Genomic DNA, 113388 nt, shown 5'->3' with positions numbered 1-113388 from the left:
GCTTATGTTCTAAATGTTTAATTAGAACAGCATTAACTAATCCAAATTACAGTTAATTTTATACAGAATTTGTAGATGTTCAATATATTACATTTAAATCATTCCAAAATTAGTTATTAGAACTATAATATTTATAAAATCTAATCAACAAAACGTATTAAAAAAAAACAGAATGCATGCATTAATATCCTCCCCATATCACCCCATATAAACCTGGGTGCTAGTCTGTCCACTGTGGGGCTGTTGTGGAGTATGCTCGGGTTACTCATGGTCAGGACAGCGGAGTGCCGGACTATCAGTGGGGGGCTGGACAGTAGATGGGCTTCCATGGGTCTGGACTGTGGAGGGGCTGTTTGCGGGGGTCTTCTCCCCCGCTGCGGTGTCCGTCAGGGACTTTTGTCCAAATTTGCAGAACAAGCAACCATATCACACATAAAAGCAATCAATATGAATCCACAATAACAAATACGAATAGCCGACAGGCAGCGGAGAGACCAGGTGCATTATTGCGCATGAAAGAATAGTGAAGACATGAGACATGCAGCTCCTCTGTTGTTCTCTTAGGGACAATACAATTATCCTACCTAGAATAGCCTATAACACCACAATGCAATGAATAATTGCATTATTGTTTTCAAGCGAGTTTCAACATAGGCCAAATATTTATTATTTATATTTTAAAATGTATGATATTATATGTGTCAGAAACACAACCAGTCACATGTTTTCCTCTGATTAGGCTTCTTCAAAAGAATCCTGTACGCATGCGCACGTTTGTCCAAAATATCATTCCAGCGACCTCAAAATGGCTTGACGTTAAAAAGGTTGGATGGAAAACTGGTTATGTGAGTAACTTTACAAGTAATGTTGGATAAAAAAAATGTCACGACAACATGGGAAATCATGCAATTTATTAGGCTACAGGTAAAATAAGTTCTGATGAACTTCAGAGGGTGGTGAAAGTGCAAGGCGAATAAAAATGGAGGGTCTTATTCTGGTGACATGAGGATCTCTGCTTGGCTGACGTTTGACAAATACACATGATCTCATCATGTTGTATGCTATACCCGCACAGTATCTGCAAATTGTTGGCTAGAGCGCACGAGCCAATATCAGAGTGGGCACATTCTTTATAACTACGCAACATTTATAGTGACAAAACTATCAGCTTAGCATTGAAAATGCGATGGAATCCCATTTAACTTGTATTTTTTAATTCGGTACATGGGAATTTAATCGCAAAAGTTATTTCTATATGCACTATGCACATACTTGTATCCCCAACAAGTCAATTTGATGGAAACACATCTCTGTTGAGAAAATGTCCAATACAACATACAGAGATATAGCCAGACAGACGCATGTTTCGAAACACAAAAAAAGAAAAACAGATTGCAAGTCGGACTGCGAATCGCAAAACAATGTTTCAACGTCAAGAACACGTCGCTCTACAAAGCACAACGGCCCGGAGAGCTCTGCGGGTAGTCAGCACCATAGACAGCAGTACCCAAGCAGAGATTCATCAAAACCATTAATCGCAGCACATGACAGGCTCATTTAGCTGACAAATAGGCCGATATTCAAAGATAAGTAGGTCTACAACTACAAAACTGGCACAGCGTAAGCAACACATGCGGCAGGCAGGCAGTGTCACACACACACATACCGCCTGCCTATAGGTGCAGAGAGGTGATGATCAAGAGGGCCTGTAATAACATTCTGACTGCATTCATCTTAACCAAAGACCAATAAAAAAAGTTTAAAAAAAGTCACCAATAACAAAAGTCACCGGGTTCTCTGCTCAGCCGATCTAGCCATGTTGTGGTTTCACGCCCTCTTCCAAACTCAGTTGTTGCGTTGTTTTGTCAGGCCGTCTCTTTCGCAGTGTTCTCCATTGTGTCATAGGCCTCATCTGTGCGCATCTGTCTGATCTCAGCCATCCAGGTGTCAATTAGGTCCACGGCAGTGTTTACATCTATCCAATCATTTTGCAGATACTATAGTTAGACAGGATGTACGTTTTCTTTAGTAAAGAATTCCAAAACATAAATGTAAACTCAAATGTGCACATTTTTTTAATTAGGTAATCGACTTCAGAGGCCGACTTTGGTGTAAGCTGGGCTTCAAGGATCGTGGGCAGGGTCATTATAACCGCTTCTGTGGCCTGTTTCCAGGAGGCCCAGCTTGTGTCCAATAGGCTCTTCATAGTGAGAGTGGCTCTCTCCATCTGCATTGTTTTCCTGTTCCTCCTTAAGTAGGCCTATTTTAAACCTTGAGAAGCGAGAAGTCAAAAAGTAGTACAGGGTGCCCCAATATACCAACAAAAACACGTTGTTTTCGCTACACAAGGAACATGCATCATTCATTAGAATTAAATTGAGGTTGTATGCTGCAGCAGCAGTGCATATAGAAAGCCTTGTTCGAACAGGTTCTTTTATTAATCGACACCCGCGCCGAGGCTACGCTTCAAAATCACTGCTATCTGGGATCGTTGGGACCTCACTACAGTAAACCCTAACCATAAGGGCCAGTTAGGGTAAATTGAGCGTTTTTGGATTTTGAATTTGGAACCTTACCTTAAAACCACTTCCAATTTGAACTTCAAGGGGATAGGGACGTCCCAATGATACCGAAAAGCACAGAACCTTCCATCGCCTCCAGTAGCCTCTGTCACGCCAGAGCTAGCGCCAGCAGCAGTGGTTGGATTTTCCATGCCGGTTTTCTTGTTGCACGGACGATGACTAGAAGAAGTAGGTTGCAAGGATGATAACTATGATAAGTAGGTTTTAAGTGGAACACAGGATGCAATTAAAGTTTAAATTTTCTCTCGCTGCTTGCGTTTTAGCGCACCTGATTTGTAACCTACTTTTGAATCCAGATCATTTTTTGCCTTAATGTAACTTAGCTAGCCCGGGGCCGGGCAACAGCTAGCCCGGGGCCGGGCAACAGCTAGCTAGACGTGACCTGGCCTCGATGAGCTCCTGCAACAGAGTAGGCTACACATCAATCGAATATGACAGGCCTTGGTCATTTCTTTATTGAAATAATAATAATAAAAAACATTGAATGGGCTTGGCTTGATTTTTGAATAATTGTCATGTTGTTTTGGTACTGTATGAAGTAGGCTGTAAGCAGTGGCGGAACTAGAGTTTTATACATGCGGTGTTTTATACTTAACCCAGAGTTCTTCAATGTGGCAGATATTGTGGTCCAAAAGGGTTACTTCATTAGAATTCTTTAACATACTATGACTAGTTAGTGTCTCTACCTCGGAACTGCAGCTGAATTTCTCTCTCACACTCACACACACTGTACTATACTCACATACTGGAAAGACTTGGGTCACTCTGTCTATAAGTGTTGAACATCCAAAATGTTTTCAGAAAATTAAGCTCAAGCACCAAGGAGATAAGATTGCAATGTATGTAACACACAAATGCTTAGTTAATTTACAAAAAATGAAATTTACAACAACAACAAAAAACACACTGCAATTTGACATACCAGGTAGCAAGCCGAAATGGATATTACATATTACAAACTTAGAGTATCATATTCATGCTCATATACACTACAGTTCAAAAGTTTGGGGTCACTTAGAAATGTCCTTGTTTTTGAAATAAAAGCACATTTCTTGTCCATTAAAATAACATAAAATTGATCACAAATACAGTGTAGACATTGTTAATGTTGTAAATGACTATTGTAGCTGGAAACTGCAGATTTTTTTATGGAATAGGCGTACAGAGGCCCATCACCGGCAACCATCACTCATGTGTTCTAATGGCACGTTGTGTTAGCTAATCCAAGTTTATCATTTTAAAGGCTAATTGATCATTAATATAAAACCCTTTTGCAATTATATTAGCATAGCTGAAAACTGTTGTTCTGATTAAAGAAATAATAAAACTGGCCTTCTTTAGACTTGTTGAGTATCTGGAGCATCAGCATTTGTGGGTTTGACTACAGGCTCAAAATGGCCAGAAACAAAGACTTTCTTCTGAAACTCATCAGTCTATTCTTGTTCTGAGAAATGAAGGCTATTCCATGAGATAAATTGACAAGAAACTGAAGATCTCGTACAATGCTGTGTACGACTCCCTTCACAGAACATGCAAACTGGCTCTAACCAGAATAGAAAGGAGTGGGAGGCCCCGGTGCACAATTGAGCAAGAGGACAAGTACATTAGAGGGTCTAGTTTGAGAAACAGACACCTCCCAAGTCCTCAATTGACAGCTTCATTAAATAGTGCCCGCAAAACACCAGTCTCAACGTCAACAGTGAAGAGGCGACTCCGGGATGCTGACCTTCTCGGCAGAGTTGCAAAGAAAAAGCCATATCTCTGTCCAGTGTCTGTGTTCTTTTGCCCATCTTAATCTTTTATTTTTATTGGCCAGTCTGTGATATGGCAGCCTAGTTTTATATAGGCTACACCCTCCCAGCAGCGCAAACATTTTTCTTAGAAATATAACTTGGCCCTTTGCTTCTCCAAGCATGCCTAGGCTAGGCTATGGATCATTTGATTGAGACCTTTGAGGCCATACCACACTAGGCCTAGCAGAGAATCAGGGGTGAGGGGCAGCATCGGGCACACATATATTATATAAGCAATATAATAAGCAACTAATTAACAAACACTGATGCAATATGACATTTTTATATTTTTTTACTTTTATTTAACTAGGCAAGTCAATTAAGAACAAATTCTTATTTACAATGACGGCCTACCGGGGAACAGTGGGTTCATTGCCTTGTTCAGGTGCAGAACGACAGATTTTTACCTTGTCAGCTCCGGGATTCAATCCAGCAACCTTTTGGTTACTGGCCCAAAAGGCTCTAACCACTAGGCTACCTGTGCCCCATTTAAACGATTACAAATTACATTACCCTCTCCTGGACAATTTTTTTTAATAATAATACTAAACCCTCCTCCTGACAAAAAGCCTGACCCTCCCCCAGTTTCCTTTGGGTAACAATTGCTTATATTTGACAGCTCCCTAAAGTTGCCAGAGAATCTGAAAATTGTAGTGGAAAATTGTGTCGTATTAAGACAGTACACATTATTTTTTTTAGACGGCCCGCCATTAAAGATGGTTAAGGAGGAAAAGAATGCCTTTGCAGCCTCTATGGAGGATGCTTTATGTACGAGCCGGGAATGCACATCAATCCAAGAAGACAGTGGAGATCTAGCGCCCACTATCGGCTGCCTAGGCTAAAAAAAAAATTAAGTAGAGCAGGGCACCCAGTTCCTTTGTTAAGGTCCAAACACTTAGAAGACCCACCCTATCCCCTCAGCCCTCAAATTAAGTGGACGTTTCATGACGTCTGACGAGTATACACTTGCAGGGCAAGGGGTGAGGGAGGATTTTGTGTTGAGCATCCAGAAACAGTTTCACATTTATTTTGGCATTGTCTACATGTAAAACAATTATGGAAAGATATTCACAGTGTTATAATTGTTAATAGTCTTGATGACTTTTGTTTGTTATGGGAGAATGTGCTGCTCGGTTTCCATAACCATAATAAAGATAAAGAAAAAAATAAAGGGGCGAAGGAGTAAGGAATTATTTTTTAATGGACCACCCATGGCCGGAAATTCGTCACTCGTTCACCCCGCGATGATTGTGTTTTCAACCACCGGTGGCTTGTGGGTGCTTTATATATGCACTACAGTTAATTATGAGTGCATGTCTACTCATATAATTATTAATATATGCCTACTGTATGATAGCTAGCAAATTAATTAGCCTGCCTAGCTGGAACTTCAAAAATACTGCTCAAAAAAATAAAGGGAACACTAAAATAACACATCCTAGATCTGAATGAATGAAATAATCTTATTAAATACTTTTTTCTTTACATAGTTGAATGTGCTGACAACAAAATCACACAAAAATAATCAATGGAAATCCAATTTATCAAGCCATGGAGGTCTGGATTTGGAGTCACACTCAAAATTAAAGTGGAAAACCACACTACAGGCCCCCCAAAGAAATGCCACCCCACACCATGACTGACCCACCACCAAACCGGTCATGCTGGAGGATGTTGCAGGCAGCAGAACGTTCTCCACGGCGTCTCCAGACTCTGTCACGTCTGTCACATGTGCTCAGTGTGAACCTGCTTTCATCTGTGAAGAGCACAGGGCACCAATGGCGAATTTGCCAATCTTGGTGTTCTCTGGCAAATGCCAAACGTCCTGCACGGTGTTGGGCTGTAAGCACAACCCCCACCTGTGGACGTCGGGCCCTCATACCACCCTCATGGAGTCTGTTTCTGACCGTTTGAGCAGACACATGCACATTTGTGGCCTGCTGGAGGTCATTTTGCAGGGCTCTGGCAGTGCTCCTCCTGCTCCTCCTTGCACAAAGGCGGAGGTAGCGGTCCTGCTGCTGGGTTGTTGCCCTCCTACGGCCTCCTCCACGTCTCCTGATGTACTGGCCTGTCTCCTGGTAGCGCCTCCATGCTCTGGACACTGACAGACACAGCAAACCTTCTTGCCACAGCTCGCATTGATGTGCCATACTGGATGAGCTGCACTACCTGAGCCACTTGTGTGGGTTGTACACTCCGTCTCATGCTACCACTAGAGTGAAAGCACCGCCAGCATTCAAAAGTCACCAAAACATCAGAGAGGAAGCATAGGAACTGAGAAGTGGTCTGTGGTCCCCACCTGCAGAACCACTCCTTTATTGGGGGTGTCTTGCTAATTGCCTATAATTTCCACCTGTTGTCTATTCCATTAGCACAACAGCATGTGAAATTTGTCAATCAGTGTTGCTTCCTAAGTGGACAGTTTGATTTCACAGAAGTGTGATTGACTTGGAGTTACATTGTGTTGTTTAAGTGTTCCCTTTATTTTTTTGAGCAGTGTATAACCAAACAAAAACGTTTTATGAGATGTGTTTGTGCCGTCATGTGCATTAGTAGCACAATTTCTAACTTATTTCAATTCGTTTTTACTTACACTTGTATGGTGACTTCTCCATTGATGTTGTTTTTAAGTTAAGTTTTCGCGGACTTTTCTTGGCGGATGTACAATCGTCGCGAATTGAATTATGGGGAGTTTCAGGCCCAGGAGTTAACATACTTGTACACTCGCAAAGCCGTCTAAAAACGAGGTTTGAGGGGCTTACGTTGCAAAATTCCCTTGCTTGACTAATAGTTTTGACCGCTCGGGATTCCTCCAAGGGCATAAGGCGAGGTGTGTATTTTAAGTGTTTGGACCGCAGACCTAGAGTGCCACAGGTAGGCCTACTGCAGGATTTTGTTCCAACTAGACATCAGATCTGACCAACTGAGCTAATTGATCAGTTCCGTGATTGCTTAAAATTCAACACACCTGGTCTTCCAGGTAGATTCAATTACAAACATGAAGTGCCTGCAGCACCCCAGGACCAGGGTTGCCCACCTTTTGAAGTAGAGCAATGGAAGAGTAAATCCCACATGGACAATATGCCTGAAATGAAGTGTGCATTGGTTACTTCCATAATGATTTCTTAATTCAGAATCACTAAACAATAATAGTTTCATGTTAATGATTTTCCCTCTTTCCAATGACCAGGCAGAAGATGATTAGTCCCAAAATATTGACTCCGCAACCCATTCACCCACGACTGGAACTTCAGTAATCACATTTGCATCCTGAAAAGAGAGGGGAGTGAAGCTTAGCGATGACAAAGGCCTTCTCGTTACAGACACGGTGAATTGCAGCAAGTCCTCATCCGTACGACGGCTTTCAAGGTAAGTAAAGGATGAGGAAATCTTCTTACCTGCCTGCCTATCAGGGTTTCACAGACTCGGTCCTGGGTATCCTCCTTGGTGCACTTTTTGGTGTTTGCCCAAACACTACACAGCTGATTGTAAAACAACCAAAGCTTGCTGATGAATTGGTTATGAGTCATCTGTGTAGTGCTAGGGCAAAAAAACGAAACCTAGTCCCCAGGACAGAGTTTGGGAAACCCTGCAAGTGAAGATGGCAAACATTGGTCTGCATGTTGATGAGCACACCAATAGATGGCAGTATCACAAGTTCATTTACATCAGTGGTGTGTTCACTCCGCTTTAATGTGTGCTACCTTGAGTTATGGTTTTTACTGAATGATACGTTTGCTCCTGTTTGGATGTGGTGAGGTGTGACCATCTAAAATAACTCGTGCAACACACCAAATGACCGGGATAGTCTGGGGCAGAACATAATTATAATAATTTGTACAAGCCCAATAATAGATTGTATTTGAAAATAACAATTTCATACCTTGATTATATTGAGACAAGATCACGTCTCTTTTTTTTTATTTGTGGGAAACAGAATTCCTAAATTAAACTCATTTTTAGTTAAAATTCCTTGTGATTTTAGGCTTTTTAACCCCAAAAATGTAATACTACAAGTAATTAAAATCACTCACGGGCTGGTTTTGGCCCACGGGCCACCTATTGCCGATCCCTGACATATGTTTATCGCTGGTCATTCAGTACCGTTTCCGTTGAATTCAATGTTGCACACCGTTCTGTGGCACTGAATGCAACCCGGCTCTCGTGCAAGTGGGAACTGGAACATCTGTGTAGATGTGAATTACAGGTTATAGGTAGTATTTCTGTAAGCTTACAATTTTTTAAATCAGCAAAATTGAAATTGTAATATTTAATAGGTTTACTATATGAATACAGTTGCCAGGTTGGCTATTTTCAAGCCATTCAGAAAATATAGTTGACCAATTACTTAACACTGGAAGAAGTTAAGTTACACTAAAGCTACCCCTAAGAAAAATATAGTGTACTTAACTAAAACTACTTTGATAAAGTCACACACTACTTCCAAACTACTTTGTCATAAGTCTGAAATGTCATAGAATGCAAATAGCAATAACAGATTACTCTGTAGTCAAAATATCCTATTAAACACAATGTTTCAAGTGAAAATTAGACAGGTCTGATGCTGGAAAAGAAAAGACATTGTCTACTACATCCATGTTTTATTTTTACAAAAAAAGTAGTGTTTAATTCCAATATTTAATTACACCGCTACATGGCAAAAAAATTAACTACTGAAAACACTATCAATATTTGAATTTAGTTCAACTACCACCAAGCTACTGCAAAATGTAGTTAAATTACTAGTTTAACTAGTCCTACATGTAGTTCACTACTCCCCAAAACTGACTAATATAGCTGGAACAGTATGCTCAAATGACCCCTGGGAGTAACGATTAATATTATTTATTTATATAAGAGGAAATGTCAAAAGTACCATGGGAGTAAGGATTAATATTTATTTATATAAAGTACCAAAAGTACCAATCTACAGCTCTAAAAAAATACCAATGGATGAAAAAAAATCTCTGCCCTTCTCAGGATAATTGATTTTCAAATGACTCCCTGTCATCAGTGGCGATTTTAGCATGTACAGTTGAAGTCGGAAGTTTACATACACTTAGGTTGGAGTCATTAACTCGTTTTTCAACCACTCCACAAATTTCTTGTTGACAAACTATAGTTTTGGCAAGTCTGTTAGGACATCTACTTTGTGCATGACACAAGTAATTTTTCCAACAATTGTTTACAGACAGATTATTTCACTTATAATGCACTGTATCACAATTCCAGTGGGTCAGAAGTTTAAAAATTCCAGAAAATGATGTCATGGCTTTAGAAGCTTCTGATAAGCTAATTGACATCATTTGAGTCAATTGGAGGTGTACCTGTGGATGTATTTCAAGGCCTACCTTCAAACTCAGTGCCTCTTTGCTTGACATCATGGGGAAATCAAAAGAAGTCAAGACCTCAGGAAGAAAAAAAAAAACTACAAACCTGACTCAGTTACACCAGCTCTGTCAGGAGGAATGGGCCAAAATTCACCCAACTTATTGTGGGAAGCTTGTAGAAGGCTACCCAAAACGTTTGACCCAAGTTAAACAATATAAAGGCAATGCTACTAAATACTAATTGTGTATGTAAACTTCTGACCCACTGGGAATGTGATGAAAGAAATAAAAGCTGAAAGAAATAATTCTCTACTATTATTCTGACATTTCACATTGTTAAAATAGTGGTGATCCTAACTGACCTAAGACAGGGAATTTTTACTAGGATTAAATGTCAGAAATTGTGAAACTGAGTTTAAATGTATTTGGCTAAGTTGTATGTAAACTTCCAACTTCAACTGTACATCTTGGTGGGGCAAACAAAACAAAAATGTGGGGATGCATGCCATTACACTAAACAATACATTAATTTCACTATAACGGTGCCTTCATAAAGCTGTCCCAACAGCAGTCCCAACACCTTACTTACCACTGCTACACCTGGCTATCAGCGGAGCCTTGTCTGGCAGGGAAACAATTCATTCAAACTCATTTACTACCTTTAAAAAAAAAAACATAGCTGATATGGCTGACTCGCTTAAACAAATGTGATTTCTACTGACAATTGAGATTTACAAACTATGGCATGAGAGGACAACAAACGGATAAGAGGCAATCCGTAATTTAGATGACATTAATGAGGTACTACTTGTTCAGCACTTTTTGAAATATACAGTGACAGAATTCAGAACATGAGCCGCTCTTAGTGTTCTCCCTGTACACCAAGTCAGAACCGTAGGATAAATAAAGGGGGCATATAAGCAGACAATGAAAGCTCTTACAATATTCGATGATTACGTTTCTCTAAAACAGGTTATAGGCTACATGTGCACCACCAAGTCAGAACAGTAGGTGAAATTAAGAGGGGGAAAATAGACCAAATTATTAGGGTGAGGCACATGGGCTATTAACAGTTTATTATACACCATACACTTAATATTACCTTCTTAGCTACAGCATGCATATTACATGATTTATGCAGCAGCATACAAGATGTTTTTGGGCTCCTCTTGTTGTGCTGTGCTCACTTGAATAGGAAGGTGGCGCAGCTGTCCTTCACAGGCTAATTTTGACATCAGTCTGGCATTCTCTGATTTTATGGTGCTTTCAAGACAACTGGGAACTTGGAAAAAAGTTTGAATCATGACGGCTGTGATCTATTTATTTCGTATATATTTTTTATCTCAATTTCCATCTACAGACTGAACATACTCTCCTGCAACCCGCCTCACCCAATGTGGTACGGATCTGCTATTTTTTACACTTTAGAACCGGAGCCCCCATCAGAAGCTAGCCAGCTAGTAGTCAGTTAGCCACTGCTAGCAGTCATCACCGTTAACTCGGACATCAGCCAGCCTCAGCCAGGTCAATTCCTGCCAGTCTGCACAGTGCGATATCAACCCAGAGCAAATCATACTGCTTTTTTTCTCCCACATATCCGGATTCCTACAGCAAGCTCTGAAACTTTACACCGGATCATCACAGCTAGCTAGCTGCTATCCGAGTGGCTACTCCTGGCCAACGACTCTGTCCCGAAGCAAGCCCCAGTTAGCCTGGAGCTAGCCTCAAGCTAGGCCCATCTCCCAGCTAGCCGAAGAGGTCCATCAGCCAATTCTTGGGCTACAATACCTATTTTGCTAATTTGGCCTGGACCCTTTTACTGCCAACACGGAGCCCCGCCGATCCATCATGACTGGTCTGCCGACGTAACCGTCCGAGGGGCTTTCAACAGGCTCTTCTGTTGCGATGTCCCCCGGAGGCCCATCTGCTAGCCCCTGCCCGCTAGCTGTCTGAATCGCCGTGTCTCCAGCTCGGCTAGCTACTCACTGGACTCTATGATCACTCATCTACACATGCCTCTCCCTAATCTCAATATGCCTTGTCTATTGCTGTTTTGGTTAGTGATTATTCACATCCTACCATACCCTTGTCTGTACATTATACCTTGAATCTATTCTTCCACGCCCAGAAATCTGCTCCTTTTACTCTCTGTTCCGAACGCACTAGACAACCAGCTCTTAGACTTTAGCCGTACCCTTATCCTTCCCCTCCTCTGTTCCTCTGGTGATGTAGAGGTTAACCCAGGTCCTGCAGCCCCTAGCTCCACTCCCATTCCCCAGGCGCTCTCATTTGTTGACTTCTGTAACCGTAAAAGCCTTGGTTTCATACATGTTAACATCAGAAGCCTCCTCCCTAAGTTTGTTTTATTCACTGCTTTGGCACACTCCGCCTACCCGGATGTCCTAGCCGTGTCTGAATCCTGGCTTAGGAAGGTCACCAAAAATCCAGAAATTTCCATCCCTAACTATAACATTTTCTGACAAGGTAGAACTGCCAAAGGGGGTGGAATTAGCCTGCAGAGTTCTGTCTTACTATCCAGGTCTGTTCCAAAACAATTAGAGCTTCTACTTTTAAAAATCCACCTTTCCAGAAACAAGTCTCTCACCGTTGCCTCTTGTTATAGACCCACTTCAGCCCCCAGCTGTGCCGTGGACACCATATGTGAATTGATTGCCCTCCATCTATCTTGAGAGTTTGTACTGTTAGGTGACCTAAACTGGGACATGCTTAACACCCCGGCCGTCCTACAATCTAAGCTAGATGCCCTCAATCTCACACAAATTATCAAGGAACCTACCAGGTACAACCCTAAATTTGTAACCATGGGCACCCTCTTAGATATCATCCTGACCAACTTGCCCTCTAAATACCTCTGCTGTCCTCAACCAGGATCTCAGCGATCATTGCCTGCGTGTGTAATGGGTCCGCCCCTCACCACCCCTCATCACTGTCAAACGCTCCCTAAAACACATCAGCGAGCAGGCCTTTCTAATCGACCTGGCCCGGGGTATCCTGGAAGGATATTGACCTCATCCCGTCAGTAGAGGATGCCTGGTTGCTCTTTAAAAGTGCTTTCCTCCCCATCTTGAATAACCATGCCCCATTTAAAAAAAATAATGCAGAACTAAGAACGGATATAGCCCTTGGTTCACCCCAGACTTGACTGCCCTTGACCAGCACAAAAACATCCTGTGGCGTTCTGCATTAGCATCGAATAGGTCTCACAATATGCAACTTTTCAGGGAAGTCAGGAACCAATATACTCCGTCAGCAAAGGTTAGCTTTTTCAAACAGAAATGTGCATCCTGTAGCTCTAATTCCAAAAAGTTTTGGGACACTGTAAAGTCCATAGAGAATAAGAGCTCCTCCTCCCAGCTGCCCCATGCACTTGAGGATAGGAAACATTGTCACCACTGATAAATCTACAATAATAGATCATTTCAATATGCATTTTTCTACAGCTGGCCATGCTTTCCACCTGGCTACCCCTAACCCGGCCAACATATCACCCCCCCAAACATCTTAGTCTTCCAGTAAAGTAGCTAGCAGACCAAACCATGTAGCTACAATTTTGTTTGTCTATAACAATTCGGTTTGTATGACTTAATTGCTATGAATAGTGGATGTCACTTGAAATAATAACGCTTTAGGGCGTGGCACGAGCAAACGACACAGACTTTGGCCAATGATCGTGGAAAACGAGTTATGTGCAGGCCAAGAGCCAATCAACCGCCAGCAATAGGCTGCGATTCACTGTGCGTGGAATCTGTAGCTGCTGCATGTGCAAGCGAGCGAGTAGTAGGAAGTGCGTGTCTAGTAGAGTTGAAGCAAACTCTGTGGTTGAAGTAGCGAACATTGGCGTCGATGTGGATCAATATTACTAGCGGATAAATTACTCAACCATACCATAGTAGTGAGGTGGGAGTTGTACGATAGGCTACGCTTCAAGCTTTCCCGGCGGCATCTGGGAGGGAGAAAGTGCTGTGGCTTACTGGTTTTGCCGGGGACGAAACGGCGTGGGTTAGCTAAGGTGGGCCTTGCCTGGGTATATGGTTGACCAGCTAGCTAGATAGCGACTTCAAATCATATAAAATCAAGTGTTGTTAACCAACGCTAGCTAACAACTTGCACGTTTTTCGCTGTGAATAGCAATTTGACAGCATCCTGATCCGAAACTGCTTGGAGTATCACTCACACTAGCTAACGTTACAGTAGCTAAATGGGTGAGTAATCAACATCTGATTCATAACGTCATTCAGTTGTCATTTAACGTAACTATAAAATAGACATACTTCGACATAGTAGCCCACAAATGCCAGGGTAGGGTATCGTAATTAGCCAAGCTCACGTTAACTAGTAGAAACATATTTCCTTTGGGAGCATCAAACCAGAAGAGCGCACTCGGTGGCTCTAGCGTTGGATTCTAAGGAGTAACGTTAGGTGGGGTGAACGTGGAGAAAACGGCCAGCTAGCGGTTCACATGCCCATCGTAGGGTATACTTGTCAGACCGAGAATCGCATTATGTAACACGGGGCATTGCTAGACAGAACCTGCATTTTTGACAGCCATAAGCTGCTGCTGTCATTTTTGGGGACGAGCTGCGTTTGTTTCAGTTTGAGCCTCCTTGTAACGTGTGGATTTTTTTTCATTGATTCCTCAACTATGTATTATTTAGTTAACATGTGGTTATGACAGCCATACTACTTGTTTACCAACATCAGTGTACTAAACTGTCTGAGGCGCAGAGATGTATATCATCCATCTCACACTGTTACGCAATAGGCCTACGCACGCGCGTACACACACACACACCCGTTTTGTATTGCTGTCCTTCTGGGGACCAAATAATTGATTCCCATCCTATTTTCCTAACCGTAATTCTAATTGTAACCCTAAACCTAACTCCTATGCCTAAAATATCATTTTTCCTTATATGGACCTGCAAAATGTCCCCATTTGTCTGAATTTTCCATGTTTTACTATCCTTGTGAGGACTTCTGGTACCCACAGGATAGTTCAACAAAAACACCCAGAGACAGACTGACACAAATCAAACTGTTCATGGCCACTCTTAGTAATTGTGTGTTTGACATTTAGTAAGAAATGCGGTGACTGAGGATGCTATCTCTTGGTGTAATGTAGTTACTCCCATTTTAACCAGAATAAATGACTTCTAGTGACTTGCATCGAAACATTGAGGATGTACTGTACTCTTGTCACATCAGGGTTTTTAAGTATTCCAGAATTCTAGGGTATATGTTGAGCCTCCATTGCTGTACAAGGTGCAATCATACGGTACTAGCCTTCAGAAAATGTTACGTGATTCAGCAGAAAGGAAGTCCGATGAACCCATCCATCCACAGACAGTATCTCTATAGGATGGGTGCTCCAGCTAAGCAGAAACACACTTAGGTCATTGCATTTATCACGGTAGTTCCACCAAATTAGTACCTTTTTAGCATCCCTTTTGATATTTTAAGTAAAAATTGTGCACCAATATTGAATTTTAAGAGCTGTTAAATTGAATGAAGTGTCCTTTACCATAGGCCACATGGAACATTAAATCTGAGTGGCCAAAGTTCTGCATTTTGGCACGTCCTTCTGTGCGCCCTCTGACTTCTAGGAAGATTTTACCATTGTAAAACTCTTGTTGATTTGACAGTCATTTCTGAAGATTGTTATTGATTTAGTGATTCATTTAATTGCACAACGTCTGTCCTTCATTTTAAGTTCAACCCCGTTACGTGAACTGAATTCTCATTTTAGTATGGTGAAACTATTCCTTAATTTTTCTTTTTCAAAAGTGTCATTGAACAAAAAATAGTCGAATCATAGTATATAACTCAGATGAGCTGGTATTATACTTTTTGGCAATTTTCTGGTGGAAAACTGAGCAAGTCGATCATAACGTCAACCCTGTAACCCGTAGATACAGGCAATTAAAAACAAAACAAAAAATACTGGCAGTTCTCTACTTACCCACAGTTAGATTAACTTGTGGATACCATTTCTATGTCTCTGCTTGCAGTTTGAAGAGAGGTAGTTTGGCAACGAAGTCTACAGGTACAGAAGCATGCGCTAACTTTCTTCATACCGCGTGCAGAAATGTAAACATCCATGGTATCCACGTTTTTAACTTATATTTTTATCTGACTCTGGATAGGTAGAAAAACAGCCAAATTGCCAGTTTCGCAGTATCCCGTTTTAGCATTTTTTGGGTTTTGAAGTTTGCATTCAATTTCCCCTTCCTGTTGCACACAGTAAGCTTCCATTCCCCCTGTCACAAGAGGGTTTAAGGCTAATTTACTGGCCCATTTGCAGCTGTTTTGTCTCAATATCAAATTATTTCTGTGTAACAATTAAGTACCTAACTGATTGTTTCCAATTAAAATGGTCAAAAATAAACAAATAGCTTCTTGGCAAAGAGCAATTTCTCAAGCAAGAATTTAGCTAGGACTGTCTGGGAGTGGTTTGAGTGGGGAGGGGAAAACAGAAAATTAGCTGTTATTGACAGATTTTTAGAACTAACTAATTAATCAGCTGGTGATGTCACCAGGCATGCTAAAACTCCATCCCACCAAAACAGGTTTACATTTCAGGCAGTCTTTTCAAGCAGCTCTTACACTAAAAGGGGCATCATCGTCACAATTTCACAGTATTATTCCAACCACATAGTGTGGAAATGTGTATATAAAACAGTGGTAAATGTATGTTTTTGACTGCACTTTTAAGATGATCTCCAACCCTGTTAGTCAACCTTGTTTCTTTATTTGGCACGTAATGGATACAGATGAAGTCGGAAGTTTACATACACCTTGGCCAAATACATTTAAACTCAGTTTTTCATTATTCCTGACATTTAATCCTAGTAAAAATTCCCAGTCTTAGATCAGTTAAGATCACCACGTTATTTTAAGAATGTGAAATGTCAGAATAATAGTGATTTATTTCAGCTTTAATTTCTTTAATCACATTCCCAATGGGTCAGAAGTTTACATACACTATTTGGTAGCATTGCCTTTTAAATTGTTTAACTTGGGTCAAATGTTTCAGGTAGCCTTCCACAAGCTTCCCACAATAAGTTGGGTGACTTTTGTCCCATTCCTCCTGACAGAGCTGGTGTAACTGAGTCAGGTTTGTAGGCCTCCTTGCTCGCACACGCTTTTTCAGTTCTGCCCACAAATGTTCTATAGGATTGAGGTCAGGGCTTTGTGATGGCCACTCCAATAACTTGACTTTGTTGTCCTTAAGCCATTTTGCCACAAATTTGGAAGAATCCTTGGGTCATTGTCCATTTGGATGACCCATTTGCGACCAAGCTTTAACTTCCTGACTGACGTCTTGAGATGTTGCTTCAATATATTCACATCATTTCAATCCCTCATGATGCCATCTATTTTGTGAAGTGCACCAGTCCCTCCTGCAGCAAAGCACCCCCACAACATGATGCTGCCACCCCTGTGCTTTACGGTTGGGATGGTATTCTTCGGCTTGCAAGCATCTCCCTTTTTCCTCTAATATAACAATGGTCATTATGGCCAAACAGTTCTATTTTTGTTTCATCAGACCAGAGAACATTTCTCCAAAAAGTACAATCTTTGTCCCCATGTGCAGTTGCAAACCGTAGTCTGGCTTTTTTTATGGCGGTTTTGGAGCAGTGGCTTCTTCCTTGCTGAGCGGCCTTTCAGGTTATGTTGATATAGGACTTGTTTTACTGTGGATATAGATACTTTTGTTCCTGTTTCCTCCAGCATCTTTACAAGGTCCTTTGCTGTTGTTCTGGGATTGATTTGCACTTTTCACACACGTACGTTCACCTCTAGGAGACAGAATGCGTCTCCTTCCTGAGAGGTATGACGGCTGCGTGGTCCCATGGTGTTTATACTTGTGTACTATTGTTTGTACAGATGAACGTGGTACCTTCAGGCATTTGGAAATTGCTCCCAAGGATGAACCAGACTTGTGGAGGTCTACAGTTGTTTTTCTGAGGTCTTGGCTGATTTTCATTAGATTTTCCCATGATGTCAAGCAAAGAGGCACTGAGCTTGAAGGTAGGCCTTGAAATACATCCACAGGTACACCTCCAATTGACTCAAATGATGTCAATTAGCCTATCAGAAGCTTCTAAAGCCATGACATCATTTTCTGGAATTTTCCAAGCTGTTTAAAGGCACAGTCAACTTAGTGGATGTAAACATCTGACCCACTGGAATTGTGATACAGTGAAATAATCTGTCTGTAAGCAGTTGTTGGAAAAAATGACTCGTCATGCACAAAGTAGATGTCCTAACCGACTTGCCGAAACTATAGTTTGTCAACAAGAGATTTGTGGAGTGGTTGAAACACTTAGGTTGGAGTCATTAAAACTAGTTTATCTTCTCTAGGGCCAGTGGGACGATTTCGTCCCACCTACGTAACAGCCAGTGGAATCCCGTGGCGCGTTATTCAAATACCTTAGAAATGCTATTACTTCAATTTCTCAAACATATGACTATTTTACACCATTTTAAAGACAAGACTCTCGTTAATCTAACCACACTGTCCGATTTCAAAAAAGATTCTCGTAAAAAAGCGATAATATTCCGACCGGGAATCTGTGTTTTAGTACAAAGAGAGAGAAAATAAAAACATGGGATCCCCTCGTGCACGCGCCTCAGTCTCATAGTACTCTGACCGACCACTATCCAAACGCGCTAATGTTTTTCAGCCAGGGGCTGCCTCGACATCATTCAGCTTTTTCCCGGGTTCTGAGAGCCTATGGGAGCCGTAGGAAGTGTCACGTTACAGCAAAGATCCTAAGTTTTCAATAAAAAGAGTCAAGAAGCCCAAGGAATGGTCAGAGAGGGCACTTCCTGTACAGAATCTTCTCAGGTTTTTGCCTGCCATATGAGTTCTGTTATACTCACAGACACCATTCAAACAGTTTTAGAAACTTTAGGGTGTTTTCTATCCAAAGCCAATAATTATATGCATATTCTAGTTTCTGGGCAGTAGTAATAACCAGATTAAATCGGGTACGTTTTTTTTTTATCCGGCCGTGTAAATACTGCCCCCTAGCCCTAACAGGTTAAGTAGACTTACGACTTCAACTGTACTTACTATAGTCATTTCTTTTTAAAATGTAACCTCCTGAGATGGGAACATGTTTTTTTATTAAGTTGAACATGCGCTCTTTATAACAATGTTGGATGAGGTTACATGACCAAAAAGGTACTCATTTAGTTGAAGGACCCATTAATCCTTTTGATTTAAGTAGATGAGTAGAATCGTCAGTAGGCTATCTTGACTCCTTGGAACAGAAAGCTAGGCCTAATGCTTATGGAGGATTGACTGGCCCTGTCATGTCTTTATGCAAACATTGCCTGTTTTTTGACGTGTTATGAGAACACCTGACTCAGGCCTCATTGGCTATAAGGAGGGACCCTGACAGATACCATAATCTGAAAGGCAATAAAAATCCATTATAGGATGGAGGCCTGGGGGAAAAGTCTCGTTTGACTGGTTTTAAAATCTCATACGATTTTAATCCTAATCCTCACTGCACACAGGAGAACATCTGCGGAATGGGGAACGTCAGGGTCTTTGTTTTCTGTCTCTCTGTGTCACCGCACCTCCTGTTGGCCCCGTGCAGCCCAGAATCCAATTAGCTGAGCACTGTAACAGCTCCAGACACCAAAATCTCTAAATTGTTAGTTGGCCCAGCATACCAGGTGTACGGTCTAGACACAGAATGTCCATTAGGATAAGGACCCATCACAAAATACTGGCGGATCCCAACATGACTTGAACTCATATTCATATTTTATTGACATGTTGGTGTTTACCCGGTGAGTATGTTGACGCAGTCGTAATGGTTTGATACCCGCTGCCTAGAGCTGGGACAATAAACCAAACATTTTAGGCGCCGGCCACTTATCGTGGACATTTTGCTGATATCGTTCATTATGATAAATGACCTATAGGACCCTACTAGAGAAATGTGCAGTTTGAAATGAAATACGTTCGCTGATATGGGTGGTTATGAACTTAATGTTCAATTTAGCGTAATGAAGATAAATCTATTTCGCATAAAAAAAAATTTAAAAATAGATTTTTGTCCATATTGCCCAACTCTACCGCTGCCACGTGTCAGCTGTGCCCTAGGTTGTGGAGCTCCTCAGGGATGAGTTCAACATCCGCTCATGTCCTGATTATACTGGGGCTCACCACTGTATGACCTCTAGACTGTCTATCATAGTGTTGTCTATAGCTACCATTTGAGAGGGAGAATGAGGAAGGGAAGTGATGATGCGGCACAGAGCTGTGTGCATTCTTATTTAGTCTAAGCCTTTTGGCTCCTCAGACTATCAGGGGAAATCTAAAATTACAAAAATTATGCATGTATTCAGGACCATTTGTCATGCGTCTCCCTTGATTTTGTAATACTGTTTGAGTCACTCCGATAGCACAAGAACAAATCATAAGCCATGGCAACATTTTTTAGAATTGAAGGAAATTGGCTTTAAAATGGCAAAATTGTCTCCGCGGCCAAGTTATATATATTTTTTTACGATTGTCAGTTTCCGACTGTGCCCGATACCACAACCCTGCCACGCCTCCCATCTAAGCCCCGTTTTGACCCAGAAACAATCCTGCTGTCTGTCTACCTTTCTGTCTTGCTGTGTAATAACGTTACTGAACATGACGGATGGTGGATTTAGTGTCGTCTACATGTCTTCTATCACACAGTAAAACGGTATATGAGGACTTGTGGGTTGCTCTACTGTATGGCCCAAGGTAGCTGTGGTCAAATCTAACATCCAGCCCTAGTGTGTGATTTTTAAAAACGTTGAATAGCATAGGCTACCTTAGGAGTAAATTGACAGGTTAGGACCAGTGCTCATTCACCTTTGCCCTTTTTCCCTCTCCCAGCAGATAACCTGAGCGACGCGTTGAAGAAGCTGAAGCTAGCCTCAGCGGACAGCGCCACAGACAGTGTGGAGAGCTGCCTGGACTGCTTGCTCAAAGCACTGGCCCACAACAGTAAGTTTGACCCACACTTCTCAGAGTAAGTGAAATACACAGTACAGGATGGAGGAAATGGAGAGCCTAGTTAGACTAAACATTCTAGTCACCAGGCTCACATTTGTTTTCGTACAAGGCCTAAGTAAGGATATCTCTGTCAGTGTTATTCACAAACCTGTCTGTCCTCCTTAGTTTGGGAAACATAACCAATACGGCTGAGAATTGCCAGTGATCTCACAATACAATATTATCACGATACTTAAGTGCCGATATGGTATGTATTACGATTTGATACTGTGATTTTATTGCGATTCGTTGTTCCAAACATATTGATCACCATGTCTGCTGTAGAGGGAAAATGGAGTGGCATGAGAAAACAAGTTTGGATCAGTCATGGATTAAGTGCTGAAAACAAATTCTCTCTATTTAAAAACAAGATGGAGAACAAGCTATGAAGGAGAAAAAAAATAGAGTTTTGATGCAGGTATAGCCAACTAGCGCAAAAATATTTCAGTATTGTCATAACGATGCAAAATATTGTCAGAAGTCATATCCCCATATGTAACTGTATTGAGCCCCTCCCCACCATCACTAATAACCATCTGCATGATCTGGCTCTGCCTATCAACTATCTTGTTTTTGGAGCAGTGTAATGGCCTTACTTCTGTGCTTTTAAATTCATTGAGTTGTTGGCTTTCTGCATCCTCTACTGTCTTTTTAGCTTTGTACTCTGGTGTAGCTAGGTTTAATGTTCTACTGCACTTGGAGTGACAAGTGATGAGTGTGCAATAGTCTGTTTGGGTGAGGAGATGACCAAGAAAACCAAAAGGCACACACTTTTGCCGACGCTACCTTTAGCCTAATAGTAAAAATCCAAGTGACGGTGATAATAATTTCATTGGTTAACCCTGCAGGTCTAGGATGGCGCAACATCTACTAAGCTTACATATGGAATTGTTTTAAGATGGTCATAAAATGTACTGTTTAAGCTAAATATTTTATCTTTTTAAATGAAACATTACATTTGACCTTTACTGCTATAGCCCATAGAAAAGTATTGAATTACACATTTGTATATGACAAAACACAGTCAAAATGTATTGTAATGAATATGGTTTTCAAATGCCTGTCCTATATCTGAGAGAGATAAGAAAACTCAGAAATTTTTAGACCCGTTTGGTCACTTCATTTGTGGCACTTTTACCCCCTATGCACGTGGTGCTATTTTTACAGCCTGGTACCAGGTTACCTTGAGACGACCCCTTTAAGCTTGTGTGCGTCGTAGAGAAAAATAACTGACACCTTTGTGTGTGTGTGAGAGTCTCCCCTTTGTAGCTCAAACGGTTCTGGTTTTAAAGACCATTTCCTTGTCTGGAGCCTCTTGTGTAGAAAAACGCAGCTTTTAGAAGCCTCATGTCATGGAATAGGCACACACGTTATAATGGCGGAAAGAGGGGGTTGAGCTGCAGCCACTACAAGGAACGGTAACTAGCATAAACACACAGGGAGCTTTTCAACATGTCATGTGTGACGCCTAGGGGCGGCAGGCAGCCTAGGGGCGGCAGGCAGCCTAGGGGCGGCAGGCAGCCTAGGGGCGGCAGGCAGCCTAGGGGCGGCAGGCAGCCTAGGGGCGGCAGGCAGCCTAGGGGTTGGAGTGCTGGTCCAGTAACCGGAAGTTTGCTAGATTGAATCCCCTAGCTGCCAAGGAATAAACTGTCGTTCTGCCCCTGAACAAGGCAGTTAACCCACTGTTCGTAGGCTGTCATTGAAAATAAGAATTTGTTCTTAACTGACTTGCCCAGTTAAATAAAGGTAAAATAAAAAAATCCAAAATTGACTAAGAGGTTATAATCATTTCAGGGCTGCACTGTCGTCCCGCTAGTAATTTGATTTATATGGGCCATTGTCTGGAGCTTGATTTAGGATGATCATAAATAACCCCAAAAATGGAATGACCTGGATGGGAAGGGATTATCTTCCTCTCCTTGCCCAATTCACCCCATGGCTTTTTTTCAATGAATCCTTCCTCGATTCCCTACAATCTTTCCTCTTTTTCAAAAGGCATTAGAGAAGGTCAGATGGGAGATACCTTGGATCTTCTCCTCCAATATGGTTGCGAAAGGGCCAAGGGGATTGGATGCAAGGAATCAATGAAAGACAAATTGAGAGAGCCCTTGTCTTTTTCCCCAACTTTTTTTCCCTTTCTCCCCTCTTCCTCCTAGATGCTGATGCCAGTGAGAAGGTCCAGGAGATGGGTGTTCTCCCCCTGCTTCCCACCCTGCTGGCCCCACAGTCCTCCTGCACCCCCAAAGTAGCCAACATCATAGCTGAGGTGGCCAAAAATGGTGAGGCTCCCGCCACTTGGTTTCTCCACATCTCATCCTCCCCAGGAAACATCATTCTACTCACTTTTGGTTCCGCCATCTTGTCAGTAAACCACTTAAAAAAAATAAAATGTTTTATTATATTCTCAGCTTTGTGGGTCTGTCATACAGTGGCGGTTTAGCATACATCTGTATTTCTCATTTAAGTGTCATGATCTTAATTTTGATAATTGAATGGGGTTGTGATTTATCTAGTTGTGGGCTGATGGTGAAGGTTATGGATGATTCTCTTACAGATGATCAATCTTGAGACAGTCACTTATGGGTGATTATTCTATAGCTGTTTGCTGTGTAGTCTAGATTGTGGTCTAGTCCCTGTGCTCATTTCTGTTTGTCCACCCCACTCCCCAATTCTGCCTTTACCCATTCCAATGGCAACAGATGGCTTCAGTCTCTCTAACAGAAGGCACCATAGGAGACCTGTCTGTTGGTGTTGCCATCCGTCTTGCTTTCCTAGACAGTAGTCGTTTTCACACAATGTCAGCACAGTGAATCATGCATTTACTTCCTGCCATACTGTAGCTTGGTCAAGGGAAAATGCACAGCAGTGAGTGGCTCATTTTGAGATTCAGGAACTCGTGAGATTAGAGGTTAGACTGAATCAATCAACCTAAGGCATTCATAACGCTCACAGAAGCACGTACTTAATAGACATGACATAACATCTGCATAGTGTCCTATTTAAAGCTTTATACTAAGGTTGAGATTGAGCATTCAAATAAATTGATGGCTTCTTGACTTCGCTCCAATTGTAGAGAAGTCACACATTTTCTTGGCCACATGTTGGACTCAAGCAGTCATCCATTGGCAATGTGGCAGATTACAGTATGCATGGCCTCTCAACTTGCATACTGCAGTTACAGCAACAACTGGGCCATACTTACTAAGTGCTTTTAGAGTAATTTATGAGTGGGTTTCAGGGAAGGCAGGCGCAGAGTTGAAGGGAAGTGACTTGAGAGTTGGGGGAAGACAAGTCTAACATAATGAATGGATTGCTGCCTGCTGATGTGCCAGCCTGAGACTTGGCACCGATCCGCTGGCATTTTCTGTCAGAGGCCCCGGAATTGTCTATGCCCAGTCCACAGTGGAAGGCTTACTGTGTCAAAGATACTGGACTAAAATAACCTTTTTCTTGCATACCTGAGTGTTTAAGCACTTTTATTTAAAACCTAGTCCGTATTATATGAAGGTTTTCTGTATTTGGCAGAACTTTAGGGCTGCCTTAAATGTATTTCTGACAAAGATCCAGAGTTGGGTTTCATCCAGAATTATTTTTTATATGCGTTCATATAAAAATTGTCAAATGTGGATGCACTTAAGAAGCATCCAGTCTTCCATTGACTAATCAATTGGAATTTGGCACACACAGTATATTTCTGAGCAAATTGGAGGTTATAGTGAAATCCATTTTATTTCCAGTCAAACCAGCAAATTAACTGAAACGCATTCTCTCAATGACAAAATCCTCAGAAAATAACTGGTCCGCTTTTCAGTCAATTTCAACTTGATTTTAAATCATCTCCTCAATTGAGACAGAATGGACCATGAAGATGGGTGCTGAGCGGTAGGAATAGGGTGAAGTTTCCCCTAGACACTGATCATGGGTCATTAAAAAAAAAAAAAAAATCCCCCACTAATGGTTAAGATTAGGATTGGGGAAGTTTATCCCAGGTCTGTACTGTCGGGCAACTTCACCCTGGAGCCTAATTACTAATCCTGACTGCTTCCTCTCCCCTCCAGAGTTCATGCGGAGCCCCTGTGTGGAGGCAGGCCTCATCCCTCCCCTGGTGCAGCTGCTCCACTCCAAGGACCAGGAAGTGCTGCTGCAGACGGGCCGCGCCCTGGGCAACATCTGCTATGACAGCCGTAAGTTCATCCTGCTATAGGTCTCCCTCTCATAGGCTTCTCTTATACATTTCGTATAGGTTTCCTTTAAACATTTGTCATAGGCCAGTTGGAAAAGGACCCGGAATCGGTGTATATGGGTTCTGCCATAATTATTATAATTTATGGGAAGGGGAGGTCAACTTTATAAGGAAGGGGACTGCATCTTGCCTAGGTGTAATTAAAGGGGAAGTACTGGATGGACTTTTTCTTTCAACCGGCCCTCCTCTCTTCCCTCCCCTCCCCTCCCAGAGGTGCTGAATTGCATCATGCCGTGGAAACAGGTGTCAGCGGATTCTAAACCGGCTGTTAGCATTATCTGCTCTGTTTGATGACATTGATCTGCTGAAAATCTGTTTAGTCTTAGTTTATCATAATATCATGCAATATAACCTGTTTTTCATCTGGATATATTGGAGGTGGGGAATGCTCTGGCCGTAAATTGGAATGCTCTGGCCGTAAATTGGAATGCTCTGGCCGTAAATTGGAATGCTCTGGCCGTAAATTGGAATGCTGTGAGGTGACTACCAGTATAATATTATTGTCTGTGCTTCACCCCATTATCAATATGAAATCCATATTTCATCTGTGGACTAGCAAGAGGTTTCGCGAGGCAGCTCTGTCACTATTGTCCCGTGTGGCTCAGTTGGTAGAGCATGGTGCTTGCAACGCCAGGGTTGTGGGTTCAATTCCCACAGGGGACCAGTGTAGCGACAAGTACGAAAATGTATGGATAAGGGCATCTGCTAAATGTCAAATGTTCTATTGAGAATTTCTGTTCGTTTCAAGAGGCGACAGAGTGGCAGCCATAGTCAGTCTAGCCCTGAGCTCCTGCCACATTTCTTTCCCCAGACAGACACCTCAGAGAAATGTAGGTGACTTAATCAAGACTTTTCATGACTACATTTGAGGATAAAATGTCATTGTCGGGTTTTGCTGAGTGGTTAGGTGTCTGTCTGTGTTGCGTTGAGGCCTTAATGGCAGCTGTTTCTGGGGCATTGTTTCTCCCAGACGTCTGTGGTTTGATAGAATCAGAAAAGGTTTGAGTGTGGGGGCAACTGGTGAAGCCTCTTTTGGCATGGTGGCAGAAGTGTGTGTCAGTCAGAGCTGCAGCTGTTTTCATCTCTTAATAGGGGCACCACTGAAGAAATCAGTTTAGAGGGAGTCTGTAGCTGTCTGGTTGCTCCGGGTTCTGGCCCTTTCAAAATGTAATCAACCCAGCAACAAGCCTACCACTTCAACTGCATTCATACAACTTCCAGACCTAGCAACAGAAAAACAGTGGCAGCTTTTTGTCCGTTGTCCATTAACGCCATCCAGATTCCAGCCAGTTTGTTTAGTCCTTCTCCCTGGCTTTCTCTTTGTCTCTTTCTCCTGCACTTTCTCCATCCCTCTCCTGCACTCTCTCTCTCCAGTCTATGCGCATGCGCACACACACACTTGCACTCACACTTTTTTCTTCTTCTCTGTCTTCCTCTCTCTCCCCTCCTTTCTCTTCCTGTCCATGGTTGAGTGTTGTTAAGGAAGGTTGGATGTGGGGATCGTGGTTGGCTGGTATCAGGAGACGAGAGGCGAACCAGTCTGTGCATGTCCAGGAACGGGATGACTGATCATATAACACTTCCTCTGTCAGCAAGGCAGCTATGCTCCAGACACCCCATTCTGTCTGCCACCGCCATGCACACATAACACTGTATAATGTGTTGTGTTTCTGTGTTAAAACAGCTAGTACAGACAATGATATACTGACAAGGCCCGTAACGCTTCCTCTGCTAGCTACACTCCAGACATCCCCGTTTTAGTCTGCCGTCGTCAAGCGCACACTGTGTCGATATGTTCCTGTGTTGGCTAACGCAACGCGTATACAGACGTTGTGTTGACTTTTCTATGTCCAGCGTTGGCGTACAGTCACAGGATGTGGCTTGTAACTTTCACAAAGGGAAAATACTCTTCCATTCTTTCATTTGGACAATTAGTGTCTATATCTACTTTGACAAGGACATTATCCCCACCTCTGAGTTCTAAGAAAAGTCATTAATTCCTGGTCTGTGGAAATTCAACCATAATAGGATACCAAACATTAGGAACGCCTTCCTAATATTGAGTTGCACCCCCTTTTGCCCTCAGAACAGCCTCAATTCGTCGGCGTTCATAAACTGGTGCACCTGGCACGTAGTACCATACCCCGCATTCAAAGGCACTTAAAAATGTAGTCTTACCCATTCACCCTCTGAAAGGCACACATACACAATCCATGTCTCCTCTTAATCTACACTGATTTGAAGTGACTTTAACACGTGGCATCAATAAGAGATTGTTGCTTTCACCTGGATTCACCTGGTCAATCTCGTGGAAAGATGTTCTTAATGTTTTGTACACTCGGCGTATCTATCATCAGAGCACATGGCCGTCTTCCGGCTCTGCTCTTTCATGCTACGTTATCTCTTGGCACATCAAGCACTCCTTGTCTACGCGATGTCTGCAGGCAAAGGGGATGTCCTTAAAGTTCGAACCCTAACCTCAGGAGCACCAACAAATCTCCATTTTAGTTGACCACAACTAGCATTGTTAACCACGTTTCTATCACTGGTGAGGTTGAGTCCTATTTCCTTCAATGATTTCTAAATATGACCGCCTTATTCTATGCATTTTTTTTTAAAGATTGGATTTGCATGGCTGTAGTCGATTGTTATGTCGCGCAGTATCCTACAAACGTTCTGTGATCTGTAGTAATGTGGTGCTAATTCAGGCTACTCAATGAGGCTACTCTGCTACTCTGCTAAAAAGGATTTCATAAAAACAGACTAGTCACTCGGTATGACATAACTTCAACTCCCATGGTCCCAAGGCTGTCTGGTCTTCAGTTCCCAAGATGTGGCCTTTTATTTGCACAAAGAGAACAGCCGTTTTGTCTCCTCAATTCAGCTGGGTTTCAGTCGCTCCACCTCCATCCGTTTGCTGTTCAGTCTTGCTCATTTGCATAACATGACTCAGCTAAGTTCTGTTCAGCTGGACTCTATGGTTGTTGCTACCACTGACTATACTGTGTGTGAGCTTGACAGGGATTCTGACAAGTGACAAACGATTGTCTACCAATTATGGCTGTATATTTTATTGAGTTAATCGGAAGATTTGCTGTGATTAATCGTGACTAATTGCAAATTCAGAATTTGATCAAATTGAACTGTAATTTACTTCTTTTTTTTTAATGAATTTTAATGAAAAGCATTAAGAATATTGACGTGTCGGTTATGTCAAAAGTAACGGTAAGCAAAATCAAGGGAAATTTATAAGGCATACTTTTTTTTTTAACCTCAATGTCGACTTAAGACATCACATTGTTTTTAACTGTATAGGTGATGTATTTTTAGATTTAGCTTTCAGATTACGATTAATCGCAAAAGAAAGGAGTGCACTAAAATGACAAACTGGAGTTACATGATTAACTCTGACAGCCCTGCTGGGGGTGGACATGACCAAAAACACACTGGAATTATGTCACGACTACCAGTTCTGTATGAACTTTGGTAATGCCAGTTATTTTATTTTTTGCCTCTCCTTTTCCATGTTCTGATTAATCATTATTATTCTTTATGGTTATATTTAAATAGCATTTTTGTGATTTTTGTATTTAATTTAATTTCAATTTTTTTACTGCTTGCTTAACTTTCTCTCTTTTATTGATTTATTTTCCAGGTTGCTTGTTGTGGTTTTTCCTTTGTTGATGTCCCCCTGACCTCTTTGTTTTGCAGATGAGGGCAGGAGTGCAGTTGACCAGGCGGGAGGGGCTCAGATAGTAGCTGGACACATAAAGTCACTGTCCCAAAATACTGACCCGGACAATGGAAAGCTCTTGACTGTCTTTTGTGGCATGCTGATGAACTATAGCAATGAAAATGGTAATGACAAACTCCCCCCGGATAAGCAGAATTAACCAATCTAAACAGAGTAAACTTTTTAAAGAATTAATCTAAGAGATAACGTGAGATGTTTTATTGTCACACACACCAGATAGGTGCCGTGAAATGTGTTGTTTTACTGGGTCAGCGATAGTATTACGGCGCCCCTGGAGCAAATTAGGGTTAAGTGCCTTGCTCAAGGGCACATCGGCAGATATTTCACCTTTTCGGCTCGGGTATTCAAACCTTCGACCTTTCAGTTGCTGGCCCAATGCTCTAACCGCGAGGCTACCTGCCGCCCTACTTTGGCAGTGTTGGTGACTGTACTAAACGTAATGTTGACACCTTTTATCCAGTCTTAATGTGATGGTTAAAAATGAACGTTTTGTCTGATATTTTCAGACCTCAAACGTAATCTAATGGCGAGACGAGTCCACGTCCCAGGCCATCTGTTGTGCTTGTTTATGTGGATCACCATTAGCTTTTGCAGCTGCTATGTGCCTCAAATCCAAACTTATTGTTATTTCCATATAGCTGAATCTACACAACTGGGACTTTTTAATAGATGGTGTAGGGGCATGGACTCATTAGCTGACTGTTTTTGAGGTCTAAAAATGTCTGACTACTTTAGATTTTAGCCAATGTTCAAGTTTATATTACTCAGCCTTTACTCACCATGGTGACAGGAGGTGGTGATAAAGAGGATTGTTCGATATCTGTCCCCTGGAGTGGTCTGTCTGATTCAAGTCCACGTCCATTGCTTTCTTGCTTGAGGCCTTGGTAATTTTCCTCTTAAAGCAGTGACTGCTTGTCCTTGTAATTGGTGGTAGGTAGGTGGTGATGGTGTCCCTACAGCTTATACTGCAGCCATTTCTTCCTCTTTACACAGCACTCTCTTGTTTTCTACTTAGATTGCCTATTCTCCCACAACCCTCCTTGCAAAGCCTATATGGTCTATCCAGGTGCGAGGTCCGGCGTAATCAATATGGATCACTTCTGCTGTCAACCTTCCAGCACCTGTTCCAGTTTAATTAGGCCGCGTTCCAAATGGGACCCTATTCCCTACATAGTGCACTACTTTTGACCAGAGGATAGGGTGCCATTTTGGACTCGTGCATAGACTCACCAAAAAATATGAATCTTTCATTCAAATGAACACATTGTTTAGAACCGTTTAACTGTGCTAGCTAATTAACTAGTCTTGTTATGATGATGCAACAGTTTTGCCACTGGGGATTAGCAGTGACTCATTTTCTTTTGCAAGTCACTTTACTGTACAACTCTTAACACTGCCTTTTATGACATCATACACAGCAGGGGGGACTTCCTGCTTACAGACATCAACATCAAATCTACCAAAACATCCACTATTGACTCTTCACAATGTGCGTCCTCACTTGAAGCCTGCCCACATTGGGAAGAGACAATACTCAAGTGTCAGTCTTGCCAGATTTGAAATTGGTTGAGGTCTGTAGCAGGAGTCTACATGTAAAACATTGCAAGTTGCTGCTGTGGAACCCTCTTCAAATTGGACCATAGAAAGTTAAGTTTTGGTCTTATTTGTTCCCCAGGAGTGTATTCACCTCATCACAGATTCTGCGCATAAACTGAAGAATAAGATTCTGCACATAAACGGAAGAATCTGTTGCGGCGGTATAAAATGCGTAGGATAATGAGCAGCATTAGTTCTGCTGTTTGGACCCAGAATTGTCATAGCTGATCAAATTACACAAGATTTTAGTTCTGGGTTAAGCGAGATTACTAGGAACCAAACGGAAGTAAATGAGCCGAAACGGGGAGTTGTAGCCGAATTTGTCCCATAAACTGTTAATTGCATGAATGAAAACACCCCAGGCTGGTTAGTGGTGTAGTGACCGGGATGCTCGGTGAGTGTTTATGACCCTTTCGTCTACGTTCTAACCCTGATGTTCCACGGCGTACTGCTCCTCTCCGAATAATGTAAATTATTAATGAATGGGCCAAGTTCTAGAACTTTTTCTCCTCCGTGGGCAAGATGCAGAAAAATAATTACTTTTCGGTCTATCACTTGTCCTGTACGATCCCTGACCAGTCCGAGGTCACTCACCAACTCTTTTGTCCTCCCGTCGAAAATAGACTGAGGAAATGTAAATGTGGCGTTCAGGGGAGGTACATGCAAGTCAGCGACAACTCAGGCTTTCTCTTGTTCTTTTCCCACAACCAAACATGGAACTAAGTGGATTTTCTTTGTAAACCTAATGATCTGCGATCAGATCATCAGACATTAAACAGTGCTGTGGTTACACAGAAATAGAATTACTAGAACGGATATCCCCGTTCGAGTCAATGTTCCACGATGTGTGGAATTCTGTTTCCATGCGAGTTACTGTCCTCTGCTTGAAGCGGTGCTACTTCCGGTGACACTGACGTTTAGCCTCAGTTGCCAAGCACCGCTATCACTGCACTAAATCAAACCATTTCACGGAGCTCAGCAAATATCTCACACAGACATGTTTTGGCTCCATTTGTCAATTATGGTTTGTTGTGGCCTCCAATGTGTTAAGCTTTGAATAAGGCCATGTTTTATTGCCGCTCCATGAAAAGGATGTTTGAGAAACCGGGACAAACACTTGTAGCCTCTCTACCAAAGTCGAGAAAATAATGCAAGTTAACGTAATAATAAGTAGTGTGTAACATAACTCCCTAGTGCAATTACGTCCTGCTCAACACTGTTTATAAATGGAAGACCCATACCCAAATTCAGTTGTAATTATTTAGCACAAGGTTAGGTGTGAAATGTAGCCTAGAGTTGTTTCCAAGCCCTGTCATCAGCTACAATGAAACAAACACTGTCTCAAATGTCACCACTCAAAAGGCTGAAAAAGTTGATGGTTGAAAATAATACATACAAATACCGCATGCTCTACACGTCCTTGGAACGGGAAAGAGGAGCGAAACCGCCTTCTCTACGTGTCAGAGTAATGGAGTTGGTCTGCTCTGCGCACCACAGCGAGGGCCGGCGCATTTTTGCAATTACGCAATGCAAATGTGTTTCCCTTCAGCTGGCTGTTTGTAAACTGTCAACACAGCTAATATAACCTTCATTAACATTGATAGAAGCTCTGCACGTCCACTGGTTTTTACAGCGTCTGTGCAAATTGAAGAAATAGAAATCGATATTTTTGTGCAAATGTAAATTTGGAATATGATAACTTTGAGCCAAGTTGGTTTATGTTTCTGGAATTCGCTCTTCTCCAGTCGGCCTTCTGCTTGTGTCGGCCTATTGTGGATTATGGTTAGGATCTAATGTTTTCAGTGAATAACAGTTCTGGTGGATGACAATTGATGGTGGTTGTTTTTAATAAGTACCAGCAAAAAATGTCAGCTTGTATTTCAGAGAGAACCCTTATTAATTCACTAATATAACTCTTTTTTTCAATTGGTTACTTCCTTTTCTCACTCACTCGCTTCCCCTCCTTCCTTCTAGTCTTTTATCGTCTCCCTCCGTCTCGCGTACCATTCTTCTTTTCTTTAACGTTTCCTTTTTCTTCTTGTACCCTCTCTCTGCCCATTTTGTCAGTATTGGTATTCTCTTAAAGCCAATTTAATCAACTCTTTCTGTTATCTATCTTCTCTAGGCTCTTCTAGCTGGTTTTCCAGAGCTCACTACAACCAGGGAAATACATCTGCACTCTGATATCCTGTATTTGAAAAATATATACTGTATAGCTAGTCTACATTTAGCAAATGGTAGTTCAACTGTGCAAATTTGTTTCCTTGTTTGCATTAACTAATTTCCCTTTTTAGAAATTGCCTTTTTTATAATCCTCTTGAGACTTGATTTTAAGACGTATGGCTTTATACCTTCCATTAGCCTTTCCACTTCTAATTATATTATTGACTAGTGTGGGTGTGTGTTTTGTGGCAGAGCGATGCTGGCAGACAGATGTTTTCATAGCCCAATGTATCTCTCTACATTTTAGGGTTGAGACAATAGTACCTTAATAATTTACACACACACACACACATCAGGGTGTTTCTGTTTAGTTAATTTGCCTAATTAGCAGAAACACTGCCCACCCTGATCTTCGTGGCCTAATTCAACCGCCCAAACACTAGATGGCAGTGCTCTTACCTATCCTCTGATCTCCTCTGTGTCCTCTCCAGACTCCTTGCAGGCCCAGCTGATCAACATGGGGGTGATCCCCACCCTGGTGAAGCTGCTGGGGCTCCACTCAGACAACACGGCCCTTACAGAGATGTGCCTCATCGCTTTCGGAAACCTGGCTGAGCTCGGTGGGTAGTGGGACATGTTAGAGCCGATCAGAGAGGTCATTATGTATTTTGGGTATATACCAAAGAAAAGGTATTCTAAATGAATTCTGCGGTACATTGAGTAGAATACTGCTGCCACCCCGCCATTCTGGACTTGGTTCAGCTTTTATACCATGCTGTCTGGGGCCTGGGCCTTGAGCATAAAAAAATGGTCAAGCCCCGATAAAAGTTGAGCCGTGGACTCTCCTGTCAGTCACATATTTTGTAAATCCATGGACAGAACTGATTCCGGTGTGTATGTCTTTAGCCTGGTGCCAAATCTTTGATCGTTATCATACCGTACGCTCGGCATGAAAATGAATGAACACAGAGAAGAGTTGGGCGGCGCCCAAACCGACTGGACCAGTCATTTCATCTTGATTTAACTTTTTTTCTTCCGTCTCTGCAGAGTCCAGTAAGGAACAGTTTGCCTCCACAAACATCGCTGAGGAGCTGGTAAGCCTGTTCCGGAAGCAGGCCGAGCACGAGAAGAAGGAGATGATCTTTGAGGTCCTGGCTCCACTCGCTGAGAACGGTAATTCAAGAACTTTTTTTCTTTATCCCCACAGGGGCAATTAAGACCGGCAAGTCAGGTTACAAATATTAAATATACACTATACATTACCTTCGGAAAGTATTCAGACCCCTTGACTTTTTCCACATTTTATGTTACAGCCTCATTCTAAAATGGATTAAATAAAATACTATTATCAGCAAGCTACACACAATAACCAATAATGACAAAGCGAAAACAGGTTTTACAATTTTTTGCAAATGTATATAAAAACAAATACCTTATTTACATAAGTATTCAGGCCCTTTGCTATGAGACTTGAAATTAAGCTCAGGTGCATCCTGTTTTCATTGATCATCCTTGAGATGTTTCTACAACTTTATTGGAGTCCACCCATGGTAAATTCAATTGATTGGACATGATTTTGAAAGGCACCCACCTGTCTATATAAGGTCCCACAGTTGGTAGTCCATGTCAGAGCAAAAACCAAGCCATGAGGTTGAAGGAATTGTCCGTGGAGCGCTGAGACAGGATTGTGTCGAGGCACAGATCTGGGGAAGGGGACCAAACATTTCTGCAATATTGAAGGTCCCCAAGAACACAATGGCCTCCATCGTTCTTAAATGGAAGAAGTTTTGAACCACCAAGACACTTCCTAGATCTGTCCGCCCGGCCAGACTGAGCAATCGGGGGAGAAGGGCCTTGGTCAGGGAGGTGACCAAGAACCCGGTGGTCACTCTGACAGAGCTCCATAGTTCCTCTGTGGAGATAGGAGAATCTTCCAGAAGGACAAGTGGCCAGACGGAAGCCGCTTCTCAGTAAAAGGCACATGACAGCCCGCTTGGAGTTTGCCAAAAGGCACCTAAAGACTCTCAGACCATGAGAAACAAGATTCTCTGGTCTGATTAAACCAAGATTTAACTCTTTGGCCAGAATGCCAAGCTTCATGTCTGGAGGAACCTGGCACCATCCCTACGGTGAAGCATGGTGGTGGCAGCATCATGCTGTGGGGATGTTTTTCAGTGGCAGGGACTGGGAGACAGGTCAGGATCAAGGCAAAGATGAACCGAGCAAAGTACAAAGAGATCCTTGATGAAAACCTGCTCAGGACCTCAGACTGGGATGACGGTTCACCTTCCAACAGGACAATGACCCTAAGCACACAGCCAAGACAACACAAGCGTGGCTTCGGGACAAGTCTCTGAATGTCCTTAAGTGGCCCAGCCAGAGCCTGGTCTTGAACCCGATCAAACATCTCTGGAGAGACTTGAAAATAGCTGTGCAGCAACGCTCCCCATCTAACCTGACAGAGCTTGAGAGGATCTGCAGAGAAGAATTGTAGGAGCTCTCCAAATACAGCTGTGCCAAGATTGTAGCGTCATACCCAAGAAGACTCGAGGCTGTATCACTGCCAAAGGTACTTCAACAAAGTACTGAGTAAAGGGTCTGAATACTTATGTATAAATTTGCACAAAAAGAAACTTGTCATTATGGGGTATTTTGTGTAAATTTGATGCGGGGGAAAAACCAGTAGCCTTATTCTAAAATGTGTCACATAACAATGTGGAAAAAGTTAAGGGGTCTGAACACTTTCTGAATGCACCATATTTACAAAAGTATGTGGACACCCCTTCAAATGAGTGTATTCTGCTATTTCAGCCACACCTGTTGCTGACAGGTGTATAAAATCAAGCACACAGCCATGCGATCTCAATAGACCAACATTGGCAGTAGAATGGCATTATTGAAGAGCTGAGTGACTTTCTACGTGGCACCGTCATAGGATGCCACCTTTCCATCAAGTCAGTTCGTCAAATGTCTGCCCTGCTAGAGGTGCACCGGTCTACTGTAAGTGCTGTTATTGTGAAGTGGAAACGTCTAGGAGTAACAACGGATCATTCGCAAGGTGGTAGGCCACACAAGCTCACAGAACGGGACCGTTGACGTGCGTAGCGAGTACAAATCGTCTGTCCTCGGTAGTGAGTTTTGCAACTTCCACAATGCCTCTGGAAGCAACGTCAGCACAAAAATTGTTCGTCAGGAGCTTCATGAAATGGATTTCCATGGCCGAAAAGCCACACACAAGTCTAAGATCACCATGCACAATGCCAAGCTTCGGCTGGAGTGGTGTAAAGCTCACCGCCATTGGAAACTCTTTCTCTGGAGTGGTGAATCACGCTTCACCATCTGGCAGTCTGACGGATTAATCTGTGTTTGGCGGATGCCAGGAGAACGCTACCTGCCCCAATGCGTAGAGCCAACTGTCTGGGACTGTTCTTTCAATGTTCGAGCTAGGCCCCTTAGTTCCAGTGAAGGGAAATCTTAAAGCTACAGCATACAATGACATTCTAAAGGATTCTGTGCTATCACCTTTGTGGCAACAGTTTGAGGAAGGCCCTTCCCTGTTTCAGCATGACAATGCCCTGTGCACAATGCGAGGTCCATACAGAAATGGCTTGTTGAGATTGGTGTGGAAGAACTTGACCTGCCTGCACAGAGCCATGACCTCAACCCCATCGAACACCTTTGGGATGAATTGGTACACCGACTGCAAGCCAGGTCTAATCGCCTAACGTCAGTGCCCGACCTCACTAATGCTCTTGTGGCTGAATGGAAGCAAGTCCCCACAGCAATGTTCCAACATCAAGTGGAAAGCCTTCCCAGAAGAGTGGATGCTGTTATAGCCACAAAGGGAGGACCGACTCCATATTAATGCCCATGATTTTGGAATGAGATGTTCGACGAGCAGGTATCTACATACTTTTGGTCATGTAGTGTAGCTGCGAGCAGCAATAATTGTGGTTCACAGGATGACCAAAAGGAAACAAGATCAGTTGGGGAACAAAGCAAGCACTCCATCATGTAGGAACTTTGTTTTTGTGCAATCAGTGAAAGCATTACCATGTTTCTCTCAATACCACAATGATGACACAAAGTAAGTTTAGTCTAGTGCTGTAAAATCACATTTTATTGGTCACATTCACGTGATTAGCAGATGTTATTGCGGGTGTAGCGAAATGCTTGTGCTTCTAGCTCTGACAGTGCAGTAATATCTAACAAATTTTATATATTTATTTTACATTCAAGTAGGAATGAATGAAGACTATATTCATATATGGACGAGCGATGTCAGAGGAACCGACTGGATACCCTAAAATAGCATAGAATACAGTATATACATATGAGATGAGTAATGCAAGATATGTAAACATTGTTAAAGTGACTAGTGTTCCATTAAAGTGGCCAGTGATTTCTAGTCTCTTCCTATAGGCAGCAGCCTCTAATGTGCTAGTGATGGCTGTTTGGCTGTCTGATGGCCTTGAGATAGAAGCTGTTTTTCAATCTCTCGGTCCCAGCTTTGATGCACCTGTACTGACCTCGCCTTCTGGATGATAGCGGGGTGAGCAGGCGGAGCCTCGGGTGGTTGTTGTCCTTGATGATCTCTTTGGCCTTCCATCGGGTGCTGTATTTGTCCTGGAGGGTGGGTAGTTTTCCCCCGGTATTGCGTTGGGCAGACCGCACTACCCTCTGGAGAGCCTTGCGGTTGCGGGCAGTGCAGTTGCTGTAGGTTCTTTTGACTGCACCTTGTAATCATTCTTAGTCATTACTTAATGTGTTGAGTTTATATACCAATTCTGGGGTACATTTTATTCATGTTTTATGTTAAGATTTGTGAAATATTTTCAGCTTTAGTGTATTAGTATATTGCAGTCATCTTTGAATGCTGGGACTTTATTTTGTTAAACTCAGATTAAATTCTTCAGTCTACATAACAAATATGGTTTGAATATTTGTGGTTTTAGGATTGTTTAGGGGTGAATTCAGTTATGTTTAGGAATAGTGTTTATATTGTAATATGCAAATGTTATTACACTACAGGCGAGTGTGTACACCATTTCTCAAGACAGTTTGTGCTACTGGTGGCATCTATAATGACATCTATAGTTCCACCAATTGATATCGTGCAGCAACTTTATATTCAGTCAGCTTCTAGGGACATAAACGTAAGGTTTACATGCCACATTTCATGGCCCCGTGTCCATCGGTTCAGTTCTTATAGCTCTGGTGCGATATAGTTCCATCTAGTGGTGTAGCGTGGTAAACTTTAAATACAGCAACTAATCATTCTCAAATTCATTAGAGGCTAATTCGACTCATGGTTTGAGAAGAGTTATATTTTCTTATTCGCACATGTGCTAATGTGCATCTTTTAGGTAAAAATGTTCTCAAAAACAGACTGATTTTAAACGTCTAGTTACAAAATCTGAAGTGTTGCAAAGGAAAAGACATATCTCAGACGGGCCATTAAAAAAGATTAAGATGGGCAAAAGAACAGACACTGGACAGTGGAACTCTGCCTAGAAGGCCAGCATCCCAGAGTCTCCTCTTTACTGTTGACATTGAGACTGGTGTTTTGTGGGCACTATTTGATGAAGCTGCCAGTTGAGGACTTGTGAGGCGTCTGTTTCTCAAACTAGACACTCTAATGTACTTGTTCTCTTGCTCAGTTGTGCACCAGGGCCTCTCACTCCTTTCTATTCTGGTTAGAGCCAGTTTGCGTGTTCTGTGAAGGGAGTAGTACACAGTGTTGTATGAGATCTTCAGTTTCTTGTTAATTTCTCTCATGGAATAGCCTTCATTTCTCAGAACAAGAAGACAGTCCTTTTGTTTCTGTCCATTTTCAGCCTGTAGTCGAACCCACAAATGCTGATGCTCCAGGTACTCAACTAGTCTAAAGAAGGCCAGTTTTATTGCTTTTTTAAAAATCAGGACAACAGTTTTCAGCTGTGCTATCAATTAGCCTTTTAAAAGGATAAACTTGGATTAGCTAACACAACAAATCTTGTGAAATAGCACAGATACAAATCAAACTGGATGGACATCAGAAATAGAGGAAGGACTAAAGACAAACAAAATAGGTTGTGTAATATGTATAAACTGAAGGTAGAAGCCTAAGTGTTATTGTTTTAGTTTACTCCAAATGGGGGAGGGGTGGTAGGGTTTGCAGGGAATAATAAACGTATATTAAAAAAAAGTGTATTTACCAAAAAATATGGGTGATTTGGATATGACGCAGACAATTACATTGATGGAAGCAACAATCTATCTGCAACATTAAAGCTGATCCACCCCTTAAAAAAAAAAAGTGTGCCATTGGAACACAGGAGGGATGGTTGCTGATAATGGGCCTAAGTAGATATTCCATTAAAAAATCAGCCGTTTCCAGCTACGATTGTTAATGTTGTAAATGACTATGTCCACTATTTCTGATAAATTTTATGTTATTTTAATGGATATAAATTGCTTTTCTTTAAAAAAAAGGACAGTTTGTCCTAAAATGTCTTTTTTAATTCATTCATTTACTTTTAGATTTGTGTGTATTGTTGTGAATTGTTAGATACTACTGCACTGTTGGAGCTAGGAACACAAGCATTTTGCTACACCTGCAATAACATCTGCGACCAGTAAAATGTCATGCAAATTTAAAAGTATTTGTAGCATACACTGAGTATACCAAACATTAGGACCACCTTCCTAATATTGAGTTGCACCCCTCCCCTCCCGCCCTCAGAACAGCCTCAATTTGTTGGGCCATGGACTCTACAAAGTGTCGGAAGTGTTCCACAGGGATGCTGGCCCATGTTGACTCCAGTACTTCCCACAGTTGTCAAGTTGGCAGGATGTCCTTGGGATAGTGGACCATTCTGCCTAGTTAACACTTAGTTAGTTAACACTTCTTGATACACACAGGAAAATGTTGAGCCTGAAAAACCAGCGGCGTTGTAGTTCCTGACACAAACTGGTACACCTACTACCTACCTCGCATACTCCCTTAAAAGATCTTCGCTTGAAGAAGGAGAAAAAAGCAGCAATAGTACTGTTTTAATTTTTGGGGGGTACGCCGCAGCCAGTATACACTTCCTCAACAGTCTGAATTTGTGTAAGAACTGAAATCTGTAATACATTTTTGCCGAGGGGATTTTGCATTTGACTAGGATGTTTGATGCAGGATTTATTTCTCAAGTGAGAAAACGTGAATGAGGACAAGTCGTCTCTTTTGAATGACGACAGGCGATTTGTTGAATAATCCCTTTTGACCATTCGCCGACGTGGACTTCTGCTACTGGTTTCGGCTTGCCTCAAACATTTTTGTTTGCTTGAACAGCCGAAACAAAACCTTGCACAAGTCCAAAACTAACAAAAATGCCGTCATAATACTGTATATGCACAAACTGTTCCTAACTGTTTCGGCTGGGAATCATGTGGACGCCTTTACTCATGGTCTTTACTTTTTGTCACTTTTCTTTCTAATTTGGGACACAGTCTATGTTTGAGTTATTTGACATTGTCAAGGATTTCTTTTTTACGAATACAGAGAATAATTGGTTTTCAAAGCTTGGCTGTGAACCACTAAGTATCAGTCTTCCACCTGTAATACAGTATGCAGAAAACATTCTCAGATCCACACACATTTACATTATGACGTCACATTCCCTTGACAACCATATTACATTACATTTAAGTCATTTAGCAGACGCTCTTATCCAGAGCGACTTACAAATTGGTGTATTCACCTTATGATATCCAGTGGAACAACCATTTTACAATAGTGCATCTAAATCTTTTAAGGGGGGGGGGGGGGGTTAGAAGGATTACTTTATCCTATCCTAGGTATTCCTTAAAGAGGTGGGGTTTCAGGTGTCTCCGGAAGGTGGTGATTGACTCCGCTGTCCTGGCGTCGTGAGGGAGCTTGTTCCACCATTGGGGTGCCAGAGCAGCGAACAGTTTTGACTGGGCTGAGCGGGAACTGTGCTTCCTCAGAGGTAGGGAGGCGAGCAGGCCAGAGGTGGATGAACGCAGTGCCCTTGTTTGGGTGTAGGGCCTGATCAGAGCCTGAAGGTATGGAGGTGCCGTTCCCTTCACAGCTCCGTAGGCAATCACCATGGTCTTGTAGCGGATGCGAGCTTCAACTGGAAGCCAGTGGAGAGAGCGGAGGAGCGGGGTGACGTGAGAGAACTTGGGAAGGTTGAACACCAGACGGGCTGCGGCGTTCTGGATGAGTTGTAGGGGTTTAATGGCACAGGCAGGGAGCACAGCCAACAGCGAGTTGCAGTAATCCAGACGGGAAATGACAAGTGCTTGGATTAGGACCTGCGCCGCTTCCTGTGTGAGGCAGGGTCGTACTCTGCGAATGTTGTAGAGCATGAACCTACAGGATCGGGTCACCGCCTTGATGTTAGTGGAGAACGACAGGGTGTTGTCCAGGATCACGCCAAGGTTCTTAGCACTCTGGGAGGAGGACACAAGGGAGTTGTCAACCGTGATGGCGAGATCATGGAACGGGCAGTCCTTCCCCGGGAGGAAGAGCAGCTCCGTCTTGCCGAGGTTCAGCTTGAGGTGGTGATCCGTCATCCACACTGATATGTCTGACCAACATGCCAACACAATGCATCCTGCCAACTATAGATGGCTGAATAGATAGATATATAGATGTATTTATTTTTAAATGCGAGTGAGAACTTGTGAAAGAGAATGAGGTGTATGGAAAAGGAAATGATGGCTAGGGTGCAGAAATGTAGTGTTGAATTATAATGCTAATGTTGTATTAGCATAGCTAGGGAACGCATCCCTATGGCTATTTTACATTAACCATGCTAACATGTCAGATAAGCATACAGAAAAAGTGGCGTGTGGATTTAGAAAATGTCCAGTTCAGAATTCTGAAACTCCCCTCAGCTGTATCGGTCTATCAGAAATGAATAATGTGTTGGTTGAAGTCACAGTGAGGCGAGGAAACTGCTTTTATTTAAGTATATTATGTGGAGTCATCTGTGGCCTTGGTAACTGCTTATTGGAGTGAAGTGGCTCTCGTATCCATAGCTGCTGGGCTGAGGTGTATCAAGAATGGTCCACCACCATCCTGCCAGCTTGACACAACTGGGAAACTTTGGAGTCAACATGGGCCAGCGTCCCTTTCAACACCTTGTAGAGTCCATGTCCTGACGAATTGAGGCTGTTCTGAGGGCAAAAGGGGGTGCAACTCAATATTAGGAAGGTGTTCCTAATGTTTTGTACACTTGTGTGTTAGACTGACCGTGTGTGTGCGTGCGCGTTTTGTGAGAGACAGTGTGTGCGCATGTGACAGAGGGAGAGACTCACTGACTGTTGTCATCATTCTTGGCAGCACACTGGGTTCTCCCTTTCTGCCATGTTCTTAGCCAATGTCCTGCTTAACTCTACTCCAGAGAACTTCTCCCTCTCTCTGGCACACGCATGCATACATAGACACAATACGATCCCAGACTCAAACATCTAATCTCGCTCTCCCCTCACACAAACCCTGTATCTCTTTCGCCCGTCTATGACAGTACTGATGTAGTGACCTCTTTATCATTTACATTTTAGTCATTTAGCAGACGCTCTTATCCAGAGCGACTTACAGTAGTGAATGCATACATTTTTTTCCCGTACTAATGAGTGTAGCAACAGTTAGGCAGATACCAAAACCATATTCTATTAAATTGGGCAGCTCTGATGCCAGAACACCAATATACCACCAGTGAAGCAATGTAACACCAGTGGCACAATGTGAAACCAATGACAACACAAAATTATTTCAAACAAATTGTATACATTTATTAGTAATATTTTTTTAATTACAAACAATTTCAGATTTCATAAGATGGGTTAATATGAACAATAAAATGATGGTTATTGCTCAAAGATTAAGACCAAAAGATGAAGCCTATTGACTGAAATGTCTTTCATAACAACATTGTCATACAACATATAAAACATGTCCACTAGAACATTAAACATAAACTAAAACTGTTTTCCTAACCACACTGATACGAACATTGTGTAATCAGTAAAACATGTTCATGGAATTTTTCCTGTATTGTTCTTCACGTTTGTCTTTGTGTTATGTCCATCTCTTATCATCTCTGAGCCAATCTCCATTGCTTTCTAGCTACTAACGACTTCTTTACCTGTAGCCAGATCACATCTGCCACTTTCACACAGTCAGGTGCTCCTCCAAGGACTTCCAGATACTGTGGCAAATTTGAACTGATCTTTTGTTCACTTGCAGCGGCTCTGGCATCAGACTAACAAACAATCTGGTCATCCCCATACCAGTTGATATCATCTCTTGGACTTGGCCAGTAGAACTTGTTGACACCATTCCTGTGCATGCACTTTACTTCGACATTATGTTCTTCAACCTCCAGTATAATGCCAGGGTACGGTTGTTTGTCTTAGTTCACGATACACCACTGTCCACTGTGGTGAGACTCGACATCTGGACGAAATGGAGCTGAGGTATCCAGGTCAATGACATCTGGTTGATGTGGAGGTGAGATCACGGCCATTAGTGTATCGTGAACTAAGACATTGTCGGGAGGGTGACTTCTTGGAGTCCATAACATGGGCAATCCCACACGCCTGCCGCTGCTTGGCAGAGACAACTTATGTCTCTCTATAGCCACTGCCCAAGCCTGAAGTGGGGTTTTTTCTAACACGTACAGTCCACATTTCAACATTCCCAAAAGCCAAACGGCAAAAAGCAGAGATCCAGGGACATGGTGCAACAATTATATATATATATAATTTTATTTTCTATAGATCTAACAAAAGTGCATTTTCTGATCAATTTAAAGCGTAGATTACTGGAACCGTAAAGACGGACATAATATGGTCTGCTATGTATGTTCGAGACATGTCTAGCTAGGACTCCTACCGAACGCCCAACTTCTTCCATTTATCCTAGGCTACACACTTGCCACAGTACAATGAATGGGCAAGAGGGGGAGCCATATACTAATGTAAACTAATAACAGAATGAATAGATCAATCTGGTAAGGGAAAGGGGGATACCTAGTCATTGGTACAACTGACTGCATTCAAACAAAATGTGGCTTCTGCATTTAACCCGATGCCGTTGATTAAGACGGGGGGATGCCTTAATCGGTGCCGGGGGAGCAGTTGTTGGGGGTTAACTAACTTAAGGGGAGAACGGCAGATTTTTCCACCTTGCCGGCTCTGGGATTCGAACCAGCGACCTTTCGGTTAGTGTCCCAATAATCTTAACCGCTAGGTAAGTATAACTCATAAGTACACAATATTTCATCTGTTATCGCAGTCGCCATTCCAATTCATCCCAAAGGTGTTCGATGGAGTGGAGGTCAGGGCTCTGTGCAGGCCCGTCAAGTTCTTCCACACCGATCTCGACAAACCATTTCTGTATGGACCTCGCTTTGTGCACAGGGCTGAAACAGGGAAGGGCCTTCCCCAAACCTGTTGCCACAAAGTTGGAAACACAGAATGGTCTAGAATGTCATTGTATGCTATGGAGTTAAGGTGCCTAGCCTGAACCATGAAAAACAGCCCCATTTTTGTATCCCAGTCATGTGAAATCCATATATTAGGGCCTCATGAATTCATTTCAATTGACTGATTTCCTTATGAACTTTAACTCAGTAAAATCTTTGAAATTGTTGCATTTTTATATTTTTGTTCTGTGTGTTCTCTCTCGTTTTTAAGACACCTACTTATTCAAGGGTTTTTACTATTTTGTAGAATAATAGTGAAGACATCAAAATTATTAAATGACACATATGTAGTAACCAAAAAAGTGTTAAACAAATCTAAATATATGAGATTCTTCAAAGTAGCCGCTTTGCACTCTCTTGGCATTCAATTAACAGGTGTGCCTTAAAGTTAATTTATCTCCTGAATGCGTTTTAGCCAATCAGTTGTGTTGTGACAGGGTAGGGGTGGTATACAGAAGATAGCCCTATTTGGTAAAAGACCAAGTCCATATTATGTCAAGAACAGCTCAAATAAGCAAAGAGAAACAATAGTCCATTATTTTTTTAAGACATGAAGGTCAGTAAATATTTTTTTTTAAAGTTCAGTCACAAAAACCATCAAGCACTATGAGGCGGGAGGGGCGGCAGGTAGCCTAGTGGTTAGAGCATTGGACTAGTAACCGGAAGGTTGCAAGATCAAATCCCGAGCTGACAAGGTAAAAATCTGTCGCTCTTCCCCTGAACAAGGCACTGTTCCTAGGCCGTCATTGAAAGTAAGATTTTGTTCTTAACTGACTTGCCTAGTTAAATAAAGGTAAAATGAAACTGGCTCATGAGGACCGCCACAGGAAAGGAAGACCCAGAGTTACCTTTGCAGAGGATAAATTCATTAGAGTTAACTGACTCAGAAATTGCAGTCCAAATAAATGCTTCAGAGTTAAAGTAACAAACACATCTCAACATCAACTGTTCAGAGGAGACTGCGTGAATCAGGCCTTCATGGTTGAATTGCTGCAAAGAAACCACTACTAAAGGACACCAATAAGAAGAGACTTGCTTGGGCCAAGAAACACAAACAGTGGACATTAGACCGGTGGAAATGTATCCTTTTGGTCTGATTAGTCCAAATAGGAGATTTTTGGTTCCAACCACTGTGTCTTTGTGAGAACGGATGATCTCCGCATGTGTATTTCCCACCGTAAAGCATGGAGGAGGCGGTGTGGGGGTGCTTTTCTGGTGACACTGTCTGTGATTGATTTATTTAGAAGTCAAGGCGCTACCACAGCATTCTGCAGCGATACGCCATCCCATCTGTTTTGCGCTTAGTGGGACTATCATTTGTTTCTCAACAGGACAATGACCCAACACACCTCCAGGCTGTGTAAGGGCTATTTGACCGAAGAGAGTGATGGGGTGCTGCGTCAGATGACTTGGCCTCCACAATCCCCTGACCTCATCCAAATTGAGATGGTTTGGGATGAGTTGGACCGCAGAGTGCAGGAAAAGCAGCCAACAAGTGCTCAGCTTATGTGGGAACTCCTTCAAGATTGTTGGAAAAGCATTCCAGGTGAAGCTGGTTGAGAGAATGCCGAGTGTGCAAAGCTGTCATGAAGGCGAAGGGTGGCTATTTGAAGGATCTCAAATAAACAAATCAAAATATTTTAACAGTTTTTGATTCTGTGTTATTTAATAGTTTTGATGTCTATTATTCAACAATGTAGAAAATAGTACAAATAAAGAAACCCTTGAATGAGTAGGTGTTCTAAAACTTTTTACACTGAGTATACAAAACATTTAAGGATACCTGCTCTTTCCATGACATTGACTGACCAGGTGAACCCAGGTGAAAGCTATGATCCCTTATTGATGTCACTTGTTAAATCCACTTCAATTAGTGCAGATGAATGGGAGACAGGTTAAAGAAGGATTTTTAAGCCTGGAGACATGGATTGTGTATGTGTGCCATTGAGGGTGAATGGGCAAGAAACAAATGTAAGTGCCATTGAACAGGGCATGGTAGTAGGTGGCAGGCACACCGGTTTTTGTCAAGAACTGCAACGCTGCTTTTTTAAAATGTTATTTACGCCAAACCGTTTCCTGTGTGTGTCACCACCTAAAGGACATGCAGCCAACTTGACACAACTGGGGGATTCATTGGATTCAGCATGGGCCAGCATCCATGTAGTGTGCAACTCAGTATTAGGAAGGTGTACATGGTGCTCTGTATGTTTTTGGTTTTCAATGCAATATGTATAACCGGCTCCAACAACTTCTGTATGAGGGCTTAGTTATAAGTGAACCCTTGTTTTGTGGGTGACAACAGAACCAAGTCATCTGTGCAATGTAAGTAAGCACTTCATTTCTGTGTCATGTAGGGTGAGGCCAGAGACTTTTTGTGGCAACACTAATGAATTTATATAAATATTAACCGATGTTAGGACATATGCCTGTAATATACAGTACATAGACCTACATAATAATTGGAAATGCAGCATAACAAACTTACTTATTTACAGATGCATTCTGTACAGTTTATTCCATTTTGTTAGTGGCTTTGTGCATCATTACAAATTAGTCCAAGAAACAAAACAAGAAATGGTCACCAAGACCAACCCCCCCCCCCCCCCCCCCCTTAGTTACACAAAAAGTATTTCACCATCACAGCCAGGATAGTAATAACAAACCACCATCTCTCTTGGTAAACCCCAGGTGACACGTCAGCACTATTTCCTGTTATAAAAAAAAAGTGAAAAGACAGTCATATTCGCTTTGCAACTCATTATCGACGTAGGCCTGCCTCTCTTTCTTCCTGTTTCACTTAATTTATAAACTACCTACAACCTACCTTCTCATTTTCACTATACAACAAATGCCCTGCCGTATAAATAATTATATTTCCTTGTCCTTTGTAAGTTACCTGAGATAAATGTGATGTTTCTCCTGATCTCCTGTCCCACTTCCTCGTTCTTTAAGACAAACGTCAGGGTCTTGTTGACCGCTCCTTGCATGGATACTGTGCTCGAAACCGTGTGTAGGCCCTGTGTGTCCTGGGAGAGGTGTGTGACTGTGTCGTCGGTGACGTCCTCGCCACTGGCAGTCAGCCACTGCACTGAAGGTCGGGGGTACCCCTCGGTGGTCAAGAGTAGCTCCACACCACAGGCAGACGTTGAGAACTTCAGGCGAGGCTCGTGGTAGAACGCTATACAGAACAATGATAGAATTGGATGTTAAAGTAGTATCATGACTAACTGTATGCTTTCTGCAGAAGTGTAGTTGCTAAGAATATGAAGGGGAGCATGACTGTGTAACAACCCCAATTGACTTCATTGGAGACAAATGGCTGTTAAATCAACAACATTTTCCACTGAACAACATGTTTGTAAAGAGTGCAAAATCATGAGTCATGCATACATGTATATAACTTATGCAAGGTGTTTGATTGTTTCTCAGCAAATTACAAATTGCTTCCAAAAAGCAGAAATAAAGATGTGGGTGTTACCTGCTAATTTAAGGGATACAGATGTCCTCTTTGGGCCCATTTCTGTGTGCACAGTGCAGGTATAGTTCCCCTCGTCTTCCAGGGTGGCGTGTTCCAGCCTGAGAGAAGCATTCCCCTTCTGTATATCATAGTGGTGCAGACTGGTTCTGTTGACATAGCGACTGCTCTGGTCGTTCAGGTGGTCCTGACCATAGTAGAAACTGTGGACCACCTCCTTGTCTAACATCCATTCAATCTGGTAACGCGTTCGATCCCATTGTTTGTCCACAGGGAAGCTGCAGTCTAGGACTATATGTTGCCCCAGGATGGCAAGCTGCGTCTCACTGGGAACAGTGGTCTCAAACTCAGCTACGAAGACAGAAAAATATAGGTTTTATAGAACCTCATTCTCATAAAAGGCATTATCCACTGAGCCAAAGCTGTTCTGTGAAAGATTTACATTTTAGTCATTTAGCAGACGCTCTTATCCAGAGTGACTTACAGGAGAAATTAGGGTTAAGTGCCTTGCTCAAGGGCACACCGGCAGATTTTTCACCAAGTCGGCTTGGGGATTCTAACCAGCGATCTTTCAGTTACTGTCCCAACGCTCTTAACCAGTAGGGTGGGTACCTGCCACTCCAGATTTAGGAGGTGGTTCAGGAAGTGTGCAGTTCCATTTCTTACTTCTGGAGTTTTAGAAATAGTTGAGTTTTGTACAGTACAACCATACTGTACATACGGTGCCATTTTTGCTAATCTAACCATCTAAAATGTCAAACAAACTTGCATCCAGCACCTTTTGAAAATGGACAAATAGGACAGAGTTTGGATATAGGGATATGTCCAAACATTCTTATCCAAAATGGCCAATTCATTACTGTGTTGAATGTGTCTCGAAACCGCTTTTGTTATTTTCAAACAAACCTTTGACCTTGCAAATAATTGACCACATAAATCTTGATGTTCTCATCTGCATATTTAGTAACACATTTTTTTAATAATCACTGTCTATATTATTGGTAAGATTATATTCATTGAAGATGATAACTGAATTGTTAGACTTACTTAACTGGGATAACTTGAAGACCAGAAATGAAACAACAAAAGTGAGACAGGATTTCCAGTTCATAGCCATGTTCTTGAGTGGACTGCGTTAATTCAGCAAATCACATGGAAGTCCTTCAATGAAGTTCAGCTGCAGACTCTGGGCGCTCATGTCTTAGAACTAAATGTAGACTTTTTTTCCCCCTTTTTTATATTTGTTTCTCAGTCTTACTCCGCCCACTCGGTCTCTGCTTAGTACATTAAGCATTCCTGTCATCAGTTCCCTGCCAGAGTGACTCATTTTGACTATACAAAGAAATTGGTCTCTGTCATTCCTCCAAGGGCATAGCAATTGTTCTACTATCACCCACATGACTAACATACATGTACAATTGTTTTGTTGAATGTCTTTTGGCTGGTTGACCATTCTTGATACACACAGGAAACTGTTGAGCGTGGAAAAACCCAGCATCATTGCAGTTATTGACACAAACCGGGGCGTCTGGCACCTAGTACTATTCAAAGGCAGTTGTCTTTTGACTTGCCCATCAACCCTATGAATTGCGCACACATTCTCAATTGTCTCAAGGCTTAAATATCCTTCTTTAACCTGTCTTTTCCTCTTCATCTAGTGTGTTGAAGTGGGTTTAACAAGTGACATAAGGGATCATAGCTTTCACCTGGTCAGTCTGTCATTGAAAGAGCAGATGTTCTTAATGTTTTGTACACTGGGTGTATGCTGAACCATCATTATCCATGTCTGGACAGTGGACACTTTTTTTTTTAGTTTTTAACTCTGACACTCAAGTAGGAATTGGGTACACAAAGAAAGCATCAAGATATACATCCTGAAAAAGATGAGGCTGTCAGAACACTGGGATTTTGTGTCTGAGAATTTCAGATGCAGCCAATGCTTTTTCAATGCGAGTCATTTCAAATCAAACTTTATTGGTCACGTGCAGATGTTATTGCGGGTGTAGTGAAATGCTTGTGTTTCTAGCTCCAACAGTTATTGCCGGATGAATGACAACGGTTAATGATTGTCCGACAAACGCACACAGTCCGAAAAATTGTTGACTCAAGTACTTTTGACGGACAGAAATGGACAATGATTGGGGTGTATAGTCTAAAGGAACAAACGTGGGAGAGCTGGCGTGTGTGTGTGCGTGCGTGTGTGTGTGTCATATGTTGATGATAGCATTTCCCGGCGGTGGATTAACTGTAATTTCTAATTTTGTATAACTGTCTCTCTCTCAGATGTGATCAAGCTGCAGTTGGTGGAGGCGGGCCTGGTGGAGTGTCTGTTAGATGTGGTGAATCACACCGTGGATGGGGAGAGGGATGAGGATGTGGCCCAGCTCAAGACTGCCTCCGATCTCATGGTGCTGCTGCTTCTGGGAGGTACTACACACACACATCGCGATTTCCGTTAGCCAGCAATTGCCGGCTTTTGGCCCAAAAATAATATGAAAAGCAGATTATTCTTTTTTATTTTTTTTGTTGAATTAAATGTATTTTATTTTTTTAAATAAAAATTACCGGGAGAAAGAAAACTACATTGCAAAATAATGCTTTTTATTAATTGATGGAAATACCAATCGATGGAAATGAATTTGACCGTCATGCTTATCGGTCTATAGGTTCAATTGCATAATTTTGTGTCATTTAAATTGGCCTGTGTGTATTTCCCGTTAGTTGTGTTGGATAAATAAGATAAACGATGACTATCTTACGCGCACAGCATACTATTTTGAGCGGGATTTCTCCTGCTGCTCCTCAGGTGATTGTTGCTGGAGTAAAACATGCTTTATAAACATATACCAAGTCCCTTTTCATCCTTCATTGACCCCAACATATAAACAAAGAAACGTCCTCTCACTGTCAACTGCGTTTATTTTCAGCAAACTTAACGTGTAAATGTTTGTATGAACATAAGATTCAACAACTGACATAAACATGAACAAGTTCCACAGACATGTGACTAACAGAAATGGAATAATGTGTCCCTGAACAAAAGGGGGGGGTCAAAATCAAAAGTAACAGTATCTGGTGTGGCCACCAGCTGCATTAAGTACTGCAGTGCATCTCCTCCTCATGAACTGCACCAGATTTGCCAGTTCTTGCTGTGAGATGTTACCCCACTCTTCCATCAAGGCACCTGCAAGTTCCCGGACATTTCTGGGGGGAATGGCCCTATCCCTCACTCTCCGATCCAACAGGTCCCAGACGTGCTCCATGGGATTGAGATCCGGGTTCTTCGCTGGCCATGACAGAACATTGACATTCCTGTCTTGCAGAAATCACACGCAGAACGAGCAGTATGGCTGGTGGCATTGTCATGCTGGAGGTTCAAGTCAGGATGAGCCTGCAGGAAGGGTACCACATGAGGGAGGAGGATGTCTTCCCTGTAACGCACAGTGTTGAGATTGCCTGCAATGACAAAAAGCTCAGTCCGATGATGCTGTGACACACCGCCCCAGACCATGACGTACCCTCCACCTCCAAATCGATCCCGCTCCAGAGTACAGGCCTCGGTGTAACGCTCATTCCTTCGATGTTAAACGCGAATCCGACCATCACCCCTGCTGAAACAAAACCGTGACTCGTCAGTGAAGAGCACTTTTTGCCAGTCCTGTCTGGTCCAGCGACGGTGGGTTTGTGCCCATAAGCGACGTTGTTGCCGGTGATGTCTGGTGAGGACCTGCCTTACAACAGACCTACAAGCCCTCAGTCCAGACGCTCTCAGCCTATTGTGGACAGTCTGAGCACTGATGGAGGGATTGTGCGTTCCTGGTGTAACTCGGGCAGTTGTTGTTGCCATCCTGTACCTGTCCTGCAGGTGTGATGTTCGGATGTACCGATCCTATGCAGGTTTTGTTACACGTGGTCTGCTACTGCGAGTACGGACATTACAATTTATTTCCCTGGCCACATCTGCAGTCCTCATGCCTCCTTGCAGCATGCCTAAGGCACGTTCACGCAGATGAGCAGGGACCCTGAGCATCTTTCTTTTGGTGTTTTTCAGAGTCAGTAGAAAGGCCTCTTTTAGTGTCCTAAGTTGTCATAACTGACCTTAATTGTCTACCTTCTGTAAGCAGTTAGTGTCTTAACGACCATTCCGCAGGTGCATCTTCATTGTTTATGGTTCATTGAACGAGCATGGGAAACAGTGTTTGAACCCTTTACAATGAAGGTCTGAAGTTATTTGGATTTTTACAAATTATCTTGGAAAGACAGGGTCCTGAAAAAGGGACGTTTCTTTTTTTGCTGACTTTCCATTCCTTTTACATGGAAAGTAATCAATAAGTTCTAGTATGGTAACATGAAGTATATTTCGAGCTAGAATCCAACACCATTCAAGTGCAGGCAGCAGGCTATTAGTGCATCACCAAACACTTTACAATGTGAGCTGGAGGCAGTATGCATTTTGAAAACTTACTTAATTGGATGAATCCTGACGTTTTTATTTTCGTGTTATGGGGCATGTCTCAATGGTAGGATTGGTAGATGGTAGACATGCCTCATAAAATAAAACATTCAGGATTCAAACAATTAAGTATGTTTTCAAAATGCTTCAAAGACTTCATAGGCGGCTGGTGAGTTTCAAGTTTGTGGAAGCTTACAGTTGACCCTACCATTTTCTGCCGTTCTGCATGCCAGTTATGATTTTAATATGCACATTTTTGTGGAACAGTTTCATTTCAATAATAATGTTTTGGTTTCTAAAAAATCATTGCCACGTGGTTAATCATAAAAATCGGAATTTAAAATGATAAAAGTTAAGTCAATAATTACAAGATCGCCAGCTTCTTCCGTTCTGGGGAGAGACTCTCCTGTATCGTCGCCACTCCCTCCCCCATCTTGTCTCAACATTTTTAAATTCTACTCCACACATTTTAGATGCTTTTCACTGACAGCCGCAACTCAATAATCGGCTAGTCCTATTGCCACGCGCGCAGCCCAAATACTGGTCTTCTCAAATAGGCATAGATAGGCCTACGAGCTTGTGAAACAGTCTACAGCTAATGATCCTCTGTGGCTAAGTCATGCTTTCTGGTGAAGTATTTTGAATGATTTTATTTTTCTGTATAGACGAGCATGCGGAATGTGTATTTTTTGGGGCGTGCTTCTAGGCTATACGGTAAATAGGAGAATGACGTTTCGCACATGGCTAATAGGAGAGAGAAGAAACAAGACTCTATGCTGGTGTTGATTTATTCCCACTAGGCCCATAGAATAGGAAACAAAGTGAATTATGTTATGCTTACTGGATAAAGTTGGACAAGCATTCAGACAAGCCTTCCTGATTGAATCTTCGTTAACTACATTTTGGGCGTGCAGAGCAGCACCAGATTTAAAAACGTCGTACCTTTTTTTTTTGTAGTTAAATAAATCAAACGTGGTAACTATAGTATCCGTTAATAGCGTTTGAAAAAGTGAATCCATTCTTCTCTAATTAAAAATCTCTCCCCATCTTCCAAATCACGCTCGTAAAATCAGTAGCCTATGCTTCGGAGGGAGTAGAGGCAGGTAGCATACAAACGTGCGCGCGACACACACTGGCAAAGATTTACAGCTGGCAGACAAACTGGAATACGTTAATGAGTGACAGTGAGGGCCTTGCGTAGGTGCTTTGTTGTGATGTTTTTGTGGGGCCTTTTTAAAAAAAAAATATTATTATTATTATTTTTAAATGCCCGGAATGTATGCTTTTAAAATAACGGTTCTGTTCCAGAACAGTATAGATCATTTCCGTTCCCGTTTCTGTTCCTCAAAACATAAACATGGCATTCTACTTGCCTTCCAATATTCCCTCACCACTTTGTTATAATGAAGCCAAGAAGTAGGACTTTTATCCTGTAACATTTTCTTCCAAAACATGTATGCTTATTTGTGTGTGGTCTGTTTTTTTTTGTTTAGTATATAACTGCAGTGACATTTTGATGGCCTCTCTCCCCTCTGATGCAGTAGACAGGTGTTTGTGTTGACAGCCTCTCCACATCTCTCTCTCCCTTCAGATGAGTCCATGCAGAAGCTGTTTGAAGCGGGCAAGGGCAGCGTGTTCGAGAGGGTCCTTTCCTGGGTACCATCCCACAACCACCAGCTGCAGTTGGCAGGGGCACTGGCCATCGCCAACTTTGCCCGCAACGGTAAAGAGATTACTGCACACGTTGTCCATAGTAACAGCTCAGTGGGCAAACCTGGTTGAAATTAAGTCATTGAAATTTTGAAAGGACATCATTACCGTGTTGAAATTACATTATGTTGAAATGACGTCGTTGCAATGTTTAACTGAAATAATTCAACCAGTTTTGCCTGCTGGGATAGGGAACCAACAAAATGGGTTATTCAGGATAAAACTGCCTTGACCTGCCTCGATATTGACTAATCTCATCACTCAAACTGGAAACATATCATGTAGAACAGATACACTTCTCTCTCTAGTAGTAAGCACCACAACACCAGTTGATCAATCAATCAAATGTATTTATATAGCCCTTTTTACATCAGCAGATGTCACAAAGTGCTATACAGAAATCCAGCCTAAAACCCCAAACAGCAAGCAATGCAATAATAGAAGCACGGTGGCTAGGAAAAACTCCCTAGAAAGGCAGGAACCTGGAGAGGAACCAGGCTCTGAGGGGTGGCCAGTCCTCTTCTGACTGTGCCGGGTGGGGATTATAAGAGTACATGGCCATTTAAGACCAGATTGTTCTTCAAAATGTTCAAACCTTCATAGATGACCAGCAGAGTCAAATAATAATAATCACAGTGGTTGTAGAGGGTGCAACCGGTCAGTACCTCCAGGAGTAAATGTCAGTTGGCTTTACATAGCCAAGCATTGAGTTTGAGACAGCAGGTGCGGTAGAGAGTTGAAAACAGCAGGTCCAGGACAAGGTAGCACGTCCAGTGACCAGGTCAGGATTCCTTAGCCGCAGGCAGACCAGTTGAAACTGGAGCAGCAGCATGACGAGGTGGACTGGGGACAGCCAGTCTTACTCAGGTCCTTCGGGAGGGGAGGGGAGAGGGAGGGAGAACTTAAATTCACACAGGACACCAGATATAAGACTGACCCCAGCCCCCCAGCACATACACTACTGCAGCATAGATACTGGAGGCGGGTGGGTTGGAGGACACTGAGGATATAACACCACCCACTTTGCCAAAGCACAGCCCCCACACCACTAGAGGGATATCTTCAACCACCAACTTACTACCCTGAGACGAGGCTGAGTATAGCCCACAAAGATCTCCTCCTCCCGCACAAGCCTGAGGGGGTGCAAACCGGACAGGAAGATCAAGTCAAATTGTATTTGTCACATGTGCTAAATACAACAGGTGTAGACCTTACAGTGAAATACTTACTTACAGTGGGGGGGGGGGGGTGGTATTTGATCCCCTGCTGATTTTGTACGTTTGCCCACTTACAAAGAAATGATCAGTCTATAATTTTAATAGTAGGTTTATTTGAACAGTGAGAGACAGAATAACAACAAAAAAATCCAGAAAAACGCATGTCAAAAATGTTAGAAAATGATTTGCATTTTAATGAGGGAAATAAGTATTTGACCCCTCTGCAAAACATGACTTAGTACTTGGTGGCAAAACCCTTGTTGGCAATCACAGAGGTCAGACGTTTCTTGTAGTTGGCCACAAGGTTTGCACACATCTCAGGAGGGATTTTGTCCCACTCCTCTTTGCAGATCTTCTCCAAGTCATTAAGGTTTCAAGGCTGACGTTTGGCAACTTGAACCTTCAGCTGCCTCCACAGATTTTCTATGGGATTAAGGTCTGGAGACTGGCTAGGCCACTCCAGGACCTTAATGTGCTTCTTCTTGAGCCACTCCTTTGTTGCCTTGGCAGTGTGTTTTGGGTCATTGTCATGCTGGAATACCCATCCACGACCCATTTTCAATGCCCTGGCTGAGGGAAGGAGGTTCTCACCCAAGATTTGACGGTACATGGCCCCGTCCATCATCCCTTTGATGCGGTGAAGTTGTCCTGTCCCCTTAGCAGAAAAACACCCCCAAAGCATAATGTTTCCACCTCCATGTTTGATGGTGGAGATTGTGTTCTTGGGGTCATAGGCAGCATTCCTCCTCCTCCAAACACGTTGAGTTGATGCCAAAGAGCTCCATTTTGGTCTCATCTGACCACAACACTTTCACCAGTTGTCCTCTGAGTCATTCAGATGTTCATTGGCAAACTTCAGACGGGCATGTATATGTATTCTTGAGCAGGGGGACCTTGCGGGCGCTGCAGGATTTCAGTCCTTCACGGCGTAGTGTGTTACCAATTGTTTTCTTGGTGACTATGGTCCCAGCTGCCTTGAGATCATTGACAAGATCCTCCCGTGTAGTTCTGGACTGATTCCTCACCGCTCTCATGATCATTGCAACTCCACGAGGTGAGATCTTGCATGGCCGAGGGATATTGACAGTTCTTTTGTGTTTCTTCCATTTGCGAATAATCGCACCAAATGTTCTCACCAAGCTGCTTGGCGATGGTCTTGTAGCCCATTCCAGCCATCTACAATCTTGTCCCTGACATCCTTGGAGAGCTCTTTGGTCTTGGCCATGGTGGAGAGTTTGGAATCTGATTGATTGCTTCTGTGGACAGGTGTCTTTTTTACAGGTAACAAGCTGTGGTTAGGAGCACTCCCTTTAAGAGTGTGCTCCTAATCTCAGCTCGTTACCTGTGTAAAAGACACCTGGGAGCCAGAAATCTTTCTGATTGAGAGGGGGTCAAATACTTATTTCCCTCATTAAAATGCAAATCAATTTATAACATTTTTGACGTGTTTTTCTGGATATTTTTGTTGTTATTCTGTCTCTCACTGTTCAAATAAACCTACCATTAAAATTATAGACTGATCATTTCTTTGTCAGTGGGCAAACGTACAAAATCAGCAGGGGATCAAATACTTTTTTCCCCCACTGTACAAGCCCTTAACCAACAATGCTTTAAGAAAAAAGTGTTAAGTAAAACATTGAAAATAGAAAATAAAAGTAGCAAATAATTAAACAGCAGCAGTAAAATCACAAGCGAGGCTATACACAGGGGGTGCTGGTACAGAGTCAATGTGCGGGGGCACCGGGTAATTGAGGTAATATGTACATGTAGGTAGAGTTAAAGTGACTATGCATAGATAATAAACAGAGTAGCAGCAGTGTAAAAGAGGGGTCTGATTAGCCCTTTGATTAGCTCTTCAGGAGTCTTATGGCTTGGGGGTAGAAGCTGTTTAGAAGCCTTTTGGACCTTGACTTGCCGCTCCGATACCGCTTACCGTGCGGTAGCAGAGAGAGCAGTCTATGACTAGGGTGGCTGGAGTCTTTGACAATTTTTAGGGCCTGCCTCTGACACCGCCGGGTATAGAGGTCCTGGATGGCAGGAAGCTTGGCCCCAGTGATGTACTGGGCTGTACGCACTACCCAAAGTAGTGCCTTGTGGTCGGACACCGAGCAGTTGCCATACCAGGCAGTGATGCAGCCAGTCAGGATGCCCCCGATGGCGCAGCTGTAGAACCTTTTGAGGATCTGAGGACCCATGCCAAATCTTTTCAGTCTCCTGAGGGGGAATTGGTTTTGTTGTGCCCTCTTCACGACTGTCTTGGTGTGTTTGGATCATGATAGTTTGTGGGGATGTGGACACCAAGGAACTTGAAGCTCTCAACGTGTTGCACTACAGCCCCATTGATGAGAATGGGGGAGTGCTCGGTCCTCCTTTTCCTGTAGTCCACAATCATCTCCTTTGTCCTGATCACATTGAGGGAGAGGTTGTTGTCCTGGCCCCACACGACCATGGTCTCTGACCATCACGTTTGTGACTTAACCCACTCAAGTGACACACCCTTCCTAGGGACAGCATGGAAGAGCACTAGTAAGCAAGTGACTCAGCCCCCGTAATAGGGTCAGAGGCAGAGAATCCCAGTGCAAAGAGGGGAGCCGGCCAGGCAGAGACAGCAAGGGCAGTTCGTCGCTCCAGTGCCTTGCCGTTCACCTTCGCACCTCTGATCAGGGTGACTAAAATATAACACTCAGATTCTAGAATCACAGTGCATTTGGAAAGTATTCAGACCCCTTGACATTTTCCACAATTTGTTAAGTTACAGCCTTATTCTGAGAAAAAAAACAATTAATTATTATTATTATTTTTTTGAATCTACAGACAGTACCCCATAATCACAAAGCAAAAAACAGGTTTTTAGATTTTTTTTTTGCAAATGTATACAAAAAGAAATAATAATCACATTTACATAAGAATTCAGACCCTTTACTCAGTACTTTGTTGAATCACCTTTGGCAGCGATTACAGCCTTGAGTCTTCTTGGGTATGACGCTACAAGCTTGGCACACCTGTATTTGGGGAGTTTCTCCCATTCTTTTCTGCAGATCCACTGAAGCTCTGTCAGGTTGGGTGGGGAGTGTCGCTGTACAGCTATTTTCAGGTCTCTCGATGTTTGATCGGGTTCAAGTCCGAGCTCTGGCTGGGCCACTCAAGGACATTCAGAGACTTGTCCCGAAGCCACTCCTGCATTGTCTTGGCTGTGTGCTTAGGGTTGTTGTCCTGTTGGAAGGTGACCCTTCACCCCAGTCTGAGGTCCTCGGCGCTCTGGAGCAGGTTTTCATCAGGGATCTCTCTCTACTTTGCTCCGTTCATCTTTGCCTCGATCCTGACCAGTCTCCCAGTCCCTGCCGCTGAAAAACATCCCACAGCAGGATGCTGCCACCACCATACTTCACCGTAGGGATGGTGCCAGGTTTCCTCCAGACGTGATGCTTGGCATTTAGGCCAAATAGTTCCATCAGACCAGAGAATCTTGTTTTCCATGGTCTGAGTCCTTTAGGTGCCATTTGGCAAACTCCAAGCGCGCTGTCATGTGCCCCAATTGCTCAGTTTGGCCAGGCGGCCAGCTCTAGAAAGAGTCTTGGTGGTTCCAAACTTCTTCCATTTAAGAAGGATGAGGCCACTGTGTTCTTGGGGACCTTCAATACTGCAGAAATGTTTTGGTAACCTTCCCCAGATCTGTTCCTCGACACAATCCTGTCTCGGAGCTCTACAGACTATTCTTTCGACCTCATGGCATGGGTTTTGTTCTGACATGCACTGTCAACTGTGGGACCTTTATATAGACAGGTGTGTGCCTTTCCAAATCATGTCCAATCAATTGAATTTACCACAGGTGGACTCCAATCAAGTTGTAGAAACATCTCAAGGATGATCAATGGAAATAGGATGCACCTAAGCTCAATTTCTTAATCATTTTTAATAATAAATCTAAAAACCTGTTTTTTTTTCTTAGTCATTATGGGGTATTGTTTGTAGATTGAGGATTTTTTTTTATCAATCCATTTTAGAATAAGGCTGTAACAATGTGGGAAAGGGGAAGGTATGAATACTTTCCAAATGTACTGTATATAGAACAAACACGCTTCTCTGTCATGTGGAACAGGGAATCGACTTTTCCACGTCCCCCCCCCCACTTTCTTCCAGATTTTCTCTCTAGGTAAGTTCCCCCCCCCCCCCCCCCCCCAATGAAAACACACTCCCTCAGAGTGACCTGAATACAAGTTCCAAGCATAACAATTAGTCATTAGTCATCAGAACACATATTTTCATCTGACTGTGAAATTTTAAAGCCAGGAAAATGTTTTTTTATAAATGTGAGGGCTGTTATTACTTTTCACCCCTCCCCCCCCCCCCCCCCAGATGGTAACTGCATACACATGGTGGAATCGGGCATCGTTCAGAAGCTTCTGGAGCTGCTGGATCGCCACGTGGAGGAGGGTAACGTCACCGTGCAGCACGCCGCGCTCAGCGCCCTGCGCAACCTGGCCATTCCTGGTGAGACGCCCAAGGCGCTCCATGCATGATTGAGTATACTGTCAATGTTCTATATGACTCGTAGGTTCAAGGCAAGTCTTTAACATTCATTTCCTGTCTGAAGTGCTTCCCCTGTACGTCTTTGTAATCTGTGGGTGGGGGCAGGTCTTGGCAAATGCAACAACAAACAACTTCTAGTCAAAAGTGCTTCCCTGTACTTATGTTCCTTCTTTGAGCCTTACGTTAATATTGGTTGAATACATAGTTACTAAGTTAGTGTATCGTTTATTTTCATGGTGTACAACATTGTCAGCTAAGAGCTTAATTGCCATGTACAGTCCATACGTAAGGAAACAAAGCAGATTATACATGTCTTTGAGGAGGGAGCATATTTTGAAGCGCGAATAGTTTGGATTTATTTCTTTGACATGTTTAATCTTTTATTCCTAATCTTTCCCTAAGTGGTGAACAAGGCTAAAATGCTGTCAGCTGGTGTGTCAGATACAGTGTTGAAGTTCCTCCCGTCAGAGATGCCTCCTGTCCAGTTCAAACTGCTGGGGACATTACGCATGCTCATCGACACACAAGGTAGAGCATCTTTATAACACATTGAATACACTGTTAAGCAACTTCCTAGTGATGCCCCTCGAGGTCTGTGCTTCGCGCTCTATTTAAATTGACCAGAATCAGCCATGTGTGAATGTTTCCACCCATTAACTCTGCAGAAAGATCTAAAGGAACATTTTCTGAAATGGAGGCTAGAATTTCTTTCCTAATGATGCTCTAAACTTGAATCTTTCCATACCTCACTCTTTGTCCTTAAATTGATCAGTATCAAATCCAGGTGCAAAGATTGTATTTATTCAGCGGAGTATTTTCGAGAGCCATGCGTCCTCCGAAACACGACCCTGCCAAGCCGCACTGGTTCTTGACACACTGCTCGCTTAACCCGGAAGCCAGCCGCACAAATATGTCGGAGGAAACACCGTACAACTGGCGACCGTGTTAGCGGAGCGCGATGGGACAAGGACATCCCGGCCGGCCAAACCCTCCCCTAACCCGGAAGACGCTGGGCCACTTGTGCGTCGCCTCATGGGTCACCCGGTTGCGGCCGGCTGCGACACAGCCAGACATCGAACCCGGATCTGTAGTGATGCCTCAAGCACTGCGATGCACACACCTGTGCCACTCGGGAAGCCATTGATAGGAAAGTACAGTATAAAAAAAAAAAAGCCAAGAATGCGATGTGTTTTCTGCCAAACGTTTGAATCTTCATCAAATAGTGGTTGGGGAGGACCGGACAAGGCCAAGTGCAGTCCATTTGGATCCAAAGTGACATGGCGATCGATGGAGTCCATCTTTGATTGAGTCGCTATGGACCGGAGTGTCACAGTGAGATGTTGACAGGGTGTTAGAATAGCAGGCAACTCAAGGTGATAGGACATTAATACCTGCATGTCGTTACAATAAGGATTTTTATCTCTTCCTTCCTGGAGTTCAGAGATTCATTATAACAAATTACAAATAATTTCAACAAGAAGTTACCAATTTTTAGGTCGAATCATTTCAAGAAACCAGTCATTTCAGTTTATATACCAGAGAGCTACCAATGGTAATGGGGATGTAAAATAAAGTGTTAGCTGTTGTTTTCTCCCCAGCGGATGCGGCAGACCAGCTGGGGACCAATGCCAAGCTGGTGGAGCGTCTGGTAGAGTGGTGTGAGGCCAAGGACCATGCAGGAGTCATGGGAGAGTCCAACAGACTGCTCTCAGCTCTCATCCGCCACAGCAAATCAAAGGTTAGGACCAGCTGCCAAGGAAACACACACCATCTGTGACTGACTAGCTGGCTGGCTGTGACCACAGAATAAATTCTGGCCCATACTGGAACTGTTCAGATTAAATAAAAGGAACAACAGACTGTGATTCAATGTCTGACTCTTCCTGAAATACGTTATTTCTTGTTGGTTCATGTCTAGACGTAACATTGGCAGTTCTGCTACACTTCCCCTCCGGTCTCATCTCAAGAGAGAATGACTCAGGTGTAACTCAGACTGGGTTTTCTCCTTCTAATCTGTAGATTTGTGACCTCCACCCTATTTGCAGCTCTTTAGACAGAATAGCACCCCTGTGGCAGCGCTAGAGATGTCGTACCTACGCACGGTATCATTTAGAGCAGGGGTGGACTGGCCTAGTGGTCTCTCCTCCTGGAAAGTCACTGGGTGTGCAGGTCTGTGCTCCCACCCTGCTCTAACTAACACACCTGATTTCAGCTAATCAGAGTCCTGATGAGCAGCGGGTTAGTAGAGGGTTTGTATGTTAGGGCAGGGCTGGAGCAAAACCCTGCGAGGTGGATAAGATATCTCCGATTTAGAATTGTGCCCCATTGAAATGTTTGTTTTTGTGGTTTTAGGACGTCGTAAAAACAGTCATCCAGGGGGCAGGTGTGAAGCACTTAGTAGTCATGGCGACGAGCGAACACATGATCATGCAGAACGAGGCGCTGGTGGCTCTGGGCCTCATCGCCGGGTTGGACCTGGGTAAGAGTCAGGGGTCACAGTCAGGTTCATGTCACAGTGCAGCCAAATTCTGACTACTGTGTTAGCCACATGGTTTTGTAGCACTTCCTTTGACTGTGCCTGGGTTGTGTTCAGTAGGGCATACTGTAGTAAAATGTTTAGAAATTGAGGGGAAAAAAAGCAAAGTTTCTGTTTTACTTAGTTTAAAAATAATTTCCATTTTCCATGCTTACTGAACATGACCTGATGTATTGCATGGCTAGAATCAACTGCAAGTAGTTTGATGATGCATAGGGTGAGTTAGAACCATACAATGGAAAGCAATTTGGACCTAGTGAGACGCACTGTATAAATTAAATTCACTGTTGAAGCATTTGTAACGGGGTGCTCAGTAAACCCTTTTCTCAGAAACAAAGCATTGACTCTGGTGGGGCATTGAAATGCATTAAAACAATTGGACAAATGAGTCTGTCACTTGTGTTTTTCATGGTTTCAGTGGAGGCTGAGAAGGACTTCGTCGGGGCAGGCCTGGTGCAGGTGCTCCACAAGCTGCTCTCAGACGAGAGGACCGCCCCAGAGATCAAATACAACTCCATGATCCTCATCTGTGCGGTCATGGGCTCAGGTAAAAGGGCCGGCCATTTTGAATCAGCCACTTAGACACAGCTTCTGCTCCAATATCCAAACTAAGGCATAGCAGAGTGGTATACTAGTATGGACATTGGGATGTAGCTCAATGTTCTGGTTTAGATTTGTGTTCTTCCTTTAAAGACTTCTGAATGAGACCTGTTATCTTTCCCTCCTCCAGAGCCTCTCCATAAAGAAGTGCAGGGCCTGGCCTTCATCGACGTGGTGTCCAAGCTGCGGTCGCACGAGAACAAAACGGTCTCCCACCAGGCGTTGCTCACAGAGCAGAGGCTAACGGCACAGAGCTAAAGGACTCTTAACGCCCACTATCCCCCACTCCCCCCAATGCCTGCCTCATAGCCAATCCCTGCCCCCCTTCCCTCTCTCCAGAACCTCCCTCTGTGTGTCCCATCATCACGTGCCAAGGTATCCTGTCCCTTTGTCCCTGTCAACAGCCAGCTGCTCCAGCTAAAACCTACCCCCTCTGCCTTACAGCCTGCCTTTAGCCTGCCTTCCCACACTACCGCCGCTCACGCATGCATACTCCTCCATAATAAAAACAAGACAGCCTTTTCTTTCTGCAATAGATAAACATACAAAGAGAAAACACTTTTTATGATGACCATAGCTGTGAAACCTGTTGAAAAACAATACAAAAGAACAAAAAAACTGTGAGTTAGGTTGGTCTGAAAACAAACTAAGCAGCCATGCATCCATTCTGTGTCCCATGTTAGCTTGAGTTGAAGACGAACTGCATGTTTTAGTCCAGTTGGTGGTGTATCCATGTTCATTTGGACCCTCGCATAGCCAAAACCCCAGCCCTGGGCCGATCTTCCAGAGCTGAGTAGAGTTCAGTCATGTTGTACTTAAACTAGCGTTTGAAAGGAGTTGGCTTGATAATCCCAACCGATCCCCCTCTCTTCCCTTAACTTACTGTCTCAAACAACCTAACTTACTGTCCCCAACAACCTTACTGTTATATCAGGGGTATGTTTAGAATGGGGAAATGTTACAGAATGTTCAGATGTAAATATATTACGTAGAACAGATATGACCGTCTGTCAAGTAGAATAGGGAATTGTGTTAACTAAATGTGTTAGATTTCTATCTGCAATGTTGTAAATGTTTAACCCCAACTGAACATACCCTAGGCTATGACTCCACTAGCTCGTAATAATTCTCACCTGACATTGAGGAATCTTGTGTAGGTAACAAGTTAAAGTCCCCAGATGAACAGTCACTGGTCTCTGAGTGTACAGTGAAGCAGTCAGCCATACCAGGTGTGTAGTATATGTCTGTATGGAAGACCGATGGGGGGGGGGGGGGGGGGGGGGTGTTCCAGGGCATCTTTTTTTGCAGTAGCGCTGCACATTTCAGAAGATTTCTATATCATATTAATGTGGTTCCTCAGTTATTTAACACTTCTCCAGGTGTTGTGAGATCTGATCGTCTATGTAACGCGACCGCAAAAGAGATGACCTGGAACGTCACCGTCGTTTCACATAGTCACTGTGGTCTCCCTGACAGCTACGTGAACCTCCCCGTAACCCTGTCAGAATGGGCCGGTCCGGACAGCCAGAGAAGATCCCCCCCGTCTACGTGTGGTACCGCTCTATGGTTTATCCCAGCCAGCGCTTTGTTTGCATGTGTGATGGTTTCTCTCCCACTCCAAGTATCGAGAACATGCCCATTCCAGCATGTTGGATACTGCGTTAGGCAACGTCTGGTGACATAGGCGTTTTTTTTAAATATAAATTATTTGTTTACTAAATCGGTCTTGTTAAATTTTGTTCTTTTTTTTTTGTCAGGTATGAATGGTAATTTCAGATTTGTAACTTTACAAAGACACAATCCAATCAAGACGTAACTACAATCTAACTGCGTTACGCTATAAACATAAATGTTTGTTGTAAATGTCATTGAGTTGTACATTTGGAAGATTGTAACTCAGATAATTAAAGATGATTGCTGGCGATAATGTATCTGTTGCTTCCAGAGTTTGTACTACCTGTTGATATAGTAAGAGGGTGACGTCTGTTTCATAATATTGATAAGTCACTCTAATCATGTTTCATTCATCGTGTCAAACAGGGTTTCCTGAGTGCATTGGCAAGGGCTATGGTGTCACCTAGGCTACATTCCATTCCATATGGTTGTCCCCTCCCATCTATCCTTGTTCACTTCTCTTCATGGATCTGAGACAATTAGGTTAGGGGTAAGCAGAAGCCCCATCTCCAATAGAATGCAGCTTCACATGCCTGGCTTTGAGGCGCTCTGATAGGCCTGGCAAACACTACGTAGTTTTGACAGTGGTGATGTAATGTCCATTGATCACACCTTTGTCACTGTTTCTGATTGGAATTCGTTCCATCTGACTGAGGGACTGGCCAAAGCACCATTGACCAATACATGAATGCGTAATGGAGTCCGAGAGAAAGAGGATGCCAATTCACTTTCTGTCTTGTCCCTTTATTCATTATGAGTACTATTAACACTGTCAGCAGGTCAACAAAAAGGATTTATTTCATGGGAATGAAAGAAAAACAAAGGGCTCGATTCAATCCGTATCGCGGAAGTTCAGCGCGATTTGACATTTAAAGGTAGTCAAATCAAACTTTGTCAAATACAACAAGTGTAGACTTTACCTTAATGCTTACTTACAAGCCCTTAACCAACAATGCAGTTCAATAAGAAAATATTTACCAAGTAGGCAAAAATAAAAAGTAACACTAAGAATAACCAGGCTATATACATGGGGCACCAGTACCGAGTCAGTGTGCAGGGGTACAGACTAGTTGAGGTAATCTGTACATGTAGGCGGGGGCAAAGTGACTATGTATAGGTAACAAACAAACGGCAAGTAGCAGCAGTGTACAAAAGGGGAGTGGGTATCAGTGTACATTTTCCAGTGGCTATTTTTATGAATTGTTCAGCAATCTAATGGCTTGGGGGTAGAAGCTGTTGAGCCTATATGCAAAGTTAACCATGAGTGCAATCTCCGTGAACATGGGACATTAAGTGTCAATCGCGCTATAGCACTGAACTTCCGCGATACAGATTGAATCAAACCCTTATTTTCTTGTTCTGAGGGCAGAAAGGAGTGTAATTGGTTAAGTTATTTTAAAAGCCACACCAGGAATCGAACCAAGGACCTAATGCATGGACACCCTCGTGTTACGACCTATGATTAGACAAGAAATGTGAAAAGTGATTGGGTAACTTTAGAAAGTCAGTTTAAGGTTGGAAAACAAGACATGGGGATCCTAAACAGGGACCTTGTCTGGCAACCTGCATTTAACTCTCCTGCCACCTCCCTACAAGCATTTATTTAACTTGACTCACTGCTGTACACTCTACTCACTGGTCATTGAGCTAGAAAACTGAAAGCACACAGGGATTTGAGCCAGGAACCCTCCACCACCTTACGCCCTCCACCACCAACAAATGTCAGGAAGTGAGTTAGTTTTAATTCACTCACTGGTCATTGTAAGCGAACAAATCACATTCAGCCCTCAGAACAAGATTGAATATGAAGTGACAGGGATTCCTAAAGATTGACATCACTTAGAGGTATTGAAAACAGAAGACCACCATAGCAAGAAATGGACGAAGTTTTATCCCTGTTTTTCAGTTCATTGAATGTATTGACAATTTTAATGTACAGTGTTGCAGAGATCAGACCTGGATCAAATACATTGATACTTGGAAGTGTGCTTGATTTAGCTTGTCTGTTACAATAGAACCAATCGATTAGTCCCCCCAAAAGTGCAAACTCTTGCTAAATCAGGCCCACCTCAAGTATGTAACGTACCTGTATGTATTTCACCCAGGTAGAGATGCCATGAAATATACTGCTCAAAAAAATAAAGGGAACACTTAAACAACACAATGTAACTCCAAGTCAATCACACTTCTGTGAAATCAAACTGTCCACTTAGGAAGCAACACTGATTGACAATAAATTTCACATGCTGTTGTGCAAATGGAATAGACAACAGGTGGAAATTATAGGCAATTAGCAAGACACCCCCAATAAAGGAGTGGTTCTGCAGGTGTTAACCACAGACCACTTCTCAGTTCCTATGCTTCCTGGCTGATGTTTTGGTCACTTTTGAATGCTGGCGTTGCTTTCACTCTAGTGGTAGCATGAGACGGAGTCAACAACCCACACAAGTGGCTCAGGTAGTGCAGCTCATCCAGGATGGCACATCAATGCGAGCTGTGGCAAGAAGGTTTGCTGTGTCTGTCAGCGTAGTGTCCAGAGCATGGAGACGCTACCAGGAGTCAGGCCAGTACATCAGGAGACGTGGAGGAGGCCGTAGGAGGGCAACAACACAGCAGCAGGACCGCTACCTCCGCCTTTGTGCAAGGAGGAGCACTGCCAGAGCCCTGCAAAATGACCTCCAGCAGGCCACAAATGTGCATGTGTCTGCTCAAACGGTCAGAAACAGACTCTATGAGGGCCCGACGTCCACAGGTGGGGGTTGTGCTTACAGCCCAACACCGTGCAGGACGTTTGGCATTTGCCAGAGAACACCAAGATTGGCAAATTCGCCACTGGCGCCCTGTGCTCTTCACAGATGAAAGAAGGTTCACACTGAGCACGTGACAGACGTGACAGAGTCTGGAGACGCCGTGGAGAACATTCTGCTGCCTGCAACATCCTCCAGCATGACCGGTTTGGCGGTGGGTCAGTCATGGTGTGGGGTGGCATTTCTTTGGGGGGCCGCACAGCCCTCCATGTGCTCGCCAGAGGTAGCCTGACTGCCATTAGGTACCGAGATGAGATCCTCAGACCCCTTGTGAGACCATATGCTGGTGCGGTTGGCCCTGGGTTCCTCCTAATGCAAGACAATGCTAGACCTCATGTGGCTGGAGTGTGTCAGCAGTTCCTGCAAGAGGAAGCATTGATGCTATGGACTGGCCCGCCCGTTCCCCAGACCTGAAACCAATTGAGCACATCTGGGACATCATGTCTCGCTCCATCCACCAACGTCACGTTGCACCACAGACTGTCCAGGAGTTGGCGGATGCTTTACTTCAGGTCTGGGAGGAGATCCCTCAGGAGACCATCCGCCACCTCATCAGGAGCATGCCCAGGTGTTGTAGGGAGGTCATACAGGCACGTGGAGGCCACACACACTACTGAGCCTCATTTTGACTTGTTTTAAGGACATTACATCAAAGTTGGATCAGCCTGTAGTGTGGTTTTCCACTTTAATTTTGAGTGTGACTCCAAATCCAGACCTCCATGGGTTGATAAATTGGATTTCCATTGATTATTTATGTGTGATTTTGTTGTCAGCACATTCAACTATGTAAAGAAAAAAGTATTTAATAAGATTATTTCATTCATTCAGATCTAGGATGTGTTATTTTAGTGTTCCCTTTATTTTTTTGAGCAGTGTATAATGAATGCCCATCTGTGCCACAAAAACGCTTGAGCCGACAAGGCTACTGCAGTTCAAAGCAAACAACTTGAGGGCTGAGACTACTACTGTACATTTGCATTCTAGCACCATTACTCTCTTCCCTAATGCTCAGTGTCGCCACAAATACAGCTACCATTTTACTGTTCAAAATACCTGTGTCAATAACAACTTCTGTACATCATGAATTTAAACAAGATGCATGCAGTGCATTTACAACCCCCCCCCCCCCCCCCAAAGTTAATTTTTTTGTCTTCATTATTTTCTCTACATTTCTACACAAAGTGTTTACCACATCGATGGAACCGCATGGAACAAAAGGGATGCAAAGCACAGGTAACTTTCCCCAGATTCCCAGGTTTTCCAGAAATCCTGATTGGAGGAATCTTCCAACCGGGATTTCTGGAAAACCTGGGAATTTCTGGAAAGTTACTGGAATTTTGCAACCTCAAACACATCTTTAAAAAGGATCAGAATGTGCCAGTCATCATGACGGAATATGGTGCAGGTGGTATCATTCCCAGTTCCAGCAGGCTTCTAGCATCTTCTGATGCTGAGACTGGCATAGCCGTGCTGAAGAGACCTTGGGACAAATGGAAATCAAGGTCAGACACAGCTGTTAAAACAAACTAATCATAGTCCCAGTATTACTAGGACCAACATTGAGAAAAGTCATCAACACGGTTGTATTTGAGACAACTTAAATATGATGTATTGTACCATTTACGCTCGGCTAGGTGACGTGGTAGTGATCATTACCTGTGTGTTCCTGGGTCAAGATGGGCCGCGACATCAGGTAAATAAACTACACAGCAAGAGGAAGTAAAAGGAAGTTTTAAAACATGTTCCTTTCATTACATAAGAGCAAAGCCAGGGAGGGGGAGCATTCAGAATACCTGAAGTTGTCAAATGTTATCAGGTGTTTTTCAGTCCCACTCTGCTGCATATTCAGTAGTGTTCACAATACTCTGGAACCACATGTTAAATTCAATTCTATTTACATTCCTGAGTTTTCGGTGAACATGTAATGCATCCTCAATACACCCCTGGTGGAGAAGTTGGGTGGGAATAGGGCAGGGAGGCACAGAGTGATGGCTTGGTACAGGGCATCAGAGTGGCAGAGTTTGGAACAGTGGCGAGTGGGAGAGAGGCCAAAGGATTGGTGGAGGGATCTGAGGGAAGTTAGGGATTATTCTGAAACGGTTTCCATTCTTCATGACCACAGGATCTGGGTTGAACTGATGGCTGAAGGAAATGGGTCATGTCCTTAAATCTATTGGCAGACTGCTGCCAACAGTGAGCTAGTTAAGCCTCCATCTTAGCCTGACATTTTGATTTACATACCCATACGAATGTTATACGTCAGGGACCATCAATTCAATTCAGCCGCAGGACAATTTTTTTCTTGAGCGGATGGTCGTGGGGCCAGAGCACAAAAAAAAATATATTTTTAGACTGCCAATTGACAGCAAGAAGCCTAAATGGATATAATATTTGACTAAAACAATCATTTCAAACCTTGATTACATTGTCCTGCGTAAGGTGCCGTTTTTCAGATGGGACGTTAAAACGGTATCCTGACTGTGGTCATTCAAAATCCTATGACGGTTATTAAAGAGTAGGGGTGTTGACCCCGGTGTCATGGCTACATTTCCAACATGGTCACCTAATCATCCCCCTCACCCCTGATTGGCATATCACTCCTCACCCTGCCACCTGATGTGTGTCGCTGTGCATTACAGAGGTGGGTTTTCCCCTACTATGTAAAGCACTTTGAGTACTTCAGTTGGAAGACAAGTGTTATATAAATCCCATCTATTATTATTATTTGGATAATATAACATATGTCCCTCTATTATGCTTGGGAATACTTGAACAAATTTCCTAAACTAAAGTCCTTTGGAGCTGATTTCCTGTTTTTACAGTTGTTTATGACCAACAATGAAAATGTTTTTTTTGCTCAGAAAACTTGGGGACTTAAAACACAATCGATCTATAATCTTAATGTCCCTGCCAGAGTTGTAATCCCTGATACTGATCTGTACTTTGTATTAATGTTAACATACTGTTCTGAATGAAACATGGGTCTTGCAGGGTCTGGGCTGTAATGAATCATTCACTACAGTGACTACTACTGATTCACGGAGGACAACCACAACACCCACCAGCTACAGGTCATACGGAGGACAACAACACCCACCAGCTACAGGTCATACGGAGGACAACAACACCCACCAGCTACAGGTCATACGGAGGACAACAACACCCACCAGCTACAGTTCATACACACGCTCGCGAGTACGTTCCTCATGCGTAGTATGCAGACCCTTTCTTTCCAGAGTGAGGCAGGGGTCGGTGCGTGGAGAAAGAGGGCGGGGGCACCCTGACAAAGTACGGGGGATGAAAAATGAAGCGTGAGGTGAGATGGCATGGTGTGGCAGAGTAGCATTGTGGCACAGGGATGGGATGGGTATGTGGACGGGGGGGGTCTCCTAGCTGAGCGGCCAGCTGGAAGTTGCAGAGCGCAGAACCTTTGCCAAATGACTCAGTCAAACTAATAGGAACCAGAGCAAAGTCAAAGAATGTACAAATAAAAGTTTTACTCTGGACAGCATACTCTGGATCTAGGTTGATATGTATCCAAAAACTAGTAAGAACCTTGTAAAATGCAGATTTAGTGGTTACAAACATCAATACTGTTGAACATTTCTTCATTTTAAGAGGAGTTAAATTCCACCATTGTTTCTTTTACAGCAGCTTGATACATACGACGCAATATCTTCTTACTTTATTCTATGCCAAATATAATGAAGCACTTTTTCTAAAATACTGTCTGGTTTTGAAAATGTCATTCCAAATTCCCTTTTGGTCCACATGATGACACACTTTCAAACAAAACACCATTTAGAACCCTGGATTCAGTGATTGATTTTCCATGCTGTTAATGCCTATCCTACGGAGTGTCAAAATCAATAATGAATCCAGTTAATAAAAAGTGGTAGAGAATGAGGAAATACATAAGATGTGATCAAATTAACTTGAGACGTTAAATTGAAGTATTTTATATTTTCTCACCAGCTTGCTCTCACAGCTTCGATGTCACTAACTAAGTTTTGTGCCAAGCATATTCCAAATATCTGTAAAAGAAAAAGATAATGATTGTCTTTTGTAATTAAATCATGTTTTCATTAACATAAAAAAATATATATATACATACACACACACACACTGAACATAAATACAACATGCTACAATTTATTTCAAAGATTTGACTGTGTTACAGTTCATATAAGGAAATCAGTCAATTTAAATAAATGTATTAGGCCCTAATCTATGGATTTTACGACTGGGAATACAGATATGCATCTGTTGGTCACAGACACAGAAAAAAGGTAGGGGCGTGGATCAGAAAACCAGTCAGTATCTGGTGTGACCCCCATTTGCCTCATGCATCGTGACTTCTCCTTCCCATAGAGTTGATCAGGCTGTTGATTGTGGAATGTTGTCCCACTCCTCTTCAATGGCTCTGCGAAGTTTCTGGATATTGGCAGGAACTGGAACATGCTGTCATACATGTTGACCCAGAGCATCCCAAACATGCTCAATGGGTGACATGTCTGGTGAGTATGCAGGCCATGGAAGAACTGGGACATTTTCAGCTTCCAAGAATTGTGTACAGATCCTTGCAACATGGGGCCATGCATTATCATGCTGAAACATGAGGTGATGGCGGCGGATGAATGGCACAATAATAGGCCTCAGGATCTTGTCACGGTATGCCTGTGCATTCAAATTGCCATTGATAAAATGCAATTGTATTTGTTGTCCATAGCTTATGCCTGCCCATACCATAACCACACCATGTGGCACTCTGTTCACAACGTTGACATCAGCAAACTGTTCATCCACACGACGCCATACACGTGGTCTGAGGTTGTGAGGCTGGTTGGACTTAGTGCCAAATTCTCAAAAACGGCATTGGTAGAGAAATGAACATTCAATTCTCAGATCAAGACCCTGGTGAGGACAAACAAGCACGCATATGAGCTTCCCTGAGACAGTTTCTGACAGTTGTTCAGTTGTGCAAACCCACATTTTCATCAGCTGTCCAGGTGGCTGGCATTAAATGATCCCGCAGGTGAAGAAGCCGGATGTGGAGGTCCTGGGCTGGCGTGGTTACACGTGGTCTGCGGTTGTGTGGTCGGTTAGTACTACCAAATTCTCTACAATTACGTTTGGGTCGGCTTATGGTAGAGAAATGAACATTACATTCTCTGGCAACAGCTCTGGTGGACAATCAGCAGTCAGCATGCCAATTGCACGCTCCCTCAAAACATCTGTGGCATTGCGTTGCGTAACAAAACTGCAAGTTTTAAAGCAGCCTTTTATTGTCCCCAGGACAAGATGCAGCTGTGTAATGATCACGCTGTTTAATCAGCTTCCTCATATGCCACATCTGTCAGGTGGATGGATCATCTTGGCTAAGGATAAATGCTCACTAACAGGGATGTAAACAAATTTGGGCACAGAATTTGAGAGAAATATGCTTTTTGTGCATATGGAAAATGTCTGGGGTCTTTTATTTCAGCTCATGAAACGTAGTGTTGGTCCTATATGTTGCGTTTATATTTTTTGTTCAGTGTATACGTGTTTATATTGTCACATATGCCAGATAGGTGCAGTGAAATGTGTTGTTTTACAGGGTCAGCCATAGTAACCAGTGACTGAGTCACATGCAAGCCTCTCTGCTCTGAATTTCTGCTTGTTTAATCCACTTCAATCAGTGTAGATGAAGAGGAGGAGACAGGTTAAAGAAGGATTTTTAAGCCTTGAGACAATTGAGACATGGATTGTCTGTGTGCCATTCAGAGGGTGAATGGAGAAGACAAAAGATTTCAGTGCCTTTGAACAGGTTACGGTAGTAGGTGCCAGGCGCACCGGTTTATGCCAAGAACTGCAACGCTGCTGGGTGTTTCACGCTCAACAGTTTCTCGCGTGTATCAAGAATGCTCCACCGCCCAAAGGACATCCAGCCAACTTGACACAACTGTGAGAAGCATTGGAGTCAACACTGGCCAACATCCCTGTGGAACGCTTTCGACATCTTGTCACCCTGATGAGACAAGTTAATGTTCTGAGTCGGAGAGTAGCTGGCCCTGTTTCTACACTAGGCTAAAAGTAGTCAAAGAAACGTTTCTCTCACCTGTAACAACGCAACTCCTATGAAGATCCCAGCCACCACCGTCAGGTTGTCCTGTAACCACTTCTCAAACTGTGGCACACAGCCTTTCACATGGATGTAGGTCTTCTGCTCTACGTCCTACAACAAGGGACAGTAACATGTTTATTAGAGGGAGCTGCTTAGCCTGCAAACAGCATGAAAACCAAACATACGCCTTCATTGTACAACCATATGTGATCATTCATTATATAACCCTTTATAATATAAATGTGACTTTCTATATTCTGAGTATTATCTCTTAGATGCCATAATAATAAAGGCCCCTATATCAAGGAAAAGTGTAGAAGGAAAAAGGAAGGAGGTAGATGGAAAGAGAGAAATGGAATAGCACTCACAGCTTTGGCTCGTACGTCATAGCCACACTGCGTGTTTATCACATCCTCCTAATGAAGAGACATAGATGTGTTATCAAAAAAAAGCAGATGTCAACAGTCATCATAACCCTGACCACCACTGATAATACCACTGACACACACAACCATTTCCTGTTCAAAAGATGGACCGTTTTTCGTCGGACAATCATCGTTCGTTGTCATTCAGCCGGCAACTCCCAATTATGTATTAGCTCCATCCAAAATTCTCGGGACACAAAATCCCAGTGTGTTGGTGCCCTTAACCTTGGTGCCAGTCTGAGAAATGAGTTTTGCCCTCTCATAGATACTGTCATCGGGACAAACCAAATAATGGAAAACCATGTAAATCTGTATTTTCAGCGACTATAGTACTCATTCATTTCAATGTAGGATCTTAATTTGACCACTCTTTTGTTGCAGAGAATTTTCCTGCACAGTAGCAAATGCAAACTTGTAGCGTAGTTGAGGTTTAAAAAGGATTCTGAAGTTTGTAATTTTCACTTTAAAATGTAAGACTTGATTTGCCGAACCCAATAACCCATGTCTCTGTCCAACCCTCCCTAGCCCCTGTGAGAGTTCCTTGCCGCAGGGTCCTTGGTGCAGCAGGAGAAGGGGACCCCACATTTCTCCCGGCTGGGGTTGGTGTCCGTGCAGTTAAAATAGATGTTCAGGTTCCAGTCATCCGCTCCGAATGCGCCGCAACAATCCCACTAAGGAGAAAGCAGAGAAGAGAACGTCAATAAGGAATCCATGTTTTTTTTAACTTTTTATTTAACCTTTAATTATCCAGGAAGTCACATTGAGACAGGAGAATTATTTTACCCCACAACACGTGCGTTCGCACGCACGCCCACCCGCCCGCACGCCCGCCCCCCCCCTCATACATGATCAAAACAAAAGAGGTCCAATGTTTAGAGGGGATAACTTTGTAGTGAATTCCTCTCTCGTCTCACACAGCATCAGTGTGGGTGGAGTGTGACCAACAGCGATTGGGGAAGGCTTGACAACAAGGCCCGTATTCACAGTGTCTCAGAGGAGTGCTGATCTAGGATCAGTTGTGCCTTTCAGACCCTAATGAATAACAAAGGGGGTGAACTGATCCTAGATCAGCATTCCAACTCTGAGTTGCTTTGTGAATAGAGGCTCAGATGGAATACGATCTGGGAGTCATATGGTCAGTCGCCACAGGCGTCTCTGCCAAACAGTTGTCTACACTAACAAAGGCCTGCTACTGAATAGAGAAACTGGCTCTAAGACCAATCCAGCGCAAGAGAGGAGATTCTACTCAAGAAAGCCATTGTGAATTCAATAAAAATGTGAGCTAAAGCATATCAAATCATTTACGTTAACAATATAAGAAACCTGAGTGACGATTTTAAGACACATTCTTAAGTGAAGCAAAACAACTTAAATGTAGACGTTATGAATCATGTAGTACAGTATTTCATGTTTTATTACACAGCAAGCTGTTGCAAAACTACTGTATTGCACTGGAAGTAATTCAGCGTAACTCTAAAATGGTAATCTCACAAGAAGGGTAGGCTTAATAGCTTCAGCACGTAATAATACTTTTACAAGGTGATTAGCTGGGGTAAATTGTATTGACTGTTTATCTCCCTCTTTCACATTTTGTCTGTATAAATCCATTTCCATAAAGAAAAGTTTTAAACATAAATGTTTTTTTTTGTCTCATTTAGGTCATAGGTGCTTAAGACTGCGATTTGTCTTGAGAAGTTCATACCCTTTACACACAGAGCAATGAAACATTTTCCAAACACATTTGAAACAAGCTGGAACAAATATAGGGATCAATTATGAAACATGTACAACGTTATTCATTTGACACACAACCTAAGTACAGCAATGGTAGTAACTGCAGTTTCACAGCAATCTAGTGAGTTCATTGATTAGATTCAAGAGAGGCAAATCCCAGTAGACACTTGGGCCCTCAAGGACTTGCCCTCTTCTGAAATATCTACTGGAAGTCATTGAAGTGTTTAAAAAAGGCAATCTCGATTTCAGTAACTTAGCCTATGGATGCCACAGTTTGTTTTGGCTGCCACCTCATCCACACTCCGCCACCTCATCCACACTCCGCCACCTCATCCACACTCCGCCACCTCATCCACACTCCGCCACCTCATCCACACTCCGCCACCTCATCCACACTCCGCCACCTCATTGCCAAAGTCAATAAAATATGAGCACCACCACAGTGAACACCTGCACTCATTTAGCTGCTCTGTGATTGTTCCCCCATGTATCTCAAGTGTGATGAGAGAGTTGCAGCCCTCTTTTACCCGTCTCAGGTTAGAGCACTGATACTCTGGTTTGTCACATCTCCACCCAGAAACGGTTGACTTGATGTCTTTGCGCCCTTGGGATCCACAAAGTACTGTGATCACCTCCTATGTCAGCCAAGTGCAGAACAACTTACAGTTATGGTCTTCTCTGGCGAGCCTCGTCTTGTAACAAGAAAACGAAAACACCATGACCATTCATCACTGCTGGAAATATAGGCATGGAAAAGGATGCCAATCAAGCGAATAGGTACACTGTGTGGCCTTCCACAACTCAGGATTAAGCTTGCTAAACTTGATGCAGTCTCCTCCACCACAGTAGTACCTACGTCAAGTTCTACAAAGAGTTTTTGCTGCACACTAAGAGCCATGAGGAGCAAGGCCACCTGCTCATCATAAAGATAATTGACTATCCTCGCACTGAAATGAGTCAGACTGTCGTTCTCCCGAAGAGCTGAGCAGAGATTTATAAATTCATGGGGGGGGGATTTCAGACTTTGGGTAAGTCGATTGTTTTATCCACTATCGTAACTGTGAATCAGCTGGCAGGTCAATGTTGAAATGCTCCTTCGGGAAGCAACTCATTTTTCTGTTAAACAGGCCAAATAGAAACTTGCATTTCCCAAGTTGATTGCAATTCCGTCAGTAAATCCTTCCAATAGCTTGGTGATCCTTCTCTCGGACTCTTCCTCATCACACAGAGCCAATGATAGTGCTGTGAAGAACTCTTGGAGGGTGAGGTGAGCAAAGCTGTAATCAGTTTGGCAGCTGATTGTCTTTTTCATTAAGATCTTGTTCAAAAACAATGATGACACTTGGGAGAGCCCAGAAAACTCTTGAATCTTAATAAACAATAATAAACAATGGTTAATTTAAGATTGACTTTGAGTGTCCCATGTGCAGAATTCCCATGACAACAGCATGATCATTACACAGGTGCACCTTGTGCTGGGGAACAATAAAAGGCCACTAAAATGTGCAGTTCTGTCACACAACACAATGCCACAGATGTCTCAAGTTTTGAAGGAGTGTGCAATTGGCATGCTGACTGCAGGAATGTCCACCAGAGCTGTTGCCAGAGAATTTAATGTTAATTTCTCTACCATAAACCACCTCCAACATCATTCCAACTGGCCTCACAACCGCAGACCACATCAAACCACGCCAGCCGAGGACCTCCACATCTGGCTTCTTCACCTGCAGGGTAGTCTGAGCCCAACCACCCGCACAGCTGATGAAACTGAGGAGTATTTCTGTCTGTGGGGAAAAACTTTTTCTGATTGGCTGGGCCTGGCTCCCCAGTGGGTGGGCCTGGCTCCCAAGTAGGTGGGCCTATGCCCTCCCATGCCTGTGAGTGGGGCTACCAGGCTCTCTCCTGCTCACTCACACACACACACACACACACACCTGCTCCTACCCCCGCACCTTACCAACTCTTCACCTCACTCAAACCAGAGCTCCATGGAATAAATGGAACAGTATAAAACACATCAAACATTTGGTAACCTCATGTTTGACTCAGTTCCATGTATTCCATTACAGCCATTACAATGAGCCCATCCTCCTATAGCTCCTCCCACCAGCCTCCTCTAACACACATTCACACTGATTTTCAAACGCGTACATATTCCTGAGTGAAGTCTATGAGGTTCTGGAGGTCGATGTCGTCACGGTACGCCCGGATGTTGTTATTGATGAAGAAGTTGAGCTGGTCCTTGATCCAGTCCTTGAAGGTGAAGGCCAACACTCCAGCTGTCAGCTCCAGGAAGAAGATGATCCCCAGAAACACAGAAAACTGGAACAGAATGGGGGGGGGGGGAACATGTGAGCAAACAAACATAGAACAAAGCTAGGATTAAGCCCCAAAGTCCAGTGTTTCACACTCCATTCCTGGGGGATCTAGAGTGATCCAAGGGGTGTATATTTGTGGTCTAACCCAGCACTAACACACCTGATTAATCAGCTGTAATTCTGACATGTCATAGAGGGGGACATGGAGGGCTGGTCTCCCAGACTCAGATTAAGCCTACTCATCATGGACTATACAGCGTGGGACAGTCCAGGAATAAGCTTAGTTTGAGTTCAGGAAACTGGAGAGGGAGTTCAAAATGGAGTCAATGATGGATATAAAGACATCTAATGATAACCCTAACAATGCATAGGTATTATTTAGAGCTTTTCATGGACAAAGACATATACACTCCCCTCTGTATTTATTTCGACAGTGAAGCTAAAACTTTTAGTTTGTGACTCCAAAATGACCCAATACATTATTCACCATTCAATTCCTATTGGGCACAACATAATCCGAAACACAAGCAAAACAAACTGCAAATGCATCCATACAGTCTGCAGTCACAAGTTTGATGTAGTCAATGTGTGCTAGGACTATGGGACAAAATACTCAACTTTTGACTACTTTTATACACTATAAGTGAATTTGTCCCAAAACGTATTACAGCTTCAAAAGGAGGGACTACATATATAGTGCGTTCATTTCTAAACGGTAAAATGTACATATATGAAAATATCCTCAAATAAATGGTTGACATTCTTTACTGTCGTCTCATATGAAAGATTTGATCTCAAATCCCAAATGCTGGAGTATAGAGCCAAATTAAATGAATACAGAGGGGAGTGTATATTCATATATTTGTTAATGTCCATGTCGGCTCGCCCCTTAGAGTGGGAGTGAGAGAGTTGTGGACGTACAAACTTGAGCAGGAAGGTGTTTTCCCTCAGCGCTCCGATGCACCCGGCAAACCCCAGGATGAACATGACCCCTCCCGTCACCAAGAAGAGCCAGACGGGGTCAAAGCCCCCCAGGTCTGTGATGGACGAGATGTTGGAGAGAACACCCTAGAGACAGAGAGAGAGAGAGAGAGAGAGAGAGAGAGAGAGCTTCAATGTGTTAACAGTGAGCACAGTAAGAATTGTATGCTTTGCTACTCTTCCAGACACAAGAGTGGTCCAGGAAAAAGACTGATTATCTTTTGTACTTATCAGATTATTTATTTGTGTAATATATACGCTATGTGGACACCTGCTCGTCAACCATCTCATTACAAAATCATGGGCATTAATATGGAGTTTTTCCCCTCTTTGCTGCTATAACAGCCTCCACTCTTCTGGGAAGGCTTTCCACTAGATGTTGGAACATTGCTGCGGGGGACTTGCTTCCATTCAGCCACAAGAGCATTAGTGAGGTCGGGCACTGATGTTGGTTGATTAGGCCTGGCTCGCAGTCAGCGTTCCAATTCCTCCCAAAGGTGTTTGGTGGGGTTGAGGTCAGGGCTCTGTGCAGGCCAGTCAAGTTCTTCCACACCGATCTCGACAAACCATTTCTGTACACACCTCGCTTTGTGCACAGGGGCATTGTCATGCTGAAACAGGAAACTTCCCCAAACTGTTGCCACAAAGTTGGAAGCACAGAATCGTCTAGAATGTCATTGTACGCTATAAGATTTCCTATCACTAGAACTAAGGGACCTTGCCCGAACCATGAAAAACAGCCCCACACGATTATTCATTCATCCTCCACCAAACTTCACAGTTGGCACTATGCATTCGGGCAGGTTGCCTTCTCCTGGCATCCGCCAAACCCAGATTCTTCCGTTGGACTTCCAGTTGGTGAAGCGTGATTCATCACTCCAAAGAAAGCGTTTCCACTGCTCCAATGGCGGCGAGCTTTACACCACTTCAGCCGACGCTTAGCATTGCGCATGGTGATCTTAGGCTTGGCCATGGAAACTCATTTCATGAAGCTCCCAACGAACCGGTCTAGTGCTGACATTGCCTTCAGAGGCAGTTTGGAATGTCTATTGCTTGTGTTTCTTGGCCCAAGCAAGTCTCTTCTTAATATTGGTGTCCTTTAGTAGTTGTTTCTTAGCAGCAATTAGACCATGAAGGCCTGATTCACGCAGTCTCCTCTGTTGATGTTGAGATGTGTCTGTTACTTGAATTCTGTGAAGCATTTATTTGGGCTGCAATCTGAGGTGCAGTTAACTCAAATGAACTTATCCTCTGCAGCAGAGGTAATTCTGGGTCTTCCTTTCCTGTGGCGGTCCTCATGAGAGCCAGTTTCATCATAGCGTTTGATGGTTTTTGCGACTGCACTTGAAGAAACTTTCAAAGTTCTTGACATTTTCCAGATTGACTGACCTTCATGTCTTAAAGTAATGATGGACTGTTGTTACTCTTTGCTTATTTGAGCTGTTCTTGCCATAATATGTAAATGGTCTTTTACCAAATAGGGCTGTATACCACCCCTACCTTGTCACAACACAACTGATTGGCTCAAACGCATTAAAACCTGTTAGGGACAGACGTTCCGCTAGCGGAACGCCTCACCAATATCCAATAGTATAGTGTGGCGTGAAATACAAACACCTCAAAAATGCTATAACTTCAATTTCTCAAACATATGACTATTTTACACCATTTTAAAGATAAGACTCTCGTTAATCTAACCACACTGTCCGATTTCAAAAAGGCTTTACAACGAAAGCAAAACATTAGATTATGTCAGGAGAGTACCCTCCCAAAAATAATCACACAGCCATTTTCAAAGCAAGGATATATGTCACAAAAAACAAAACCACAGCTAAATGCAGCACTAACCTTTGATGATCTTCATCAGATGACACTCCTAGGACATTATGTTATACAATACATGCATGTTTTGTTCAATCAAGTTCATATTTATATCAAAAAACAGCTTTTTACATTAGCATGTGATGCTTAGAACTAGCATACCCACTGCAAACTTCCTGTGAATTTACTAAATTACTCACGATTAACGTTCACAAAATACATAACAATTATTTTAAGAATTATAGATACAGAACTCCTTTATGCAATCGCTATGTCCGATTTTAAAATAGCTTTTCGGTGAAAGCACATTTTGCAATATTCTGAGTACATAGCCCGGCCATCACGGCTAGCTATTTTGACACCCACCAAGTTTGGCCCTCACCAAACTCAGATTTACTATAAGAAAAATTTGATTACCTTTGCTGTTCTTCATCAGAATGCACTCCCAGGACTTCTACTTCAACAACAAATGTTGTTTTGGTTCGAAATAATCCATAGTTATATTGAAATAGCTCCGTTTTGTTCATGCGTTCAGGTAACTATCCGAAGGGTGACGCGCCGGCGCATTTCGTGACAAAATATTTCAAAATATTCCATTACCGTACTTCGAAGCATGTCAAACGCTGTTTAAAATACATTTTTATGCAATTTTTCTCGTAAAATAGCGATAATATTCCAACCGGGCAACGTTGTATTCGTTCAAACACTGAAAGTAAAACATGGAGTCGTCTCGTGCATGCGCGCTCCAGTGTCATTGTTCTCAGAAGGACCACTCACAAAAACCCCTGCTGTTTTTCGCCCAGACTGGAGAGCTCTCATTCCACTTTCTGGCGCCTTCTGAGAGCCAATGAAAGCCTTAGAAAATGTCACGTTACAGCAGAGATGCTGTATTTTTGATAGAGATGCCCTAGAAGGAGAACAAATTGTCAGACAGGGCACTTCCTGTATAGAATCTTCTCAGGTTTTGGCCTGCCATATGAGTTCTGTTATACTCACAGACACCATTCAAACAGATTTTGAAACTTTAGAGTGTTTTCTATCCAAATCTACTAATTATATGCATATTCTAGTTTCTGGGCAGGAGTAGTAACCAGATTAAATCGGGTACGTTTTTTATCCGGCCGTGAAAATACTGCCCCCTATCCCTAACAGGTTAAGAAGGAAAGAAATTCCACAAATTCACTTTTAACAAGGCACACCTGTTAATTTAAATGCATTCCAGGTGACTACCTCATGAAGCTGGTTGAGAGAATGCCAAGAGTGTCATCAAGACAGAGGGTGGCTACTTAGGAGAATCTCAAATATAAAATATATTTTGATTTGTTTAACACTTTTTTGGTTACTACATGATTCCATATGTGTTATTGCATAGTGTTGATGTCTTCACTATTATTCTACAATGTAGAAAATAGTAAAAAAAAATCTGAAAAACCTGCGAATGAGTAGGTGTGTCCAAACTATTGATTGAGATGTACTGTACCAATCTCTTCATTCAAAGACTCAATCATGGACACTCTTACTGACAGTTGTGGCTGCTTTGCGTGATGTATTGTTGCCTCTACCTTTCTTGCCCTTTGTGCAGTTGTCTGTACCCAATAATGTTTGTACCCCGTTTTGTGCTGCTACCATGTTGTGCTGCTGCATGTTGTTGTCATGTTGGAGTTGCTACCATGCCGTGTTGTTGTCTTAGGTCTCTCTTTATGTAGTTTTGTGTTGTCTCTCTTGTCGTGATGTGTGTTTTGCCCTATATTTTTTTTTTTAATCCCAGCCCCAGCCCTCGCAGGAGGCCTTTTGCCTTTTGGTAGGCCGTCATTGTAAATAAGAATTTGTTCTTAACTGACTTGCCTAGTTAAATAAATGTTAAATAAAATAAATAAAAGTATATTAGACATCATTGTATGTTCTTACAGGGTTCTTATGTTACCCAGTCTCACTCACCTTCTCATTCCAGGCCCATAGTCCAATCCCCAGGAAGGCCACACCGAGCAACTGAAAGAGAACAGACAGACAATAAGTAACATTAATAATCACATAACAAACCTCAGGGAGATACTCAAAGGGTGAAACCTCTCCCTCAAGTTCACTTTTGTTGAAATTCCCGGAGGATGAATTATCTTTCAATTTCACCTTCGATGCTTACAAAGGTTACAGAAACACACAACTCACATCACTTCACTTTCGAGTACTAAATTGCATGTTTGGACATCTTCAATTGGGTAATCTGAACAGGAGTCAAGCATCAACAAGCATGAATGTACAATCCTTCTGAGGAGTTTCTTCACCCTTAATAAGTAGCCTACAATGTCTGCAAAGTAAAGAAATCATTGGTTTAATTTCTTGGCCGATTTTTACATTTAACATTTTAGTCATTTAGCAGACGCTCTTATCCAGAGCAACTTACAATTAGTGCATTCATCTTAAGATAGCTTGATGAGACAACAACACATCACAAGTACATCAAGTACATTTTCCCTGAAGAAAGTTTTTATCATCAGTCAGTGGTAGTAGGAAAAGTGCCTTTTTTTTTGAAGAGGGGGAAGGGGAGCCGTGAGAGTTATTTAAGATGGTCTTCAGAGAGGTAGTGTTTTCAGACGTTTTCGGAAGATGGGCAGTTCCCCTTGACGCCACACTGTCCTGACTTTAGGGGGAAGCTTGTTCCTCCATTGGGGTCCCAAGACAGAGAAGAGCTTCGACTGGGCTGAGCAGGAGCTGGGGTGGGACGGCCAAGAGACCAGTAGTGGCGGAATGGAATGCTCGGGCATTCCTGAGAGGAAGAGCAGCTCCGTTTTGTTGAGGTTGGCCATGAAGTGGTGGGCCGACATCCAAGCTGAGATGTCTGCCATGCATGCAGAGATGCGTGTCACCAACTGCGTGTTAGAAGGGTAGTTGAGTGTCATCTGCATAGCAATTATTGGAGAGACCATGTGAGGATATTTACATTTACATTTAAGTCATTTAGCAGACGCTCTTATCCAGAGCGACTTACAAAATGGTGCATTCACCTTATGATATCCAGTGGAACAACCACTTTACAATATATGACAGGGACAAGTGACTTGGTGCAAAGAGAAAAGAGGATTGACATTTTTAAGCCCTTTAAATTCCAGGTTTGTCTCGGTTCGGTTTGACAGAACTAAAAAGGTAGGCTTGGCGGTAACATCTAAAACCACTGTCTCAGGGTAAGTTGGGGGGGGGGGGGGGTCTGAAGTGTCTGCCTGCCTGTCTATCTATCTGCCTGTCTGCCTGTCTATTTGCCTGCCTATCTGCCTGCCTGTTTATTTGCCTTCCTGTCTGTTTATCTGTCTGTCTAACTGCCTGTCTGACCGTCTGTCTATTCTGTTTTTCTGCCCGTTCATCCTTCTGCCTGTCTGTCAGAGAGGATGCTGTGCGGTGGGGGCCGGGCATTTGGAAGCTGACTGAATGCCGGGGCCAATTCAAACAACAACAAGTGAACGGGACAGGCCCAAGCGCTCCACCCTTCCAGCTTGTCTTGATCAGGCCATGTCAGCCAGCTATGTTTAACTCTGCTTGTCCTATAATGTCACTGAATGATACGAACAAACTGCTGCATCTACAAGCCAGCAACAGAGGACACTGGCAGAGTGGCTATTGCACCAAGAGCCACTTCATGTGGTTGTAATACAGAGCTGTTAGTTAAGGGCTGGTCTGAGATCAGAGGCTAGGGGGAAGTGCAAAGATGGTGCCACAACCAAAAGAGATGTGTGGCTACATGAGCTGAGCTGTAAAGAGGAGTAGCACACCTCTAACTTTCAAATCAGCCTTCGTTCGATAATCAACGATGCAAGTTCATTGATACTTTGGAGAAGAATAAGTGCCAGGTCATTACATGTAAAAGGAAGGCCCAATATTGATGGCCATAGTGATGGTCATATTTACTGTCCGTCAGTGGCAGGGGCCCCACTAGGCAAAAACTTGTTGAATCAACGTTGTTTCCACGTCATTTAAACAAAAATGACGGACATTGATGTAATTATCCTCCAAAACCTAGCCTGAGTAACAGTCTGTTTGTGCTAGCATGTTTGGCTGGACAATGACAGCAATGGAGTTGGCAAGAGCACAAACTGATCTGGGACCATGTTATAGGAGACGACAGATCTAAGACCAGGTTATAGGAGGAGACGACAGATCTGGGACCAGTCTACCCAAAACCACCCTTATTGGCATTAGTTACATTTGCTAATATTGTTTACAAACACAAATATTAGGGCCTACCTGTAGTCAGAAACAGCTGGAAGAGGTTGCTTTAACTGGGACATATGTTTGAGTTACAGCTGGGGTTTCTGTGTTTGTATGAGAACATCAAGCTACTATCACTCCATTTGTGATTTGCTTGAATGTTTGCATGTCTGAATGTGTGCGTGGGTGTGTGTGTGTGTGCCATGTATGTGTTTATTGACAGTGTGAAGTCCCCAGCTGGCGAGGCTTAGCTGTTTCTCGTGTTAGTACAGCCTATTGATCCAAGCCCTTGGGGTGTTCCGACCATCCTATTGATCCAAGCCCTTGGGGTGTTCCGACCATCCTATTGATCCAAGCCCTTGGGGTGTTCCGACCATCCTATTGATCCAAGCCCTTGGGGTGTTCCGACCATCCTATTGATCCAAGCCCTTGGGGTGTTCCGACCATCCTATTGATCCAAGCCCTTGGGGTGTTCCGACCATCCTATTGATCCAAGCCCTTGGGGTGTTCCGACCATCCTATTGATCCAAGCCCTTGGGGTGTTCTGACCATCAGGACAAACAGGACTGCTCATTCTGCCTCACTGGTCACAGATGTCAGTTCAACGTCTAGTTTTGATTTACATTTGGTTGAGTTGTCAACTAAATGTGAATTCAACATGAAATCAACAACAAAAAATTCTGAATGACATTGGATTTAGGTTAAAATATGGGTGAAAAAAAAGACAATTCTCTTACATTGATGACTTAAAAAAAATCGAACTCGTTTTCCATGTTGGTTCAATGTCATCACATATAATTTTTGTTGTTGAAATGCCGTGGAAAGTTTTTTCCTAGTGCCACTGACAGACAGTAAATATGGCCATCGCTATGGCCATCCTTTTACATGTAATGACCTTGCAGTTATTCTTCTCCAGAGTGGCAATGAACTTGCATCGTTGATCATCGAACGAAGGCTGATTGAAAGTTAGAGGTGTGCTGCTCCTCTTTACAGCTCAGCTGCCAGGTGGTTCTAAGAACAACCTGGTTGCTAAGTTCCTTCTCCTCGACGACGAGCCAACTCCTAAAGGCATCCGTTGTCGTGACGTCAGAGGACTTCGACCTGTCACTCATCTCAGCTTGGCTCACGGTCACATATAACCCTGCATGACATGCCACTGTAATATTTTATCTTTATTTAACTAGGCAAGTCAGTTAAGAACAAATTCTTATTTTCAATGACGGCCTAGGAACAGTGGGTTAACTGCCTTGTTCAGGGGCAGAACGACAGATTTGTACCTTGTCAGCTCGGGGATTTGATCTTGCAACCTTTCAGATACTAGTCCAACGCTCTAACCACTAGGCTACACTTTGGGAAGAGAATAATGGTGTTAAATCTCAGGTTGTTCAATGCTGTATCAGAGCCACCTTATCAGCACACACTGTGGATCACGTAGTCTAGATATGGTATGTTTACTGTGTGTTTTGAAGCACCATGCCACCTTACCTTTGCTACCACTTTGGGAAGAGAATAATGGTGTTAGGGAAGCATCTAGGGAAAAGAGAAAGTGGGTCTGGTCCTCTGGGTACCATTTTGAAGGTAACCTGGTTGAGGGAAGAGAGAGCCATGATAATTGAAGACACCCTAAATAAAGTAACCCATCTAACATGTTAGGATAAGGTAGATTTTAAATCTGCATCATTGAAATATGGAGTAAAGGTTACTTTGACTAGTACACATAAATACTAGTTATTTGTTTATAAAATGTGTGTGTGTCACATCCTGACCAGTAAAGGGGTTATTTGTTATTGTAGTTTGGTCAGGATGTGTCAGGGGGTGTTTGTTTAGAGTGTTTCGGGGTTTGTTGGGCTATGTTCTTATGTAAGAGGGGTGTTTGTTTTATGTGTTTCGGGGTTTGTGGTTAATGTTCTATGTTAGTATATTTCTATGTTCGTTCTAGTCTTTCTATTTCTATGTTTAGTTAATGGGGTTGACCTTCAATTGGAAGCAGCTGCTCCTAGTTGCTTCTAGTTGAAGGTCCTATTTAAGAGGGGTGTTTTTCTACGGGATTTTTGTGGGTAGTTGTTTCTTGTTTTGCTGTGTGCCTGACAAGACTGTTATCGTCGTGGTTTTTGTATACGTGTGTTTTGTTTCGGTTTTCCTTCTTTCTTCCTATTAAAAAGAAGATGAGTATACACATTCCCGCTGCATGTTGGTCTAATCCTTACGACAGTGTGATATAACCCTCTCTATAATTAATTCTCCCTTCAGCCATTGAAAACAAGACGAGTGCAACGTTGGCGCAGGAAAATGAATACTGTCACTTTAATTCCCTGAGATTACTTTGAATATTAAAATGGGTGGCAAGACCTGATAGCTTTTCCAAAAACCTATACACATTCAAATGTAGGCAACTTGACCTGACGATGTCCCCGACATTTTCTGGAGGGTCTTTTTCACAGCTCACTGCTCACATAAATATTGCAGTGGAGCCAAATGTCGGCGTGCAAGCTCATGCTGTTTCTATGGCGACGCCTCTAGTGTCTAGATTGGTGGAGGGGTGCCGGTGAAGTTAACTGGGCTGCTGGGGGGCACAGAGCTGAGCACTAAGCATTGAGCTATGGGCGAGACATTGGGAAAACAAGTCCGCCAGTACGCATGTGTGTCAAATCAATACATAGAGAGAGACGTCCCAAAAGGCACCGTATAAGACACCCTATTCCCTATACAGTGCACTACTTTTCACCATGGGCCCATAGACGTCTGGTCAAAAGTAGTGCACTATGTGTAGGGAATAGGGTGCCTTTTGGGGGGTAGACATACATTATGCTACACAGATTCACACTCCTTGGTTGAACTGAGAGTATTGCTTCAGAGATTACTGACAACGAGACAAATCCATATACTAAGACTGTCAGACACTATATCAGAATTGATTAAAATGAGAATATCTTCAAGGGCCAGAGGATAAATGTCAGCATTATTTCAACACTCTCGGGGGTCTCGGTCTAAACTCACATGGATAGATTTAAGCGACGAGGAGGATCATCATACTGTATAAAGCTATAGCCATATTTCCCCCACACTCCTCTGTGTCCATACAGATTTAACTAGATCTACTGAGGTGACAGTGACAAATTACACCCTAACCCTTTGGTTTCCATGGTTCTTGTTTTGTAAAGACTCCAATTGTGTAACATGTTACCCTGAACTTCACCAGACACTGTGAGGTCCTCCAGACTTTGGTCCCAGACGGACCCCTCTCCTGGCTGCGGTTCTATTACTATAGCTGTGTCCAAAGCCTTCATTTATCCACTGACCTTCAGTTCATTACAACTCCATCAGAACTTTCTGTAATGTTGATAGAATGTAGTGTAGATACAATTTATATAATGCTAATATTGACTTCCAATGCCAGAAAGAACAAAATGATTTGGGTTATAAATTATCATTTTAAAAAGTGGTTGAGTGCATTCAGTGAGTTACAACCTTTACATTTTAGTCACTTAGCAAACGCTCTTATCCTGAGCGACTTACAGGAGCTTTGCTCAAGGGCACATCGACAGATGTTTCACCTAGTCGACTCAGGGACTCGAACCAGCGACCTATCGGTTACTGGCCAAACGCTCTTAAATCGCTAAGCTACCTGTCGTCAGAAGTCGCGCTCAACTATGTGGTCGCACAATATATGGAAATACTGAATGTAGGAATTACATTGGGCATCATGTGAAGGAGAACGTTTTTGAGAAGGTGTTGGATCAGATAGCATATGCTATGGCAGAAAGTTTCAGGCTGACACTGCACTCATAATCCCATTGAAAAGCAATCAATTATTGACACAACCTCTCTTCAGCTCACTAGCTCCATTAGTTAAATCTGCTATCATACGCACCTACATTACCGTTCAAAAGTTTGGGGTCACTTAGAAATGTCCTTGTTTTTGAAAGAAAAGCACTTTTTTTTTGTCCATCAAAATAACATCAAATTGATCAGAAATACGGTGTAGACATTGTTAATGTTGTCAATAGTACCCGCAGTGAAGAGGCGACTCTGGGATACAATAGTCATTTACAAAATTAACAATGTCTACACTGTATTTCTGATCAATTTTATGTTATTTTAATGGACCAAAAATGTGCTTTTCTTTCAAAAACAAGGACATTTCTAAGTGACCCCAAACTTTTGAACGGTATTGTATGTATTACAGAATGCACGGTACCCTGGGACGGCAGGTAGCCTGGTGGTTAGAGTGTTGGGCCAGTAACTGAAAGGTTGCTGGATCAAATCCCCGAGCTGACAAGGTAAAAATGTGTCGTTCTGCCCCTGAGCAAGGCAGTTAACCCACTGTTCCCAGGGCGCTGAAGACAAGGATGTCGATTACGGCAGACCCCCACACCACTCTGATTCAGAGGGGTTGGGTTAAATGCGGAAGACGCATTCAGTTCCCTTCCAAAGACATTTAAGTTGTAGTCCGGTAGTTTATCGAAGCCTTCTCTCACACACACAGGCTATATGGTTACATCTTAACGGCAACAGAGAGGGGATCTCCCACGCTATGGTTCTGGCCTTTGCATCTCAGCAGCAGATATGCATTACCCATAAAGACCTAAACTCTTCACCAGCATCCGTATTAATCTCAACATCAGCTTTATGAAAAATACCAAAAGCACATATTTTATAGGCCTAAGCATGCCAGCGACATGGCTACATTGCAGGTGCACTAACATGAAAGGTTAAACAGGCAGTTGCTGCCCCATTACTGAAGACCTCACTAATGGCCAAACTATCAGCACAACACTGGCTCTCACGGTCATGGACATGGCAAACGGTACTGAAAGCAGACAATGGCGAATGGGACAGACTTTAGGAGGGTGGTCAGAGGGAGGGGTGGAGGGGTTGAGGGAAACAAAGGCGATGGAGGGCGTTGAATGGGATTACATTAGCATTGAATTGACCAGGAAACCGGCCTGTCGGTATCAATTCGGACAAACTCCTGTGAGCCAGAATGAGACCCTAGAGAGTCACATGACCTCGACATGACATCATCTGAATGGGACAAGGGGAGAAAATCTCTAGTCTCCTATTCCTAGTCCAAAACCAGACAGAGCCATCCTTCAGGGAAAGAATGTTGAAGAGCCAAATTAGATTATACGGCGCATACGGTTATTATATTACAATGACATTGTTATTGTCTATGTCCCTCTGGAGATGAGAAATTTCTATTAAGCTCAGGCTTGGGCATTTCTCTAAGAGAACAGTTGAAACTAGATGAGAATAAGAAAACATGTTCCTCCAACAATAGAATCTGAGAGGTTTATTAAGTACATTTTTCCAGCTACTGGGTATTGTATAATGAGCAAGGTAACCAATAAATTAATTGCACTATAACGATGACAAATGGTGCCCACAAACTGTTAGGGCTTACACAAAGCTGTCTCAACAGCAGAGTCCCAACACCTTACCACCGCTACACATGGCTATCAGCAGAGCCTTGTCTGGCAGCGAAGCAGTTCATTCAGCCTCATTTACTGCCTTTCAAAAAACAGCTGATGTGGCTGACTTGCTTAAACAAATGTGGTTTCTACTGACAATTTACAGTGCTGCTTGAAAGTATGTGAACCCTACAGGGCTGGTCATTATTTTGCTATAAAATATTAAAATAAACATGTAAAATCCTTTAATGACAGAAACAAAAAATATATATATTTTCATTGTTTATTTAACAAAAGTGGTTTATTTAACAGAAACTCAGATTTGATGTGTGCAAAAATATGTGAACCCCTTCAGTCAATAGTGTCACGTCCTGACCATAGTAAGTTGTTATTTTCTATGGTAGAGTAGGTTTGGGCGTGACAGGGGGGTTTTCTAGTTTAGTTTTTCTATGTTGTTATGTTCTAGTTTTGTATTTCTATGTTTGATATTTCTATGTTGGGCTGTGTTTGGGATGATCTCCAATTAGAGGCAGCTGGTCATCGTTGTCTCTAATTGGAGGTCATATTTAAGTTGGTGTTTGTCCCACCTGGGTTTGTGGGAGATTCATTTTGAGTAGTGTATGTTTTCCCCTCTGCGTCATGGTTTGTTGTTTTTTGTCATTCAGTTTATTTATGTATTGCATAGTTTCACAGTATAAATAAAATGTGGAACGACACACACGCTGCACTTTGGTCTGCTCATTCCTACAACAACCGTGACAAATAGCTTGTGGCGCCTCCATTAGCAGCGATAAAGTAAACATCTCCTATAGCCAGAAATCAGTCTCTGACATCTGTTTTGAGGGATTTTTGCCCACTCCTCCTTACAGAACTCAGTCAATTGAGTGAAGTTTGAGGGGTGTCTGGCATGAACTGCCCGCTTCAGTTCCTGCCACAACATCTTGATTGGATTTAGGTCAGGACTTTGACTTGGCCAATCCAAAACACAAATCTTTCTTCTCCTGAGCCATTCTTTGGTAGATTTGCTTCAATACTTTGGGTCGTTGTCTTGTTGGAAGATCAATTTCGGCCCAACTTTAGCTCCTTTACTGATGGCCTGACATTCTGTTCAAGAATCTCCTGGTATACCTCAGAATTCATGGTTCCCTTAATGATGTGGAGTCATCCAGGTCCAGAGGAGGAAAAGCAGCTCAAGATCTTGTCATTCCCACCACCATGCTTTACTGTTGGTGGTCTCTGGCAAAGTTAAGAAGGGCAGTTTGGTTATTTTTGACAGCAGAGGCTTCTTCCTAGCAACCCTCTCATTAATGGCTTTTCAATTCAGTGTTCTTATTGTTGAAGCATGCACCGTTACCTGAGATGCAGCAAGGGAGGTCTGCAAATCTCTAGATGTTATGTTTGGGTTGGCTTTTACCCGATTTATTATCGTTCTTGTGGCTCTTGGGGATATTTTGGATGGCGTCCACTTCTAGGCTGAGTTGCTGTCATGTTAAATGCTCTCCATTTGTAAATCATTTGCCTCACAGTGGACTGATGGAGCTCAAATCTTTTTGGGATGATTGTATAGCCTTCCCCAGACTGATGTGCTGCCCTCGTCCTGATGTCCTCTGAGATCTCCTTTCCTCTCTGCATGGTGTGCTTTGTATTCACCTGGATGGGTAACACCAAACTGACCACGTTTCTTATCTCTATTTAACAGAGTCCCACCCAAACTCTTTCCTAACAATCTCTCCTTTGATTGGTTCATCTTGTACCCAATTATTTACCCACCTGATTCTACTTACCTACTTGATTTAACCAATGCAACTTGGGGTTCACTTATTTTTGCAAGGGGAGGACCATCCTCCTCAGTAAACTTCATTAAAAAAATGTAACATTTAAAAAGTTATCATTTTTAGATAAAACTATTCTAAATATATTCACATTTCACAAAATAATTGATTAAAACACGCTGTTTTGTAATGAAGGCCTACAGTAGCCTCAACAGCACTCTGTAGGGTAGTACCAGGGGTAGTACCAGAGGACATCTAGCTTCCGTCCTCCTCTTGGTACATTGACTTCAATACAAATCCTAGGAGGCTCTTGGTTCTCACCCCCTTCCATAGACTTACAGTAATTATGACAACTTCAGGAGGACGTCCTCCAAACTATCAAAGCTCTTGCAACATGAACTGACATGTTGTCCACTCCAATAAAAGGATCAGAGAATTAATCTAGTACTGAAAGCATAAGCTACAGTGAGCTAGCACTGCAGTGCATAAAATGTGGCTGAAACACCTGCATTTTGGAGCTGCCTTACTCAAGAAAGCAAAGAGACCATCCATATTTGTATGGAAGCTTTATTAACTCACTTTATTTTTACATTGTTTTTAAACGGATATGTGACACGTATTAATACCAAAATAACATGCAAAACAGGCAACAACAAAAAATGTGGGGCTCAAAACAGGTGGGGCTCTGCACCTGCCATGAATGACAGGTCGCCACTGCTCGCAATGAACATTCAAATCCGGCCTAGGAATTGAATGCGACATAGAGTTGTCTGATGATGATGATATATTGCATATTCATGTTTATTCATACATTTGCATGTGAGGACAATAAGCTTCTCACGTGTCACGTACGTGAGTTCGTCACGACAAACAAGGACAGAAAGCGGATTACCGGGGACACTGGAGTGTAGCGACTTTAAATGAAAATGTGCTCTGGGTAGCAGCCTACAGTATGTGAAGGCTATTGTGAATGTCAACAAATCTAAATAAGCAAGATTAAAAAGCGCTTGTAATGCATATCAACACAAACAAACGGTTTTGCTGCTTTTCACGTATCGAACGATGACATTTGAATATTTATCATCGGCTATTATAGCCTATTATTATAGACCTAGCTAGCTTGTAAGGGATTGGTCGTAAAATAAGCATGGAAAAATTACAAATTATCATTTCATTTATGAAGCCATTTCCTCTAGATGGGCCTACTATTTAATTTAACAACATGGATTGAAGATTGCCCAATGAAAGACAATGAGAGACATATATAGCAAAAATAAAATAAAAAACACTTACCCAAAATATTATGTTAAATCCAAAAATAAAATATTTGATGCAGCAACTGACTTCATGACCTTTAAATTGTTTTCCTGACATGCTTGAATTTCATCAACATACAGTACGCTTCCTACGCGGATAAGTCAACGGGATCATGGGCTCGCAAGTGGCAGGTTCAGCGATCCAATTCTTGCAACTTGCTGCCTGCTCGATTCATCCAAATAAAATAAACATAATGTAGCCTATCCCCATCTCTTGATACGGATGTCACACTGATAAAAGTAGAACAATGCACAATCCAACACAGGAAAGAGCAACAAACGTCAACCTACTAGGCTATGTATTTAGAACTAACTGACTAGTATTCTGCCCGCAGCACAAACGATGTCATGTTCATATGATAATGAGGAAACTTTCAAAATAAAAGCCCGCATTTCAAAGCATTGCAATGTCAATAAGTCCTTCAAATTATGTATAAAGGATACTCAAGAAGGGGCTATGCGTTCTATGGAAAATAATGAACTATGTACAATGTGTGTTCAAACGCGCTAGCAGACTGGAATTTACCTTCCACAGAGTTGCATTATTTTCCAGAGAATGCATAGAGCCCCTAGTTGATCATCTCGTTAATACCATGCCTATACATTTGCCACTAGAAATGTGTTCAACATCCACTGAAGTAGCTAGCAAACTTAGGCTACAATAGTTGCCATGATAACCAAACAAACATATTTGCTAGTTCAGCTAACAAAAACATTACAATATGAAAATCGAATTCAACAATAGCAATACTGTTTTCAATTAGACTTTTTCTTTCAAAATCAGCTCAAACCAAACTTGTAAAAAACTATAGCCATTGAATTCTTCCATGCAAATATACAGTGCTTTATTGTAATCGCTCCTCTTTCACCCCAGCTGCCAAATTTACCCTGATTCAGATGACCATCCTACCCGTGCTAGATTACGGAGACATAATTTATAGATCAGCAGGTAAGGGTGCTCTCAAGCGGTTAGATGTTCTTTACCATTCGGCCATCAGATTTGCCACCAATGCTCATTTTAGGACACATCACTGCACTCTATACTGGTCATCTCTGTATACCCGTCGCAAAACCCACTGGTTGATGCTTAGTTATAAAAATCTTATGCCTCACTCCCCCCTATCTGAGATATCTACTGCAGCCCTCATCCTCCACATACAACACCCGTTCTGCCAGTCACATTCTGTTAAAGATCCCCAAAGCACACACATCCCTGGGTCGCTCATATTTTCAGTTCGAGGCAGCTAGCGACAGGAACAAGCTGCAACTACAAACTGGACAGTTTTATCTCTATGTCTTCATTCAAAGACTCAACCATGGACACTCTTACTGACAGTTGTGGCTGCTTTGCTTGATGTATTGTTGTCTCTACACTCTAGCCCTTTGTGCTGTTGTCTGTGCCGAATAATGTTTGTACCCTGTTTTGTCCTGTGTTGCTACCATGCTGTGTTGTCGTCTTAGGTCTCTCTTGTCGTGATGGGTTTACTCCTATATCTTTATTTAATTTATTTTGAATCCCTGCCCTCGTCCCCGCAGGATGCCTTTTGGTCAGGGGCGGAAATCCCGGCAGGAACGGGGGGGACACGACCCCCCCCATCCTGGGAAAAATATGATTTGTCCCCCCCAATATATCACTGAAACATAACTATGTAATTTAAATAATATTAATAATACGCAATGAAAGCAATTGTGCTGATTATAGACACTTAATAGCACGTTTTTAAGTATCAAAAGATTGCGACCCCCCCACCCTTTGCCTCACAATGGTTTGATCCACTGCCAGTTTCTTAGTTGGCAAGCTAACAGAGGGGTCGTATCTACTGTCTGAAAGGCACTCAACGAACGTAACTGACGTGAGGTTAATCCAGTCAATCGCGCACACACACTAGCTGAATATGCAGAGCTAGCGCGCAAATATTAACTATTAAGCTAGCTAGTACCTATTCCATTTATGTGGCCTCGTCAAAGATGGAATCTTTGCTATCATCAATTTATTCCAAGATCAGCATGCAGATGATGTAAGTTAGTGCTTCAAAGTCCCTGTGATAAGGTTAGCGATAAACTGAAGTCCAAACTGAACAGAACTACACTCTCTTCTACCATTGTCTTAAATATATTTAATGGTCTCGTTGCAAAAGCTAAATTGTCGCAAGGGAACTTTTATTTATTTATTTTATTTAACTCGGGTAGCAAAGATTATAGCAAACACCACTGAAACGGAATTGGTGCTCGCTAGCTTTGCAAATGCAGCTATTGTTGGAAGCCAGCCAATATGAAACAAACTATTACAATTACAAAAGGTTGCAGCATATGTTGTGTAAATGGTGAACTCATACAGCTGTCAACTCTTGACATTTTAATCCGTTTCACATTTGCTAGCTACCTTTTAGATTGAAGCCCAAATAGAATGATAAAAGATAAGATGATAGAAGCCCATCTCCTACTGTAAATAACCTACACACTGTGTGTGTGTGTAGCCAGCCAGCCAGCCAGGTAGAAAAATGGCAGAAAAATAAAAGACGGACATCAGAGTATTTTTCAGTACACCAAAACGCAAAGTAAGAACCCTAGTAGCCTAATATCTCAAAGACTAGTTGATAAAATGTTCATAAGAAAGAAATGAAATTCTAATGGAAATGTTTCACAATGATGTCATTAGGCAGAGCAGGCAACAGATGGCACACAGACAGCAGAGTTGGGGACAGACTGGCAGAGACAGGGAGTCTCAGGTAAGTTTGTTGAGTCTTTGTTTGGCAACATTATGAAAGGTTCTCAATTTTTTTTACTTGTAAAATAGGAACATAATTGGAAAATGCCATGGATACCCCCACTCTCAACTTAAACTGGTGACTGAACTAAGATTTGTTAAAGGCAATGGTATTGCTGTTGTGATTAGTTGTGTAGTTTTGGGTACCGGTAGTTAGGAGTACAGCAAACACCTTATTTCTTTGGTTCCTCAATATACATTTACCATATTACAATGTAGGCTATGTGTTACAGAACTACTTTTGGTGTCCCCCTCAGGAATTGCTCTTGAGAAAATTTCATGTAATTGTCCCCTCCAAAGTTGATATCAGATTTTCGCCCCTGCTTTTGGTAGACCGTCATTGTAAATAAGAATGTGTTCGAATTGCCTAGTTAAATAAAAAAAAGGAAATAATGCATGTCTGCATGTCTAGCTTCTAATTTAGGCTATAGGTTACACCTGCCTGTCTGTCTTTGTTCTGTTATGCAATTAGTCACCTGCCTCTCCGCAAATCTTGTGGAGTCCCAGGAAAAGCCAGACTACAAAAGCTTGTTGGACACTTATTTCTATTTATTTGCCTTAGCATACTAATAGCCTATTGGACGAGATGCGCTCTCGCTTGTTGAACGTAAAATAGGCTACACTACAGCATTAAGAACGGGCGGGGAGTTGGAAAGGAGAAACCCATACTTTCCTATGGTAGGCTAATCTGAACCCTGGGCTACATACATCCTGACAAAATACGTCATGAGTTACCTGGTAATGTACCTTTGTGGACCTTCTAAACGGTCGAGAATAGAGCTAAACTGATCCAAATGTTTGCATAAGCAGGCCTAACCTGTAAGCCTATGCAGTAATTTCATAATGAAACAAAATAGGACGTTTAAGAGGTTCCTCAAATTAGCCTACATCGCTGCAGTTTATGGCCTATGGACAATAATTGTGTGCTCACTTGATAAAAATAATAAATTCCTCATTGTACTTTGTTGTAGCCCAAGTATAAAAATGTTCGTCTAAAAACACAGGCCTAATCAATAGTGGCGTTTTGCGTGCCCGGGGACCATAGAGCGCAGCCTGCTGGAATGCACTACAGATCTGTCATTTCATAATCTGTTAAGTTTTTTTTGCACTTTGACAGGAAAATATTTAGCCTAAAGCCATAAGAAGCTAGATATTGGGCCATTCATTAGCACAATTGTAGATAATGAATGGCCTAATACCTAGTATCTTCACCTCACTAGCCTCCTCCTGCTGTTCCCGTGAGCAACACGCAATGATGCCAACTAATTTTCAGGGTAAATTGCTAGAGGCAGGTTGATTTGTTGCTAAATTAAGTTGTGATGTCATTGCGTGATAACGTAAAACTGCATCATTACGTAGAATACGCAATAACGTCACTCAAATTGACTGGCCATCTCTGCAAAAAATATGATTTGACATTTGTTCAGGTACAGACTCCCACTCTGTTCTGTACTTCTGGCTGTACAATTTTGATTGAGATATGTTGATTGATGTTGTAAGTTCTGTTCAAGATCAAACAGTCGTGACCAACTATATTCATTGGGTTTGGCTCGTCGAACCCGTACTACTGCAGTCAGCCATCACGAGCTGAGCGCCTGCTGCTGACGTCACTCACAATGCACTTTTGCAGCCAGGCACGTGTGTTGTGACTGAGTGTGACAGAGAAAATCGTTTTTGTGTAATTTAGAGGGAAAATGCGAGCATTTTAGCGTTTGAGTCACTTTTCAAAAGTTGCTAAAAGTTCCAAATACATTTTTAAAAGTAGCTACATTTGTTGCCAGGGTAGTCTGAAAAGTTGCTACAAAATTGCTAAGTTGGCATCACTGGCAACACGCTATAGCAGGGATGGGGGTAACCTTCAACTTCATGTTGGTTGATTTAACCGACCTGGAAGACCAGATGTGTTCAATTTAGGCAATCATTGAACTGATCAATTTGCTCAGGTGTGATGCCTAGTTGGAAAAAAATCCTGGGTTGCCTTACCCCTGGGCTATAGGCTATGCAAGCCTCTCTGCAATAGGCCATTACTCTTCTCGTGAAATACCAGGAAAAGCTATAATAAAAGCTAAAGCTATAGGACATATATTTTGTATAGCCTATTCTGGGGAAAGAAGCAGGCTTGCTCTTGCTGAATGTAGAACAGGCCCACAGCATAGAACATGCATGTCAGAGAATGTCGAGGAGACAAAGTGCATTGGTGTGATCACTTTTGGCCGGTTATGATAACATTGCGGCACTGATGCATTGCAAATAGTTGCACAGGATAGACAGAGAGATGAGCACCTTGAAAAAGAAGACCCAAAGGAATTGACAACCATTAGAAAAATGGAAATCACTTGAAAACCACTTGAGCAAGGAGGCAAGGACATGCTATAATATGTGCGCAGGCTAAACAGTGTTTGTTGTTGAATTGTTACATTTAAATACAAGTTACTTTATTATTTTCATTAGGTCTATGTAAACGATGTGAAATGGCTAGCTAGTTAGCGGGGTGCGGGCTAATAGCGTTTCAATCGGTAACGTCACTCGCTCTGAGACCTTGAAGTAGTTGTTCCCCTTGCTCTGCAAGAGCCGCGGCTTTTGTGGAGCGATGGGTAACGATGCTTTGAGGGTGGCTGTTGTCTTTGTTGGCAGAGGGTCCCTGGTTGGAGCCCAGGTAGGGGTGAGGAGAGGGACGGAAGCAATACTGTTACACCTACATGAAACTTAAATGTAAGTATTATTTGCAGTTGTCCTTTTGACAATGAACACATGCTGATAGCACTGAATGATCTGAACCAGTATCTGTGCATTAGAGACCTCATGAATAGTCTTGTTACAACTTTTCTAATAGGCAGCGTGCAGTACGATGCGTTGATTGACAGGTGTAGGACCGCAGAACTATAAACTGTTACTGTCCTCTAGCGTGGCTGCTCACCAACGTTTTATAGTTATTGGCTTGGTGGATGGCCATTAACTGACAACATAACTAACATTATTATCACAACAGAACTAGTCTACTAGTAGGGCTAGCTAACGTTAGCGAACCTGAATTAAATAAATATAAAATTACACTTGTTAACTTGACTTTTATACTCTATAAATTGACTCCTTCAAATAATGTACTCTGGCAAGTTTGCCACAAGCGCGCTGCAGTAGTAAAGCAAAAGTTGATTGTTTGGCAATACCCATAGCAACGTTAGAAAATTAGGTGGATAACGGGTGGATAACGGAGTTGAATTTTAATCAATGGCCACTTTTATTGTGCCAACAAGAAAATGCAATAAGTAATTTATGAAAACAAATCAAAGATGGTTTTAAAAACATTTTTTATGACCATTAATGAAAAAATACAATGTTGACACTGGTATGGGTAGGTAGCAACACATCCGCCACGCTGATCCTCAACACAGGGGCCCCTCAGGGGTGCGTGCTCAGTCCCCTCCTGTACTCGGTTCACTCATGACTGCAGAGCCAGGCATGACTCCAACACCATCATTAAGTTTGCCGATGACACAACAGTGGTAGCCCTGATCACCGACAACGACGAGACAGACTATAGGGAGGTCAGAGACCTGGCCGTGTGGTGCCAGGACAACAACCTCTTCCTCAATGTGATCAAGACAAAGGAGATGATTGTGGACTACAGGAAAAAGAGGAACGAGCACACCCCCATTCTCATCAATGGGGCTGCAGTGGAGCAGATTGAGAGCTTCAAGTTCCTTGGTGTCCACATCACCAACAAACTAACATGGTCCAAGCACACCAAGACAGTTGTGAAGAGGGCACGACAAAACCTATTGCCCCTCAGGAGACTGAAAAGATTTGGCATGGGTCCTCAGATCCTCAAAAGGTTCTACAGCTGCACCATCGAGAGCATCCTGACTGGTTGCATCAATGCCTGGTATTGCAACTGCTCGTCCTCCGACCGCAAGGCACTACAGAGGGTAGTGCGAACAGCCCAGTACATCACTGGGGCCAGACTTCCTGCCATCCAGGACCTCTATACTAATCAAATGGCTACCCTCTCCCCCTCTTTTACACCGCTGTTGTTATCATCTATGCATAGTCACTTTAATAGTTCTACCTACATGTAAGGTTGAAGTCGGAAGTTTACATACACTTAGGTTGAAGTCATTAACTCATTTTTCAACCACTCTACAAATTTCTTGTTAACAAACTATAGTTTTGGAAAGTCGGTTAGGACATCTACTTTGTGCATGACACAAGTAATTTTTCCAACAATTGTTTACAGACAGATTATTTCACTGTATCAGAATTCCAGTGGGTCAGAAGTTTAAATACACTAAGTTGACTGTGCCTTTAAACAGCTTGGAAAATTCCAGAAAATGATGTCATGGCTTTAGATGCTTCTGATAGGCTAATTGACATCATTTGAGTCAAATTGGAGGTGTACCTGTGGACGTATTTCAAGGCCTACCTTCAAACTCAGTGCCTCTTTGCTTGACACCATGGGAAAATCAAAAGAAATCAGCCAAGACCTCAGAAAAAACATTGTAGACCTCCACAAGTTTGGTTCATCCTTGGGAACAATTTCCAAATGCCTGAAGGTACCGCGTTCATCTGTACAAACAATAGTACGCAAGTATAAACACCATGGGACCAAGCAGCCGTCATACCGCTCAGGAAGGTGACGCGTTCTTTGGTGCGAAAAGTGCAAATCAATCCCAGAACAACAGCAAAGGACCTTGTGAAGATGCTGGAGGAAACAGGTACAAAAGTATCTATATCCACAGTAAATCGAGTCCTATATCGACATAACCTGAAAGGCCGCTCAGCATGGAAGAAGCCACTGCTCCACAACCGCCATAAAAAAGCCAGACTACGGTTTGCAACTGCACATGGGGACAAAGATTGTACTTTTGGAGAAATGTCCTCTGGTCTGATGAAACAAAAATGGAACTCTTTGGCCATAATGACCATCGTTATGTTCAGACTGAAAAGGGGGATGCTTGCAAGCCAAAGAACACCATGCCAACTGTGAAGCACGGGGGTGGCAGCATCATGTTGTGGGGGTGCTTTGCTGCAGGAGGGACTGGTGCACTTCACAAAATAGATGGCATCATGAGAGAGGAAAATGATGTGGATATATTGAAGCAACATCTCAAGACGTCAGTCAGGAAGTTAAAGCTTGGTCGCAAATGGGCCTTCCAAATGGACAATGACCCCAAGCATACTTCCAAAGTTGTGGCAAAATGGCTTAACCTGTTGGGGGTAGGGGGCAGTATTTGCACGGCCGGATAAAAAAACTTACCCGATTTAATCTGGTTATTACTACTGCCCAGAAACTAGAATATGCATATAATTATTGGCTTTGGATAGAAAACACTAGAAACTAAAGTTTCTAAAACTGTTTGAATGGTGTCTGTGAGTATAACATAACTCATATGGCAGGCAAAAACCTGAGAAGATTCTGTACAGGAAGTGGCCTGTCTGACAATGTCTTGGGCTTCTTGACTCTCTTTATTGAAAACTTAGGATCTCTGCTGTAACGTGACACTTCCTACGGCTCCCATAGGCTCTCAGAAGGCGGGAAAAAGCTGAATGATGGCTTTGCAGCCCCTGGCTGAAAAACATTAGCGCCTTTGGTAAGTGGTCTATCAGAGGACAATGAGACTGAGGCGCGTGCACGAGGCGACCCCATGTTTTTATTTTCTCTCTCTTTGAACGTAAACACGGTTTCCGGTCGGAATATTATCGCTTTTTTACGAGAAAAATGGCATAAAAATTGATTTTAAACAGCGGTTGACATGCTTCGAAGTACGGTAATGGAATATTGAGATTTTTTTTGTCACGAAACGCGTCGGGCGCGTCACCCTTCTTTACCCTTCGGATAGTGTCTTGAACGCACGAACAAAACAGAGGATATTTGAACATAACTATGGATTATTTTGAACCAAACCAACATTTGTTATTGAAGTAGAAGTCCTGGGAGTGCATTCTGACGAAGAACAGCAAAGGTAATCACATTTTTCTTATAGTAAATCTGACTTTGGTGAGGGCTACACTTGGTGGGTGTCTAAATAGCTAGCCCTGTGATGCCGGGCTATCTACTCAGAATATTGCAAAATGTGCTTTCACCGAAAAGCTATTTTAAAATCGGACATAGCGATTGCATAAAGGAGTTCTGTATCTATAATTCTTAAAATAATTGTTATGTTTTTTGTGAACGTTTATCGTGAGTAATTTAGTAAATTCACCAGAAGTTTGCGGTGGGTATGCTAGTTCTGAACGTCACATGCTAATGTAAAAAGCTGGTTTTTGATATAAATATGAACTTGATTGAACAAAACATGCATGTATTGTATAACATAATGTCCTAGGATTGTCATCTGATGAAGATCAAAGGTTAGTGCTGCATTTAGCTGTGGTTTGGGTTTATGTGACATTATATGCTAGCTTGAAAAATGGTTGTCTGATTATTTCTGGCTGGGTACTCTGCTGACATAATCTAATGTTTTGCTTTCGTTGTAAAGCCTTTTTGAAATCGGACAGTGTGGTTAGATTAACGAGAGTCTTGTCTTTAAAATGGTGTAAAATAGTCACATGTTTGAGAAATTGAAGTAATAGCATTTCTAAGGTATTTGAATAACGCACCACGGGATTCCACTGGCTGTTGAGTAGGTGGGACGATTTCGTCCCACCTACCCTAGAGAGGCTAAGGACAACAAAGTCAAGGTATTGGAGTGGCCATCAAAGCCCTGACCTCAATCCTATAGAAAATTTGTGGGCAGAACTGGTAAACGTGTGTGCGAGCAAGGAGGCCTACAAACCTGACTCAGTTACACCAGCTTTGTCTGGAGGAATGGGCCAAAATTCACCCAACTTATTGTGGGAAGCTTGTGGAAGGCTACCCGAAACGTTTGACCCAAGTTAAACAATTTAAAGGCAATGCTACCAAATACTAATTGAGTGTATGTAAACTTCTGACCCACTGGGAAGGTGATGAAAGAAAACAAAGCTGAAATAAATCACTCTACTATTATTCTGACATTTCACATTCTTAAAATAAAGTGGTGATCCTAACTGATCTAAGACAGGGAATTTTTACTAGGATTAAATGTCAGGAATAGTGAAAAACTGAGTTTAAATGTAGTTGGCTAAGGTGTATGTAAACTTCCGACATCAACTGTACACATTACCTCAACTAACCGGTGCCCCCGCACATTGACTCTGTCAATAGTCTCGCAATTGTTATTTTACTGCTGCTCTTTAATTACTTGTTACTTTTATTTCTTATTCTTATCCATATTTTTTTTTTAAGTTGCATTGTTGGTTAGGGGCTCGTAAGTACGCATTTCACTTTAAGGTCTACACCTGTTGTATTCGGGGATGTGACTAATAACATTTGATTTGATTTGAATGTTGGGCTGTAGAGAGAACTTTTGTATCTGTCTCAGCTAAAGTCCGGTGGAAAATACTCAGTAGGGTCTCTACTAACCAAGTATTGTTAGCTTTGGAGAGGGACTGTGTCGCACGGCCTTCTGCTGGTTTTTCACTCCACCCCCTCCATAGCCCCCAATGTAATACACTGTAATAGGTTGTACATGGGATACATAGTGGCTTGTAGAGAGATACGTTTTCTACCTGTCCCAGTTAAAGTAGGGTGGGAAATACTCAGTAGGGTCTCTACTAGCCGTTTCTTTATAGTGAAATAAAATAATTGAGGAGAAAAATTAAATAATTGAGGAGAGAAATAAAGTCAAGAACTTTGTGGAACTCTGGGCTGCAGGGAGTTGTAATTTTCATTAAGCAAATATTCAACCTAGTTTAGCGCAAAAAAATGTGATAATTAATTACAATGAGCATAATCCGTTGCGCCAGTTTGTTCCGGCTCAGAGAGGAAGAGGCGAAGCGAGATGTTTCACGCTCGCCAAAATCTGTCCAAAATAAACCCAATGTGTTTCTGTGGGTTTATTTTGGATTTAAGCTTGTCGCCTGCCTGCCTTCCCGCCGTTGGGACAACAACTCCCATTGTTAGGACATAGACATGAGCACCTCGTCATTGTATACAGATCTCTGGATGGAAAGGCCTACACTTTTAAGCCTGGTTAGATACACACAGACCACATGAGAGAGGAATGTACACAATACAAGGACGAGATGGACAGAGACAGTTCATGAACATCTACCTTATCTACTTTGAATAACTAGTGAAATGATTTTGTCAGACAGATGTGCAGCATACTTAGGCAGGCTAGCTAAATAGGATGACTAAGGTCAGTAAGTATAGTATGGGGCGCACATTGGCTGACTGCTACTGCCTGAGCAGAGATGAGATGATTACTTTAAAGGACAAATCCACCCAAAACCACTCATTGCTTTAATTTACTGTGTTAAATAGCACAAATGTGAAAACAATATTTTTTGTGAACAAATGTTTCATTTTGGCGTTTTAAGGTTGGTAGCAACATGGAAAATCGTTGTGGAAATCTGTTGCAGCTCCAGTCGACTACAAAGTCCACTACAAAGTCCACAATGCAATGCTCTCTCTAAGGGCTGGTCGGCTAGCTAGCAAACGTAGCGAAACACAATAATACCAAAGACAATATCAGCATGTAACATAGTTAGTTAGCTGTAAAATCGCCTAAACAAAGTGCACTATCAATTTAGGAGTCTGCAATCTCACCATGTTCAACCTGCAGATCGATGTGCCAAACATTCATAACGGTTGAGGAGATGGGTAACGTTGCCCATGCTTCGACAATGGGCCATGCAGTGCATTCTGGGCGATTATGGGACCAGGAGAATCTGGGAGTCTATTGGGCACCAGCTCAAAAACCCAACATTAGCAATCATTTTGTGCAATGAGGGCGTTATACGTTCCTTCATTCATTGAATTCCTATCTCCTTTCTATAATGTCTCGGGCAATGGAACCATGCAATGCACCCTGGACTAAAGAGGCAGGCAAATAGGAAAAATGTGCTAGACCTCCTTTAAATGAAATATTTATCGAGGTAGGAATATCGCAAATATATGGCTCATTCGAGAGACGACATCCTCCCGATTTATGACATCGGCCAGTATTAAAATCTGACATGAATGATAGACGTTTTCACGATCTCAAAGTCGTATTCCTATTAACTTCTAGTGTAGTGAGAGCGAGTTTATCACGGTGCTATGTCATATCGGACATATTTTTGCCTGCTTTAATGCCAATAACTCAGATACACAGGAAAACATGAAATGACAGAGTGAATTGGACAGAACATCACTCAGAGATGCACAAAAACAATACAACATTCAAAATGGGTGAACCTTTAAGGAATGAAAAATAATACTTATCAAATAAAGTAATATACACAACTGAAATATTTTATTATTTCATAGTAATTTACTATTTTTCTTTTGATGTCTATCCAATGTAGACCTGACAGAGACAATGGAACATTTTCAATGTTTTGGTAATTCAATGTTCACTATTTTTGGGAATTTCCATTAAAAAGCCCCAAAGTCATTGTAAGGTCATTATTTCGTAATGCATTTCATGTTTAAAAAAAAGAATTATAGCACTGAAACTGAACCGACCTCAACAAGCACTAATCGGGCGCTATAGAGGGGGCAGAGAACGACACTCCAAAACGAACCATATTTGGTTAGTAGAGACCGTACTGACTATTTCCCACCCCACTTTAGCTGAGAGTAACCCACATACCGTGTATTGCGTTGCAGTGATAGGAGTGGTTGGTGTAAAGAGTCACCAGTACACAAGATACCCATTTAGGTTTTGCAGACTCTATTGAGTAATTCCAATAACATATATTTGTATTTGATTAAAAGTGTATTTCTTTCAAATATAGCCTACACAATAGCTTTAAATATACCAGTGTTTGTGTAAACTTTCAAAAGAAATGCTGGGCTCCCGAGTGGCGCAGCGGTCTAAGCCACTGCATCTCAGTGCTGAGGCGTCACTACAGACCCTGGTACGATTCCAGGCTGTGTCACAACTGGCCATGATTGGGAGTCCAATAGGGCGGCGCACAATTGGTAATGCATAGTGTATATGAAACTACACAAAGTGGATGTCTACATATATCCAGGTTACTGCAGTAGGCTATCTATAATGCATGGTGGATATTCTCAACACATCTATTGACTGATCTCTCCTCAATTGGTCTTCTCTGTCTAAATCCTTCTATGGACACTCCTGAATTCCCAATGTGGCAGGTACCTCTGAATGGGATGACACTCATTATAAAAGCTTAGGAGTTGGATGATCACTTCACTACCCAGTCAGCGGGCAGGATTGTTGTAATGATGGTCGTTTACTAATGGTTAAATAAAAAATGTACACATGAATTTGCCTCGTGGAGCACCAGGCTCCCATTCTCGTCTGTGTAGCACAGCTAGCCACCACGTCCAGGCTTGGATGAGAACATGAAGGGGGACACGACGAACACGTCGTACCCAGACGAGGGTAGCTGATCCAGGGTGAAGAGCCTCTCCACCAGGGGGGTCTCATGCCCAGCCCCCCCCCCCCCCGCGTCAGGCTGTGTAAAGCTACTGTGACACTGAGGGTGTCGGGGTGGAGGGTCTTGCAGAGCAAGACAAGCTTGGAAGCCATGGAAGGCTTCAGGTTATGGGCCTGCTCGGTCCAAGGAACATAAAGATAGACAATGTTGATCAATGGAGTTGATTGCATCCAGTCTGCCATAGCACACAACACACAGACATGATGTTCCTGGGATAAGACACAGGCATCAATTAACAACATCACATACATAACTTTCCTGGGACAACTATGGTATAATGCAGTTGATATTAACGAACTACAAGCTAACATTATTTTCAAGACTAAGAGGAATTTCAATAGCTATAAATCATAACATATTGCTCAAATTCCATATGAGGACCAATCAATGTCAGGAAAACATCTTATTTATGGTAACCGTTTCAAGTTAGGCTCCTACCCAGGACACTCCGTAAATTGCACCAGTGTTCCATCAGAGCTGCCCAAGTCTCGGGCCTCTGTGTGTCTAGGAGCTGGTAAACCTGTCCTGTATGGGTGTGGTTTGGCTTGATGCGGTGCAGACAGCTTATTGATTTGCAGCATCTCCAGGTCGTCTGTGAGAAATATGCCCCAGGCACAATTCAACAGCAGAAGGAACAGCACGACATGCAGGCATCTCAAACAGGCAGTGAGTGGTAAGCTAATGCACTTAAGCTGATTTGCACAGAATAACCTCTAATTCAAAAACCTTAAACTTCACACACAGGATTTTGAAGTAATTCACTGAAAAAGCTGGTTTGCACACCACCATAAAACTCTAAATACAAACCTTTGATCAAAAAATCTTCTCCAACAGGTGTCGGGGATGAGCCGATGTGTAGATCTTCTTATCTGATCCCAGAATGATGGGAAATGCTATTTCTGTCTGTAGAAAAACTAATTCTGATTGGCTAGGCTTGGCTTCCCAGTCAGTGGACCTGGATCCCAAGTGGGTGGGCCACTGCCCAGTCATGTGAAATCCATAGAGTGGGGCATAATGGATTCTATTCAATTGACTGATTTCCTTCGATGAACTGTAACTCAGTAAAATCTTTTAAATTGTTGCTTGTTGCAGTTATATATAGTTTGTCCACCATAAAAAAAACGGTGGCATTATAGTAAGGGTCAACAAGAACTTTACATGCAATGCCTGGATTGTTGTTTTAAATGTTTAAGTTTTACAATGCTCCACAATAGATAACTACTTCAGAACAAAAGCTGCTTAATGAACATGCATTTTTTTTAAACTATATTAAATAGTTTACAGTTGGGTAACCAAATTAAATGTTATGAACAGACTACTCAATCAATCAGTTAGCAGCGGTTCCCAAACTTTTTATAGTCCCGTACCCCTTCAAACATTCAACCTCCAGCTGCGTACCCCCTTTAGCACCAGGGTCAGCGCACTCTCAAATTTTGTTTTTGCCATTATTGTAAGCCTGCTACACACACACTATACGATACATTCATTAAACATAAGAATGAGTGTGAGTTTTTGTCACAACCCGGCTCGTGGGAAGTGAAAAAGAGCTCTTATAGGACCAGGGAACAAATAATAATATAATAATAATTTTGCACTTTAAATTAACCAACTCAGATATAAAACCTTTTTTTTATTTGAAAATTGTGAATAACTCACCACAGGTTAATGAGAAGGGTGTGCTTGAAAGGATGCACATAACTCTGCAGTGTTGGGTTGAATTGGAGAGAGTCTCAGTGTTAAATCATTTACCACACACAGTCTGGCTGTATTTAGTTTTCATGCTAGTGAGGGCCGAGAATCCACTCTCACATAGGTACGTGGTTGCAAAGGGCATCAGTGTCTTAACAGCGCGATTTGCCAAGGCAGGATACTCTGAGCGCAGCCCAATCCTGAAATCTGGCAGTGGCTTTTGGTTAAATTAAATTTTCACAGAACCGCTTGTTGCAATTTCGATGAGGCTCTCTTGTTCAGATATCGGTAAGCGGACTGGAGGTAGGGCATGAAAGGAATAAGATTCCAGTTGTTTGTCTCATCAGTTTCGGGAAAGTACTTGCGTAATCCCCTCTTCCCTGGGATTCTCTACCTCAGACCCTATTACGGGAGCTGAGTCACTGGCTTACTGGTCCTCTTCCATGCCGTCCCTGGGAGGGGTGCGTCACTTGAGTGGGTTGAGTCACTGACGTGATCTTCCTGTCCAGGTTGGCGCCCCGCTCGGGTTCGTGCCATGGGGGAGATCTTTGTGGGCTATACTCGGCCATGTCTCAGGATAGTAAGTTAGAGATTGAAGATATCCCTCTAGTGGTGTGGGGGCTGTGCTTTGGCAAAGTGGGTGGGGTTATATCCTGCCTGTTTGGCTATGTCCGAGGGTATTGTCGGACGGGGCCACAGTGTCTCCCGACCCCTCCTGTCTCAGCCTCCAATATTTATGCTGCAATAGTTTGTGTCGGGCAGCTAGGATCAGTCTGTTATATCTAGAGTATTTCTCCTGTCTTATCTGGTGTCCTGTGTGAATTTAAGTATGCTCTCTCTAATTCTCTTTCTCTCTCTCGGAGGACCTGAGCCCTAGGACCATGCCTTAGGACTACCTGGCCTGATGTCCCCAGTCCACCTGGTCGTGCTACTGCACCAGTTCAACTATTCTGCCTGCGGCTATGGAACCCTGACCTGTTCACCGGACGTGCTACCTTGTCCCAGACCTGCTGTTTTCAACTCTCTAGAGACAGCAGGTGCGGTAGAGATACTCTGAATGATCGGCTATGAAAAGCCAACTGTCATTTACTTGGTGCTGACCTGTTGCACCCTCTACAACCACTGTGATTATTATTATCTGACCCTGCTGGTCATCTATGAACATTTGAACATCTTGGCCATGTTATGTTATAATCTCCACCTGGCACAGCCAGAAGAGGACTGGCCACCCGTCATAGCCTGGTTCCTCTCTAGGTATCTTCCTAGGTTCTGGCCTTTCTAGGGAGTTTTTCCTAGACACCGTGCTTCTACACCTGCATTGCTTGCTGTTTGGGGTTTTAGGCTGGGTTTCTGTACAGCACTTTGTGACATCAGCTGACGTAAGAAGGGCTTTATAAATACATTTGATTGGTTGATTGATAATTGCACACTCAACTCACTCAGGTGCTTCGCTATATCACATTTGACAAAGTCCATAAGCTTTTCATTTGCATACAAAAAAAATCATACAATGATGAAAAGACCTGTGTGCTGTCCTTGTTAACGCAGACAGAGAAGAGCTCCAACTTCTTAATCATAGCCTCAGTTTTGTCCCGCACATTGAATATAGTTGCGGAGAGTCCCTGTAATCCTAGATTCAGATCATGCAGGCGAGAAAAAACATCACTCAGATTGGCCAGTCGTGTGAGAAACTCGTCATTATGCAAGCGGTCAGACAAGTGAAAATTATGGATAGTAAAGAAAACTTTAAGCTCGTCTCTCAATTTAAAAAAAAACTGTCAATACTTTGCCTTTTGATTACAACATACAGAAGTGCACTGGTTAAGGCATTAATCATGGTCTCTGACCAGATCATTGCATAGTGCAGAAAATACACGAAAGTTCAGGGGCCTTGCTCTAACAAAGTTAACCATTTTCACTGTAGTGTCCAAAACATCTTTCAAGCTTTCAGCCTTGGCAGCAAGAGCGTCTCAGTGGATGCTGCAGTGTACCCAAGTGGCGTTGGGAGCAACTGCTTGCACGCGCGTTACCACTCCACTATGTCTCCCTGTCACGGCTTTTGTGCCATCAGTACAGATACCAACATGAGCAGCAGCTACGTTTGGCTACATACTGACCGTTAGTGGAATTCCTGCAAGAGAGTAACGGTTAATGTGATTGGGTGTTAATTATTTGACGAGGCTACCTGTATTTGACATTGTGTTATTTTACTTAACAGTACATTTTACATTTTCATTTTAGTCATTTAGCAGACGCTCTTATCCAGAGCAACTGACAGTAGTGAATGCATGCATTTCATACCATTTTTTTTTGTACCGGCCCCCCGTGGGAATCGAACCCACAACCCTGGCGTTGCACACACCATGCTGGCATTGCGAACACCATGCTCTACCAACTGAGCCACAGGGAAGACCAGTAGATAGTTGAATTTTATTTTTGGCAGTGAAACGAGGCTACTCAGGTGAGAAAAAAAACCTCACCCAAGTGTATAGCCCATTTTTTAAAATGTGAATCACATTAGTATTTGGCGTACCCCCGATGTCATGACGTACCCCAGTTTGGGAATACCTGAGTTAATGCATTTCCAAAGCAATACACTCATCACTGCTTTTCGCGGGAAATATGTAAAAGTGGCAATAGAGGGGGCTAATTCACTAGACTCAGCCTGACAGAAGCTGATCATTACAGGGGTAAATCAGTAGTTGAAATAATAACAAAGCGGAGTCCCCACCACTGATTCGGTAACCAGCTGAGGGATGGGTCAGGAAAAATGTAACCACTCAAATTCATATACAGAGCTATGGATGCAATGATAGACCATGCATGATAACATTCTCTTTTTTATGGCTAAATAGTTTTTGTTTACATTGTATATAGATTTGCACACTGTATATAGATTTGTCTTTTGTGTTATTGTCTGTACGTTTTTTTATCCCATGTGTAACTGTGTTGTTTTTGTCGCACTGCTTTGCTTTATCTTGGCCAGGACGCAGTTGTAAATGAGAACTTGTTCTCAACTGGCCTACCTGGTTAAATAAAGGTGAAATAAAAAATAAATAAATGTACTTTGTTAACAAACATTGGACTAAAAGGAGCTTATATTTTGGGTTAACAGACATCAACATCAACTGTTCAGCGGAGACTGCGTGAAATCAGGCCTTCATGGTTGAATTGCTACAAATAAATCACAAGGACACCAATAAGAAGAAGAGTCTTGCTTAGGCCAAGAAACACGAGCAATGGACATTAGACCGGTGGAAATCTGTCCTTTTTTTGGTTCCAACCGCCGTGTCTTTGTGAAACGCAGAGTAGGTGAATGGACGATCTCCACATGTGTGGTTCCCATCGTGAATCATGGAGGAGGTGGTGTGATGGTGCTTTGCTGGTGACACTGTCTGATTTATTTAGAATTCAAGGCACACTTAACCAGCATGGCTACCACAGCATTCTGCAGCCATCCCATCTGGTTTGCGCTTAGTGGGACTATCATTTGTTTTTCAACAGGACAATGACCCAACACACCTCCAGGCTATCTGACCAAGAAGGAGAGTGATGGAGTGCTGCATCAGATGACCTGGCCTCCACAATCACCTGACCTCAACCCAATTGAGATGGGTTGGGATGAGTTGGACTGCAGAGTGAAGGATAAGCAGCCAACAAGTGCTCAGCATATGTGGGAACTCCAAGACTGTGCAAAGCTGTCATCAAGGCAAAGGGTGGCTACTTTAAAGAAGATAAAATATATTTTGATTTGTTTAACACTTTGGTTACTACATGATTCCATGTGTTATTTCATAGTTTTGATGTCTTCACTATTATTCTACAATGTAAACAGTTAAAATAAAGAAAAACCCTTGAATGAGTAGGTGTGTCCAAACTTTTGACTGATATTATATATGTGTGTGTGTGTGTGTGTGTCTGCATCAGGAGATAAAGCTGGTTCCACTTATGTCCATCTTACACAAACTGCATGTGCCTTAGGGGCCAATAAACAGTTTCTCAGGGACTGAAATGGCTAAAGCACTGTTTTGCAGCATAGCCCCTTTTAGGTACATCTTCTATTTTATTAGATTGTTAACTTTAGGATACTAGTAACATATTTAGCTTTACAGTTTCTAGGAAGTTTTGAAAAGGTAGATCATCTTTAATGGAATAGAAGAATAGTCAGGATTAGACAAAACATTTAGCGGTTGCATATAGGATATAAAGCTTTAAAAAGCGTAATAAATGTACCCCTAAAAAATTGTATTATATTTCTATTAGTTTACATCAGGGAAAGGGTCAGGGAAGTGGAGGGATGGTGAACAGTAGATTACACAGTGTTTGGTTTGACACACAGGTCAAAGGTAATTCCAAACTTTGGTGGCTTTCGTGTAGTGACGAAGTACACCGATGAATTCTTACCTTGGAGTAAGACATGATTTAGGTTGCTTTAGACCACACTTAAGTATGTTGGTGATTCCCCCTTCTAGAAGACTGTTGTTTTTGTTTGATCACTATCTGTATGAGCGAACAAGACAATGGTTCAGAAAAAGCTTTCCAAAGTGTTTTTCCAGCATCCGACGTCATCTGTTCATAGGTTAGGAGTAGGTTAGCCAACCTGCAAAGCAAGCACTTCGAAAACAGTTGGTGTTCTTTCGTACTTTACAGTGCTAATGGCTTTGACACGAAAGACCACGAAAATAAACCTATGAGGGTAGTGAGAGAGGAAGTAGGAGATAAACACAGAGAAACGAGAAAAACATGCTATGAATGTTTTTCTTGCAGTCATAATGAGATATTAAATATTCTCCTACTCTCAGCCCACTCCCTGTATACATTGACAAAGGTCTTGGTCCCAACCACAACGCCCTGGGAGAACTTAGTTGTTCATGCAGTTGTTCTCTTCCTTCCTGGTCCTCTTCAGGCATGTTATTGTGTGTCCTAGTTAAGACAGAGTTGTAAGTCTTCAGAAGTAGTACACTGCAAGAGTAGTATGTACAGATATACCAATAAAGTTAATGATCTTGTACATGACTTGATTTACCTTGTACTCATGCATTGATGTTTTTGCATCTTGTATGGGCTATTGCAAAGGGCTATGAATATTGTCAAATGTGCATTCATGTGTGCATGCATTCAAAGTGTGTGCTGAAATTTGTTTACATCCCTTTTAGTGAGAATTTCTCCTTTGCCACAATAATCCATCCACCTGACAGGTGTGGCATATCAAGAAACTGATTAAACATCATGATCATTACACAGGTGCACCTTGTGCTGGGGCCAAGAAAAGGACACTAAAAGCCATAGATCCACATAGGCCGGATGAAATCATTTAAATTGACTGATTTCCTTATGAACTGTAACTCAGTAAAATCTTTG

General features: G+C 42.6%; 3 protein-coding genes across 10 annotated transcripts; 1 reads left to right on the top strand and 2 right to left on the bottom strand.

Moving 5' to 3' along the window:
• The first annotated feature begins 7591 nt into the window (after window positions 1-7591).
• On the top strand, window positions 7592-64463 carry LOC106608640 (rap1 GTPase-GDP dissociation stimulator 1). 7 transcript variants are annotated; one of them, XM_082977396.1, is made up of 16 exons: window positions 13474-13735; window positions 13855-13928; window positions 20621-20728; window positions 22933-23055; window positions 24835-24960; window positions 28731-28877; window positions 33024-33152; window positions 33580-33705; window positions 49774-49917; window positions 53535-53666; window positions 59227-59361; window positions 59803-59928; window positions 60999-61138; window positions 61753-61879; window positions 62355-62483; window positions 62667-64463. In XM_082977396.1, the coding sequence occupies exons 2-16, from the start codon at window positions 13925-13927 to the stop codon at window positions 62792-62794; spliced, it is 1824 nt and encodes a 607-aa protein (XP_082833522.1). In that variant the 5' UTR covers window positions 13474-13735; window positions 13855-13924; the 3' UTR covers window positions 62795-64463. The 7 variants fall into 7 exon arrangements, with proteins under 7 accessions (XP_082833523.1, XP_082833525.1, XP_082833522.1 ...); XM_014206710.3 differs by having other exon boundaries at window positions 20618-20728; XM_082977397.1 differs by lacking the exons at window positions 13474-13735; window positions 13855-13928 and adding an exon at window positions 7592-7744 and having other exon boundaries at window positions 20618-20728.
• On the bottom strand, window positions 46497-48707 carry LOC106608642 (CD276 antigen homolog). Its single transcript, XM_014206717.3, has 4 exons — window positions 48538-48707; window positions 47494-47841; window positions 46912-47193; window positions 46497-46724 (listed from the first exon to the last, which is right to left on the bottom strand). The coding sequence occupies exons 1-4, from the start codon at window positions 48605-48607 to the stop codon at window positions 46627-46629; spliced, it is 798 nt and encodes a 265-aa protein (XP_014062192.1). The 5' UTR covers window positions 48608-48707; the 3' UTR covers window positions 46497-46626.
• Window positions 64464-66080: 1617 nt separating the features above from the next.
• LOC106608643 (tetraspanin-5) lies at window positions 66081-104590 on the bottom strand. 2 transcript variants are annotated; one of them, XM_082977402.1, is made up of 10 exons: window positions 104495-104590; window positions 82341-82391; window positions 78522-78668; window positions 77434-77604; window positions 74094-74219; window positions 73492-73539; window positions 73118-73234; window positions 70990-71051; window positions 68674-68719; window positions 66081-68497 (listed from the first exon to the last, which is right to left on the bottom strand). In XM_082977402.1, exons 1-9 carry the CDS (start codon window positions 104525-104527, stop codon window positions 68707-68709), a joined length of 768 nt encoding a protein of 255 aa, XP_082833528.1. In that variant the 5' UTR covers window positions 104528-104590; the 3' UTR covers window positions 66081-68497; window positions 68674-68706. The 2 variants fall into 2 exon arrangements, with proteins under 2 accessions (XP_082833528.1, XP_014062193.1); XM_014206718.3 differs by lacking the exon at window positions 104495-104590 and adding an exon at window positions 93076-93454.
• Window positions 104591-113388: the final 8798 nt, after the last annotated feature.

Source organism: Salmo salar, chromosome 07 (genome assembly GCF_965601325.2).
Source record: "Salmo salar chromosome 07, fSalSal1, whole genome shotgun sequence".
NCBI classification, from domain to species: domain Eukaryota; kingdom Metazoa; phylum Chordata; class Actinopteri; order Salmoniformes; family Salmonidae; genus Salmo; species Salmo salar.
Note: the sequence above shows the minus strand (reverse complement) of the source record. Positions and strands in the feature narration are given on the sequence as shown.

Coding starts and splice junctions, on each gene's coding strand:
- LOC106608640 (XM_014206710.3), top strand. Junction 59,929..60,998: donor CATGCTCATCGACACACAAG/GTAGAGCATCTT, acceptor TTTTCTCCCCAG/CGGATGCGGCAGACCAGCTG. Junction 61,880..62,354: donor CATCGCCGGGTTGGACCTGG/GTAAGAGTCAGG, acceptor TCATGGTTTCAG/TGGAGGCTGAGAAGGACTTC.
- LOC106608642 (XM_014206717.3), bottom strand. CDS start 48,607: ATGGCTATGAACTGGAAATCCTGTCTCACTTTTGTTGTTTCATTTCTG. Junction 47,842..48,537: donor CTTCAAGTTATCCCAGTTAA/GTAAGTCTAACA, acceptor CTGTCTTCGTAG/CTGAGTTTGAGACCACTGTT. Junction 46,725..46,911: donor AAACATCACATTTATCTCAG/GTAACTTACAAA, acceptor TTTTTATAACAG/GAAATAGTGCTGACGTGTCA.
- LOC106608643 (XM_014206718.3), bottom strand. CDS start 93,156: ATGTCAGGAAAACAATTTAAAGGTCATGAAGTCAGTTGCTGCATCAAA. Junction 77,605..78,521: donor ACACCTTCCTGCTCAAGTTT/GTACGTCCACAA, acceptor ATTCTGTTCCAG/TTTTCTGTGTTTCTGGGGAT. Junction 73,540..74,093: donor GCTGCACCAAGGACCCTGCG/GCAAGGAACTCT, acceptor TCTCTTCATTAG/GAGGATGTGATAAACACGCA.